The sequence below is a fragment of the Phycodurus eques genome, chromosome 11 (genome assembly GCF_024500275.1).
Source record: "Phycodurus eques isolate BA_2022a chromosome 11, UOR_Pequ_1.1, whole genome shotgun sequence".
NCBI lineage: Eukaryota > Metazoa > Chordata > Actinopteri > Syngnathiformes > Syngnathidae > Phycodurus > Phycodurus eques.
In genome coordinates, this window is record NC_084535.1 from 18456209 (window position 1) to 18600387 (window position 144179).

General features: G+C 40.7%; 2 protein-coding genes across 5 annotated transcripts; both read left to right on the forward strand.

The window, feature by feature from the left end:
- Positions 1–13982: 13982 nt before the first annotated feature.
- klhdc3 (kelch domain containing 3) lies at positions 13983–69880 on the forward strand. Of its 4 annotated transcripts, none has more exons than XM_061690231.1 (12): positions 13983–14101; positions 15131–15319; positions 18467–18699; positions 21668–21844; positions 26153–26268; positions 27542–27613; positions 28787–29000; positions 29156–29242; positions 37049–37157; positions 59064–59137; positions 64745–64823; positions 67224–69880. In XM_061690231.1, exons 3-12 carry the CDS (start codon positions 18546–18548, stop codon positions 67288–67290), a joined length of 1149 nt encoding a protein of 382 aa, XP_061546215.1. In that variant the 5' UTR covers positions 13983–14101; positions 15131–15319; positions 18467–18545; the 3' UTR covers positions 67291–69880. The 4 variants fall into 4 exon arrangements, with proteins under 4 accessions (XP_061546215.1, XP_061546218.1, XP_061546217.1 ...); XM_061690232.1 differs by lacking the exon at positions 13983–14101 and adding an exon at positions 14332–14392; XM_061690234.1 differs by lacking the exons at positions 37049–37157; positions 59064–59137; positions 64745–64823; positions 67224–69880 and adding exons at positions 31536–31628; positions 32061–33763.
- On the forward strand, positions 67417–84060 carry npas4l (neuronal PAS domain protein 4 like). The gene is made up of 11 exons (XM_061690230.1): positions 67417–67489; positions 70391–70427; positions 74944–75067; positions 77378–77541; positions 77611–77756; positions 77844–77949; positions 79548–79806; positions 79890–79999; positions 81068–81209; positions 82556–83736; positions 83815–84060. The coding sequence occupies exons 3-11, from the start codon at positions 74964–74966 to the stop codon at positions 83841–83843; spliced, it is 2241 nt and encodes a 746-aa protein (XP_061546214.1). The 5' UTR covers positions 67417–67489; positions 70391–70427; positions 74944–74963; the 3' UTR covers positions 83844–84060.
- The last annotated feature ends 60119 nt before the right edge of the window (positions 84061–144179 follow it).

The window sequence follows — 144179 nt, forward strand, 5'->3', positions numbered from 1 at the left end:
ATAGAAGGTAGATGGATGAATGCAGATTTTAGTTTGAAAGTGTAGGAAAATGATAATGCGAGAAACAAAAATAAACATCGATACAATTAATTAATATTTATCAATTGTATGTAATTTTTTAATGTATTTATGGTAAAATAAATTTACAGAAATTGAAAAAGAAAAGACAATATAAAATCTCCTACTTTACTATTAAAAAAAATATTTAAAGTTTTTTGTTTTTATTCAAATATTGCTTTTGACAAGAAATTGCACATAAAAATCCAATAAAGAATAAGCAACTTTATATATCCCAGTGGGAAAATGTAGTTTAAATTCATACTTTAGTCACTACATGATTATATTGTATTTCAACATACAATGTGTCATTGAATAAATTTTTTAAAATGCTCTTTGTCTTATCAATTGCTGCTATAATAACAAACTTGGAACCATTGTATAATGTCAGATTGGGTGGCCGTTTTATTGGACAATTTATGTCCATGTTGAACAAGAAAGTTAAATATAAGACTTTGTTGATCCCAAACTGGGGAATTTCCCTGATATGTGAATTATGATGGATGTTAGAAATACAATACAGTACACACTATAGCTTGACAAGAGTTAAAGCAGAAGGACTACAACATTCACTCAGTGGGACACACATGACAGCACTGGAGTCGACACAGTAACAATGCTTTTGAAAGCGATCTGGTTTCACTATGAAGTCATCTCAGGAAGACATGACTTCGTTGCAGATCAAAATCAGAGATTTACGTCCTGCTCTGAAAAGGTGAGGACTTCCCATTAGGCAAAAACAGGCAATTGCGTGGGGCCCCGGTATTTCTAAGAGCCCCCAAACGTCCCATGAAAACCGATTAATAAAGTTTTCTTTTATTCAGAGTAATTATTTGTTTTTTAGTCTTAATTCACACACCTAAGAGCACCCTTCCCTTTTCCTACAATGGACTAGTCCATTTTACTTCGCATGTGCAATCTTGATTCAGGAAAACGGCGGCAAAATAAACTCGTTGGTGTGGTTGTGAGTATGAAGCAGAGTTACCCTAGTGGGACGGAAAAGAGGAGTAGGTGAAATGAAAGCAAATCGTTTTTATTAAAAATAGCAAAAGGTTTAAAACTTTGTTAAGTTGACGAATGTGCATAAACAGCGAAAACAGCAAGAGCTAGACATCATTATTTACACATACCACAGAGCGTTTGTTTTCTTTTACTGTATGTCCTTTTTAAAGAAGCTAGAAAACTGTATGAACACACAGTACTTGGTTGCAATGTAATATTTTAACAACAAAAACACAGCAATTTTCATTTTTGTGTATATTTAGTACTCTATACAGAGGGCAGGTTTACTCCAGACAAAAATGCATATTTCTGTAAATGTGTATATAGATGTGATGCTGTATCAATATGAGTCAGCTTCCCCCAGAAATTAGTAGGGTTATATTATTTGGGTTTAATAAAGCCAATCCATTCCTTGTTTGCTGTTGCTTGACATTTAAATAACCTTTATCAGTTTTAATGGTTTGGTCACACACTTTCCCAAAAAATATTATGCTTCTCTTTCATCGAAATTGTGTTAAAATGTACAAAACAATGATATTTATTATGTCTGTACATCAGTAACACATGATAAAAATGTGGTAAACTGACGGAATAATTATTTGATTATTTACAAACTTTTTTATATAGAAGAAAGAAAAAAAATACTAATTTTGTCAGTTTACCAGATTTTAATAATGTGCAACCGATGTACATGATCAAATTAAGGGCTTTTTTTTTTTTTTTTTTAAGTCAAGTAACTTAAGTTGTCAGATAATTGTAACAGATTTCAAAAGACTGTGTGAGGGGAAAAAAATACAACTTTTGTCAGTGCAGTACAGATGTGGAGGGCCCCATGAATTGGTTTGCCTTCGGCCCCCAAATGACTAGCTACGCCCCTGGCTCTGAAGTGTTTACAGACAGATGGCGTTCAGAAAGTTTGTGCTTACATTCATACAAGATGAGAAGCTCCTAACGAATGAAAATCAATGATATCTATTTTTTCTCAATGAAAAAAATCTAATTCCTTCATAACCCTTTTTCAAAACCTTTTCCATTTTTAATTTAATTAATGTATTTTTTCACAATATAGCTTTCAAATTTCATTACCTTTTTGTTGATTAAAGTCTACCAACCGTTCAGCTCTCAAAACATGCGTGGAACCAGTTGTTAATATTAAGTCAATCTTTTTTCCCCCTTTTTTTTAGATGATGGTTTGTACTCTGTTGAAAAAGACTGTTCCACATTTTGTTATTTTTTATTTTTTGCATAGGCACTATAATACTAATTAGCATTTGTCTCCTGGTTCGAAGATTTTCCATATAAATACCTTGAGCCAAATCTGGTTCAAGTGCTTTAAGTAAACGTCATGACATTTCCTGATTTTATTGCACCGCACGCCTTGTACTCGAGCCTGTAAATATTTAGAGAGGATGGAAAGTTGTTTGCTTGCAGAGACACTGTCAGATAAGATTTGAACCAGGTGTGCTATCTCTCCCAACCAATTCCGATTAGGCTACTGTAACACCTTCCTTATGTTGTTTACTCTGGAAGTCCTCCCTCCCCACATACTGTATCTCATTCCTGTGTAGTACTCTGTAGCCTAAATTCACGAATAATAAGTTAAACCTCTGCTCTCATCTGAAACTTCTGTAAAGGTGCCATCTATTTTCCTTGGGGGATTTGAAGTTTTCAATGAAACAGCCTGTGTGCTTCGAGTCTGATGGCTGATATCCCTGCCGCCCAAGTTGATAATAAAGTCCTGGTGCGTTCTCACCACAGGCCTTGTGAGATTTTCTTCCATTTTCCTCGAGCCACTAAATACGACTTGGAAGACATGTCCGCGGGTGATGTCACCACGACTGCCCGCATGAGAAGAGAGCGATAGCTGTGCCTCGGCTGAGGGGAGAGCATGCAATGGCGCTAGAGAGGGGGTCTGTACTTTTCCACTTGCTGCATGTCATCACAAAGGGATCATCGACCTTCTGGTCAACTTTCATCACTGATAGGAAGTTAGGCCTTCGGATCGTGATTAAACTACATTTTGTGTTTTTGATATAGAAATGGTTGTAAAATAATAATAATAATAATACTTAAAAAAAAGAACTGTGGACAGTAACACCTCAGAAGTTGAATACTGGTACTCAATGTACATTTTGCAACATTCCACGCGTATCTTGTTAACCTAAGTTCATTTAGTATCTAAAGTCTTAACTCTACTTTGCCTTTTCCTGGGCTGTTTTTTTAGTCTTAGGTACTCCTTCTATCCATTTATTTTCTATGCTGCTGCAATGGTCCATAAAAACATTTTTATGACTGTAATATGTGAAGACAAAAACAAAAGACAGTTGTTCTCCATCTAATGAATACGAATTATGATGGGAACAAGGGTGAATCGAATCATCTGACTTGTGAAGTCAGACATTGGTTCCGAAGCTTATCAGTGTGTCTCAGCAGCTTAAAATTCCTTAATTCTTAGCTCACACATCTGAATCGGCATCTTGACAATGACCTTTCACACAGGTCGCTTGCAGGCTGTTGGAATTCACCTCGAACATTTACAATGAAATTATTTGTATTTATATAGAAAACATGACCGCTGCAGTTTATGGGAAAATAAACTTTTTAATTTTTTTTTAAAAAAACATGATCGCTTTTCTTTTTTTGCCCATGCGAAATCTCTTTGCTGATGACATAACTTCATTTTAGTCTGTAAAATATTAGGTGCAGCCTCAAGATGTGTCAGCCCCAAAAATCTATTTCGTCATTACTCAAAAATTTTGATAATTTCAAGTTACCTTTTATTCATGCCTGTGGCTATATTTCCCCTAATGAGACTGCATGCTTATCAGTTGACGTTAACATACACACACAAAAACACACACACATATGCACGGCAACACTGGCGGTACTTCGACTACCGTCGGAGTCCTGATTCACATTTCTTAAAAACATGTCCACTCTTATCACACCCACAAAGACTCAAGTGTTGAATGACATCAGATACAATTAAATGAGTTAAGTTAAGTTAGTCAATGTTTACAAAGCAAGTCTGCCAGGATCCTCACATGGCAGGAAAAGGCAAGCAGAGACAATACAATATTTCACCATGATGCATACATATCTAATCTGAGTCACTGTTTTAAAACATCTTCTTCCGGTTGAGGTAAATGTAATAATATAATCCTGTACTTTGCCTCTCGAAAAAAGTCAGATGGCATAGGCTCCAGCTTACTCTCGACCCTAGTCAGGACAAGTACTATAGAAAATGGACATATGTCTGGATGTTTTCTTTGGCTCTGTAAGAGGTACAAATGTAATTTCTCCCACTTATTTGTATACGGACTAAATTTGATGAATGATTCTCACAACTGTCTTTTATCACTCAAAGGTACTTTGATATTGGGAAAAGTAATCCAACAATAAAATGCTAATTGTAGCTCTCTCGGCGCGAGATACCGTAGCTTTCAGGATCGTTCGTTGTTTTTACAGCTTTGTTAGTTCCTCTTCCAATGATGCATCAGCACTCAATGAATATCAAATGAGTAATAACTGTGTTCTTTCTTGGCTGTACAACAAAATTATACTACACCAAGATGAATAGTTCCTTTTATTTCATTGCTTTACTGTCATTTGAAAAGGTTAAAACATCAAACAGTAACCATTTTTGTGTATGTGGTTCATGACTACATGGTTCGTGCTGGTGTTGCAAATCAGTGTTCACATCAGGGGCACGTACATACTTTTTTTCTGAGCTGAATTCCAAGTAACCCTCAGGTGCCAGTTAGGCTGGCGGGATGAGGTCACACCGTCATGTAACAGCATTGGTTCCCATGGTGATGGTGCTACAGCAGAAGGAAGCAATCTCGTCATATCAAAGGCTGAATAACAGAAGACGGCTGTGTCTTATTTTTGCTCCTCTAAAGGTATCAATCACCTTGAGAGTCAGGCTTAACCCTTAACCTATGATGTCATACCAGCGGAAGGTTGGCTTATTGTGGAAACTGTGTTGACCTGGTGTAGTGTGATGAATTAATCACATGGACAGACTCTAATCTGGAGCCGCAGTCTGCCTGGAGCGTATTACTTCACATCTGAGTCACTACACTTTGCCAAGAATTTTTAATGCTAAAAACATACAGAAACAAACAAGAAAGTGTTGACCCTGTATATATTTACATTGACATTGACAAACGTTTACACATTCACATGCTGGAAGGAGCTGTTCTGCTGTAAAAATAACTTTCATGTGAATTTGCTTTCTGCAAGAAGAAGATTAAAAGAAAGCAAAGTACATCTTGTCTTAATTTTCAACATTAGCTTACTGTTTTAGGTGAGGTAATTCTTCTCTTAATCTTCTGCTGAGGGGTAAATAAAAAAGGAGTAATAATTAACACACCCTTTTGAAATGAAGTTCAGTCAACACTTGATATCTCACTGCAGAAGACAACTCATCAGAGCATGGATTTAATTTAAGAAAGGCAATTTTTTTTCTTTCTCCTTTCAAATACGAGGTGGCCTCAGGGGCATTACATAACACCTTGGACCCACCTGAGAGTTGGGCTTTATTGTTTGTCTCACTCATGTCACCTCCCGTTAGAGAATTGGATGAGCTCATCGTTGACAACAGGCTGAGCAATGCACGCTCGTCGATGCAAAACTTCAGATGACAATGTAACAAACTAAGCAATAACTGTGATGAAAATGTGACAAAGCACATTTAGTTTTAAATAGAACTTTAGAACACTATTTATTATAGTTCTTTATGGTACGGTAATATTTTATCACCTCACCAGGTGCATAAACCTCTTCAAATACCCTTTTTCCCTGCTTGGTAAAGTAATATTTGTGTAACCCCGCATATAAACAAACAAACAAACAAACATGAATAAACAAATAAACCTATGCTTGTGAAAACATTCCCTTCTTGCGCTTGGTGGATGTAATGAATTTGAGCGAGTTTGGCCAAATGATTACTTGTTGTCTCCTTTTAAGCCATTCTTCGTTTACACTTCTTTCATAAACTTATTTAGAATTTCAACTTATAACCAATTTTATTCATTCCATTTGGGCAGCAGGGTGTACAAGTAATTAGCACTCAAAGTTTCGAGTACCGGCCTTCCTGCGGGGAGTTTGCATGTACTCTCTGTACTTGCGTGAGTTTTCTCCAGGTATGCCAGCTTTCACCCACATAGCAAAAAGTCCAAAACATGCATGTTATGTTAAATGTAGACTAAGTGAACGTCAGCGTGAATAGTGGTTTATCTATATGTGCCCTGTGATTGTCTTGTGACCAGTCCACGGTGTACACCGCCTCTCGCTCAAAGTCAACTCGCCCGCGACCCTAAAGAGGATAAGCGCTATAAAAAAACGTTTGGCTTTATTCCATGCATTTGCTGGTTACCTTTGTCAAGTTAGCCTAATTAGGCTATGCTTACAGTACAGTATGTATTGTTCACTCAGTTCATCCACAGAAGGATGCATTTCTTTGCAACATCATAACAAATTAGAGATTAGAGAGATTAGAATCAATTGTTTTTTGTTAGTTTTTTTGAGCAGCGTATAGTATAAGTAGTAGTAGTATAAGTATAGCCAATGAAATAAAATTAGAATCTACGATATACTAAACTGCTAATCCATGAATGTTTACTGATAAAATTTAAGGGGCACACAATGAAGTTATGGGAAAGAGTAGTGGAGGCTAGACTCAGGACAGAAGTGAGTATTTGCGAGCAACAGTACGGTTTCATGCCTAGAAAGAGTACCACAGATGCATTATTTGCCTTGAGGATGTTGATGGAAAAGTACAGAGAATGTCAGAAGGAGCTACATTGTGTCTTTGTAGATCTAGAGAAAGCCTATGACAGAGTACCCAGAGAGGAACTGTGGTACTGCATGCGGAAGTCTGGAGTGGCAGAGAAGTATGTTAGAATAATACAGGACGTGTACGAGGGCAGCAGAACAGCGGTGAGGTGTGCTGTAGGTGTGACAGACGAATTTAAGGTGGACGTGGGACTGCATCAGGGATCAGCCCTGAGCCCCTTCCTTTTTGCAGTGGTGATGGATAGGCTGACAGATGAGGTTAGACTGGAGGATTGACCATGATGTTTGCAGATGACATTGTGATCTGTAGTGAAAGCAGGGAGCAGCTGGAGGAACAGTTAGAAAGATGGAGGCATGCACTGGAAAGAAGAGGAATGAAGATTAGCCGAAGTAAATCAGAATATATGTGCATGAATGAGAGGGGTGGTGGGGGAAGAGTGAGGCTACAGGGAGAAGAGTTAGCAAGGGTGGAGGACTTGAAATACTTGGGGTCAACCGTCCAGAGCAATGGTGAGTGTGGTCAGGAAGTGAAGAAACGAGTCCAAGCAGGTTGGAACGGGTGGAGGAAGGTATCAGGTGTGTTATGTGACAGAAGAGTCTCTGCTAGGATGAAGGGCAAAGTTTATAGTGGTGAGGCCAGCCACGATGTACGGATTAGAGACAGTGGCACTGAAGAGACAACAGTAAGCAGAGTTGGGGGTGGCGGAAATGAAGATGTTGAGGTTCGCTCTCGGAGTGACCAGTTTGGATAAAAGTAGAAATGAGCTCATCAGAGGGACAGCCAAGGTTCGATGGTTTGGAGACAAAGTTAGAGAGAGCAGACTTCGATGGTTTGGAGACGTCCAGAGGAGAAATAGTGAGTATATTGGTAAAAGGATGATGAGGATGGAGCTGCCAGGCAAGAGAGCTAGAGGAAGACCAAAGAGAAGGTTGATGGATGTTGTGAGGGAAGACATGAGGGCAGTTGGTGTTCGAGAGGAGGATGCATGAGATAGGCTTACATGGAAAAGGATGATGCGCTGTGGTGACCCCTAAAGGGACAAGCCGAGAGGAAAAGAAGAAGATTGTATATGTCAACAGTCAAGGCAATGCAAGTGGATGAGTCAATTCAAAAGGATAAGCAGTGCATATAATACCGTAGATACAAAGTAGGATGCATATAAACTGTGCAGAATACGATTGAGCATACGCAAGTGTCGTCAGACCGCATGTGAAATAACAATTGGCTTTCAAACAGTTGTCATGCAATCATGGAGCAATGTCCCAACTGTTTTGGGGGAAGGAGGTTGAGCTGCGGCTGCCTTTCGGCATAAATAGAAAGTGAGCCACATAATTAAAGTCGTTCAGGAAAAAATGCTACCAGTTGTCTCTCCTGTTGCAGTCAATCTGAGAGACTAGCTGAATATTGTGTGATAGTATACGACTTGGCTTTATACATACACGATACAGTATATAGTTGTAAAAATTAAATGGACCTTGAAAAGTGGGGAAATGTAAAAAGGGTCATTACAGGCGAAAAGGTGCGACAGCCCAAAAGAAAGCATAAATAGTTGTAGTTCAGGATAATGATAATAGACACGTATCTTTAATGTGGCTTAAAAACAGCAAGCTAAACCTATTTGAACATTCAAATTGACACAAAAAGCATTTTTATCCACTTAATGTTGGTTAGTGGGAGAGAGCCGCAAACGCACCACATACACTAAACGACTGCTCCCAGGTATGTCTATTAAAGGCACGCTCAATAAACTACAAAGATGACAAACCACAGAGCTGCATTTGTATGGTTAATAGTAAATGGACTGCATTTATTAAGTCTATTTTCACCACAGCGGTGCTTTTGAATGCCTTACAATGTTACGTCACACATACTGTATTCATACACTGACAGGGACATTTGGGGACTACTGCCTTGAGCTTGGTCTTAGTCCATTAGTTTTTGTTTTCAATAAACCAAACTATGTCACAGCTCATCTACCTTATAATACCTACAAAATTTATTTGGGTAGCTTTCTCCCAAACCGACCCCAACTTTTTATCACCAGTATGGAAATCATTACATACGGAATTACCCAGTTGTTAAGGATTTTTGTTTCATCCATGTCCTGCGAAAGCATGGCTTATTGATTCATTAATAATTGGACACACAGTCTGGTCAATAAAAAGCTGCTACAAAGTACTAATTCTTCTTAACGCTGTGATTTTTAAGTGAACCACAAGAAAATGAGCAAACGTGCATACCAATCTTCATCTTAAGAAACTCACAAAGAGCTCTGTTCATTAAATAAGCCACAAATTAAAGGAAAATGCATGATTCAGTCATCTGGCCGCAGAATTAGATCATGTTCTATGACATCATCCTGGACTGCTTGTAGCTGTTGACTTTATCCAGCTATTGCGGAAGTCAAATCAGAGCATTTAACATCCTGGGAATATGTCTGCACATTCACATTCTGCAGCTCCATGTCCTTTAGTGTGATCGTATAAACAGATCACAGCACTGACCGATACAAGCCTGACCGTGTTCCACAGCAGGGGTTCTTACCTTATTTTGGGATTATGCAATGGAAAGCCTCGGCATTGAGGACTCATTCCACGAGAGGGTCAATGATGCTGTATAACTTAAAGATACCTCAAATAAGTCCAAAGTATGCCTAATAGAGATAATTGGTTTAAAGAGATTCTACTGTACAGTTTTGACTCTCTACTTATTTAAAGAAAAAAAAAAAACAAATATGTATCCTTTTGAATTGTAGTTTATTTAGTACAACAGTGTTTTTACTGCTTATAATCACAATAGATTGAAGATTATTATGTGAAGCAGTAAGGAAAAAGGCAACAGGCTATATTTTTCAATGCCACAAAGCACTACAAGGCTCTTCCATCATGATTCTTGCCAGCAAAATACCTAACAGCAGTTGGTTCTAGCAGTTGTTGTTGACGCAGAGCTATTCTACAGTTGGACAACTCCTGTTCTCCATGTCAGTCCCAACAACAGACACCACATGTGCTGGCTATAAAGTTGTGAAACACACCACTGAGCAAATGTGTCAAAGAGTGGCACAGCGGGGTCAGACGGATGACGCAATGTGTGCAAATGCTGACAGGTGTGATGATAAGCCAAGCCTTTTAAACAGCGAGGAAAGTCACACTGGTTCTCAACAAAACATTCACTGAGCACCTCAAGAAGAAGAACTGAGGCTAAAAAAAAAATTCTGAGATATTACAATGAGGACGCGGCACGCTGGAGGACTGGTTAGAGCGTCTGCCTCACAGTTCTGAGAACCGGGCTTCAATCCCCGGCCCCGCCTGTGTGGAGTTTGCATGTTCTCCCCGTGCCTGCGTGGGTTTTCTCCGGGCACTCCGGTTTCCTCCCACGTCCCAAAAACATGCATGGTAGGTTAATTGAAGACTCTAAATTGCCCGTAGGTGTGAATGCGAGTGCAAATGGTTGTTTGTTTCTTTGTGCCCTGCGATTGGCTGGCAACCAGTTCAGGGTGTACCCCGCCTCTTGCCCGATGAGAGCTGGGATGTGAGTGCGAATGGTTGTTTGTTTATATGTGCCCTGCGATTGGCTGGCAACCAGTTCAGGGTGTACCCCGCCTCCTGCCCGATGATGGCTGGGATTGGCTCCAGCACTCCCGCGACCTTTGTGAGGATAAGCGGCTCAGAAAATGGATGGATGGATATTATAATGAATGAAGTTTAACATTTTAGGAGTAGAGTCACTGATGGTGTAGTGGTACACTCGCCTGACTTTGGTGCGGGCAGCGTGGGTCCAGTTCCCAATCAGTGACGGTGTGAATGTGAGTGTGAATGGTTGTCCGTGTCCTTATGTGCCCTGCGACTGACTGGCGACCAGTTCAGGGTGTAGTCCGTCTATCGCCCGAAGTCAGCTGGGATAGGCTCCAGCGCCCCGCGACCCTAACCAGAATAAGCGGCGTTGAAAATGGATGGATGGATTTCAGGAGTAAACAAGCCAACTGTATTTATAAATCCATTTACTACACTAGTTATCCTCATAAGGGTCATGGGTGAGCTGGAGCCTAACCCCTTGGGTGACATTGGGTGAGTGGTGGGGTACACCATTGATTGCTCACCAGTATATTGCAGGGCAGCAAAGGAAACAACAAAATGCTATTGTTTTGTAATTAAATGTAGTTGTGTGACAAACAACAATTCATACTCACATAGACACCAATGGACAATTTTCAGTTAGCCTAACATGCATGTTTTTGGAATGTGGGAGAAAGCCCAGATAACCAAAGAAAACCCATGCAAGCAGGGGGTGAACATGCAAACTCCACACAAGACGGCTGGAGCTGAGATTCGAACCCAAAATCTCAGAACTGTGACGCTAACCGCCATTTTTCCAGTTTAATCGTTCTTTCATCCAGAAAATCTACAATGTCTATTGTACGGTATGTCTGCTGGAATACACTGTGCTTGTCCATGACCAAGATTTTCTCGTTTCTTATAATATATACTTAAGATGAAGATTAACAATACAATTGTTTGAATGCCTCTGCATCATTTCCCAGATCATCAAGATAAATAAGGCTTGCATGTACAGCTCAAACGCAAAGCAAGTGACCCAGACATGATCGTTACACTTGCCGCATGCAGAATATTTTGGGACTTTTTCCAAACAACGACATCATCGAACTGCAATTGTGCCATATCAACTGTGTGAGAAAGTACTGCTGTGGTGACAGGTTTTAGGAAGGCTGAGTGATCACAGTTTGTATAAGCTTCTTCGTGTGTATTTTAGCAGTTATGATTGAGAAGCCTCTTTATTTATGTATGTAGAAATAGACTCATTCACCTAAGATCTTTGTAGGTCGCCATCTTTTTTGCCATTTTCTTTGTATATAATCACCTACAAGAGTTCAAAGTAGCAGCTTTTGGCAGCTGTCTATTTGCACAGTCTGGCCATTGTCCATGACATGCAGCTGGCATGGGGACGAAAGCCCTGCACACAACGAATCCGTCAAAGCGCCCCTAAAGAGGGTCAAACTGAGTAGTGATCCAGGCAGGTCCACGGCAGCTGTAATATGTTTTCTCAGTGCTATAATCCTTGGACAAGTCTCGACTTTAACTGCAGCCTGTACATCTGAACTCCAGGTTGATCAATCTCAACCCAACCCTTTATAATGTAATGCTTTGTAAAACTAAAGTGTAAAATCATCCCAAATGCAGGGTGTCTCATATAAAAAGTTTTAATGTCGTAAAATTGGTGTGTTAATGCTTGAATAAAATCTGTTAATGGCAAATAAAAGCGCTGCTTTATGTTAATTCTGATGAATTCATTGAACCACAAGAAAAAAAAGCAGACATGAATACAAATGCTAATAAAGTCAGTTGTTCAGTTACAGTAATTAGCCATTAGACATAAAGGAAAATGTATGAGCTCATCCTACACAATGAGAGCAGTGTTAGAAAAATGCTACAACACTGATTGGAATAAATACGGCACATCCAATATGAACCTTCTCTGAGGTTATGAAATGTTTGTAAAGTCTCGAATAAACTGTACTCTATTACAGACAGCTTCATGATTGATGCCTGGCATAGTCTATATTCCTGGCACTTTTTTTATGAATAGCTAAAGTGGAATGCTCAACAGTGTGTGTGCAAATGTGTGATCCAACTGGAGCTTCTGCTCATGTTATTTGCCCAATACTAGATGAGGTGTTCGGTTACAGCTACTCAGTAACACTTGAAGGCAGTGCTGCCATTGTGCTCAACCTATGAGCAAGGATAAATTGGTGGGCGCCCTCTATTGATTTTGATGAGAGACAGCTTCTTCTCCACAACACTTTTTGTCACTTTTTCATAATAATTTGACTACCCATATTTAAGCCCATTTTTTTTCATTTTTATTTTTAAGAATTACGATATGCACTTTTTTTTCTTTTCTTTTTTTTTTTTTATTATTAAAGACCCTGTGTAGTGAATTCACAGATTTGTTACACAGATTTGTTTCTAAATATATTAAATGTTTGAAGATAATTGCTGAAAATGTGCAGACTGAAATCTGTAGTACTCAACTGTGGAGCTATTCAACAGTTTTTCAGCATTTCAGTTTTCCTGATTTTTGTAGCATAGCTAAAACGGCACCGTGAGACACACTTTGGAGTCCATCATGAGTCGCCCGTTCACCACTGTATAAGAACTTCAGCGCCATTGTTCACATCCGTGGGTATCCGGCGCAAATTTGACGTGCAGTTAGCTAGGTAGCTATGCCTGCACCCTGAAAATGCATCTTCCCTTCAGATAGTCCACTGGCATGGCTGCTTTTAGAGTGCTTTGTTGTCTGCCATGAGTGTGTGCATGTCACGCAGAGAAAGGCGGAATAATGAGGAGAGGGGGGGGGGGGGAAGTACAATTTGACAGGCAGCATGTGGACCACGCTGGCATGACTGCTGTAGAGTGCCTAATTGTCAGTCGTGAGTGTGCGCACGAAAACTGAGAAAATATGACTACGTATTTCGGTTGAAATGTTTAAAAAAAAAATAAAAAAAATACTGTTCATAATGTTTTTAAAAAATAAATACTTACAGTACTGAGTCTTATCCATTTCATGACCAATAAGAATGTAATGGAATATAATTGGTTATTGAAATGTCCTTGGTTTTTCCTTCACATGCCATTTCTCGACAAGGTTTTGTGTATTCATTTGTGTTAACCTAATGTCCTGTTTATGTTTTACAAGTCCACTGTGAAAGAGTGGACTTGTGGTGGCCTCAGACTTTTGAAGAGTATTGCATATAAACTATATACTACCAATACACGGGGTAGTTGTGTGTAATTGGCATTAGAATTATGAGGGTATCCTCGGAAAACATTCTGCCTGGAACCAACAAGTTTGAGAACCCCTGCTATAGGCTCCATGTTGTGTTGTATGGCACTAACAACAGCAACCAATTGCCTACAAACACGAGGCCTGATGATGGTATGCACACAAGCAAGCAGTCGTTGGCCTGTTCCCCCTCCGGAGGAAGTGAACAAGTTAGACCGGCAATGCATGTTGAGAGCAATTAACATTCTTAGAGGAAGTTCCTGACCAGAATACTTAACTGTAAACCGGCGCAGTGAGTCGGCATTGACTCTCTCATATGACTGTGAACGGTTGTGTATTGAGTGAGGCGATAGGGGGCGCGCGCTCCCCCCGGCTGACACGTCACAAGGTGCCTGCCTGTGTCCAAAAACATCAGTGAACCACCTCCGATTCTACTACAAGGTAGCTATACTTTCCTACCATTGTGAACCTAATGGCTGTTTTGGCGTCCACTGACTAACCTTTCCTTATATGCGTACAGACGCCGCCGTTGTAACGCGTGTCATTTTCTGGCCGGTACACAGCAGCTCACTCAATAAGGTAGCGTAGATTAGCTTTAGCCTAGCTTACCCGGCAGGAGTCTGTCACACCATCGCGTTAACGTGGAACAAGATAACGATAAGATCGTTTAAAGTGGTTGTGGCCACCGCGCTCTCTTACAGCTAACTATCTGGAAGACGAGGCTATGTAAAGGTAGGTGTGTTACTGCTCTGTTCAACTGAGTCTAATTAGCTAACAGCGTCCCACGTTCTAAATCAGTTACATGATTTACAACTATGACACTTTGGATTGTGTACCTTATTTCACCACCCCTCAAGAGGTCGTTGTACTTAAACATAGGGGACAACACATAGAGTACGCACATGCCGGCGTGCCCCATATTGCCTTCCTTGACTTGCCTCTACTATTATGTGCCAAGACGGATGTGTATTTTACACAGCACTTTTATACAGTATGTGTGATGAAGTAAAATAATCGTCGCCGAGTTGATCTGGTGTTACACTTCTGATATGGGGACTCAAAATAGAAACGCTTAGGGATTATTTTTAAGAGCAAACAAAGGTTGGAGGTCAGCAAGAAAGTGGGTCATTGAAACAGGATGGGGAGAGAGTGGGGGCTGCAAAATGTTTTGCTGTAATGGGTGTCTCCTTGTGGCGGCACGCCTCACAGTTGAGAAAGGGTGTTCGAATCCGGGCTTCCTATGTAGCATTTCCGTTTTCTCCGGGTAATCTACTCCAATTGTCTCCCAAATTCCCATAACATGCTTCTTTGGTTAATTGAACACTGTTCATAATTGTGAGTGGGAATGGTTGTTTGGACTAATAGGGGTGGGTGGAGGGTGTGTGTGTGGGGGGGGTGATTGGTCCCCCCTTGGCATACTAAATCATTAAAATCCATCCATCCATTTTCAATTCTGCTTATCCTATTCAGGGTCACGGAGTGCTGGAGCCTTTCCTAGTTGACTTGGGGCGAAAGCCGGACTACACTGGTCGCCAGACAGTCGCGGGGCGCATATAGACACGGACAACAACTCACATTCACACCGTCACTGAGTGTGAACTGAACCCACGCTGCATGCACCGAAGTCGGGCGAATGCACCACTACACCACCAGTGACTAGTAAGTCAATAACAACCTGTTAATTTAATTGTTTCTTTTTGGTCTTAATTTATTATTATAATTTTTTCTTTTTGCAATTGTGGTTATATACAGTCCCTTCCAAAAGTATTGGAACAGCAAGGTCAATTCCTGTTTTTGTTGAATACTGAAGACATTAAGGTTTCAGATCAAAAGATGACGATGAGACAAAAGTTCAGAATTCCAGTGTTTATTTCATGGCATTTACATCTAGATGTGTTAAACAACTCATGACAGAGCATCTTTTGTTTGAAACAGCCCACTTTTCAAGTGATCAAAAGTATTGTAACAACATTATTAAGTTAACTTAAATTGAATAACATTTAATATTTGGTGGCAAAACCCCTACTTGCAATAACTGCATCAAGCCTGCGAGCCACACATTTCACCAGACTGTTGCATTCTTCATTCAAAATGTCTTTCCAGGCCTTTACTCCAGCCTCTTTCAGTTCTTGTTTGTGTCTGGGGGTTTCTCCCTACAGTCTCCTCTTCAGGAGGTAAAATGCATGCTCTATTGGGTTAAGGTCCCGTGATTGACTTGGCCAGTCTAAGACCTTCCACCCCCCCCCCGATGAAGTCCTTTGTTATGTTGGCAGTGTGTTTTGGGTCATTGTCTCGTTTCATGATGAAGCTTCTCCCGATTAGTTTGGATGCATTTTTCTATAAATTGCCAGACACAATGGTTTTGTAGACTTCAGAATTCATTCTGTTGCTACCACAATGAGTTAAATCATCAATAAAGACTAGTGAGCCTGTTCCAGAACCATCTATGCAAGCCCAAGCCATGACATTACCTCCACCATGCTTCACAGATGAGCTTGTATGTTTTGGATCATAAGCAGATCCTTTCTTTCTCCATACTTTGGCCTTTCCATCAATTTGGTAGAGCTTAATCTTGGTCTCATCAGTCCATAAAACATTGTTCCAAAACTTTTGTAGCTCATCTCTGTATTTCTTTGCAAAATCCAATCTGGCCTTCCGATTGTTTTTGCTGATGAGAGTTTTGCATCTTGTGGTATGGCCTGTACATTTCTTCTCTCGAAGTCTTCTTCGAACAGTGGATTATGATACCCTCACCCCTGCGCTGTGGAGGCTGGCTTTGATGTCACTGACTGTTGTCTTTGGGTGTTTCGTCACAGCTCTCACATTGTTTCTGTCGTCAACCGCTGTTGATACCCTTGGCCGACCTGTTTGACGTGTGTTGCTCAGTACAGCAGTATTTTCTTTCTTTTTCAAAACATTCCAACAAGCACCATCTAATGTTTAAGCAGTCTATCGAAAAGGCAATACCCGAGCAACTAGAAACACCCATAGGACCCCCGTAGGTGGGTTCAAACAAAAGGTGCTCTGTCCTGAGTTGTTCAACACATCTAGATGTGAATACCATGAAATAAAAGGTGGTATTCTGATGTTTTGTCTCATATTAATCTTTTGATCTGAAACCCAAATGTCTTCAGTATACACCAAAAACAAAGGAAGTTACCTTTCCGTTCCAATACTTTGAGGTGAGTGACTGACACAAAATCAGACTAAAATGTTCCTATTTTAGGTCAGTTAGTTATTTCTATTTGCAAAATGCCAGAATATTGTGAGGAGGATTTTTTTTTTTTAAGAATAATATATATAATTGACTACAGTCACCCCAGGCAATACAGTTAGTATTTTAGTTATATTTTTAAATTTAATTTAATAATGTTTTAATTTATTTTCTGGTTCTTTTCAGTTATATTTAAAGTTGTTTTGGTCGTTAAGTAAATACTACTAATAATCATTTCTAGGCTTTACACGATAAAAAATTTTGGGGATCGATCACTGATCAGCGAGTTAAAAAACCCGATAACCAATCACTGATCCGATCATAAGATGGAGCAATGTGTCTATTTAAATGACTTGTTAATTTACTGTATATACTTGTGGACTGTATACAGAATATCTTAAAGTATTCATTCTCTAGTCCAGTTAGTCCTAACCAGTGTGCCATGACACATTAGTCTGCCATGAGCAATTTTCAGAGGTGCCGTGGGAAGTTATCAAATTTCGGGGGAGAAGAGCCTTCGTGAGAGAGGTAAAGAAGAACCCAAAGATCACTGTGGCTGAGCTCTAGAAAGGCATTTGGGAGATGGGAGAAAGTTCTAGAAAGTCAACCATCACTGCAGCCCTCCACCAGTCGGGGCTTTATGGCAGAGTGGCCCGACGGAAGCCTCTCCTCAGTGCAAGACACATGAAAGCTCGCATGGAGTTTGCTAAAAAACACCTGAAGGACTCCCAAGATGGTGAGAAATAAGATTCTCTGGTCTGATGAGACCAAGATAGAACTTTTTGGCCTTAATTCTAAGCGGTATGTTTGGAGAAAAACAGGCACTGCTCATCACCTGTCCAATACAGTCTCAACACTGAAGCATGCTGGTGGCAGCATCATGCTGTGGGGGTGTTATTCAGCTGCAAGGACAGGATGAGTGGTTGCAATTGAAGGAAAGATCAATGCGGCCAAATACAGCGATATCCTGTACGAAAACCTTATTCAGATTTTTTCTTTTGAACGAAATGGTCGCGAACGAAACACTACTTTTTATGTGTATGTACTGTATGCGTGGTATAAAATTGTACTGAACAGCCTGAAACATTTCAACTTCTGTGGTTGCCTTCAAAGGCTTTTTTCGTCCCCTTTGGGCGGTGGCATCACAAGAGTTCAAATAAAAAGCAAAACATTAGCAGAGTTAATGCCTGAAGCTGCTCAGTAAGATGAGGTCTCACGAGATTTGCAAACATTGTTAATGATAATGGTTTGAACTCCATTTTTTTCTTTTTTTTTTTTTTTTAAAAGGCCTATTTATCCAGAAAATAACAAATTCTACCACTTTTGGGGTTTCAAATTTTGGAGGTTCCACTACTTAAATGTGTAATCAATAGGGTAATATAATGCTTGCATAGTGCATGTAAAGTATTTTCGGGTGGTCACGGGGATATCAGTGAACAGATGGAGAGGAGTGGTAGGTGTAGCCAGTCAGATAATACATGGGCTTGAGATCTTCTCAGCAAAACTAACAACTCCTAGTCAAGGACCAGTTTTTCAGTTAGCACCACTGTTGCCAGGCCGGTTTTCTTTGACTCTTCTTTTTGTGTTCACAGGTTAAATGGTGGACACTGGCCTGATGGGGTTGAAACAGGGGACGAAGTGATTGACAACACAGAGGTGCAGGCGAGTGGAATGTTGCGTTGGTCGGTCCACCTTGAAGGAGGGCCACGGAGAGTCAATCATGCCGCTGTGGCCGTGGGGCATAAGGTGTACACCTTTGGGGGCTACTGCTCTGGGGAGGACTACGAGACACTACGTCAGATTGACGTGCATGTTTTCAACACTGGTAAGTTAGAATGGATAACTATAAACTTGGGGCTTCCATTGGTTGCACTTTTGATTTTTGCAAATTATGAAGTCCAAGTAGTCAAGTTTTATTGCCAACTTAAATGTCTACTGTTGCTGCATTCTACAGTGCCGTCCGTGAAAAATGTATTGCCCACCTCCTCAAATCTTTTTGTTTTTGCATAGTTTCCCCACTTTGTTTAAAATAATCCAAAAAATGTACCGTAATTTATCGTAATTTATGAGCACAACTGTACATATATGCAGTCATACATACCCCTTTCATATTGGAATGAAAGTGTAGGCTACACCTTTTTTATAACCACTAAATGGCGGTGGCATTTTGGAATGAAAATGTACAGCTGTTTCATAACCACTAGATGGCGGCATACATTTATAAAATGTGAAAGTTTTTTCCATTTGCCCCTATACATATGTATAATGTGCACTATTGACTTGACAATTTTTTGGGGAAAGAAATTATACATGAGAAAAGACGGTAAATATGAAAAAAACATAACCCAAGTGAACTTGCAATGCTGTTTTTAACCGTCTGGTGCATAGCGGTGTGGTGGTATTGTGGTGCTATACACCAGAAGATTAAATGGTGATTTCATTTATTAAGGAAAAAAACTATTCAAAGGTACCTGGTCATTTGTGAAAAAGTGATTACCCTGCTTGTTAAATCATGAATTAATTGTGGCTAATCACAATTTTTGGTTAATTTTCACTGATCACAGCCAAGACTGATTACTTTCAGACCTGTTCAATCAAGAAATCTGTCCCGACAAAATCAAGTTGGACAAAAGATCTAAAAAATGACACGTTCCAGAGAAATTCCAGAACAGTTGAGATATAAAGTAATTGACATCAATCAGTCTGGAAAGGGTTACAAAAGCCATATCTAAAGCTTTAGGATTCCAGTGAACCACAGGGTGAGCCATTATCCTCATATGGACAAAACATGGAACAGTGGTGAACCTTCCCATGAGTGGCCGGGCAACAAAGATTAACCCAAGAGAACAGCAAAGACTCATCCAGGAGGCCACAAAGAAAATCAGGACAAAGAATTACAGGCCTCCCTTGCTTCAGTTAAATTCAGTGTTCATGACACAACAGTAAGAAAGAGACTGGACAAAAATGGCATCCATGGCAGACTTCCAAGGCGAAAACCACTGCTGACCACAAAGAACATAAAGGCTCGTCTCACTTTTGCAAAAAAGCCAAAACATCTGAATGATTCCCAAGACTTTTGGGAGAATATAATATACATGTAGACTGACGAAATAAAAGTTTAGCTTTTTGGAAGGTGTGTGTGTGACGTTTCATCTGGTTTAAATGTAGCACAGCATTTCAGAAAAAGAACATCATACCAACAGTCAAACGTGGTGGTTGTAGTGTGATGGTCTTGGGCTGCACTTGGGTTTTGCAGCAGGATAACGATCCAAAACATACCAGCAAGTCAATTTCTGAATGGCTTAAAAAAACAAATTGGTTTTGGAGTGGCCGAGTCGAAGTCCAGACTTGAATCCGATGGGAATGCACTGGTTTGACCTTAAAAAGACCCTTCATGCTCGAGAACCCTCCATTTTTGCTGAATTCAAACAATTCTGCAAGGAAGAGTGGGCCAGAATATCTCCACAGAGATGTAAAAGACTCATTACCAGTTATTGAAAATGCTTGATTTCAGTTGTTGCTGCTGAGGATGGCCCAACCAGTTATGAATGGAGGTTTAGCGGGCCATTACGTTTTCACACAGGGCCAGGTAACGGAATGTTTTTTTTTTTTTTACTTAATAAATAAAAAAAAAAAAAAGACAACAGGTCATAGAGTAAACATTCTCAAGAATGTACTTGCTTGAGAAATAAAAATTTCCATTCTTATTTGTTTTTTGTCTTTATTAAAGTGGTCAGTGAAAATGCAGTTTCCATAATGCTTTATAGTAGAATGTTGAAGGGTACTCCACCTCCAATTTGTTGGGATTTCAAAACAATTTTTCCCAAAATAATAGGAATTGAGTTGATCGGTTCCTTTTTGTTTATTGTACAGGCAATCTTTTGAGTAACTTTTTAAAAATTATTAATGGCTAAACAAATTCATAAATAAATTACAATACTAATGAATTTGATTTACATAGCACCCTTCAAGGAACCCAAGGATGCTTTAACAAAACAGTCAAAGCACTCTCTTAACCTGAGTGTGTAGGCGGCCATAATAAAAGGTGTGCATCTAATCTTTTAACATTCTTAACTGTTAGACAAATGTTAAAAAAAAAAAAAAAGAGTTGATCAATCTAAAAAGTTGACAAGTGACAAAAGTCAGTGACTCGCTAGCCAGTGGTTGGTACTAGCACCTAATGTTAGCAGTTGTATTTTAAGGTCTCGTGAGATTTGAGTCTTGCGGGCTATGTTTACTTGTGTGACCTCCATTTTGTATTGAAAAAATGTTTTTTTAAAACTAAAAATAAATTGTTTGACTATTGAGGTATTCACAATTTTGTACGGTATATTTAATATTACGTCAGTGTACTGTTCAATGATCAGTTAAGTAGTTTTCAACTTTGCAAATGTTTATCTGTTGCTTTTATCTTGCTGTTCATGTAAGTACAAACCATTTCTGAAGTAGTTCCACAGCTCTTGTCCAGTACAGTGTGTAGTTAAACAACCTGGGTTTTACAGCTGCCTGAAGTAACTTGAGTCTTCTTATTAGGGGTATGCCAACAACTCAGCTATTGTTTCATTATTTCGTCAGGTTGCTTGCGCTGTGAGTCAGCATTGATGTCAGTCACACTGTTCCACCTTTTGACTTTTGAAACAATTTTCACCTGCTGCCGTTAGCAGATGCAAATGAGTAATTGGTAATATACAGCAATAGAACAGCAATACAAATAGAAATAACACGTCGCTTAGTAAGGATAAACTTTCCCAGTGTTACCATATTATTAATTTCTCAACTTTTTTATGTCCTAGTGTCCCTGCGCTGGATGAATTTGCCTCCAGTGAGGCCCGTGGGACATGAACGTGCTCGTGAAGTGCCATACATGCGCTATGGTCACACAGCAGTGCTCCTGGATGAGACCATCTACTTGTGGGGGGGACGCAATGACACAGAGGGGGCCTGCAATGTGCTTTATGCATTTGATATCAGTAAGTAGATACCACTCAGAATATGTCTGCAAACATTTCTGCACAGATAGTGTTTAGCTTCCTTTAGGGTAATAATGATGATGATGTATATCAGGAGAGTCCTTTTTTAAAAATGTTATTTTAATATAAAAATCCAACTTTGTAACACATTAATGGCTTGTTGGATAGTGCGTTGGGTGAATAATTAGCATGTGTGCTTCACAGTTCTGAGGTTCGGTGATTCAAATTACTGTTCCGGCCACCTTTATGGAGTATGCATGTTCTCCCTGTGCTTTGGTGTGTTTTCTCCATTTTTCCGTTCTTTCTCTGTATTCCGGCTTCTTCCACCATTCGAAAAACATGCATGTTAGTTTGATCAAATACCGTCATTTGTTGTGTATAATGTGCACCCCCAAAGTTGACCTAAAAATTCTGGAAAACCCTTCTACCGATGTATAATGCATTTTTAACCAATGTATAATGCATTTTTAACAATGCATGATTGCTACTATCCATATGATCAAAACATAAGTATTTTTTCAAAGAATTATTCTGAAGTTAAGCACTTTATTTGGCTAGTTTCCCCACTTTGTTTAAAATAATTTAAAAAATGTACCGTAATTTCTCGTGTATAATGCGCACCCATGTAGAATACACACCCCCAAAGTTGACCTCAAAATTCTGGAAAACCCTTCTACCTATGTTTAATAAATTTTTACTATTCATGATTTTGCTTCTACCCATATGACCGAAACATGAAGCATTCTCTGTATTTTGTTAGTATTTTTCAAATAATTATTCTGTTGCTTAGCACTTTATTTGAACACATAATCCTTTTTTAATTTACTCGCTCTCATTTTGAAATTCACAGCCTTACTTTATTTAGTAAATGAGAAAACACATAGTTGTGCTTATAAGTTTGATTACCCAGGCAGAATTTGTAAGACAGGTACAATTCTTTAAAGAAAACCTGAAGGGCTAGGCAAAACAGATTTAATTTTATTTTAATGGGATTCAAATTAAACTGTCAAGTATTTCAGAAAAGCATGATCATTAAACAAAACATAACCTTAAAGAAATGAATGATTGTTGTTGTTTCTTCATATTTAAAAAGAATAAACATTGTTTCGCAAATTCTGCCAGAGTATGTAAACTTATGAGCACAACTGTACATACAGTATATGCAGTCATACGTACCGCTGTCATATTGGAATGAAAGTGTAGACTACACCTTTCTCATAACCTCTCGGTGGCGGTGACATTGGAATGAAAGTGTACAGCTTTTTCATAACCTCTAGATTGCGGCATACATTTATAAAATGTGAAAGTTTTTTCCATTTTCCCCTATACATATGTATAATGCGCACTATTGACTTGACAATATTTTGGGGGAAAAAATGCGCATTATCAACAAGAAATTCTGGTACTCCAAATTGTTGGTGAATACTCCAAATTAGGGATGTCCGGATCACACTTTTTTTGTGTCCGGGTCTTTCATTTTAATTATCTGCTGATACCTCAGCATTGCGTTAAGAAAAAAAGTGTGTGCATCCAAATTTCAAAGTTGGATCTTTTTTTGCTCTAAATTTGATGATACACATACTGTTTTGAACTACTCAAAATGTGTATTGGCCCAACTCGGGAAACTTATGTTTTTGTCTTTTTTTTTCCGTAATGAAACTCCTCATTTGAGTAACGAGGGTAAGTAGCAGGTAATATTAGCAAACATGTAATATAACCATATGACATTTATGCAAATAGAATGTTAACACTAAGTCTATTACCCTAAAAAATGTGCAGGACGATTAATAATTTATTTTCATGTAATTATATGGTGCAGTTATACAACCCCAATTCCAATGAAGTTGGGACGTTGTGTTAAACATAAAAACAGAATACAATTATTTGCAAATCATGTTCAACCTATATTTAATTGAATACGCTACAAAGACAAGATATTTAATGTTCAAACTGATAAAGTTGATTGTTTTTCGCAAATAATCATTAACTTAGAATTTTATGGCTGCAACACGTTCCAAAAAAGATGGGACAGGGTGGCAAAAAAGACCTATTTGGAACATCCTACAGGTGAACAGGCTAATTGGGAGAAGGTGGGTGCCATGATTGGGTATAAAAGGAGCTTCCCTCAATTGCTCAGTCATTCACAAGCAAAGATTGGGCGAGGTTCACCTCTTTGTGAATAAGTGCGTGAGAAAATAGTCGAACAGTTTAAGGACAAGGTTCCTCAACGTACAATTGGAAGGAATTTTGGGATTTCATCATCTACGATCCATAATATCATCAAAAGGTTCAGAGAATCTGGAGAAATCACTGCATGTAAGCGGTAAGGCCAAAAACCAACATTGAATGCCCGTGACCTTCGATCCCTCAGGCGGCATTGCATCAAAAACCGAAATCAATGTGTAAAGGATATCACCACATGAGTTCAGGAACACTTCAGAAAACCAATGTCAGTAAATAACAACAAAACAATTGCTAACCTGTCTGACATTCTCCACACACACACACAGATATGCACAGATGTTACCTGAGTGTTGCCAAAGGGACCGAAGGTGGGTCTAAAATAGCGATGAAAAAAAGACTTGCTTTGGAAAATACTTGTTGCTGTCTGGAGAACCCACTTTTATACAAAAAAACACATGGGTAAGACATGTTTGTTTTTATTTATGGCCACTTTCTTTTTCATCAATAAGATCGCGTTTTTGATTGCCTACAATTCTTTTTTTTTTTTTTTTTATATAACCTGTCCTGTTCAGCTGAATGGCCTTGCAGAATGGTGGGTCTGTATGACATTTGTGCCGGAACAGTTTTGCTGTGCAATAGGGGAGTTTGAAATACTCCCTCTGCTTATTTAAAATGTTTTAAATTATTCTGATGCTTATTGAAAATGCAGCTCGACAGAAAAGGGTTTTAGGGAACAGACAGAGGGACAGAGAGGACAAGGGGAATAGGGGTGGTAACCACAGTAGAACAATAGTTAGACCACAGATATTTGAGCACAAGTAACAATACTTGTTTGTAGATGGGGGGGACACGCGCACACACACACGCATACACACACACACACACACGGTGTTTGATGTCCTTGGTTAGGAAGAGGCCAAATGGAGACAATTGTCTTTGTGTGTGTATCGGCCCTCAGTTTTTTGTTTTTTTTATGTGCCTGGCTTGCGCACCTTTCACGATGCGCAATCTCACATCCAGACTTCTGACACACCCATCCTGAGTAACCTGCGATTTTGTATACAACCAACAAAAGAGTGGTGAGTCTGAGTCTGAGACTGGCTGTAGAGCATGGAGTTTTCCCCAATACTTGTGAATGTCATTCAAATCCATTCGAGAAATACGAAAAGCACACTTTAAATATGAAATTTTTTTAAGTAGCGCAGTAGCGCATGTGTCGTTGTGAGACGTGTGCATAAAAAACACATCCTCTCCTTCAAAGTGAGAGGATGTGTTTTTTATTCTATATGAAATGATCCATCCATCCATTTTCTGAGCCGCTTCTCCTCACTAGGGTCGCGGGCGTGCTGGAGCCTATCCCAGCTGTCATCGGGCAGGAGGCAGGGTACACCCTGAACTGGTTGCCAGCCAATCGCAGGGCACATACAAACAAACAACCATTCTCACTCACGTTCACACCTACGGGCAATTTAGAGTTTTCAATTAACGTGCATGTTTTGGGGATGTGGGAGGAAACCGGAGTGCCCGGAGAAAACCCATGCAGGCATGGGGAGAAAATACAAACTCCACACAGGCGGGGCCGGGGATTGAACCCCGCTCCTCAGAACTGTGAGGCTGACGCTCTAACCAGTCGCCCACCGTGCCGCTTATATGAAATTAATCCAATAAAAGTAATTTAATCCGACTACTGTGCTTATGATGACTGAACGCATGTTTGGAGGCCCATCAGTAAAAAAGGGATAGATCAGTGTTACCCAAGCTTCCTTGCAACACAGACCAGGCGAATTACTTTAACATATTGTACGACTGACATAGAAGTAAAATAATAATAATAATAAAAATTCTATATCTAACTCACCACTGCGCCATTACGATGGCTGTAGTTGTAGTAATAGTGGGAGCCCTGCAAAACTCTTAAGCTTCAAGCAGCCTGTTTGAAGTGGAAGAGCTCCTCGCACTTGCAGAGGTGAAAAAAAACAAACGTCTGGTGGAACCAATATTGTTCTCCAAATAATATGCTCTAATATGCCGACGTTCTGCCGTCGGCGTAACACTCTGCTTGCTTTTTACCAGTGGTTTGACGTAAAGTGTTGCAAATTAATGTAAGCTATCCCTGTGTTGTAGATACCCACAGATGGTTCACACCCAGAACCTCTGGGACAGTTCCAGGGGCAAGAGATGGCCACTCTGCCTGCGTTCTGTTGAAGGCGATGTATATATTTGGAGGATACGAGCAGCTGGTGAGTCTTTGTCCCGCTTCCTTTTGGGTCTGGTGAATGGTCATAAATAGGGATGTTTGATACCACTTTTTTAATAATTTCACTGTGTACTTTTTACTCCTACTCAAGTAATTTTTTGGAGGACTACTATTTACTTTACTTGAGTCACATTAGTATCAAGTAACAGTACTCTTACTTTTGAGGACGTTTGTCTGCTCTACCCCCCTCTGGAGCGGACATCCTCTATTGCTACTCTTACGTTTAAGCAACATTTTTGCTCATCAGATCAGCCAGTGTGGTATTTGTTGTGCTGGTCTTTTGTATTTTCGCGTTGACGTGCCGCGGGTTGGGGCCCTGGTTGTGGTCCCAAGTGGAACCACGAAGCACACGTAACATCGGCGACAAGACCTGATCTGATAGTACATTTTGTATTAATTAGGAAACGCGGCTACAATGATCTAATTAGTTTACTGATGTTAATGTTAAATGTATTAGACAACGGAGCGCCGTTAAGGATTATGTCACAACACAGAATGAACTAACTTCAAATTCAGAAATGGCCAATAAAAACAGAAAAATATTGTACTTATTTTCCTGGAGGATGCATTTGGGATTAGACAGACAATGATTTTAGTCAATTATTTTCTAGAATGAGAGTGCTTAAAGAGGAGGATGCTATTCATATGACACAACTTGCAGCAGGCCTTTTTCATGCCTTTGGTGTTTGCATGTCTGATAAATTAGGAAACACGGCTACAATTATCCAATTAGTTTTCGGATGTTAATGTTAAAGCGACGGAGCCATGTTAGGGATTATGTCACAACACAGATTGAACTAACTTCAAATTCAGAAATGGACAATAAAAACAGAAAAATACTGGACTTAATATCTTCCTGAAGGAGGCGTTTCTGATTAATTAGCCTTTGAAGTTGGTAATAGTGAAAAATGAAGTGAAACGGACAATACTTTTAGTCAATTATTTTCCAGAATGAGAGTGCTTAAAGAGGAGGATGCTATTCATGTGGCACAGCTTGAAGCTGGCATCATGTGCAGTTGGAGATGGGCCTGGCTCACGTTGGAGGCTAGAACATAAAAGCAAAGAAATGAGGCAAATGTAATTTTAATCTTAAATTTGTACATCAACATGTACTTGAGCAGTGTAAATAAGTTTTTCTGCGAGATAATATTTTTCTTTTTTTTTTTTTGCGCCTTATCGTATACTCTTTAGAGTCTTCCAGATTGCTTAATTTAAAATAAAAAAACATTCATGCATTTTTTTCTGCTGCTCTTTAGGCCGACTGCTTCTCCAATGACATCCACAAGCTGGACACCACTACCATGCACTGGTCTTTAATTGATACCGTGGTGAGTTGAAAAATAATTGTCTATCTTTCTACCAATACTTGTAAAACAGGTGGCGATATCTGTTAGGACTTTGAAACCAGAGGGTCACGGATCATGTCCTGCTGCAGACAAAATTTAAACTAGTTGTTGGAGAAAAGCTAGTCTGCTTCCTTACTACTTTTGAGGTGCCTTCGAGCAAAGCATTGACCCCATTCTTTAGCTTAAGAAGTGCTGCAATGTTTGTGTGCTCCTCTCACTCGCCTTGCATGTGTGTGATCTGGTTCACTGTGTGGTGTGGAACACACAGACTGTATTCAGCAGAATGCAAGTTGAATTTTCCCCTGAGGAATTATCAGTATAATAAATTAAAATTAAATTAAATCACATCACAATTCATAACGTTGGTTAGTTAGCACTTTGCTACATAAGCCATATCTAGATGCTGATTAAAGAGCATGATTATTTCACTGGTTTACCAGGGACTGGTCACAGTAGTGAAAGTCACTCAAAAATGTGCATTTCGTTCATGCAATCTTAAAAATGGCACTAGTTTTGAGAAATATCAGTATTCTAGCGAGAGGAACGTCCACCATAATCTAATGAAGATATGTTTAAAGTTAAACCACATGATAGACCTTTTTATTGTCCAGTCCAAGTAGCACAATTCTTGTCAATCGGCATCTTAGTACTGTACATCTCATTTGCCACATGTAATTATATAGGATTATAAGAGTGGAGTGCTACTAGTCCAGATTTTGATAATACATTCACATAATAGGGCAATAATACATCAATTCAAAATTTCAACATATATATTCTTCTGGATGTATATTTGAACATAGACTCCTATTACAGATTATTATTGTATACTGTATAATGCAGGTCACTGATTTAACTTAGTTCAGTTTGAACTTTCAGGTGAAATTCAATGAAACTGGATTCTACTTGTTTTCTATGTTCTAACTGCAACGTAAGATTTTTGCAAAGTCCACCTAAACAGCTTTGGTGTCGTCATTAACAATGTCCAGTAGGTGGCACAATTTCCATTCAAGTTTCATCTTAGTGGAAAGATTTGTAATTACCAGTGTGAGGATAAGCGGTACAGAAAATGAATGAATTAATGTTGTTTTGGAAGATATGAAATAAAATATTATTATTCCTATTTTTTGCAAATGTACTGTTTCTTGCCTTCAGGGCATTCCAGCAAGCTGGCGGGACTTCCACTCAGCAACCATCATCGGGACAAAAATGTTTGTATTTGGAGGGCGAGGAGACCACTTTGGTCCATTCCACTCCAACAATGAGATCTACTGCAACAAGATAGAAGTGTTTGATACGCAGACCAATAGGTGGCTGAGCACACCCCCGACACAGCTGTTACCTGATGGACGCAGAAGTCACTCAGCCTGTAAGAAACTCATTCAGTGTGCTCAGCACAGAACTGATAATTAGCTGCAAATCTTGCAGTTTGTCTCTGCGGGGTGTTATGTTATTAATGCAAATATTATGCATCTTCATAATCAGTGGCTAATATGGTTTCCCTCTTGTCCATGTGGTGTGTAGTTTGCTACAAAGGGGAGCTGTACATATTTGGGGGATACAATGCCGATTTGGACCAGCACTTCAATGATCTCTGGAAATTCAGTCCAGGTGATGCTTTATGTATTTTTCAGATGCTTACCCCCCCCCCCTCATTTTGGCTCCCATGTTTGTTTTTCCTATATACAATTGTGGCCCATCTGCAGTGATGATAGCCAATGGTGTCTTTTTGTTTATATTGACCTACTTTCCTGTTTCTTCAAGCCTCTCCCTCATATTACACACATTGTTGTTAGTGGGACAATGTGGATATGTTTGTAGTCAATTTGCTGTACTATATACATTGACAGTTGGGATGTGTGATATGAATATAACGAACCATAAAAGGCCTTTCTAGGCTGAATTACAAATGTGCAGAGGCAGTCATAGCATTTAATCTTGTGCCGCTAGATGGCACCACTGCAGTTGCAATCCAAATTAAGCAGGTCTTCAAGGCCTGGTGCCATAGAGATGCTGTTGGCTACACTTGTTTGACGACATTTGCATCCTTACAGTAGATATTAACTCGTCTCACTCATGTTCAAATTCCATATTATTGTGAAGATAAATCAGTTTTTTAAACTTTTTATTTCATTCATTCTTTGTTAATGTTAAATGGGCTTTCACTTGTATCTCTTTTCCACCTTTAAGGTACTCAAATTGCTTTAACAGTGACTCCTTATTCACTTACTGATGACACAGCATCAGCAGCAACTGGGGGTTCAGTATTTTGCTCAAGGACATTTCAACATGGTCTCTAGGGCTGAGGGTATAACCCACAACCTTCGGGTAGGAAGACGACCACTCCACCAGTTGAGCCATGCCGCCCCGTTTATTGAACCTTTATTTATCCAGGTAGGGCAACTGAGAACAGATTCTCATTTACAATGTGGATCTGTCTACAGATAGCAGAGTAAAACAAAGCAAAATAAAAACAAATATAAATACATACGGTGGGGCAAAAAAGTATTTAGTCAGGCACCAATTGCGCATGTTATCCCACCTAAAAATATGAGAAATGCCTGTAATTTTCATTATAGGTAAACCTCACCTATGAGAGACAAAATGAGGAAAATAAATCCAGAAAAGCACATTGTCTGATTTTTAAAGAACTTATTAGCAAATTATGGTGGAAAATAAGTATTTGGTCATAAACTTAAGTTCATCTCAATACTTTGTTATATACTCTTTGATGGCAATGACAGAGGTCAAATGTTTTCTGTAAGTCTTCATAAGGTTTTCACACACTGTTGCTGGTATTTTGGCCCATTCCTCCATGCAGATCTCCTCAAGAGCAGTGATGTTTTGGGGCTGTCGCTGGGCAACACAGACTTTCAACTCCCTCCAAAGAGTTTCTATAGGGTTGAGATCTGGAGACTGGCTATGCCACTCCAGGACCTTGAAATGCTTCTTACGACCTACAAAAACTTGTCTGCCCAACAAATTTCTCTCAGTTGTCCTAACTAAGATTTTCTTAATAGCACAACGAATATTATCGACCTTTGCGTAGATATGAGTTAAGTCAGGAACCAGTGGGAAAACCCCTACCATTACCGAAGTGCGTATGCGCACATGGTCTGAAAACTTGACCAAACGTGGACAGTTGGATGTGAACTGAATTGTTTCAACCATTACGGATTTTCCCCTGGTCTGCAGTTGGACTGTAGCGTTCGAACTTTTTCTGGACAGAAGTGGGAGTGGACAACCATTTTGCCCTAGCAGGTAAGCCAACTAAGACATTTCCAGCCCTTCACCTACTTCTATGCTAAGGTTTTATTTCAAAGCAGCGACCAAGTTCGTTCGAGCCCTGCAAAAAGTAATGTTTGATACTGTTTAATGTTAATCATGTCTGAAATTCATATACAGACTTTCATCACCTAAATGGCAGTATCTCAGACTGGCTTTTTTACTGCACGTCTGCCGTAGTAAATCTTATTAGCTTATTAGTCGTTTTGTAATGGGTTTAATGTTATCCTTGTTTGGAGATATGATGTTAACATTGACCAACAAACAAACCCGTCCATGTAAACTATGCAGGTGCAGGCAGGCGTCGTCATGCAGATGCCTTCATGGGTCGGTGTATGGCAGACGTGCGCAAATTATATGACAGGGATGTAAATAAGGCTATGTTGAGACAGCAGGGTTTAATGCTCAATTAGGAGTTTTTTGTGAGTTTGTTCACATTTCCAATTAATTGAGACTTGTAAGTGATCTCCTGTTTGAACCTCATACGACCCAAAAGTGCCCCGCATGCGCAGAACAGGACACAATGACGTCACACGCAGTTCTGAATTTGTATTGTGTATAAAGTACACTACGTTACCATACTAATTGAAATGCTGGTCTTCCACTGAATACTCTTTAGGTATCCAACATCAGGTCCCACCGAAAGACAGCAGCACTGAGAGGCCTGTCCATTTTCCTTTGAGTTGCAACAAAGGTTTTCGTGAAGTGCTTGGTAAGTACAGAAAAAGTAATGCAAGTAAAACTAAAAGTAAAGCAACTAAAAGTAAAACGAATTCCCATGAAATGTTTTAAAGGATGAGTTTTTCAAAAATGGAAATATACACCTCCTCACTGCAGTCCACATAATTTTATGGTGAGGATTGCAGTTCTCTATAACTCTTGGTACCTTTTTTCTGCTGAGAAGCAGCTGGGCATTGTTGGTGGCTGTTCGGTAGTAGAAAATACTTTTGTACAAAACTAATCACAAGGTTGGTGGGTGAAAGCAACTGTGTCATTAATAAAAGAAAAAGATGCTTTTCCTTTTTAAAACCTCCATGAGTCAAATGACCAGCATGGTATGGAAGTTTCAGTTCAAATCAGTAGAAATGTATTTTGTCTTTAGTTTTTCTTAGCGCCGAATAATGCATCTGTTACTTCTCTTCAGGACACTGATATTTTGGAACCAGTGCTGAACGGTGCATCTGTTGCCATCCGAAAAGATGACAATGCCAGTACATCTCTGCGAGACCAGGCAGGTGTGTTGGAAGGGGACATCGTGCTACATAACATTCCAGACCTCTCTACGGCCTTGGCATACCTCTTCAGCCTTCTGTATGCCCTCAGCATTGATTCTTCAAAGCAGATGAGGCATATCTTTGAAGCAATTCAGGCCATCTTTTTTTTAGCTCGGTGGCTCTCGATGCTCACAAGCGCATAAGGTCTCTGAAAACAAAGCTATTGCTGTGACTGTTAATGGGGAAGTCAGACATGACTTTAACCTGTTCTTTAGCCTGTTCAAGGGCATTTGATTCGTAAACAAAACTGTGGTCAAAACCCCTTTGCTTCTGATATAATCATTTGCCAGTTTCCTAGAGTTGCATATTTAGTGTTTGAAATGTAAAAATTCATTATTGTTCAAGAAAAACTAATGTATGTATGCATAAAAAAAAAAAAAAACTTCACCTGTTTCAACTGGCATAAGGATGAGTAGGTGATGGAAAATTGTATTTGTATTAAATCAAATGTTCTCCTCGCGGCACGGTGGAGGGACTGGTTAGAGCGTCTGCCTCACAGTTCTGAGGACCAGGGTTCGATTCCCAGCCCCACCTGTGTGGAGTTTGCATGTTCTCCGCGTGCCTGCGTGGGTTTTCTCCGGCTACTCCGGTTTCCTTCCACATCCCCAAATAATGCATGGTAGGTTGATTGAAGACTCTAAATTGCCCATAGGTGTGAATGTGAGTGCGAATGGTTGTTTGTTTATATGTGCCCTGCGATTGGCTGGCAACCAGTTCAGGGTGTACCCCGCCTCCTACCCGTTGATAGCTGGGATAGGCTCCAGCAACTCCTGCGACCCGAGTGAGGATAAGCTGCTCAGAAAATGGATGGATGGAAATGTTCTCCTCCTGTTGTCCTTCGGTCAAGGAACGAAGAACGAAGAAGGAAGTACAGGGAGGATGAAGGAAAGGAGGGAGGTAGGAAGGGAAAAGGAAGGGAGGGAGGAGAGGAAGAAAAAAGGATGGAGGGGGAAAAGGGATGGAAGAGAGCGGATGAAGGGAAAGAATGAGGGAAGGAAAGAGGGAGGGAGGAGGGAACAGTAAAAAAAGAGTGGATCATTTTGACCTGATTGGACAATGTGAAGGTTAAGTGGATAAATCATTATTAAAAATGCCAATTTTAGTCAGAGGAATGTATGTTGTTGACAATATATGTTGAGATTCTGTCATGCAGTATTATAAAAGCTTTGTCGAAGTGTTGCCCACTTCACATGCAGCACAGAACTGGTGTTTTAACAGTTAGCTCACTGTTCATTGGTGAAATTTCGAAGAACTTTTATCATAGTTATGCCCATGTAAAACATCAGTGTCTGGGGACACGGCCAATCATTTGCGGCACTATTCTATGTACAACTGGTTAAGTTCGGCTCAAGGTATGTGCATGAGCTACGATATGTAGCTGGACACTTTTTGTTTTTCCCCACATACTTAGTTTTTCTTTATTGGTTCTGGACTTCAATTTTAACATCTGTGCTGTGGCGCTCAAAGCACCCCCCCAAAAAAAGAAATTTTACAGAAAATTGACCTGACGACCCATGACATTCTGAAATGTACTTGAAGCACTGTTAAACAAAATAAATAAGATTTCAGATAACATTCAGTTGTGCCTTGTTTTATTCAAAATCTACTTATTGAGCATTTTTAAAATCTAATTATAATAACATAAATTTTCTTTTATTCATATAGGTAAATTTTTAACTCACTGGAGTAGGAATTGTATGATTATTCAACAAGAATATCTGTGTGTGGTGAATTTAGGAAAACATAGCATTGAAGAAATAATTGTATTTTTTATATTCAACAAGAATATCTGCATTTGGTGAAGGCAGAAATACATGGCATTGAAACCAGAATTTCTTCGTTAGCCTTACATAATTATCCTAATTAGGTCAAGAAGAAAATCCAAGTTGGCAGAACTCTTGTCATAACTTGTAAACCTAAGTTAAGTCAACAACAGTAGGCAAAAGTTGAGATCAAGCATCAAGATACCATGATATTTTAAGCTTTGTCAGTCAGTTAGTGTCATACTTCGTTATATTGGACCCAGCTCTTCACTAGGTCTCCCCGTGTGGTTGTGGGATTTTTGTTCACTGTTCTTGTATTAATTTTGACCCCACGGGGTGAGATCTGGCGCTGAGCCCCAGATCGAGGGACATTATCAGTGGTCTTGTATGTCTTCCATTTTCTAATAATTGCTCCCATAGTTGATTTCTTCACACCAAGCTGCTTACCTATTCCAGATTCAGTCTTCCTAGCCTGGTGAAGGTTTACAATTTTGTTTCTGGTGTTCTTTGACATCTCTTGGCCATAGTGGAGTTTGGTGGTTTCTGCTGTCCTTTGACAGCTCTTGGCCATAGTGGAGTTTGGAGTGTGACTGTTTGAGGTTTTGGGCAGGTGTCTTTTTATACTGATAACGAGTTCCAACAGGTGCCATGGACCTATTAATTCATTAAAAATCAAAACATTTGATTTTCTGGATTTTTTTTTTTTCTTTCTCATTTTGTCTCTCATAGGTGAGGTATACCTATGATGAAAATTACAGGCCTCTCTCAACTTTTTAAGTGGGAGAACTTGCACAATTGGTGGCTGACTAAATACTTTTTGGCCCCACTGTACACATGCGCAATGTGATATAGTTACAAAATTACGTAACATTACATCATAGCACATGGTGAATAAAAGGTTAATAAGCTAAAAGTAGGTGCAGCGATCATATACAATTATTATACAGTATATCTCACTGCCTTTTTAGACTGATATCGGAGTTAATATTTTCCACCACTAATGTAATCAATAACCTGTACAACTCAATTGAGGGGCGGAAAAAAAATCTCACCCTCATATGTAGGTATGTGGCTGTATTCAAAATGAACCCATCACAGTCAAACCAATGTCAAGTGGGAGTCAGCACACCTGCAACCATTTAAAGTGTAGGTGCTTAACCCCAAATAATGGTGAGATCTTCTTAGCGCACAAGCCATTGTCCACAGAGAGCTTCTACTACATCAGAAGGATCTCATCGTTCAAAGGAATCAGTCAGGAGAAGGGTGCAAAGAATTTCCAAGTCATTAAATATACCATGGAACACAGTTAAAACAAATCAAATCAAGCTTTATTTGTGCTTTTCATACCAAAAAAGAATGCAACCCAAAGTGCTTTACATTAATAAAAATAAATCAATTAATAAGATTAGTCAACCCCGCCCGCTGCTTTTCCACTGGACACACACATGTACAGGTTTAAAAATAATACCTTCAATGACCTAAAAACCTGTGGTTGATTACAGAGCATCTAGGTAAGGAAACACTATCTCAGCGAGCTGTCAAATTTAATCATCATTAAGGGGAGAAAATATGGCACAAAAAATCCAAGAACTGGTCACACCTCCAAAAGTGATGAGAACAAAACCGGTCAGGGAGGCTGCCAAGAGGCTAACAGCAACATTAAAGGAGATGCAGGAAGTACTGGCTGTTTAATATATGGGTCAACAATGTCCTGTCATCTTCATATGTCTGGGTTATGGGGGTAGTCTGACAAGACGAAAGACGATTTTACAAAGAGGAATCTCCAAGTCCTACTCCATTTTGCAAAAACACATTTGAGAAAATGCGTTATGGTCCAATGAAACCAAGGTTGAACTTTTTGGCCACAATTCCAGAAGGTATGTTTAGGCCATTCTGCACCTACGGGCCTTCGGACCACCACAACAGGGATATGAACCGGTTACCCTCGGGTTTCAGGGCGTACACTTAACCTCTGCGCCATATCACCCCAAAGAAAACCCTGTTGCTACAAAGTATTAGTTTTAGGGTGTCTATATTTATGATAATTTTTTTAAATTTTCCTCCCTTAAAATGTCTTTGTTTTTCAATTGAGTTGTTTAGGTTATATGTCACACAAGTTTTGAAATGATATATCTTGGTCTTATTTTTTATTTATTTATTTTATTAACCAACCTAAAGCCTGGCATTTGAACAGGGCTTTGTGAACTATTTAAATCCGCTGGAAATGGAAGAACAGACGCAGCTTCAACATTGTCAATGGATAACGTACGCGTGTTTAAATCCATGTTAGGTGTATGTGATCTTGTCTTCTTGTGTTTGTTCCTAAGCAGGACGTGGAATTACCTGTAGAATGAACGGCAGAAACTTTGTTTTTATTTCAGTGTTGAGTTTTGATAATGCGCTTTATGTGAAGCTACTCAGTGCAATAAACTAATTTGATGTTTTGCTTAGAGTTGTATCTCTCAAAGCAGAATCTCCCCCAGGATTTATTTCGTCTTTATGTACCAGGATGATAAAATGTTTGTGGGCAGCTTCGGGGTAAAATATTAAATATATTAAAATATTTAATAAAAACATACTTCAAACAAAATTATATAATGTATCTATGGAAATTTTTTGATTTATTCATATTGTCTCTTAACCACAACTATCCTCAAAGTAAACAAATTTATGAACATTGCTCTCACTTTTGTATATCAAAAATATTAATGTAAACCTTTATTTATTATTGAGCTTATAATAATGTTGGACATGTTGGTACTGAAAGGAGAAACAGTTTTGCAATTTGTACAATATCGGAATTAAATCCACACGGATGTCGTAATTCTCACGAGAATTATTGTTCTGTCCTTAGGTAAATTGAAAAGGCTGACTTTTGGATATGCTTGGTCATATTTGTTTTATATACTGACATCTAAGTACATTTTGAATTTGCATTAAAGTAAGTAAAATCTTCATGCTAGCTCTAGCGCACAAAGCAATGACAGATCAGTCAGAAGGTTTGTATGTGTAACATGTTAATACTGTATGTATCTTTTGTATCCCATGACGTTCAACATCATCATCAATCTATGTTTCACATTTCTACTATATAGAAGCCTTTTTATGGACAAAAGTAAAGCCCAAGGGAAAAGGCCCATGTCCACGGAGACGACAATGCTGCTGCATGGTTGGAGATCGAATCATCCTCTTTGGAGGAACCAGGTAAAGCAAAATATATCTAAATAGTTTATTATATAGCTACAGCATGTTTGGATAACTAAGTAATGATGTACAACTATTCACACTTCACCTATTTATTATTATAATATTCTCAAGTAAAACACAGATTAGTTTAACTTCTAATTTAAAACATGAACAAAAACGTATTTAGTAGTAGTGGACAGTGTCTAATGGCAATCCAATTAAGAAAAGAACCCTCTCTTGTTGCCAATGCAGTAGTAGCTATTGTACACCATAGTCTGTTTACAATGCAGGTCAATTCCGAATGTTTTTTTTTTTTTTTTTTGGTACCAATGTGACATCTTAATTTTTTTTCATGTCCGTGTGAACAGTAGAATAATTTTTTTTAATTTCACATCTGACCCAGGCCTCTTTCATATGTGGATATCATTCGGATATGTATCCAACGCAAAGGATGCTCACGGGGTGTGCATCCGACCCATACGTCATCAAAAGTCGACAAACATCACAGTTGTCCGACAAAATAGACACGTTACAAAACGGCAATGGCGGCTGAACCAGCAGAAAACAGTCAGGGATAAAAAGATGATGGTTTAAAACTCATAAATGTAAAAAAAGGTTGGCTTCCGGTTGCAAAAAAATTGTTGAAATCTCAACAAATGCGTCATGACAAGACCTATGCAAGGGGCAGGGGCGCATTCTGATATGGGCAACCACCCAGGGCGGCATTCTGTGCGGGGCGGCACTCATTTAACAAAAAATCCGAATTGGGTATTATGCCTTGCAGTTAGCCATATTCAGTAAAATATTAAATACTTTTGCTACAGTAATTGCTCTACTGTACTTTAAAATATGTTTTTCTTATTAGTTTTTTAGGCTGACCAAAACAAATATGTATGACAACCTTACTTTTAGTAACTTAGTTTTTGCTTTTTTGGAAATGTAATGAAAAAGTTGAAATTAGTAAAGGCGTTCTTATTTTTTCAATATAAACGAAACTAGAGTCTGAATATTTCAAATCATCCGTAAACGTCTTTGTATTCTACTGTTTGTCTTTTCTTGGCGGATCGACTGCTCTCTGTTCTCCACATGTCATTGTGATGGTCTGGCTCCTGTAGACAGTAGTCTGGGATGAGTTCATTGGTGGTCATAAGGTAGTAATGATAACTGGTACCTGCTTGATGTGCCACTGTGCTTTTGCTAGGCCAGTAGCCAGTGGAGTAATGAGGTAGCTAATGGCATTTACTGTAGATGACCCAGCATAGTTGGAACCTGGGCAATTGTTATCACGAGGCTGCGTTATCAGTGAAAAGCCCACTGGGAAAACCTGATAGTGCAAATGGGAAGGCTGTGGATAAGAGTCCTCTCAACCCCAGTATGTCTCCCGGCCCAAAGTTCTTTGGACCTCAAATCATGATGTCTCAATCTTGGACCATTCATCTAGATTGGCTTTATATCATGGTTCTAACTACAGTACAACTTAGCTTACTTACACACGGACAACATTTTGGTACCCCTCTGATAATGAAAGAAAAACCCACAATTGTCACTGAAATACCTTGAAACTGACAAAAGCAATAGTAAATAAAAATGTACTGAAAATTAGATTTCTTTTGAATTGTTGTACAACCTTTTCAGGCAGTCACAGCAATCAATTCAATCACTGTCAATGATACTTCTGCACCTGTCAACAGGTATTTTGGCCCCCTACTCTTGAGCAAACTGCTCCAGTTGTCTCAGGTTTGAAGGGTACCTTCCCCAGATTGCATGTTCCAGCTCCTTCGACATACTGTATAGGGCCTTTTCACCAGCCAGCCCAGGAACTTTGCGTTCCTGGTAGCAGGAGTTCCTGTTAGCAAAAGGTTCCTGTGGACCATGTGGTTTGTTTCCATCCATCCATTTTCTGAGCCGCTTCTCCTCACTCGGGTCGCGGGCGTGCTGGAGCCTATCCCAGCTAACATCGGGCAGGAGGCGGGGTACACCCTGAACTGGTTGCCAGCCAATCGCAGGGCACATACAAACAAACAACCATTCGCACTCACATTCACACATATGTGCAATTTAAACTTCAATTAACCTACCATGCATGTTTTTGGGATGTGGGAGGAAACCGGAGTGCCTGGAGAAAACCCACGCAGGCACGGGGAGAACATGCAAACTCCACACAGGCGGGGCCAGGGACTGAACCCCGGTCCTCAGAACTGTGAGGCTCTAATCAGTCGGCAACCGTGCCGCTGGTTTGTTTACATCACACTTATTAGTTCGGAGTAGTTTAAGCAAATGAGAATTATGTTGCTCAATATTGACACCTACTGGATCCAAAAAATGCTGGTATTTCAAGCTTTCAAATTAATGTAATATTTGATATCGATCTAAATTTCAAATATGTTTGATACCTTTAAAATCTAACCCTTTATCCAGGTGAGGAAATTGAGAACTGATTCTCATTTGCAGCGCCAACCTGGCTGCAGACAGACTTTGAGGTAGGGAGTTTTATTATTTTATTATATTATTTCCACAAATTCCACTATTTCCTGAAGCCTTACACAGTCCGTAGGTGTGAATGTGAATGTGAGTACGAATGGTTGGTTGTTTATATGTGCCCTGTGATTTTCTGGCGACCAGTTCAAGGTGTACCCCGCCTCTGCCCCGAAGATATCTGGGATAGGCTCCAGCCCACCCGTGACCCTAGTGAGGAAAAGCGGTACAGAAAATGGATGAAATCTTAACTTAACTTAACTTGTTCAAAACCTTTGTTTTGGTTCATAATTACATTTCATACTATACACACCTTTAATAAGAGCTCCTAGTGGGAACTTCCCACTCATTTTCTGATCTTTCCCCGTTTAACTTAGATTCTCTCTCTCTCTCTCTGTCTCTCACCACTAACCTTGAAAAAAAATAAAATTTAATCAGATTTGATTGGCTGAAAGGGTCGCAGAACTCACATTTGATGGGTCGGTACAATTCATCACTACCGTAAAGCCTGAAATATGTTTCGGTGCTTAAAATAGAAGCATCCCACATGCCTTGAATCATAACGTTTCTTTTTTGGCTATATTGTGGGTCCATTTGGGACTGCTTCTGGGTCCAGACACGGACCGAGAGTTAGTGACCTGTTTTACATGATGTTACAACAATCAAGCGAGCCAGAGTGAACTGTTTAGCTCCGTAGCACACGAGCTAGTTAGACCAGAGGCTAGCGAACATAATAAATAGTTAACTTTACCTAAAATGTCCCAGTTGTTTGCATCTACGGAGCCCAAGCCGTTCCGCCAGTGGCTCACTGCGTCGTGAGCGGCGCGCCGAGTGTTACCACAACAATGAAAATTTATCAAGTCCGGGAAAAAAAAGTCTCGTGTCCATTGTATTTATGAAACGATAACCTGCCCTACTGTTTTTCTAATTAGCCAGCACCAAGCACTTCAGCAACACACACACACACAAGGCTGAAAATATTTTTTTTCTTTAAGGAGCATTTTTGCTAATCATTTCTTAATTTAAGGAACCACTTTCCAATTTTGAGGAGTAATTTTTTTGCAGCTTAATCGCACAGGGACCCGAAGCAAAGATTATACAATAAAAATTTGACAATATAATGGGGTAGTTGAATGTCGGGCTGCACCTAATGAATATTTTAGTACTCGAGTATCCTACTGAAAATTCTATTTACCAATCATTTGAATAAACTATATTTTTGCTTGATTAAAGAAAAAATTTGAATACAAAAGAGAAAATAAGACCTTTCACTTCATAACGTATGACTAATTAGTTTCCTTTTTTATATAACCAACAGTTTTTATTTCTTGAATTCAAATGATTTTTAATTTACTTTTGAAAAATTATTTAAAATAATGGAGGCTACGAAGGCGGCATGGTGTACGACTGGTTAGCACATCTGCCTCACAGTTCTGAGGACCGGTGTTCAAATCCCAGCCCCGCCTGTGTGAAGTTTGCATGTTCTCCCCCGTCCCTGCGTGGGTTTTCTCCGGGTACTCCGGTTTCCTCCCACATCCCAAAAACATGCATGGCAGGTTGATTGAAGACTCTAAATTGCCCGTAGGTGTGAATGCGAGTGTGAATGTTTTATTGTTTATATGTGCCCTGCGATTGGCTGGCGACTAGTTCAGGGTGTACCCCGCCTCTCGCCCAAAGATAGCTGAGATAGGCTCCAGCACGCCCGCGACCCTTGTGAGGATAAGCGGTGCAGAAAATGAATGGATGAAATTGAACATAAAAGATAAGGCATTATTATTTTTTTAATTTTTTTAAAGGATTAACAGCCTTTGTGCATCTTCTTAAACACCTATCATTTTAGCATTTTGTGACATATTAAGACATTAGGTTCATGGCTGTGCATTTATGAGCTTAGACCAGCTGACTAGGAATAAGACAAATCTTTTTTGTACTACTACAAGTTTTGGAAGAGTTCAGTTTGTTCAAACTAAAATGAAGAAACCTAGAGAGAAAAATATTTTCTTAATCTCCCTTCACCAAAACCCTCCTCTGTTTGGGTGCATGATGATGATCCATCTTACACTTATTGCTCTCTGACCATGTTTTTTTTACCTCGTTGACTTGAAGTGTTGCCACTTACAGATCATCAGATGGTACTGGCCATATGTCACACAGTGATTACACTGACCTAAAAGTACACTGTATGTACCGTTATGGTTGCGTTATAATGTCCTTGTCATGGTAAAAAAAAAAAAAAACACATTCTGTGGTACTCATAATTAAAAGAGATACTCCGCAGCACGCAGCGCTAGCGTTGTTACTGAAGTATACTAACATTAACCTCACTGATTTGGGCTATGTCAACTTCACCGCTGTCTCTCGGGTCCCACGATGCGGCGTCATACTCTGTGGAGAGAAAGGTCCGTGTTAGAAGGGTGCTCCCCTTGCATCGCAATATGAAATCCTACCACACTTTCACCATTTCTTTTTTCTCTCTCTCTCTTCTCAATTAGCCGTCGCATTCTGATTCACTTCCCCGTCCACAAATCGGTGACGTAAGCGCGGTATGTCACATACGTTTCCGTCTTCGCGACCGTGTCCGCAGTAAATCTCATTTGTAATTTTGCTTTTCAATGTGTTTTTTGATGCGCAAACGAGATTTCTGAGTTTGTATATGTATTTGCTTCTATTTTGACTCAGCTGTCTGTAGCCAGATTAGCATTGCAAATACCTAACCTTGGTAATGTTCAATAAATAAATAACAAATACATTACTTCATGGACAGCTCTTTTTGTCAGTTTTTAAATACAACAGAGTGAAGTATTTGGTGTCTGTCAATGTTTTTGCATTAAAAAAAAAATGAACATTGCAAATAGATAAACACAGATAAAAAGCCAGGCTTCATTTCCTTGTCTTGCACAATGGCAAACACGGCATTTTTTGGCAGGCTGGAGTAGCTCCTGCCTGGGAAGTTTTTTTAATTTTGTTTTTCCCCCCACGATTGACTGGATTGGACCATCAGAGTGTCCCCGCCGGCCAGCCTCGCGCCAGTGGTCCGTCCTCTCCTCTGGCCCGGCCGAGGAAGATGCACACGCCCATTTGGGCTCGGACCTCCACTCTGTAGTGAGACCGAGTCATCCAGCGGTGGACCTTGCCGCCGGGGCGGCGGATCTCGCCACTGAGCCAGTGGCGGCGGACTTCACCACCGAGTCCGCCGCTGCGGTTTGCCGCCGAGCCCGGCTTTGGCCTGGCGACAGAAGCTCGCCGAGCACAGAATTTGTCCAACCTGCTCCTTGTCCAACAAGTGCGGCTCAGCAGGAAAACATAAAGATCGGTGTTTGGAAGTTTTACTTTTCAATGTTTTTTAATTATCTTATTTTTAGCCTTGCATAACACCACACAATGGCAGCTCTGTGAATGGAAAAAGTAATCGCCAACAGAGGTCTGTCACCCAATCAGCGTTCGTCAACACAGCCCGCCCCCTCAAAGAGTTCCTGGTCGCTCTTGGAAGACCCCGTCCACCAGGAGGAATGAAATAATCCAGGGGAAACCTTCCGTATCCTGATAATTAAATTTTTTTTGGGTGGGGAAAACCTACCAGTGTAGCTAAGGAAGTTCCTGCGGTGAGAAAGTCTCATCTGTCCAAAAGACAATCTCCCATGAAGCTTTGTGGCTTGTCAGTATGCATTATGGAAAATTCCAGGCTTTCTTTTTTTATGATTTGTATGTACCTTAACCTTTGAGTTTACCTTGAATTTCTTTGGAGGTTGTTCTAGCCTCTTGCTTTACCATTTATATTATCTGTCTCCTCAATTTGTCATCCATTTTTGTCTTGTGGCCACTTTCTGGGAGGTTGGCTCCAGAACGGTGGACCTTAAACTTCTGAATAATATGTCCAACTAATGTTACAGGAACATCAAACTGCTTGGCGATAGACCTTTAGCCTTTACCTTTAACATGCTTGTCGATTATTATAAGTTTGAACATACCTTTGAGGCTAATTAGAATACATATCTTGTTGAATAGCAATTCACAAGCAATGTCTGACTTGTATTGGTTTATTTTCAGTATTTTTTAAATTACTTTTGTCAGTTTTAAGTTATTTTAGTGACCACTGTGGGGTTTTCTTTCAATAACAGAGGGCTACAAGTAATGTTGTCCACATTTACATTAATCTACAAATCACAACTCCAACAAAGTTAGGATGTTGTGTTAAACAGAATACGATTGGCAAATCCTTTTGAACCTGTATTCAATTGAATACACAACAAAGACTAGATACTTAATGTTCAAACTGAAACGTTGTCCTTTTGCAAATATTCATTCATTTTGAATTTGATAACCTGCAACACGTTCCAAAAAACAGCTGGGGCGGCATGTTTTTACCACTGTGTTACATCCCCTTTCCTTTTAACAACACTCAAGCGTTTGGGACCTGAAGACACTAGGGGCTCTTTTTGCATGACTAGTGCAAATCCGTCGTGCCGTGTGGGGTAACTCTGCGAGGGGCCTGGTTAGACCAGGTTGTCTTAATCTTGTAGACGTGCGCAGGTGGCGTATGTCATCGAAAGGGCTGTCTGCCAGTTGGTGTAAACACAGCCGACTTTAGTCGCCGCCAGTCAAACCGGCTTATTTCATTAATTCACTTTAAGTGAGGCGCAATGACAGTCTTTCAAGCGATCCGTGCGTGACTGGAGCATTGTCACTTGGCTGGTGTGGCAAAAGCCAACATGATTAAATACAGTATGAGCTGGTGATAACCACTGGTGACTTAGATATATCTGCGGACCTCATGAATCCATCCCCACCCATGCACGATCGTTCGTGCATGTGGCACCCCCATAATCAAAGTCGCGTCCCTGATGCACCTCACACATCTCATTTTCTTAACAGTAAGTATACAAAAAATGCAAAATGGAGTGAACTACCAGTGTAATGTTAAACGTTAAATTGATAAAACTATCTACCCTAATAACAGGTGAGCTTGTGTATCGCAGCAATATAATTTTAATTAAATAAACCAGAAACACTGTTCACCACCGAAAGCTTTTTTTAACAAGAAATGTGGTTTTGCAAAGTAGCATGCCTGCCGTTTGTGTTGTAGAAAATGGTGAAGCACTGTTTTGTTTTCCCTGGATTAGCCCACGGTGGGTTTCACAGTCATGATTTCCCGTTGAGACCTGATAGGCCTTGGGTGGGGAAAATTAATTGGTCAGTGGGGTTGGAATCAACCAGAACGATGGATATGTTAGTAGAGCCGACGAATCAATCAAACACCACACTAACGTCACCATCCCAGTTCAAAGAGTAAGAAGACATTTTGTCTTCAAATCAGGGGCCTTCTCGACTTAGTCCACTTCTACTTTATTTTGTCTGGATCAAGCGGTGTTCCCCGTTACTGTACAAATAAGTGTGATCCTTACAGTCCCGAAACAAGTTGACCTCACAAGTTCTATTGACGGGCATTGAATGTTTATTTAGATGAGCACCTTTAAGCTTCTTACGCACAGGACCTCCCATAAGAACGAGAACACGCATAGTAAGACGCACAAACACACACTAAGTGGCTCCTAAGTCATTCATTTGTTTTCTTTCTCTTATTACTTACCTTTGTGTTTTCCAATCAAGATTATGTTTAAATTTGCACTATACGGTAATAGAAAGGTCTTTTACTACTTAACTACTAAAACAATTCTGTTTAAAAGCAGTTTGGACTGTGTGTTTGTTTTTACGTGACCTTACAACAGAAGGGCAGTTAACAGTCCTAAAAAGATATTGGTATCTGTCTCTATGCAGCTGATGAATGCTTGCACATGCCCCATGAATTATGTGCCGGACACCTTGCTTGTGTTTTTTGTGGGTCTCCTCATTTGGTAGGTCGGCCGGAGGAAATTGTGTTCAAATTTATGGCTCACATTTTGTTTTCCTGGGTTGGTTGTCCTTTCAGACTGATCTTAAACAGAACCCCTCTGTTGATATTTATTCTGAGTCCAAGATTTGTGTGGGCATAATTTATTACTTTAGTGAAGTACAATAAAACTCTTGAACTCCCAAATCACCCTGCTTTCAAAGGCATTGTGTGAAATAATCAGTCTGAACTAAATGGACCAGGAGAGTAGCAGTGTAGGCTGTAATTGGAAGCCCAAATTACACAGACATCTTCTTAATTTAGAGTATGCTTCAGAGATGGGGTGTACCCAATACATAAGGGAAAACGTGCAGTTTCTCTATGAGTGAATTGACTGGCTGGGCATTAGTGGCAGTCTATTGAGTGCCACTTACGTCAGTGTAAACAGGCCTGCTGAGCTCTTGAGGCGTGAAATTCTGCCCCATGTCTGATTTATGACCTGAGGGAGCATTCTTTCTCACGGAGTGCAATTTGATCTGCCCTCACCACCTCTGCTACACTCATTTGCTGAGACCTGCTCATTACCCCACGAAGGACGACCCGTGCATGACTAACTCCACCTGCACTGACCTTCACCTACAAAAGCAGTTAGCTGCATACTCTCCAAAGTGAAACGTCCAATATTTTCGATCTCTGTCGAAGTGAATGAGCATACTACAGTTTTATCGATACCTTGTTGAACTTTGAGTGTCACACTTAAGATGAGCACACAACACGCTAAGGTGGTGGTTATCATGTAATCTATTTGTACCATCACTACAATACGTATGTTGTTTGACATACAGTAAAAATGTAAGTTATTATTAGTGCTATTAATTCCTTCAAGAGTACTACATTCCTCATTATTGTGGTTGGAAAAAATATTTTGAATGGCTTATCTTTGTTTAAGGCCTGAAGCATCCCAAGTGCAGTGATTTGAGATTTTGTTAATTTTGTCTCAACACCTTTGTGGTGGCTGCTGATTAATTGTATTTTAACAGAGCCATTCATTGTAGGATAGGAGCCGTTATATAGTTTTCAGACTGATCTTGCAAAATTGTATTTATCCTTGAAGTAAATAATTGTCATTGAATAGGGTAAGCGGTATGGAAAATTGTTTTGACAGAACCAAGATCTTGTGGTGTAAACATGTTTGTCATTTTCAAGTTGTTGGCCCATGGTTCCAGTTAGAGAGACCGTGGTTGCTTAAGACTCAGCTCAAGGGAGACCACATAGCAGGTAATCTCACTGGTAGCCAAAACATCCCAGCACAAAACCTCTTGTTTATTCCACCAAAATCTCGCCATGATACTTAATCTGGTTGGAATTTTACTCGTGAATTTAAAACAGCAATTTGCTGAGCCAGAGATTTTCTTCCGTGTCCAGTGATCTTGTTTTGCTGATCAGGAGGTCAAAAGCCTGGTGCCTAGATATCACCTATAATACCATTTAGCACCTTATCAATGGCTGAAAGGGCTGCTGTTATGATAGTCCAGCTGGCTAAAGTGTACCTTATCACCAGTGAACCTGATAGTTAAAATTTTAGACTAAACACTACATGGAACTAAGTCAGAGTTGACTATTGAACAGTTTTTTGGTTTATTTGTTTGGGTTTTTGCAATGGATTTTATGAAATGCTAATTACTTGTAAAATTTAACTATAAATTGATAGTCAAACTACATTGGCCATTACAGCTGCACTTGTTGCATTCTGTTTAAAGACATGCTCCTGAGACACTAGGCTCCATGCAAACACGATTATCAACTTTTCAGTTATACACGTGATTAGCCCGTTAGTGTCAAAGGGTAGGCTGCAGAGGTTTCCTTATAGTAATTGTGTGTGTGTGTGTGTGTGTGTGTGTTTTTTTCATATGCCTGAGATAAAACTTGTCAAACAGTGAGGTGACCTGAGATGGATTTGGGGCATCTCGCGCGTGCGGGACAAGACCTTTGGGCAGCACAGCAACTCAGTGATTTACTCTTCAAAGACATTAACATGCTAGTATTTCATCTGCATCTTAACCCTCTTTAACCCACTAACAGCCTGTATACATTATTGTGTCATAGGGGTGAGTGTTCCACGGCAGCTCAAATAAACAACCTGCATAGTAGACACTATGTAATGCCATTCACGTAAATTGACATAAAATAGATGTTTAACATTTGATTTACTAGTCTTGTCACATTGAAATACTTGGAGATTCGAGATGTGGTCTCAAGAACAATGCTTAATTTATTGCATGTTTATATTTTTTTGCAGCTTTTAAAATTGACTGCAGTAACATAAGCATTTGTAATAGTAAAGGTTTAAAGACATACAATGTTATTGTTTGGAATAAAGCCATGGAAAGATCAACCAAGATCCTCTTTTAGTGTCCCCTGGCTGTTTGCCTTGACACCCATTTCATGAATTGCAGCTGGAGAGTGTGGCAGCAGTTTTTCAAACTATAATATGCCATCTCAACCCCCTCTTTTCTATATTAACCACCTGTGTTCAAGGCCCAAAAGACTAATTCATGTCTTCCTTGTTTTCATAGGCTTAAAGTTTGTGTGAGCAAAATTTTATTTAAGAAAGAAAAAAAATCCTGCAAAAAAAAGAAGGGGAAAAAAAGCCTAATAGATGAATGTATGAGAGGGCCACTTTGCACCTTTGTTCCACTGCGAAGGCAGTTTAGATTCTGTACTCAAAGCTTGGAATTTGAGATGCAGATTTAATTAGCGACTGGTGTTTTAGTCTAATCTGAAGACAGGCATCTTCAGGAGCCAGCAGTAGTTAGCGTCTCACTCTCATCATGCAGCTACAGGTCTTAATCTACCTTCCAGCCACCACTCAGGAGGGGGCACAGATATGTTGGTAAGACTAGGTGAGACAGCAAAGATTAAGGCAGAAAAAATGGACTAGAATCTAACAATCAGTGATAACAAATAGATTGTTGAATGTTTCCATACCTTCATTAACCGTTAACAATCCTGCGTACTATTACATATGAATAAAGGAAGCTTTTATACCTTCACCAACCGTTGCGCAATAGTCCAGTATGCCATTTAAAATAAGATTTTGAATGGATACAGGTTCAGACACACCAAGTTGCACATATATACAGGTTAAAAAGTGAGAGTCCAAGTGGAGTCTCACATTTTATGAAGGAATATGTAATCTAGATTCTCTGTTTAAGATGATGCCCTTTATAGTTTTTGTTTGGTCTGTTCTCCCTGTGGATACATTTGATTTGTTTTTGTCTTCTCTAAAATAATTCATTATGTGTCTGCTCATCCTGATAGTGTTCTACAGGAAGTTGTAGTGTGTGATAAGTTCCTGTCAGGTAGATGGTTCTGAAGGAGCAAAGTTCAATAGGATGTGGCGAAAGGAACAGGATGCAGATCATATCTCTCCAAGAATGAGGACCAGGCAAATGAAATGGCTCAAAACACACACGCTGAGATCCACTGTTCACAACATTTGTATTTGAGAACATCAGCTGTAACTTTACCCACTAACATTTGCATTTGTTGCTGGTGTTTTTGCAGAATTGTTTGGTATTTACATGCATGAATGCCCAATTTGGACTAACCCTTACCTCTGTGGTGTTCCCTCATTAGTTTTAGCACAGCAGTTTATTTTCTACTGTTTCAGAGGCCTAGTTTCAAAGATAATTAGTGGAGAAGCCAGTGCATTATTAGAGAGGGTGGCAGTTGGGTGATTAGACACCCTCACCGAGTGTTGTTTGAAATAGCAACCACTGTTTTTTTTAGTGGGGGAGCAGCATCACTCTGGCTTCTTTTTGACTGGGAACCACCGTTGCTCCGTGGTGGGGGGACCACTTTCACACATTGTGATACTTTGCTGATCGAGTAACAAAGTGAACCATCAAACACCAGGATGCCACATAAAGTCGAACAGTGTGACTTTCCCGCTTCCATCAACCCCCCTTTTCCTTCCCCTGCTTCTAAGATCTCTTTCGGCTTGTTTTACAAAGACCAATAAAACATTGATGTGCTGCTGGATTTCACACCCAGACTAATATTGGCCATGACGAGGCGAGAAACTTGTGTCCCAGCAATACGGTTGTCATTTCTCTTGCTGGTCCTCTTAAATGATCATCTTATCTCTACCTTTTTCATGCATCAGTACAGCATCCAAGGCTCTGACTCTCGTCTTGAGTTGGTGACAGCTACTGCACTGCATTGTGTTCTCAAGATAGTGGAGTTACTTCTTTTGCTGTTGGTGTCATTCCATCTTATTCTACTTTTCATAACCTATCATCAACAACAGGTTTGAGGTAGTGGTTAGAATGAAAACTGTTGGTGATGGTTGGAAAGAAAGGAAGGCGCCAATAGCACAAGATGATTGTCACATTAACTGGTTTTGCTTCCTGACCGACTGAAATCTAATATCGCTGGCTCAAACTTGTTTGTTTTACAAACCATTCCAAATCTTCTCTTGCTTTGACTCGACAAATCTGGATACCTGGTATGGTATCTGTGTTGTATCCTACCTATTATGGCATACACACATGGACATAATTGTGGGTATCACTCTGTTTATCCCAAAAAACTTAAACTGAAATAACTTAAAACTAAAAAAATAAATATATATTTTTTTTTTAAATACAGAAAATTAACCACTGAAAATTAGCCATTGCTTTTGAAGTGTGGTTCAACATAATCATTTTTGAAAACTAACTAATGAAACAGGCCTGGGGGGAAAAAAAGATGGTACCCTTAACTTAACGGACGTAGCCTCCTGTGAACATTAGCACTTATTCCATAGCTCTGGACTTACAAATGATGTCTTTTAAAATTACCCAAAATAGACACAGTAGTAAATTAAGACTTGTTTTCTGATGAAATATTAGATTTTTTCAGCCAGATTTTGGCCCACCCACATTTGGACACGTCACCCTACAGTATATTGAACGTCTCTGTTTTTTTTGTTTGTTTTGTTTTTGAAAACACTGAGTGAAAATAGTGATAGTGAAACATTTTAATAAGCATGTTTTTTTTTTTTTAAATCGATCGTTGAGGAACGAATGCAGCCAAGTCATCCCACCACGTAAGTGCCACGTAAGTGCTTGCAGATTCATTTCTACATACAGACCCTTTCCAAAAATTTTGAATATCATGTAAAGGTTTATTTCCATAATTCCATTCGAAAAGTCAAACTTTCATAAATTATAGATTCAGGTCCCACAATTTAAACAATTTCAAGTATTTATTTGTTTATTTTTATATAATTTGGGCTTCCAGCTCATAAAACCCATGAAATCAGGAATTCGAAAAATTAGAATACTGTGAAGAAATAAGCCTATAATTTGCAGGCCATAAATGTTTTAAACTGAGTGGTACATACTGATCATCGACTAAACTAAAAGCCCCTGCACAGGTTTCCCCAGGTGTCATTACATTGCTTCGGTTTGGTTCAGTTGTCTCAGTTGGCTTCAATATGGAGAAGACTGCAGACTTGACAACTGACCAGAAGACCATCATTGATACCCTCGATAGAATGGATAAGCCATAAAGGTTCATAGCGAAGGAGGCTGGCTGTTCACAGAGTGCTGTGTCCAAGCATATCAATGGAAAGACTAGTGGAAGGACAAAATGTGGCAGGAGAAGGTGCACCAGCAAAATAGATGATTGTGGGCTTCAGCGGCTTATCAAACAGAGAAGATTCAAGAATCTAGCAGAGATCCAGAAAGAGTAGAATGAGGCGGGAGTCACAGCGTCAAAAACCACCACATTCAGACGTATCCAGGAGATGCCCTACAACTGTTGGGTTCCTCTCGTCAAGCCACTTCTGAGTCAACGTAGGAAATGTCTCAACTGGGCCAAGGAGAAGGAGGACTGGATTGTTGGCCAGTGGTCCTAGGTCCCCTTTTCCAATTAAAGTAAAGTGTGCCTTTCATTCGGGAATCAAGGTCCAAGGGTTTGGAGAAAGACTGGAGAAGAACAGAACCCAAGCTGCTTAAGTTCCAGTGTGAAATATTCACAGTCAGTCATGATTTAGGGTGCAATGTCCAGTGCAGGTGTTGGTAAACTCTGCTTTCTTAAATCCAAGGTCACAGGAACAGTCTACCAGAATGTTTTGGAGGACTTCATAATTCCTTCCGCTGAAGATCTGTATGGAGATGCAGATTTCATCTTCCAGCAGACCTGGCTCCTGCCCATACCGCCAGAAGCACCAAAACCTGGTTTGATGCCCATGCTATCACAGTGCTTGACTGGCCAGCCAACTTGCCGGATCTAAACCCCATTGAGAATTTATGGGGTATTATCAAGAGGAAAATGAGGGAGGGGCACCAGACCCAAAAACAAAGACGAACTGACAGCAAGCATCAAGGAAGTCTGACCTTCCATAACTCCCAGGCACTGCCACAGGCTGATTGTCTCAATGCCACGGCGCATCGAGGCAGTGATTAAAGCAAAGGGATTCCCAACCAAATATTGAAGATTAACATATTGTTTTGAAAGTACCATATTTTGATTGATTTAATGTGGCCATAATTGTTTTTTTAAATGTATTTATTTATTTATTTTATACAAAAACTGTGAAGTAAATGGTAAATCTTGGATTGGATCTCGCTAAGTGTTTTCCTTTCCATAGACCACAGGTGTCAAACTCATGGCCTGGTGACCAGATCTGGCCCGTCACACCATTTTATGTGGCCCAGGACAGCAAATGTGCGTCGATTTCATGTTTCTTGCGAAAATATCTAAATTGTAAATTGTCTTCACTTTTAATGTTGTTGCGCTATTGCAAGCATTTCTTTGTTACCAATCACCCTTTTAAAAGAAATGTAATAGTTGAAAACATTTATATAAGCTTCTGATTTCAAAAATAGTTATCCATCAATATGGTGTGTACATATAAATATTTAAGGTAATAATTCATTTATATGGGTTCACAGTCAGAACAGCCGTCAAAAGGAAGTCATGACTACAATCTGGCCCGTGACAAAAATTAGTTTGACACCCCTGCCATAGACGATCACTTATGAAAAAGGAACGCGTGTAATGTCTATAAAATCCATATTTGGGCTATCATTCTGATATTTTCAGAGGTGGAAGGGAGCATCAGTAAAGATGTTCACATAAATTTTGAGTGATGATTGACGAAGGTTTTCTGACATAAAGCGACGCTGAGCTTTTTCTTTATAGTGAGCACATATGGAAAGGAAAAACCTTAACGTCCATAAAATCCAAATTATTGGGCCGATCGTTGTAATATTTTCATAGGTTGAGCAATAAGTAGAGATGTCTGTAAATTTTGATGATGATTGGTGACAGTTTTGGGACATTAAGCCACATACTGTATATGATTGCTTGGGTTCATGAGGCTTGCAATCATGTGGCACTCGCCTGCAAAGTTTGTATCATTTTAATGGATGTCACCGAAATAAATGTGCAATTTTTCAGCATATTAAATTAGCAATTGAACATAATTTTGTGGTCATATAGCTATTGTGTTCTATCTATTGTGAGATAGCTGTTGTGCATATGAGAGTGCAACGAAAGATGACAGCAATGTAAGGTATAATACCAACTTGAACAAAATGGCGTTTAGAAACTCAAGCAAGCTGTCTTTTTTTTTTTTTTTTTTTAATGTTCTGAGAAGTTGTCATTTTGGACGTGAGGTGATTTTCCCCCGACAGCTACGATATATAAAATAATACTGCCACTTTACAGGTACAGCTCAATAAATTAGAATGTATTTATTCTGATTTATTGAGATGACATACCCAAGTAAATTGTCCAACAGAAGCCTGCAGATGACCATAGATATGATTTATTATTCTCAAATTCGTAGTGGAGCTCTGTGAGGCTTCAGGCTATGGCATTTTCCAGCTAATAAATCACATCTTTAGTCATCTGCAGGCTTCAGTTGCACAATTTATTTATGTCATCTCAGTAAATTTCAACATTCATTCATTCCATTCAGTCATCTTCCGTTCCACTAATCCTCACTAGGGTCGCGGCCGTCCTGGAGCCTATCCCAGCAATCTTTGGGCGAGAGGTGGGGTACACCCTGGTCACCAGCCAATCGCAGGGCACATATAAACAAGCAACCATTCGCGCACACATTCACACTTAAGGGCTATTTAGAGTCCTCGATCAAACTACCATGCATGTTTTTGGGATGTAGGAGGAAACCGGAGTGCCCGGAGAAAACCCACGCAGGCACAAGGAGAACATGCAAATTCCACACAGGCGGGGCCGGAATTAGAATCCCGGGCCTCAGAACTGTGAGGCAGATGTGCTAATCAGTCGTCCACCGTGCCGCCTAAATTTCAACATATTTATTCAATTTTATTGATGTACCCTGATATTATAGTACATTCCTTTTGTCCTGTGCAGTGTCTCCAGTCGTTTTTTTTCCCCTAAAAAGTTGTCATTTTTGAGGTGGGGGGATTCTATCCGACAGTGACAATACATAAAATATTAATACTGCCACTTAATAGTACATTCCCTTTTCTACACTGGCTGTGCAGTGAATTTGGTCTCCATTTCTGCCTCGTCACACCGACGAGTCGATTTTGGCGATGAATAACGGACATTCCAAAGACAATTAGTTATTTAGCAATTGCTTCAAAATTTATTGATGTTATTGAAAATGACTGTCAGTTTCATTTTCTTTCGCGTAAAATACATAAAATCATCTTGTTAGTGAAATGTGGAACATTAAGACCCCATACCGCAAGGGTGTCAAACTCACTTTTATTGTGGGCCACATTGTAGTTACAGTTTCTCTCAGCTCCTTTAAAAAATATAAATGTTTAAGCGCCTCCTCATATTATTACAATCCCAATTCCAATGAAGTTGGGGCGTTGTGTTAAACATAAATAAAAACAGAATACAATGATTTGCAAATCATGGTCAACCTATATTTAAGAATACACTACAAAGACAAGATATTTAATGTTCAAACTGATAAACTTTGTTTTTAGCAAATAATCATAAACTTAGAATTTTATGGCTGCAACACGTTCCAAAAAAGCTGGGACAGGTGGTAAAAAAGACTGAGAAAGTTGAGGAATGCTCATCAAACACCTGTTTGGAACATCTCACAGGTGAACAGGCTAGTTGGGAACAGGTGGGTGCCATGATTGGGTTTAAAAGGAGCTTCCCTGAATTGCTCAGTCATTCACAAGCAAAGATCAGAAATTTTTTTTTTGCCAAGTATGACCAAAAAACACACAAGGAATTTGTCTGCGGTAGTTGGAGCCGCTCTCCTACAACAACAGACAGTCAATTGACAGAGAACACTTTTGAGATTTAAAGACATTGACAAAAACAGTCACTGAGCAATAAAGGGTTGCTAGTTATCTGGTAATGCCGGTAAATTATTATTATTATTATTTTTTTTTACAATTGTGCAAAAAGATGCACAGTCCTCTAGCACTTAGAGCAGTTTGAATGACTAATATAGCAATAGTCCGGTGCAATGACCATTGTGCAAAGGGCGCCGAGACTTCGAGGAATGTATACTGTGCAGATGCTGGCATGAGTGGCCAGCATGGGGCGAGGTTCACCTCTTTGTGAGCAAGTGCGTGAGAAAATAGTCGAAGAGTTTAAGGACAATGTTCCTCAATGTTCAATTGCAAGGGATTTCATCATCTACGGTCCATAATATCATCAAAAGGTGGGTACATCCATAAGTGCACCCAGAAACGCCGCCGGCTTCTCTGGGCCCGAGCTCATCTAAGATGGACTGATGCAAAGTTTAAAAGTGTTCTGTGGTCCGACGAGTTCACATTTCAAATTGTTTTTGGAAATTGTGGACGTCGTGTCCTCCTGGTCAAAGAGGAAAAGAACCATCCGGACTGTTATGGACGCAAAGTTCAAAAGCCAGCATCTGTGATTGTATGGGGCTGTGTTATTGCATGGGTAACTTACATATCTGTGAAGGCACCATTAATGCTGAAAGGTACATACAGTTTTTGGAGAAACATATGCTGCCATCCAAGCAACGTCTTTTTCATGGACGCCCCTGCTTATTTCAGCAAGACAATGCCAAACCACATTCTGCACGTGTTACAACAGCGTGGCTTCGTCGTAAAAGAGTGCGTGTACTACACTGGCCTGGCTGCAGTCCAGACGTGTCTCCCATTGAAATTGTATGGCGCATTATGAAGCGTAAAATACCACAACGGAGACCCCGGACTGTTGAACAGCTGAAGCTGTACATCAAGCAAGAATTCGAAATAATTCCACCTACAAAGCTTCAACAATTAGTATCCTCAGTTCCCAAATGTTTATTTGAATGCTGTTAAAAGAAAAGTTGATGTAACACAGTGGTAAACCCTGTCCCAGCTTTTCTGGAACGTGTGGCAGCCATAAAATTTAATTTTTATCAGTTTGAACATTAAATATCTTGTATTTGTAGTGTATTCAATTAAATATAGGTTTAACATGATTTGCAAAACATTGTATTCTGTTTTTATTTATGTTTAATACAAGGTCCCAACTTCATTGGAATTGGGGTTGTACATAGACACAACAAATTGATGGATAACTAGTTTTGAAATCAAAATTAAAGGATAATAGTTTGTTCAGCTATTGTTCAAGTTACTGTAAAGAGGGGTTTGGTAAGCAAAAGGTGCTTGAAAGTTTGGTAAAATTTTTAGCAAGAATCATGGAAGTTGCACCTGATTTGCTTTCACGGGCCCCATAAAATGATATGCCGGGCTGGATTTGGCCTGCGAGCCTTGAGTTTGACACGTGCCATACCGCCTATATTATTTTGTTGCACATCCTTTTGAGGCAATCACTGCAATCAAATGATTTCTGTAACTGTCAATGAGACTTTTACACCTGTCAACAGGAATTTTGACCCACTCCTCGTGAGCAAAGTGCTCCGGTCGTTTCAGGTTTGAAGGTTGTCTTCTCCAGACAGTGTGTTTCAGCTCCTTTCACAGATGTTCAGTACTATTTAGATCATTGCTCACAGAAGGCCACATTGGAATAGTCCAGTGTTAATGCTTTTAGCCCCTTTTTTTAGCTGTGTGTTTTAGATCATTATTCTGTTGGGAGACCCATGACCTGTAACTGAGACTAAGCTTTCTGAAATTAGGCAGCACATTGCGCTGCAGCATGGCTTGATAATCAAGCCTCTTCCATGTTGCACAGTAGGGACAGTGTTCATTTTATGGTATGCCTCATTTTTGCATCAGTGAAGATAATGTGCCTTGGCAAAGAGTTCCAATTTTTGTCTCATCAGTCCAAAGAACAATCTCCCAGAAATGTTGTAACTAGTCAGTATGCATTATGGAAAATTCAAGTCTGTCTTTTTTTGTGATTTGCTTTTACCAGTGGTCTCTTTTTTGGTCATTTGCCATGACAATGACTGACAGTGTGATCTGACACTGATGGACCATGTCCTTCACATTAAATTTTTGGGGGGTTATTCTGGGCTCTTTGGTTACCATTCGTATTAGTCCTCTCTTCAATTTGTCATCCATTTTCCTCTTCTGGCCACTTCCAGGAAGTTTTGCTACAGTCCCATGGACCCCAACCTTCTTAATAATATGTGGAACACCACAAGCTGCTTAGGTATGGCCTTACAATATAGCCTTTCCCTTTTTACATGTATGTCTATAATTTTCTGTCTTATCTCCTGAGACAAACCTCTCCTTTGCTTTTTGTGGTCTATGTTCTGTGTGGCACACACCATGTCACCAAACAATACAGTAACTACTTGTCACCCTTTACATAGGCAGGCTGACTCCTGTGATGACAATTAGAGAGAACACACCCTAGTTTAACATGCCCCTGTGGTCTAATTACTTTCAATCTTTTCTAAGGCTACCACCATTTTTGTCCATGCCTCTTTCATTAGTTTGTTTCTTAATTTGATTCAGATTTATACAATTCATAAGCAATGCCTGATTTTTATTGGTTAATTTTCAGGATTGTATTTATTTATTACTTAAATGTTATTTATTACTTTTGTCGGTTTTAAGTTATTTCACTGACCATTTTGGGTTTTTCTTTCATTATTTACCTGTACTTTTTTCCATATGTGTATATACTCATAGCAGTCTTATCAGCAATTTGAGCTTAGGCTGTATTACTGTACAAAAACAAAGCAGGTGTGTAAATAGCAGAACTGAATCTATTTTCTTGCATTACGTACAGTATTATGCTAGCAACTAAGGTAGGTGAGAGCAAGGTTCTACAATCTGGCATAATTGTTGTCTTTGCAATAAGTCTGCGCTTCTTCAAGTACTCATTGTCTTGTGTTTCTTGCAGTGGCCATTACTTGGTTTTAATTGTCTTTTACACCAACATTCCCAGCAAACCTAAACATTTTATGCATGACCCTTAAGTGATGGTACTGCCAGTACAGTATACGAAGGACGAGAAGCAGAGATAAGACTCACCAGTCTTGTGATGATGGGAATAGGTGATGGCTCCCCAAAAGCCTGGGTGAATCACCTCCTGGGGGCAGGGGGCGTAATGACTTCTACAGCTGGCCCTCTGGGACGACTGTGCTCGTGCTCTGAACCTTTCCTAGCTGCTTTAAGCCTCAACCGTGTTTGTTTGGGGAAGATTAGCAATGTAAACCCCTTACAACTTCCTGAACACGCAGCAAAAGGGAGACTCGATGGCGGAGACAACGGGAAAGAAAAATAGAGATTGATGAGTCGAGGGGTGGGGGGATCCTGAAACATTTTAATCAACTTCTAAGTAGGGATGCACCGATCCCACTTTTTCTGTCACAATACAGACACTTGGGCTTAAATATCGGTTTGTACACAATACAATCCAATATGGGTTGTAATTATTTAGCTGCTTGTCTGTCTGCATATGTTGGGCGTGAATGACTTTGTTTTTAGGAATAAATTATTTTAAATAGAGTGCAATGTGCTAAATGTGTGTCTGTAGCATCGAGATGGTGACAGTCTCCATGGTTACATTACAAACACCTTATTGGGCTTTTTCTGCCTGTATTAAGCCAATATTCTTATCGGAATGGGCGCTCTCTTTGTATTGGGGATCTGAATAATTGACCATTACTGGTTTTAATGTCTTTTGGTCGGTTTTATCATGTTAAAAATAATTGTACTACATTTTGATGGTTTTGATTTGTGATGGTTGAATAAAGTTAAGACCTTTTACCTTGCTAAAATATTCTGGCTGTGATATACGTCGTGTGTTACAGGTGTGTTTGCATGTGTGTTCGTGCGCATTTGTGTGTGTGTGGGCGCGCGCGCGTCATGCCATGGCAGGAAACAGATGTGTAGTGATATAAATGGCAACACATGTCTGGGAGGCTATCTGCATGGGCCAGCCTGTCTTACTGCATTGCTCGACTTCCTGTGGGCTTAAATCAAGCTGGCTGTGATAAGGAGAGCCGAATGGTGTGTGTGTGACCACCACACCTTTTTTTAATCATCTGTGCCTTTTTGAATAACGTTGATCAAATATGGTAAGAAGTTGGATGAAAATGTAAATATTCCAATTACCTATCGCAGCTTTGGTTATGGCTTGCGGAGACATGAAGTAGAAGAGGAGGCTGACCTGTGTTAATTTCTTATTTTTTGTTGATAACTACAAATTCTTTTCTTTGTTTTTTCTTTTTGCAGTCCCTGTCCTGAGCAAGGAATGGGTGATGAATTTGACCTCATGGATCATTCAGACCTCTACATCTTAGATTTCAGTGAGTATCGCTGAGGTCATCCATCGCTCTTTTTTTTCTTTTTCTAAATATACCGTGTGCAGAAAATTATTAGGCAAGTATTTTGACCATATCACTTTTAGGCATACAGCGGCTGAAATAAGTCTTTAACACATCACCATTTTTCTCACTAAATACACTTCCAAAGGTGCTATTGGCCTGACAACTTCACCAGATGTTGGGAACAACCCAAGTAATCCATACATACAAAGAAAGTAGAACAAATAAGATCAGAAATTACATGTGTAAAAATGTGAAATGACACAGGGAAAAGTATTGAACACATGAAGAAAGAGAGGTGCAAGAAGGCATGATAAGCCAAGATAACACCTAAAATCTATAAATAATCAATTCAGCCCCTTGTCAGTGCAAATGAATATCAGCTGGTTCAGTCATAATTGTTGACCTACAAAAGGTCTCACTGCCAACGTCAAGACACATGCTGGGTAAGACCAGAGAGCTGTCTCAAGACCATAGCAAAGTAATTGTTGCACAACATAACGATGGCATTGGTTACAGGCGCATATCAAAGCTTCTGAACGTTCCATTGAGGATGGTTGGGGCCATAATACGAAAATGAAAGGCCAATCATAGCAGCATAAATTTGCCTCAATCATTTGTTCCTCGCAAGATTTCTGACAGAGGAGTGCAACGAATAATCAGGTGAGTTGTCCAAGAGCCAAGGACCACCTGGGGAGAGCTTCAAAAATACTTAGCAGGTACTGTTGTCACAAGGAATACACTGAGTAATGCACTCCGCCGCCATGGCCTGTATGCACGCAAGACCCCATTGCTGGGGGGAAAACAAGCACGTCAAAGCTCGTTTAAAGTTTGCTGAACAACATTTGGACAAGCCAATTAAGTACTGGGAAAATATAGTCTGGTTGGATGAGAGCAAAATTTGGATCCCATAATGCACACGTTTGGAGGAGAAATGGCACTGCACATCACCCTAAAAACACCATACCAACAGTGAAGTTCGGAGGTGGGAACATGATGGTGTGGGGCTGCTTCTCAGTAAATGGTACTGGTAAACTTCACTTTATTGAAGGAAGGATGAATGGGCAAATGTAGCAAGACATTCTTGACAATAATGTGCTGCCATCTACGAGGATGATGAAAAATGAAACGAGGGTGGACATTTCAGCAGGATAATGATCCAAAACGACTGCCAAGGAAACTCATTTGGTTTCAGAGAAAAAAATAAAGCGACTAAAATGGCCCAGCCAATCATTTGACGTGAATCCAATCGAAAATCTATGGAAAGAACTGAAACTCACGGTCCATAAAAGAAGCCATGGAACCGTCAAGATTTGAAGACTGCTTGTGTGGAGGAATGGGCCAAAATGCATGTGACTAGTTTCTCCATACAGGAGGCATCTTGAAGCTGTCATTGCAAACAAAGGCTTTTGTACAAAGTATTAAATAAATACCAGTTTGTGTGTTCAATACTTTTTCCCCGAGTCATTTCACATTATTACACACAACTTAATTTCTGATCTTATTTCTTCTACTGTCTTTGTATGTATGGATTACTTGGGTTGTTCCTAACAACTGGTGAAATTTTCATGTCAGTAGCACCTTTGGAAATATATTTGAGGAAAAAATGGTGACGTGTTAAATACCGCTGTATTTCCTAGTTCCCAGCTGGATAAAACTGAATGTTCATGGATTTAAGCATAGCAGATGCTGTATATTTATATTTATATTATATATTTATATTTATATTTATATTTATTATTATGAGTGTGGGTTTGGCATAAGGAGATCAACACCCGATATAAGGTGTGCGGAATTATTAGGCAGCTTCTTTTCTTTAGGCAAAATGGGCAAACAAAATTAATTTAACTGACTCTAAAAAGTAAAAAATTATCAAAAGTTTCTCATGCACCACTCTTCAAATATCTAAGATATTGGAGCGTGAACACAGCACCATCAAACATTTTGTTGCGGATGGTCAACAGGATCGTAAGAAACGTGTTGAGAGAAAAAGGAGAGAAGAAGCTACCAGGAACCCATTATCTTCAAGTTGTCATATTTCAGAACTGCAACCTACCTGGAATACCTCGAGGTACAAGATGTTCAGAGCCATGGCCAAGATAAGAAAAAGCTGAAAAAGCCACTGATCAAGACACGTAAGGTGATGCGTCTAGACTGGGCCAAGACATATCTGAAGACAGATTTCTCAAAGTTTTTATATACTGATGAAATGAGAGTGACTCTTGACGGACCAGATGGATGGGCCATTGGCTGGTCCCACTAACGGGCACAGAGCTCCACCTCGACTCAAACGCCAGCAAAGTTGAGGTGGATACTGGTATGGTCTGGTATAATTTAAAGATGAGCTCGTTGGACCTTTTCGGGTTGAGGATAGGCTTAAAATGAACTCTCAAACATTCTGTCAGTTATTAAAAGACTTTCTTCAGGCAGTTTTACAGGAAGAAGTCTGTATCTTTCAAAAAGACAATGATTTTTATGCAGGACAACGCTCCATCACATGCATTCAAGTATTCCTCTGCGTGGCTGGCCAATAAAGGCTTGAAAGATGAAAAAATTATGACATGCTTACTTGCTCACCTGACCTGAACCCAATTGAGAACTTGTGGGCAGTTCTTAAACATGAGATATCCAATGAAGGAAAACAGTACACCTCTCAGAACAAATGCCGCAGAGACTGTGGTTTCTGCTGTACAAAAAATTGGACTATACTGTAAATCAAGAAACTGACAGGATCCATGGATGGAAGATTATCACCGTTAATGAAAAGAAGGGTGGCTTTATTGGACAAGTTTAAAAATATATATTTATCAGTTTCTGTTGTAATGTTTTAAGTTTTTTGTTTTTACAATTCTCGCTTAAACAAATGAAAATAAAAAAAGTCAGATGGTGGGATTTAGTTGCATAATAATTATGCACACCAATAGCTGCCTAATAATTATCCACCTATTGATAATCTCCCGAGAGAGCCTAAACATCAGTGTTACTTTCTTAAACATTCTTGTTTGAGGATTATTAACATTTTGGATTATCCTAAAGCACCGTGGGTGGTTATTCATAAATATAATCCTAAAAAATGAGACTTGCCAAATAATTCTACACATGGTGTATTTTCAAATAAGAGCTGGCATCCTTGTCTGATTATGAACATAGAAATGATGTAAATTGGTAGTCTTACCAACATCCTTCTTATACCAACACCTCACGTCTTCTGCACTTACATCCAATTTCCACGGCAGTCATGTTTTAGACCACCTTGGACGAGGGCACAAATGTGTAAATTTGACAGGCTGTGACCTTTCAATGATTACTGGCCAGATTTTGAAACCGCCAACGAATTTGCCATGGCATTCACAGTGTTGAGGAGAAACCTAGTTGGGTAACACAACTGAGAGGCCGTCCGTCGTAGTGCTGAACGATTTTGGCCAAATATGATAACCACTATTGCTTTTGTCAATATTGTATTCACGATTATTAATCACAATTATTCATCATCTTGGGAAAAATATCTGTATTTTTAACAAACAATATATAAACATTTTCAGTGCAAAATTTAACTTTTAAATTTTAGACTAAATGATAAATAAATAAATAAATATTTAACCAAGACTTTTAAATTTACTTAGGGCTAACTGAGGCTATGTTCACACTGTAGAGCTTGATGCCCAATTAGGATTTTTTTGTTTTTTTGGTTAAATCCAATCTTTTTATGTAGTTGTTCACATTTCAAAAACAAATGCGACTTCTACTGTGGACTGAATGAGTCCGTGATGTCACACACATGCACACAAAACACATCATTAGATTGAGCATGCACACAAACAAGAGGCGCCAGTACCAAGCAGAATCCCAGTGGTTTACACTGCCACATGCTCATTGCGTGTGCTTTTTCTCTGTTACTCATATGATGGTAAAAGTGTGACATCTACGGTCATCCAGAGTCAAAGACAATGGTAAAAGTATGCATGACATACCAAGACCATGTCCAAGGTAGCAAATGTAAACTGATTCCATTTCAGTGTTGTAAGATTCTAATTTGTGTTTATGATTACATTTTGTCATTTTGAAAATGAGTCTGTCTCTTCAAGATATTTTTCCTCATTTGAGAACATTGTACAATAATAATAGTGGATAAAGTAACTTTATGATTTCCGATGTTCCCTAGCAAATCATCTGGCCTTGTGTGAAGTGAAGTAGTTTGCACCTTGTGGTTTGATTGTGACTATCTCCTATGGGATACCAACCTCGTTGAGATTGGTGTTGAAGTGGTTAGATGTGTAGATAGTTCAAGTATCTTTTTTAAACATCCACAAGGATCCACTTAGGTTGTGTTTGCTGGTCTTTACCAGATTTTTAGTTGATTATTTTGTTTAATCAGGTGATGGCCCTGATTACCTGGGATCCCTCTGCATTTGAAGCGTTCTCTTCCAGATACCAAATAAATTTGTCAATTTATATTCTTGGAAAGTTTTGTATGTACATAATGAGGAAACAGGCCTCACCTGACCTTGTGCTCTTAGAAGGAAAAAGGTATAGTTATCTCCTTCTTTTCTCCGTTTAAAGCCCTTGATTCAATTCTATCGTGATAGTGCACAAAGACAAATTTAGTTAAGTTCTGTCATTGACCATTATAGATTTGGTTATATATATCATATGGGGATGTCTGGAGCCAACTTTTTCAATTCCAATCCGATACCGATATTGCAAATTTGAATTTGGCCGAGACCTATATCGGTCCGATCATACATAATGTACTTATTTTGTAGTATGGAATGTTTGAAAAGGCTTGATCAAGTGATATTACTCAAACAGAGAACAGTAATCAGCAACAGAGGGTTAAAGTAAAGTAATATGTTATTATCACTCATTTTTCACAGCGTTTGAAGAATATATGCCAGAGTATTGTTATATTGCTTGTTTTTATGTTTATATAGCGTTTGTTTACCAATATCCATTATTTTGAGATATATAAGTGCCGCATGTTTGATGCTAATTTTCGTTAGCACGTTGATGTTTTTCATTCAATGTGTGCTAGCTTTGAACAAAAACGAAGAAAGAAACTTAAGTCTGTGATGCATTTGAACATTCAGTCGGTGTAATTCTTGTGTGTTTTAGTTTTACAGTGAACTTCAACTGTGTGTCAATAAATGACTTTAAGCAAGCAACATTCACTCTTACGCCTTGCTACTATGTTAACACCTTAGCAGAGTGTTAATATGGGAATTTTAGATAGTCTGATCCGATCCTTGTTTTTTTGCTGAGATCGGAACGATTTCTGATCTCAAAGATTGGATCAGGACACCCCTAATATCATACCACATTCAGTTGCTGTGAGAATTTTATCAGAATGAATGATGTGGACGTTTTCTGTATAGATTGACACATTTTATAATGTTGATGCCTCATGCAGTTTTCACAGACATGTCATGTCATGATGCTTGTGAATGCTTTTTCCATCTTGTTTCTTGAACATGGTGATTTTTGTAACATAGCGCATGTCTAACAGCTTTTATTTCTCTGACATGGCTCTGTTCTAAATGGTGACTCACTTTTATCACTATCCTATGACTCATCCTCCTTTCTTTATTTCAGGTCCTAATTTGAAGACATTATGCAAAATAGCTGTAATTCAGTACAGTCTGGAGCAGTCAGGGCTCCCACATGATATCAGGTCAGACAAACATCCTGTTCTATAATGTTTGCTATTTATTAAATTGAGATATTGTTGTCTGTGTTGCTGTTCTGTGCTTTGCCACAATTTATTTTACTAAATTATTTTCAAAAATAATGACACTCATCTTTGTTTTGCTGAAGTTGTTCTGTCCTTTTTGTCTTTAAAGTGCCTTGAATTTGTCTTGCTACTGAGTTTCAGAGGAAAGGATATGAAGGAATTAAGTTATGCAAATAAGAAAAAAAAATAAGAATACTTATTCAAATAAATGAATTCAAAAATTAATGAAAGCCATGTATTGCTCCCCCAAGCATCTAAATGAGAGCTCGGGGTTGGGGGTAATGCAAGGTCACCCCTAAATTGAAGCACTTTTTCTTTTTGTGGCCTAAAACACCCAGTACTGTACCAAAGTTATTTTCAATAAATATTGTAAAAAAGCTAGAAAATTCTTTAAAGTTTCACATTTCACATATCCAAACTTACCATGCTGGTGTGCTTGGTCATTGTTGACATACAATTCTCATCATAGGCGAGTCGCTTTCATGAGCCGTGAGGAATTATTGTGCTTCCTAGTTCCAAATCTATTGCCAAAGGAAAATGGTTTGACAAAATTTTAAAAATGTTGCTGCACCAAAAGCAGGTTACAGACTCCACAGACTTGTTTTGCATTCGTCAGTTAACACCGCGGCCATGCCGCTCTCTCTCTCTTTCTGCGGCGAGTTCTATGCACAATAGACAATAGATCTAACCATCATCAGATGGCTGCCACGTCAATACCCCACATTCAACGTGGCCGCCAAGTAGGCAGGTGAGGCGCGTTTTTTGGAATTGGATCTAGTCATATTGTATATCTGTGACCTGGAAATTCTCCATTCTCTGTCTGCATTGCACCACAGCCCCAGTAAACAGTGACCAATTCTAGAACTAACAGACTTTGTCAACAGCATTTTAAGTGACAAATGGAAAGTATTTTTGGACACATTGTTCAGTCCCGACGGTCCTTTTTATCCAATATCCATCCTATCTGGGTTTGTTTTATCGAGGTTCCACTGTATGTGCAAATCAGATGAAACATCAATGAAAGTGGCAGGTTTACATTCAATACCATCAGTGTTGCAGCCAGTAGCAACAATGTTAATATAATAACAGCTCTTGTATTGCAAGTGGTCATCATGTTATGGCTGGTCTGTGCATTACTCTCTATGGAATAATAATCATCCATAATTATCATTTCACATCTTTTAAAGCTTATTTTTCATAACACAACATAAATAGACTTTGGCTTTAAAAGTAAAATAGTTTTTACAACATTGCATAACTTGACACAAGAATGCATAACTTGACTTTCATTTCTCTTGCATCATCACTTCCACCTTGCACAAGATCCACTTTAGTGTTGGAGTTGTTTGTAACCCGTAAAGATGTTTTGTGTACGTGTGTGAGAGCTTGAGAGAAGAATCTGGTTAACTCCCGTTGCCCCTCGGTGGCATCTCATGCCCCAGTGCCAATCTCCGGTCTCCAGCGCACACACACACACACACGCACACAAACACAAGCGTGCACGACACAACAAAACGAACAAAGCAATTGAGAGGGACTGAGTGTTGAAACCAGAGCCAGTGATAACAATCTGGAGCTCAACCTCTGACCTGTCATCAGGTCGGTACGAGACCCTGTAGTCACCCCCTGCTCCTGGTTCTCATGTTACATCACGGCCTTCCCTCATCCTCATCCAATTAATGTCACACATCTACTTGATTGAGGGTAGTAATCTTACTTGAGTTTAATATGTTTGGAAAGTTATGTATTCCCCATTTAATCTCATCAAAAAGTTAAAAGGAATGTGACGGTCAAATGTGTCAGCTTAGATGAAAGATGGCATATACAGTATGTTGAAAACGGTACAACCATCCATACCACTTATCCTCGCAAGGATCGTGCTGGAGCCTATCCCAGCTGACTCTGGGCGAGAGGCAGGGTCCACCCTGGACTGGTCGCCAGCCAATCACAGGGCACACATAGACAAACAACCATTCGCATTCATACCTATGCGCAATGTAGAGTCTTCAATTAACCTACCATGCATGTTTTTGGGATGTGGGAAGAAACCCGAGTGCCCGGAGAAAATCCACGCAGGCACGGGGAGAACATGCAAACTCCACACAGGGGAGGCCGGATTTCAACCTGGATCCTCAGAACTGTGTGGCAGATGTCCCAACCCAATCTCCAATAATTTTTTATTTATTTCAATTAAAACCTTTAACTTTATGGCAATATTTAAAGATTTAACTGTCATGTTAAAAAATAACTACTGCATAATAGTGTAACAACGTTATTGAAAAACACTATTCAACCTTTCATGATTTTAGAACCATTCAACTCTCTTCCTCTTCTCTCCAGGTGGGAACTGTCTGCCATGACCACCAACAGCAACATCAGCAGGCCGATCGTCTCCCCCCATGGCTGACGTATAGCTGAATGTGAAGCAGAAGCAGATTATTATTTTTTTCTGCCAGATCTAGTTGCGCGTGGAGGGACTGTTATGTCAAATACAGATCTGCGCTGGATTTAATTTCCCTACTTATCCAAAATGTCCTGAAAGGGACTTGTTTGGACTCAGTGGATTTTCTCGCTCAGGATGTTTCACAAAAGGAGACGAAAAATGGGTGAGACCTGCTCACCTTCTCTCTTCTTTTTTGTCTCTAAAAATTCAATCAGCCTATGATAATCATAGACTTCGAAGCATAGGAGGAACGAGGAAATTTAAAAAAACAAAAGCTAATGTTGATGTCATCAAGCACAACCAAGCTTCTGTGAGAGACAAATCTGAACACAGTCTCAAAATAAAAAGACTTAAATGATCATGACAATGTACATTTATGTATACACATACCATGTCCATTTGCAACTAATGGGGTAATAGGCTAACTTATTTTTTTGTGTTCAGGGACGTTGATTATTGTGCATTGTACTGGTTAAAAAAAAGACATGTTTAACTTTTGCTCCGCTCACCACCACCCGGCGAGCACTCAACTGCCACCCGCTGTCCCATAGTGATTCAACGCTCATTTTAGTAGGCAGTTGTGATTCCATAGCTTGTCTCACTCATTGTCTCGAATAACGCCTTCCCATGTCAGTACATATAATTCTGTGGCTGTGCTGTTACTTAATTGCTGAATTACCACAACCACGACCACCTCCACCAGTGTGATTTTCTGTGCCAAATGTAGGACTGAATCATAATACAATTTCATAGTGTGCCATCCTCACACACTCCACACTTTTAATGAACATGCATCACAAAGTTCTTGCTCTTTTGGACAATCCAAGTGGTGTCAGACGCTTTCCCAATGAGCGCGTGCACGTGCTTCTGTAGTTTGTACCGCTACAGGTGACATAATACAATTGCTTAAGGGCTGCCTTAAAATCTTACTCTCTAAAACAAATGTTCTCCATCCACATTCAATTGTATTGCATTCCCATGATAGTTTTAGCAAGTCTCTAGGAATCACTGAACAGCTGCTTTTGTTTGCATTTTTCAAAAATGTTTTGCTGTCAAAGTCTCGGGCCTATTTGTTCTCAAAATATACAGTCCAAACATCTTTGGCCACCACTTGTTTTATTTTATAATGAACCTTTTTCACAACATTCATTTTGACATTGTAAATCAGTAAATTATAGGACGGATACATTTAGCATTGTTACGGAAATACTACAAAACCCCTTTCCCCTACAAAAAAAATATAAAGGGATAGTGCTTTTGGTGTTTTTTGTTGTTGTTGTTGTTTACTATTGTACCGTTGGATCCACCCAACCCCCAGAATTATAATGGCATCTCCTGTCAGTTTGACATACTCTATGAACCAGGACGTAGTCTGCGAGCTAACAAACTATGGACAAATCCAAATACAAAGCTCTTTTCATGCGTGATTAGATATGCCGTTGCCAAAAGACTTGTGCACAGTGTACTGTATTTATAAGGAAGGGATCGTTGCCCCACTGTCATTTTTGTTTAAGCTAATTCAGACTAGACTTAAAATAATATATTGAGGACGCTTTTCAGTAGTCAAGTTCGTATTTACAGCCTCAGCTCACTGTGTGTTACCTTCGTATGGAGAAGAAGAAGCACTGAGGCTTTTGTGATACAGGCAATGGGATCTTTGCATTGTTGATTTCTTTAAGAACTAATGGCCAAAAATGGGGTTAGACCAAGCAGAAACCTGGATCCTGACTGTGCAGACTTAACTGGCCTGCACCATAAATGTTTGCAAATCATTACACTGCAGGTTCAAGATGGCAGATCACGGCACTGAAGCATATCAAAACAGTCAAAGAGGAGACAAGATTATGCTGATCCATGCTCAAGTAAAGACCACAAAGCAAATCTGACTTCTAATGCGCTCACACACACACACACACACACACATTCACATACTCACATGGACACATAACACACATTAGTCCTTAGTCACCCAGTGAGCGCACACCAGCCACGGTAAACAAGTCGAACAGATGTGACACTAAATGGCCATCATTAATCTGCTATTCTTTCAAATTCTATTGTGTGGTGGTGATGTTTTTTCCTTTTTTGTGTGTAAAGACTTTTGGTGATGGAACTTTTCAGGGACAAAAACACATTTGCTCTGATAATGATGAATACACCTCCACTTAGGCAATGCTAATGATGCAAAAGACGGATGTGTTTTAAATATTTTGACCTTATATTTTTAATGGCTGTGATTTAACCCACCCTTTACAGTTTAAAAAGTTAAAGGAGTGTGCCTTGCTTTCCAAAATGGGTAATGCTGTCAGACTGTCGTACCAGCGACTGTATTGTGGCCAATGACATGGCATAGTAGTGTATTATATCCGTTGGTTTCTACAAATGAATCTCATGAGATAACCGAACAAAGTACTGTATACAGTGTATTCAACATTCAAATATCCACATACATGCTCACCTTTTTATTTTTTATTGTTTTGGGGGAGATTATCAAAGTTGGTCAGGACTTCTTGTGCAATATGCTTTATAACTGTCAATAAATCTGAGAACATTTGACTGCACTGTCTTTGTGTGGGGAAATAAAATCACACTTCACTCACTACAAAATAGCAGTATGTCGTAAATACTGTAGCAACAATAGCATCTCTAGTTTTCTACAAGCCTCCCTGACCTGTTTGCTCATTTATAGTCTAAATTTTAGAGGGATGACCAATCCTCTCTTTTTCCTCGCTGTGCTTTATTTTCTCCTGTCATCATGGTGATCCTGAGTGATTTTTTTATTTTTTATTATTATTATTTTTTTTTAACACCGTTGAACAGCCAATGACAATGCTTTGTAAGCTCTTTATTGGAAATTGCGGGTCAAAGCAACTGTACGATTGTCTGGAAAAAGCCGAATGGAACTTTATTTAGGGTTAATCAGAGTCATTATACTGGGTGTCTGGGTATTTGATCCCAGAAAAAGAATTTTATAATAAAAGTAAAAGGTGCCTCACCGAAGTGTTTATTTTTGATGTGATATACAAAAAGCCTTATTGTAAAATATTTTTCTCTTAACATACAGGTATTTGTTTCAGGGAGCGGGAAGGAACTACTTTCAGGTACGCACCTGACTATATGTAACATGGTAATATTTTTTGTTAATGCAAATATTGTTCATAACAAAGATCTTATGTGCCCTGCGACTGACTGGCGACCAGATCGGGGTGTAGTCCGCCTTTTGCCCGAAGTCAGCTGGGATAGGCTCCAGAGCCCCGCGACCCTAACCAGGATAAGCGGTGTTGAAAATGGATGGACAAAGATCTTAAATGTGACTTCCTTAGGCCCGCATATACCTTGTTAACATTAGTGTTTTCACTTCCTATATCAGTCAAACTGGAAATCATCTGAAAAGTTCAAGTTGTACTCTTGAATATTATTTGCAGTAATTATTTAGTTGCCTTCTCAGCAGACATGTCACTGTCAAGGTTGCACTAATGTTACTCATCACAGTTAAACATTTTTGAAAATGTGCAGCACTAAATCTGGGTAATGAACCTCACGTCTTGGAGCAGCTTTAACTCATGACTGAACATTCCTGTTCCAGCTCCATTTGTATCACTCCAAGACTTTGAACCCCTCGCCTCCCAATTTAATGCTTCCTGTTCAACTCCAGAGCGTTATATCTTCCCCAGTCGCCTTGTCTGATAGCCCCCAGTGTCTACAACATCGGGCACCCCCACCCCACACGCCAAATGACTTTCAGTCAGACGCGTGCGGCTGCATTGCAGGGTCCCCATCATTAGTGTGTGAAACTCTGCTCCAGTCGTTGCCCCTGCCACCAGTAGTAGTGTCCTGGCAGTGTGTTCCTGTCTGTCACCAGCCATCAGCTATAAAGGCACTGTTATCTCCACAGTTAAGTGCAGGCCACAGACGGAGGGTGAGCTCAAAGTGAGGCAGTAGAGACACCCTGTCCGGCCTGGCCCCACAGCACACAGGAAGCAGGGCAATGCCGGGTGCCTCTGTCTGGCCCCGGAGTCCTCCTTGCTCCACGACGCAGGCGTTAATGCGGGGAAAGCCTTGGGCAAATTACTCTCTAGTTTCCCTTCAGGACTCTGACGATCCCATCGGGCCTTGAGAATCAGACTTGAGGATTTGTTCAGAGTGGTTTGTTTTGTCTTGTCCTGTCGCGTCCCGCTCCAATTCCCTCACTCAAGTTCTAGTTTTCAGCTCACGGCCACTAAATTGGGGGATTTGAGAAAAGAGGCATTTAAAGAGCCCCAAGAGGATAGAAGCTGGAGCCTGAAAAAACATCACATTGTAGAAGGTGCATACCACATAGCAAGACATGACTGGAGTTGATAGAGAGCAAAATGCAGGGGCCTGCGACCTACACCTTTGTCATATTGTCAAGGAGTGTGATGCCCATGATCTTGTCACCTGCTAAAGGGGCTCTACTATGCTCAGTGTGTTGTATTTTCAAAACCTGAAGCTTGCAATAGGCAATTAATTGAGTGATTAATGCACTCTCTGAAGACAAACTGACAGATGATTGGCTCACACAGCTCCTCACAAATCAATGATGCATCCACATGCGGTGTTCTGCAGACTCTTGAATAACAATGTAGCTGTACTATTTCAAATCCTTTGGAAAGCTCTTTGCAAATGGGAAATTTGTTCAGTTCACCCCCCCCCCCCCCCCCCCCCAAAAAAAAAGGATTTCATAATGTTTTAATGGAGAATATGATAATGTAGGGTTGACACAAACAAACAGCATCAAAGCAGTCATCCATCCATTTTCTTTACCGCTTATCCTCACTAGGGTCGCGGGCTGCAGGAGCCTATCCCAGCTATCTTCGGGTGGGAGGCGGGGTACACCCTGAACCGGTCGCCAGCCAATCGCAGGGCATAAAGAAACAAACAACCATTCGCACTCATACTATGGGCAATTTAGAGTCTTCAATCAACCTACCATGCATGTTTTGGGATATGGGAGGAAACAGGAGTGCCCGGAGAAAACCCACACAGGCACGGGGAGAACATGCAAACTCCACACAGGCGGGGTCGGGGATTGAACCCCGGTCCCCAGAACTGTGAGGCAGATGTGCTAACTAGTTGCTCACTGTGCCGGCTCTAAGGCAAACATTGGTACTATTTTACTGTACATGATGGTTTGTAAATTTTTAATGATGCTATAAATTCTTAATAAACATTTATAAAGGAGAAAATGTTTTAACAGTTCCTGTCGCACTTGACTATGATCATGATGAGCGTCTACCAATTATACAGTAAATAGCCAAAGGGACCCAGTAAAACAGGCCCTAAGTATGATTAATACAGTTCCAGTTTTAACAAAGACGGCAAAACACAGAGCTAAATGCGGGAAGGTGATTCTTGCGTTTTTTTATCTAATGACCTTATAGTGGTTTATTAAATCTTGGAAAATGCGTTTTTCCGCCCACTGTCTCTCTGTTTCAGTTCTTCCTCTCGAAGGGGAGGATTTTTTTTATTGTCTCCAAAGTACTCACTGTGTGAGAAGCACGGTCCAATAAAGGTGTCTTGATATGTCTTCTGTTGCAAATTGGCGGAATATCAATAAACCAAACCAAATGACAATTATACAACTTTACAAGGGTATCTTTATTGTAATGTGGTACCCAAACATTGAATACATTTCTACAAGTTGTTCTATTTTGTTGGTGATGGCTTCTGCAAGTTTGTTGACTTTGTTATATATTACATCTCCACAATCTAATTATATCCAATATCAGTTCATTGAATTTTGATTGCGGCGGCACGGTGGTCGACTGGTTAGCACATCTGCCTCACAGTTCTGAGGACCGGGGTTCAAATCCCGGCCCCGCCTGTGTGGAGTTTGCATGTTATCCCCGTGCTTGCATGGGTTTTCTCCAGGTACTCCGGGTTCCTCCCACATCTTAAAAACATGCGTGGTAGGTTGATTGAAGACTCTAAATTCCACATAGGTGTGAATGGTTGTTTGTTTCTATGCACCATGCGATTGGCTGGCGACCAGTTCAGGGTGTACCCCGCCTCTCGCCCGAAGATCGCTGGGATATGCTCCAGCACGCCCGCGACCCTTGTGAGGATTAGCGGTCGAGAAAATGGATGGATGGATGAATTGTGATTGACAATGTTAAGTGTATTGTTGTGTGGCAGCACTGCACTGCATCATCCATCCATCCATTATCTGAGCCGCTTATCCTCACAAGGGTCACGGGTGCGCTGGAGCCTATCCCACCTATCATCGGGCAGGAGGTGGGGTACATCCTGAACTTGTTGCCAGCCAATCTCAGGGCACATATAAACAAACAACCTTTCGCACTCACATTCACCCCTAGGGGCAATTTAGAGTCTTCAATTAACCTATTATGCATGTTTTTGGGATGTGGGAGGAAACCGGAATGCCCGGAGAAAACCCACGCAGGCACGGGGAGAACATGCAAACTCGACACAGGGGAGGCCGGATTTCAACTGAAACCTGGTCCTCAGAACTGTGAGGCAGACGCTCTAACTAGACAGCCACCGTGTCGCCACACTGCATCATATCGAGAGTTAATATTTTGCACATCTCGTGAAGTTAAATGAGGTCACCAAAATATTATAAACAGTTCTCCGTATGGTGCGTGATAAACATACACCAATTTAACTAATTTTAATTTTAACTAGGAATCCATTTTCTATACTGCTTGCAATGTAATTATTTCCAATACGAGAACTATATCAAATGTTCATGTTTACAAAGTTAATAATGATGTTTTTGGTGTTGTTGGATCTGCATCACAGTGAGACCTAATAACTAGTTACATAAAAGACAAAAAAATTGCATACCTCTCATACAGCGTCAATCAAAACTAAGCATTTTTTGTCAAGGTAGAGTCCTTACATTGCTGCTGTAATTTATATATACATATTTATATTTATTATTACTAATACTCTAGTAATTCATGCACCCACCAAGTCACACATGTGGATGTAAGTTTATGCAACAACAAAATACAATGCTGTTTGAAAAATGGGGGGGGGGGAAACGTTCCTGCCAGACCACCCCAGAAATGATTGTTATATACAATATCAATATATAACATATAAAGTTACTAAGTCCCAAACTAAAAGATTCAGTGTGTTATAAGAGTACAATCCTGATAATCTTAATGAAAACATAAAATGGTTTGGAAACTGTTCATGTGCATGCTACCAACATAGACATTACAGGTAATTTGGTTAAAAATGAAATGATAAGACATTTTTATATAAACATTACATTACCCGTTAATTTGCGAGCGAGAGCTGACATCCATGCACAGGTTATTTTAGGGGGTTCTCCACTAAATATAACCCACTTGTGCTGTTGTCACAACAAGTAACACTATCCCATTTTGCACTTCTTTTTTCTCCCCCCCTTTGGATGAGAAGCTTCAGGTTTGAGCCAATTAAAAAAAGGGAGACGCACACACACAAGATGTTGACACTAGGAGATGAAGAGCACCGTTTTGGTTAAATATTATCAAAATATCCACAATCATATATTTTAAATCAAACCGTATATCTTCTGATAACGCAATGATTCACTTACTTGTCTGTTAAAAATAAAGTGAAGCTTGTGTTTTTCCCCGTCAGGTGGCATTTTCAGCGTCAACATGACAATTTGGTGCAACGTCTGCAAACGTCCCGTAAATGCACCATGCGTCTCCCATCTTGTGCGTGTGGATGACACGCGCGTGTTCTGTCGGAGAAAGTTCAGGTCAGTGCAACTGTGCCTAATGCCCTTTGTGGCCGGATTGACCCATGACAGCTGAGAACATTTAGGCTTGAAAGAACAGACCACAACATTGGGGCTCCACGGTGTCCTCGTGGTTAGCATGTCTGACTCAATGATGAAGTGCGGGGTTTGAATCTCCTGTGTGGGTTTTGCATGTTCTCCCCATGCTTGTGTGGGGTTTCTTCAGCTCTGGCTTTCTCCCCCAGTCCAAAGCATGCATATTAGGTTGATTGAAAACTCGAAACCACAAGTGTCAAACTCAAGCCCTGGGGGCCAGATCTGACCTGCCACATTATTTCCTATGCCCGCGAAAGCAAATATGGGGGTCTTCCTTATGTTCTTTTGTACCAAAATTGCAAATTGATGTATATTATAAGCATTTTTTTTTGTACCAAATCCCTTTGAAAATAACATTGACTACTGATTTCAAAACTAATTATCCATCAATTTGTTGGTGTATTATGTAATAATATAATGAGGCCACCATTTATATTGTTCCAAAGTCATAACGGTCCAGAAACCATAAATACAGTGTGGCCTTGCGACAAAAATAAGTTTGATACCTATGCAAGTTTAAACTGTCTATAGGTATAACTGTGAGTGTGAATGGTTGTTTGTGTATATGCGCCCTGCGACTGGTTGGCGAACAATTCAGAGCGTATCCTGCCTCTCGTCCACTGAGTTGGGATAAGGTTCAGGGAGCTCACCCGCAACCCTAACAAGGACACCTGCAATGGGATGTAGTTCGTCTGGAAAAAAACCCAATGTAAAAATGGTAATTAGATGTTGGAGGCTACTATCCAGGTGCCTTTGAGCAAGGCACAGTTCCCATGCCCCAGCTCATGAAGGACAGCACTTTTTTGCACGCCCCTTTCACTATGACATCTCTCCTTGCATCACTGCACGAATGTGTTTTGGTTTTGTGTGGTGTGGTGTACAACAACACAAAATATACAACAGAGTTTGAATTGAATTTCCACTTGAGGAATTCTAATCAGTATAATACATTCAATTGTATTTAAAAATGTATAGAAAATGAATTAATGGATGATTGGCACTTTCAGAGAAGAATTAAATCAACTATATTCATTATTCTGGTTGCAGTTTTCAGCAGCATACAACGGAACTGCATTTTTTTAACTGGCTAATTAAGCTACATGAGAGGGTCACAATATTAACACCATTGCAATGCAATTCTAAAAACAACAAAAACAAGAGTACATTTAAAAAACAATACCATTGAAATGGGTCACTGATGGTTCTGTGGTTTACTTGCCTGACTTGCGTGCAGGCAGCGCCTGTCCAGTTTCCACTGAGTCATGGTGTGAATGTGAGTGTGAAGGGTTGCCTGTCTCTATATGCGCCTTGTGACTGATAGCCCAAGTCAGCTGGGATTGGCTCCAGCTCCCTGCATCCCTGAACTAGAGAAATCTGATGAATGGAAAACTAAAATTGACTCGAAACAGAGTATTGCCACACATTTTACATCCAGCTGTCTTGCCCTGGATCTCATCCGATGATATTATGAGGTGTGAGAGTGTACATTATATTCCTGTATGTATTGTGACATCACAGATTCACAGCATTCATTTGGGAAATCTGATGCCTTGGTAGAGAAGCAGCTTGCTGGATAAATAGTCATCAATTTAAGGCATACTGTTCATAGTAAAGTACATAAAATAGCCTTTATCCTGCTCCTTGTCCTCAGGTAATTGCAGTGCATCCTCAACCACGCTGTATTTAATGATGTAATTATCTGCCTCTTTAATGTGAGTAGCCAGAGTGAAAAAATGAACATGATTCTCCTTTTGTGGCACTTTTGTGAATGTCCTTGTGACGTGGGGTGCCCTCTCCCATTGTAGCTTCTTTATTCAGAACAAGCCCAACCTCCCCTTTGAGTGTGACGCCCCCACACTGAAGCCCCCAGCAGCTATAAAAATGCTCAGGACAGATAATGATCACACACACACACACACGCGCACCAAGTCCATTGAGAGCCCTCATCCTCCACTGCAGACACTACAGCTTCTCATCACAGCAGTTTCCATAGGAACCATTCATGTTCAAAGTCGGCTTTCTTGTGGAGGGAAAGGAGACTCGAACCCTCTCAATAGATTTGATTCTTTGAAAAAAAAAAAAAAAAGGGTTAGTTTAGACAAATGGCGTTCTTTTCTTTTTTTTGAAAGAAGCCAATGATGAACGCACAACTCGTTTTTGAGATGCAAGTGAGGCACTGGTGACAAGTTTCCCCGCTTTAGTTTGCTTCAAGTCGGCTACCATGGTTCCTCACAGATCCACCAAAGGAGCATCCAAAGCTCGGCGGGACCACATCAATTTTGAGATCAGGAATATGCGAGCTCTGCTTCCCATCCCCTTGGAGGACCAGGAGCGACTCTCCTACCTGCACTCCATGGCTGCTGTGTGCACCTACATCAGGAAGTCGGTTCTCATCCAGGGTGAGTCGAGAATAGCTGGCTTCTTTTAGGGCGTGTGTTGAGGATGAACTCACACGTGTTTTCCTTCAGGACTTCCTACTGGCGAGGCTCTCCCCTGCTCTTTTCCCTATGAGGCCTTTCTCCAAGCCTTGCATGGCTTCATCCTCGTCACTACTGTCCAAGGAAGGCTGGTCTACGTGTCTGAAAATGTATCGGAATATCTCGGCCTTTCCATGGTGAGTCTGTAAATACGCTGTCATTTTAAAAACAGAAACTGTACTTTTTTATTTTTCACAAGGTAAAATTGTTCATTTCGTTCTCAGGTGGATGTCCTTCAAGGAGACACCATATATGATATGGTGGACTGCAGGGACATTGAAATTATTGAGCCCATCCTGAAGGGACACAGTGAAAAGACCCCATCATCAGGTAATACTGAAAAACATCTTGGAGTTTTGGGAAAAAATTAAAACAATAGTCCGCCACAAAGATTTTGTTTGTGCCAAACAGATCTGAGGAGCACTTACAGTCGTCACATTTCTGCATTTATGTCAATTCTCGAGATCCTAATATCGGCCTAAAATGATATCTTCACCATGAAATATATTTAATGACTGGAATCCAAATATGTATTTCTTGACCTATATGGGATAATCATTTTATGATACAATTTAACAGGCACTGGTTACATTTGAATTAAAGTGCTTTTTCTTAAGGATTTCAGTGGACATGGTTCATTCTTCATCTTTGATGGTTATGAACGAGGGAGTTTCACGTTTTCTTTTAAAGCTATGTTTATATGATCTATCATTAAGAAAAAACACTGGATGTACAATATATTGTGGTCATCTATGCAAATGCATTTTAACACAAAACTTATAACTTTTGATGAAAAACAAAAATTTACACATTGCTGCATGTCCTATTTGTGTGCGTGTATGTGTGTGTGTGTGTCTGTGAGATTTTCTTTACAAAATGTGGTGCTACAGGAAATATAAAAAGTCTACACCCCCCTGCTCAAATGCTAGGTTTTTGAGCCTTTAAAAATGAGCCCAAGATAAATAATTTCAAAACTTTTTCCTCTATTGGTGTGACCTCTAACCTGTACAACTGGAAACAACAATATTTTTGAGAGTATAAGTAAAAAGAGACAACTAAGATGTTCTTGCATAAATGTGCACACCCTCTTATAAGAGGGGATGTGGCTGTGTTCAGAATTAACTGATTCAAATTCATGTTAAATGGCAGTCAGCACAAAGCTTGAAACACTGAACTGGTATTTGAAGCTGTTTATAATTCCCTCCACCTTGACTAAGGCCCCAGGTTCCAGATGAACAATAACAGTCCCAGCGAATTATGCTGGCACCACCATGCTTCATTGAAGGTACGGTATACTTTTGGGGATAAGCCATGTTGTGTTTGTGCCAAATATACCTTTTGGAATTAGGGACAAAAGGTTCAACCTTTGTTTCACCGGACCATAACATTTGGATGTTTGGCATTAACACAACACTGCTTAGAGGCACTTTGGTGGCAGGTGTGTGCTGACTTCCGTTTAGCAGGAGTTTGAATGTGATTGTCTAATTCACAGCCACACGAAGGTGGCAGACCATTTTGGAGATGTGCCCCTATTTTAGGCAAAGTACCCCTCTGTGTGGGGGGCAAAAATTTGCCCCCCACACAGTTGCCACCCAAAAAAAAACCTAAATTGTTCTGCAGCTGTGTTTAGACTTTTTATTAACACTGTATACGTTTATTATTGGGCAGCAATGATATGACCGATTATGCTTTTTTTCTCAATGTAAAATAACCACAATTAGAGGAGAGAAAAAAGCTCAAACTAATGTAAATGTAAAAAAAATAAAAGGTTGCTGAACATAGAACGCTAACTGTGATTACACACAAGTACTGCAAATCGAGTTGTTTTGCACAAAGCAGATTGTCTGTTTATGTGCTACCAATGCAAAATTGAGGCTTTTGAATGAAGTATGTACAACAAGTCTACTTTTTTTGTTTCTTTCCTGTAGAGAGGAGTTTTGTATGTAGCATGCATACCTCCAAGACCTTCAAGCCACAGCATAACAGCTGCTCAACGCTGGTTCGAGGCAGCTTCCAGTCCTTCCCAGAGCCATGCCCATTCTCCCCCCTCGGTATTGCAGGCAAGCCCCTCTTTGTGGCCCTGTGCACCCCCACGGTGGACCGCCTCAGGGGCGTGGAGTTGCACTTGTGCCCCAGTTTCGACAGCATGCACACGCTCGACATGAGCTTCACTTGGCTCTCAGACAGGTACAATCAGGTCACATCTTACACTGAGATCATATTCATGGTATTCTGTGTATTCTTACCAATATTTTGCTTATTTCTTTCAGTGTTTTATATTTTTTGGGCTACTCAGCAAAAGAAATGGTTGGGCGATCATGGTACAGCCTAGTCCACCCTGAAGATCTAGCTTTCACTGTGAATCATCACAGATGTTTATGTAAGTAACATATTAACTATTAATTATTAATTTTTCATAACGCTCTAATGACACAAACAGTGTTAGCTTTCTTGGTTAGTAAACTGTGCTTTGGGTTGAGGTCCGTCTTTTAAATTTGTATTTTTCCAACAATTTGGACTTGACAGGAGTGTAAGCTACTCGAAGACAATTGAAAGCTGGTTTGCGGTCATTAATTATTCATATTATTTGTTTTCGTTGAGCTTCCATGTGCACATTAACATTGCAGACAAGCACTCAATTGGGACACATAAGACACCTACATGTGTATTTCAATAAAGTAGAATATTTTAGAAAAGTTCATTCATTTTAGTAGTTCAATTCAAAAAGTGAAACTCATATTGAATACAGATTCATTAATCACAGAGAAGGTTTTTTTCAGAAGGCCAATTCCTACCTAATTTCTACATCAATAATAATTTCTATTGTTTCTTCTGTAATATACGAACTTCCTGGAGGGGAATTTTGTGTTTTTGTCCACTGTAAACTATACATATCTAAAACTATAACCATAAAAATGATGATAAAAAAATCAAAAGATCATGTAAGGCTTCACTCTCTTTCTAGTGAATCTATATAAAATATGAGTTTCCTTTTTGTAATTTACCTATTGAAATAAATGACACACACCACCTTCAATATGCTGGCACTCCCTTGCACACCCCATAAAAAAGACAATTTATTGCCATTAAATGCATCATTTTTATTCATGTAAACGTGATAAAAACATAACTAATACAATAAAATGCAACAATGTATTATCACATATACAGTAAATTTAAGAATGTTTCTAAAAAGTTACACAAATCACATGCAAATGTACTTTTGTGCATACATTTGCATGTGATAAGGCGTTAAGTTCCTTTTTAAACAAGCCCAAAAATAATTTTGACCTAAACTCTTTTGGACAGTCATGATAGAGTGGTGTTAATTTTGCCTACTTGGCTCTAGCTTCCCTTATCCAAACACCTCCATTGTGATTTTGAGAAGAATTATGTTTGTGACTGTGCATGATCATACAATAAATATATGTGCTTCCTTCTTCTTCAGTACAAGCAGACGAGAGCCTGCAGGTGCAGATGGTGCTGAGACTTCAGCGCAAAGATCTGTCATGGGCTTGGAGCTACATTTGTGCTAACAAAGAGTCTCAGTGCCAGCCTACATATATCTGCTGCGCTAACTTCATCATCAGGTAGAGCAAATGTTTCCACCATTATTAAAAGACCATGCATCATTTAAAACAGTGGTCCCCAACCTTTTTTTTCTGCACCGATTTCACGTTAAGCAATATTTTGATGGACTGGCATAGAAAGATAAGTCAATTGTTAAAATTACTACTTACCATTGTGGTGAATGTAGATGTGGTAATTTGCGGAAGGCGTTTATTCTGTGCTTTGCATTAAAATGTTTACCATGTTTTTGTCAAATGTAGGAAACGAAAAGATGTCTTTGCTCTTCGTATGCATGTTTAGCCTCTTTAGTGCCATTTTCTATAGCCCTATGTTTATTTGTGGGGACAAATACAAGAAGGAAGACCATTTAAAGCTCCTGTAAAGTCATTTAAAAAAAAAAAAATAATTAGTTTGACACTGAGAACAGTGTTCTTAACGAGTCTGCTAAATCTGAATAAATGGAAAAATCACCAAGTATATAAAATGTGGCTCCAAAATTGTGAAAACTAGAGCCCTCCTTCCATCTCTCGGGTGCTGTGGGCGAGGCAGTGGCGAATTGGACGGCGCCGCCACCGGTCCGCAAGCCAGCTAACTCACTCGCCTCTAGCTGGCCAGCTGGGTCGCAGACCGCCAGGGCGGTCCAATTCAGCACCGCCTCGCGTGCGTGGGTCCACATAACTGAGACATTGTAGCCCAAATAACACAAACCCATCACTTCAGGGAAGGTGCATTTTTTTTTAGCATAGTTTGCTAGCTAACTGCTGTGGTAATGGAAATGGGTTGTTATTATGACTAAATAACTCGCAATTGCTGTGAATAGCCACTGATGGAATGGAGGCATTCAGTACTTATAGAAGTAGGGGAGGGCCGACTTGTGCCAAAAATCACCCCAAAAATCCAGACAACTGAAATAGTGAAAAAGAGTTTAACGCTATATCCCAACAATTCCGTACTCAATTGTTCTCAGTCTCAGTTGTCAGCACTTATCTTCACACATTTGACAGAAACAAATCGCTGAAATTACATTACAGGGTCTTTATGTTTTTTTTTTAAATGAGGAAGCCAAGAGGGTATTGATAGCAATTGCAGTTCAGCCCACCTTGAATGCTGTGGCCTTGTGGAAGTGTAATGTAATGGCGAGAAGGAGTGGCACTGGAGTTTTGCTTCTACAAGACCACAGGGGACTTGAATACCTTTTTGGGAGATTTGGGGTTCTGAAGGGGTTTTATGCAGTGTGCCCAAACAAAAGGAGCTGAAGTTCAGTGCTATTGGCTGAGGTAATTTTGTTGCAGTGTCTTTTGGTTCATCTTGTTTTGTTGAAAAATGTATTTTTCTAAAAATTCAAAATTGTTCTGTGGTCCTTCAGTGAAACAGAGGGCAAATTCCTGCAGAGGAAAATGAGCGACGATCCTTTGAGGCCATCCTCCCCGGCGGAAAGCCAACAGACAGACAGTTACCACTCCAGAGGCTGTAAGAGGCAGAGGAATCCAAACAGCCAAAGTGAGGAGGCATGTTCCAAAGCCAGGGTGGACTGTGATAAATACAACCACTATGGAGATAGCCCCCCTCCTCCTCTAGAGGACAGCCCTGTACTTTTCACCCCTCCCTACAGCCCTGCATCCTCCAGCTCCACTGTGCAGCGGGAGGAGCTGAGCCTTGTCCTCCACACGGATGTGCACAGATACGCCGATCAGCTGCTCTCCTCCCCAGAGGCTTCTCCGTCCTACTACTCCTACCCGGAGGGCTCGCTCGCCTGCCACCTTTCACCTCAACGCTCCCTCCCCTCACAGTTCACCTTTGATCAGGGAGTCTTCACCACTTTCAATGCTCTCTCTCCAGCCTCCCCCTCATCTCCAGCCTATGATTTCCCGGCTTGCGCATCCGATGCCAGATTAGTTCCAGACAGCTTGGCCGTGTCTGACATGAGTGAGAGCTCTGGGGACAGCGCCCTGCATCAAGATGACTTCAGCCTATTGGAGCAGCCACAAGAGGGCAGCCTCCACCAAGTGCATCATGTTCCCCAGTACGCACTACATTCCGGTCTTCCCACCCCCGGCCATTCCCCTCATTCCATGACATCTGACCAGTACAGCCAGATGGAGCAGACGGAGATCAGCATTCTGGCTCAGCAGATCTCCTCGCTGGCTTCGACGTTTGACATGTGTGGCCCCCTCAATCTGCTCCAAAGTGTGGCCCCCACTGACTGCCTGCCCTCTTCCTCCTCCTCATGTCAGTGGCCCAGCCACGCTGCTCTCCCCTCTGCCGTACATACTAAACTGATGAATGATGGCGTTTTAGAGAGTCTCCTCAATGATCTGGACATGGTCTCAAAGAAAGGCTCTGATATTCCTGACTTTAGCTTCCATCAGGAAACTGTGCGCACCTCCCAACACTTTGATCCACTCGGTCTCAGCCCGACCACCCCAGAGAACTTGCCGCCTCCAGACAACATTGCCTTAGCTCCCTTCACTTTGCAGTTGGGATGCCATGACCAAAACACCGAGTTGCATCAACTCAATTATTCATTGCAGAGTAACCTGCAGCAAGGTAATTTCTATCAAGAGCACTCATGAAGACTCACTGTTACACTTGGCTAATGTTTGTTTTCCTGCCTTTTGTTTTCAGATGGACTTGCTGAGGAAAAGCTGTACTGAAATAAGTCTGTGACTTACGACGCTACCCTTTGTATGACATATTGTCAGGAAAATTGTCCTTCGGCGGTTTCAAAGAACATTACGACAAAGATGTATTCAAAGGACATATTGTACTAAAAGACTATTTCTCCCCAATGTGTATCTCTGAATGTTAAGTATGTCCCGAGTTAAGATTTGTCTTCATTTCTGCAAAATGCTGTCTACTTTCTCTTTGGTTCCTGCTGTCTTTTTTTTTTTTTTTTTTTTTTTTTTTTTTTTTTTAGGAAAGGGGTACTTAAAAATGTATGACGACAATCATAATAATAATCATCATAAAACATTACAATGGAAATACTTTCTTGTACTAAGAGGCCACACTTTACTGTTGAGCACTTTATCAATGTCATTACGACAGGAAACGTGTTCATTTCAATGGATCATTTTTATATTGAGCCTTTTCGCAGAGAGCATCTATTGTCATTAAGTGTGTGTGGAACTATAACGAGATAATAATGTATTTTATTTTTCATGCTGTGACAAAAATAATGATTGTTTCCACAACCTACCTCAACGGTACATCTCACTATGTTCCAATTCTGGATTTTAAAAATTGTACAGTATTTAATTTGTTGACTTTGCCACCTCTTAGTTGTGTCAAGATGTTTTTCTATGACATTCCAAAGCATTATGTGATCAATGCCTTTTGTTTCACGTCTTAAGTGGTACTATGAACGAATGGTCAATGTCCTTTTGCTTCAGCTTCTTCAAATATTTTAAATGTAAATAAAACAATCCCCCCAATTGTTTTTTACTGACCGAGGACTGATCTGATTTATTTTAGGAAGTAGTTATGGGTGTTTAATTTACATTTTGTTCTTTCCCAAAAAGAAGACAACCTATTAATGTTGCACTTTCCAGTGTCAGTGCGAGATATGAGTGACATTTTGTGGCTGTATTTTTAGTGCAATTTGGATATTTGATTTGACGACACTCATTTTTGAACAAGCAGTTGTCATGTTCATCCTCAGTTTCTCAATAATGTGCTCTGAAATTACGCCAAATCTGGTTTCTCACTCCATGAAAGTTTAAAGGTTAAACACCAATTTAGAGCCAACGAGTCAAGTTAAAATGACCACCGGGTGGCGTGAAGTACCAAAACTTCGCCATCAGCAAGACAACCTCAATGATGTTAGTGCAATTCCAATTATGAAGTACTAGGTAAAAAAAAATGGCATCCATTTTCTATTCCGCTTGTTCTCAATAGGGTCGCCGGTGAGCTGCAGTTTATCCAAGACGATTGTAGGTGTGTTTTTAATGTGTGTGAGTGAGCATTCCGCATGAAGGCACATGATTGAGTCCATTGATGAGGCAAAAGTCCAGCAGCCTGCTCGCATCCATGGAGAGATAATTAGGAGTGATGTCCTCTGAAGGGTAAAATAGCAAATACACTTCCCAGCGAGCGACCACATCTGCTGCATGAGCCACTGCGGGGATTCCTCTGAGGCATGACACAATCCTCACGGACACACACGTGAACTACGCGTATAGCATCAAACTTCCACACGCTCTCTACCCATCAAGTTTAAAATTAGACATGGGAAAAGAAAAGACACTACATGGCGAAAATGGCCTGTTGTTGCATGTTGTTTCCCCACTGAGCTCGCTTTAAACGACTGCGGTTGTATTAGTTTTCGATAGTGGTCAATGGTTTGATCTGAAAAACACAAACAATCTGAAAAATGTAAGCGCTCCATCAAACATTCTGCTCACTTTTGATTGACACTACCAGAGATTAGTTTAACAATGTGTTTTATTGTGTCTATTGTGAGAGGGGTTTGAATGTTTTTTGCCCCTCTAATCTGACATACTGCTAATCTGAAAACATTTATATTAATAAATTCTAATGCCATGTTGTTATCATGGTACTATAGCAGGGCATTATGCATTGTTATAGGGTACTGTAGTGTAAATACTACAGTTTTTGCCATTTTATATATAAGTGCTTAAGAAAATTGATGGAGTTATATACATATGGTATTGTAATATATGATAGTAAAAGTGTTTGTTTTTTGCTATTCGTATCCCCATGCATTTGTGTGTGTTCAGTGTGATCACTGGTGGGTTAGGTGCAGAGGACAACTTTCCTCTGTTTTGTACAAAGTACCTGAAAATGAAAACCTGAAGAATTTTGGGGCCGGTGCTGGGGATCGGGGTGATGTGTTTGTCGGTGCTGGTTCCCGGTCTAGACGCTTTGCCCCACCGCCCTGCCCCCTGATCTTTTAATGCATTACACACACCCGGGGGCGTGGTTGGCTGCAATGCCAGTCATAGTAATAAGGGTAAGGAGTCCACTAGTCTCATGGTGGTACTTCTGGGACCGGACCCCCCCTGAATGGCTGCTCAGGGTGGGGGCTCCCCTCTCATGCCCCGTGGCTGCTCTCCCAGGTGCCCCCACTGATCGTTCACCTGTTGGCGTCCCTATCTCCCCTCCCTTCCACCGAGCGGGGGGCACTGTCTTGCCCTCTGGCTGGACGGGGACTGGCTACATTGGCGGGCCCTCTAAGTTCATGGGGGGGCATGGGGCGGTAGGGGGAGGTGGTGGTTAGCTGTGGGGGGAGGCTTTGGGCCCCTGCGGCCTTCTCTGGGTGGCTTCCTTTGAGGCGCCTCGGTGGGGCCGGTGGACCACCCTGGGTCCACCGGTGTGGGTTGTGTCCCATCCACTGGGCCGCTCATGGGTGGGCTCCCGGGCCGGACCCCGCCTCTTCGGCGGGGTGGGGTGGAGTCCTCAGCCCCCTGTAGCAATTGCAGGTCACTTCTGAAGGTTATTGTGCATGCGAGATGGTGTGAATTCACTTGCACGTGTCCGCAGGTACTCATTTCTGGGACTTAGTCGCTTGGTGTGGGGCCACTCACTCATTTCAATAAATAAATAACTGTTATAAATATGCAATCTTCCTGGGTATTGAACTCTATTTCTAAAGATGTTTAAAATTTACATAGCACTCCAACCAGCATAAAAATGATACAGATCCTCCTTTCGACACGATAATCATGCCATCACTTTAACCATATGCCTAAAAGAATATTACCGCTTTTTTTAATTTATTTTTTTAACCTGTCCTGTCCCACTGGTAGGTCAAGCAGAAGAGAGAATCTGTATCCCTTTTGTGCCAGAACAATTGTGCTGTACAACAGTGGAGTTTTTTTAAACTGCCACTATGGTTCTTTGTATTATAATGGTTATTTATTGGAAATTTCAGTCGGACAGAATGAGGTTTTAAAGCTGAGTGACAGGACACTAGCTGTAAAGAAAACAAAGCATTATGCTACAATGTCAAATTGGATTCAAGTTTTGTAGAGGAGAGTAGTGCCACACCCTGTGAGGGAAGAACAGGACAATGGAGGCTAGAACAAGACAGGGAACCCTCCCTCCTCCTCCAGAACACTGATGCATTGACTTTGCTACCTGAATTTGCTTTTCAGGTTGAATGGATGATGATAATATTTCTGTCACCTTCATCAAGTGAACAAAAAGCATTTCTTTAAATAAGCCCATGGGAGAGTAATGTTATCCTCGTTATCACTATTGTAGTCGATTCGGTCCTCATCTGCTGATGGGAATGTTGTGGGAGCAGCAGAGTCACCAACAGGTGCCTTTATCTTGTCAGTATTCAGTGCAGCTAAATTGCTTACCTCCCTTTGGACAGGCACGTCTATTGTCGACGCCAGCTCTTTGTGGCACATACATAACTACAGTACATAGTCGATTGCAGTGATTCTTCGATTACCTGCCATCTAATGCCTTTATTTTACCTCTCACTATACATTGCTGGCATAGATGGGGAAAGATAGTATAATAATAAATAATTGATAAATAATAATTTTCAGTGAACGGATCAGCATGTGCCTACCCTGCGGCGACCCTCTGAACACTGCTCGTGATAGGGACTGCTGATTGCAATTATTTCCCACCAACGAGGAATTCCCAGTTAGCGCGGGTCATGAGCTCGCGTTGATTAAGGAACCTGCCAAGCCCACACCCACGAGCCACGACCCTCTACTGCCGGCGCCAGGGGGGCTTGGCCGCCTTAGAACTCGCAACCGGCCCCGGGCACCCAATTCTTCCCCCACAGCCGGCGAGAGGAGGCAGGGACATGCGGATGAACGGCTTATCCGTGAAGCCATGCTTTGGTGCAAAATTTACAAAACTATCCTCAGTAAAATGGTCACTGCAGAAGATGATGATTTTTAACTCTCCGTCAACCTGGCTCGTCTGAAGTTAATCCACTCTTCTTCATCTCCTAAATTTGGGGGAATTTCAATTACAACACCTAGCGGTGCCCGTCATCCAGAAAAGATGCATGATGCGGGGCGTAGTCATGACTCGCTAGCTCACAGCACGATGTCGTGGTAGAAATTATATAGCGGGGTAGCGGCAACCCATGCCGGACATTCAATCCGATATATGCGAAACGTCACGTGACCAAACCCGGAAAAACAGGCTAGCGGACTTCCTGCGTATGCTGCGATAATTTGCATAACAACAGGTTGATGACATGATGGTTTGAGGCCAAACTTGCTAAAATTGTCTTTTCGTTATGGCTGCAGAGAAAAGTTAAATACATGTACATCATAATTAATAATACAAATACTTTACAATATATGTAACCACAAACAAAGCATAAACATGGGATATTGTCATCTTTGGTAGCTCTTTAAGACATCTTGTGTTGAACAAAAGAGAGTGTAGATATTTTGACCTTCACTGCTATAGGGTTCCACTATTTACTTGTGCCTTGTGTCCTTTGACCTGTTTTGGGAAATGCCGAAGGAAGTTATTTACCACAACGCATCACTGGGTGCCATTTTAGCCATGACCAGAAAATCAGAAAAAAAAAGGTTAAAAACAGTTAAACACTCCACCCTCCACCATTCAATACTACATAATTGACAGTCTTTGCACAAGTTTTCAGCAATTGTCTTCCAACATATATATGTAATGTATTTAGAAAGAAATCAATGATTTCACTTGATGGGACTTACAACAGAGCTGCTCATTGGTTCGTGATTATTTACAAAGCCCAGCTCCCACCTCACTGGTGGCACTCGCAAACAGGTACCTCCTTTATTGCACTTGGACAAACTCCGACACAGCGAGGCCCCAGCTGCCCCTTCGTGCCGCTTCGTTTATGTAGCGGCTTTATCTTTTTTATTGGGGTTTCATCAAAGCCTGCGGGCCCTATTGACAGCTGCGAACGGGAATTGCTGTTTGTATTGTACGACAGGTGCCAAGGTCGCAGCAAAGTATGGCACGCCGTCCTCTGGCGTTATTGCACGACGTGCCTCTCCACACTCCTCATGAGACTGCAGTCTCTACGTCTTTTTCCTCAAACAACAAGCTATTGTCTTGGCTGGATCACACATCCGTGGTTATTATGCTTCTGCCCCACTTCACAAGTCGCCCGCCTGCTGTTGATCCAGCCAATGCGTGCAGAAGCTCTAATTGGGTTAAACACAAAGACCAAAATATGCGGCAGCCTCTTCCTGCAGGAGCCCGCCAGTTCCTCCTGTCGCATTGCCTAAAAGCACAGCTCCCGTTTAACACCGGATTCCAGTCGTGCAGAGTCAACACTTCCCGCTTGCAGGAGGGAGATGAATACAAACAAAAGCCAGAGAGTGCTCCCTTACCTGCACATAAATGTTTGATGTCTGTTGTGGTCTTGCAGCTCGATGCAAAGCTTCTAATACTCATTATCTTCTGTCACGATAATTATTTTCAAACTCAAATACAGTGGTAGCCTGCCTTGACTTACCTCATTTGATCAGAATCAGAATCAGAATCATCATCTTTATTTGCCAAGTATGTCCGAAAACACACAAGGAATTTGTCTCCGGTAGTTGGAGCCGCTCTAGTACAACAGACAGTCAATTTACAGAACACTTTGGAGACATAAAGTCATTGACCAAAAAAAAAAAAAAAAAAACAGTCACTGAGCAGTTAAGGGTTGCTAGTTATCTGGTAATGCCGGTACATTTATTTTTTTTTTTGGACAATTGTGCAAAAAGATGCAGAGTCCTCTAGCACTCAGAGCAGTTCGAATGACTAATATTGCAATAGTCCGGTGCAATGACCATTGTGCAAAGGGCGCTGAGACTTCAAGAAGTGTATGCGGTATAAAGTGACGAGTCGTGCGATCATCTGGGACAATGTCGGTTGTGCAAATGTTACAGATACTCCTCAATCAGTGTGCAAATGGAGCGGATGCTACTCTGGCATGAGTGGCCAGTATATGCAAATAGCGCAGCATGGCGAGACAACTACAGTGAGTGCACGAGTAATACATAATTGGCCCCACAGAAATGTGACAACGAACTCAAGTCAAAAAATTGCCAGCATGTTGTAATGGAATTATAGGTTAGGTGTTTAAGAAGTTGATCGCAAGAGGGAAGAAGCTGTTGGAATGTCTACTAGTTCTAGTTTGCATTGATCGGTAGCGCCTACCTGAGGGAAGGAGCTGGAAGAGCTGGTGACCGGGGTGCGGAGGGTCAGAGAGGATTTTGCACGCCCTTGTCTTAGTTCTGGCAGCGTGCAAGTCCTCAAGGGTGGGTAGGGGGGTACCGACAATCCTTGCAGCAGTTTTGATTGTCCGTTGCAGTCGGAGTTTGTCCTTTTTTGTAGCAGCACCAAACCAGACTGTGATGGAAGAACACAGGACCGATTCGATGACCGCTGTGTTGAACTGTCTCAGCAGCTCCGGTGGCAGACCGTGCTTTCTCAGAAGCAACAGGAAGTACATCCTCTGCTGGGCCTTTTTGAGGACGGAGTTGATGTTGGTCGCCCACTTCAGGTCCTGAGAGATTGTAATTCCCAGGAACTTGAAGGTCTCGACGGTTGACACAAGGCAGCTGGACAACGTGAGGGGCAGCTGTGGCGAAGGATGCCTCCTGAAGTCCACGATCATCTCTACAGTCTTGAGCGTGTTCAGCTCCAGGTTGTGTCGGCCGTACCACAGCTCCAGCCGCTCCGCTTCCTGTCGATATGCAGACTCGTCACTGTCCTTGATGAGGCCGATGACAGTGGTGTCATCTGCAATATCCGGATAGCAAATCATTTTACCCATTGAAATGACACATTGGTTTTGGTTTTCCCACGACCCGGGTGAGGATAAGCGGTACAAGAAATAGAGGGATGGATGGTTTTGGTTTTGTAGTGTTTTTAATAAAGAAAATTAGCACTGTAAAGTGGCCCGACGGAGCTGTCATTCGACTGATATCATCTTTGATTTGCAAATAAAAATTCGAGATATGAGCGCTGTATGTTGGCAGTGGACTCAAATCAGCTCACTTTAACAATAAGCAGCAGTTTGGTAGATAGTGACCAATTCTTCAAAAAAGAGGCATCAAGCTGTTTAATGCCACTCCCAGTTGAAATTTACTGTCAAATTTAAAAACAAACAAAAAAAAATTTTTTGTTTCTTACAGTAGTTGTGAAACTCTTATTTGTTTGGGACTGTCTTCTTCTTTTCCTTTCGGCTTGTCCCGTTAGGGGTCGCCACAGCGCGTCATCCTTTTCCATGTAAGCCTATCTCCTGCATCCTCCTCTCGAACACCAACTGCCATCATGTCTTCCCTCACGACATCCATCAACCTTCTCTTTGGTCTTCCTCGAGCTCTCTTGCCTGGCAGCTCCATCCTCATCATCCTTCTACCAATATACTCACTATTTCTCCTCTGGACGTGTCCAAACCATCGAAGTCTGCGCTCTCTAAAACAGCTCTCTTGCCTGGCAGCTCCAAAACATCGAACCTTGGCTGTCCCTCTGATGAGCTCATTTCTAATTTTATCCAACCTGGTCACTCCAAGAGCGAACCTCAACATCTTCATTTCCGCCACCTCCAGCTCTGCTTCCTGTTGTCTCTTCAGTGCCACTGTCTCTAATCCGTACATCATGGCTGGCCTCACTACTGTTTTATAAACTTTGCCCTTCATCCTAGCAGAGACTCTTCTGTCACATAACACACCTGACACCTTCCTCCACCCGTTCCAACCTGCTTTGACCCGTTTCTTCACTTCCTGACCACACTCACCATTGCTCTGGACGGTTGACCCCAAGTATTTAAAGTCCTCCACCCTTGCTATCGCTTCTCCCTGTAGCCTCATTCTTCCCCCACCAGCCCTCTCATTCATGCACATATATTCTGTTTTACTTCGGCTAATTTTCATTCCTCTTCTTTCCAGTGCATGCCTCCATCTCTCTAACTGTTCCTCCAGCTGCTCCCTGCTTTCACTGCAGATCACAATGTCATCTGCAAACATCATGGTCCACGGGGATTCCAGTCTAACCTCATCTGTCAGCCTATCCATCACCACTGCAAAAAGGAAGGGGCTCAGGGCTGATCCCTGATGCAGTCCCACGTCCACCTTAAATTCTTCTGTCACACCTACAGCACACCTCACCGCTGTTCTGCTGCCCTCGTACATGTCCTGTATTATTCTAACATACTTCTCTGCCACTCCAGACTTCCGCATGCAGTACCACAGTTCTTCTCTGGGTACTCTGTCATAGGCTTTCTCTAGATCTACAAAGACACAATGTAGCTCCTTCTGACCTTCTCTGTACTTTTCCATCAACATCCTCAAGGCAAATAATGCATCTGTGGTACTCTTTCTAGGCATGAAACCATACTGTTGCTCGCAAATACTCACTTCTGTCCTGAGTCTATCCTCCACTACTCTTTCCCATAACTTCATTGTGTGGCTCATCAACTTTATTCCTCTATAGTTCCCACAGCTCTGCACATCACCTTTGTTCTTAAAAATGGGCACCAGTACACTTTTCCTCCATTCCGCAGGCATCTTCTCACGCACTAGAATTCTATTGAACAAGCTGGTCAAAAACTTCACAGCCACCTCTCCTAGATGCTTCCATACCTCCACAGGAATGTCATCAGGACCAACTGCCTTTCCATTTTTCATCCTCTTTAATGCCTTTCTAACTTCCCCCTTACTAATCATTGCCACTTCCTGGTCCACCACACTTACCTCTTCTACTCTCCCTTCTCTATCATTTTCCTCATTCATCAACTCCTCGAAGTATTCTTTCCATCTAGCAAGCACACTGCTGGCACCAGTCAACATATTTCCATCTCTATCCTTAATCACCCTAACCTGCTGCACATCCTTCCCATCTCTATCCCTCTGTCTGGCCAGCCTGTATAGATCCTTTTCTCCTTCTTTAGTGTCCAACCTGCCATACATGTCATCATATGCCTCTTGTTTTGCCTTTGCCACCTCTACCTTTGCCCTGTGTCGCATCTCAATGTATTCCTTTCGCCTCTCCTCTGTCCTCTCAGTGTCCCACTTCTTCTTAGCTAACCTCTTTCCTTGTATGATTTCCTGTACTGTGAGGTTCCACCACCAAGTCTCCTTCTCTCCTTTCCTGCCAGAAGATACACCAAGTACTCTCCTGCCTGCTTCTCTGATCACCTTGGCTGCAGTGGTCCAGTCTTCTGGAAGCTCCTGCCGTCCACCGAGAGCCTGTATCACCTCTTCCCGAAAAGCTGCACAACACTCGTCCTGTCTCAGCTTCCACCACATGGTTCTCTTCTCTGCCTTTGTCTTCCTAATTTTCCTCCCCACCACCAGAGTCATCTTACACACCACCATCCTATGCTGTCTAGCCACACTCTCCCCTACCACTACCTTACAGTTGGTAACCTCCTTCAGATTACATCGTCTGCACAAGATGTAATCCCCCTGTGTGCTTCTACCTCCGCTCTTGTAGGTCACCCTATGTTCGTGCCTCTTCTGGAAAAAAGTGTTCACTACAGCCATTTGTATCCTTGTTGCAAAGTCTACCACCATCTGTCCCTCCAAGTTCCTTTCCTGGATGCCGTATTTACCCATCACTTCTTCATCACCCCTATTACCTTCACCAACATGTCCATTACAATCTGCACCAATTACGACTCTCTCTCTGTCTGGGATGCTAAGAACTACATCATCTAGCTCCTTCCAGAATTTCTCTTTCACCTCTAGGTCACATCCTACCTGTGGGGCATAGCCACTAATCACATTACACATAACACCCTCAATTTCAAATTTCAGCCTCATCACTCGATCTGATACTCTTTTCACCTCCAAGACATTCTTAGCCAACTCTTCTTTTAAAATAACCCCGACTCCATTTCTCTTCCCATCGACACCATGGTAAAATAATTTAAACCCTGCCCCTAAACTTCTAGCCTTACTGCCTTTCCACCTGGTCTCCTGGACACACAATATATCAACCTTTCTCCTCATCATCATGTCAACCAACTCCCGAGATTTTCCTGTCATAGTCCCAACATTCAAAGTCCCCACATTCAGTTCTAGGCTCTGTGTTTTCCTCTTCTCTTTCTGCCGAAGAACCCGCTTTCCACCTCCTCTTCTTCTTTGACTTCGACCCACAGTAGCTGAATTTCCAACGGCGCCCCGCAGGTTGACGGCGCCGGTGGCGGACGTTGTTAACCCGGGCCACGACCGATCCGGTATGGAATTCTTTGGATGAACGCTCATATTTGTTTGGCGAGGTTTTAAGCCGGATGCCCTTCCTGACGCAACCCTCTGCATTTATCCGGGCTTGGGACCGGCCTACAGTTTGCACTGACTTGTGCCACCCATAGGGCTGCATTATTTGTTTGTGACTGTAATACGGTATTATACTGTCCCTGGTGGCCAAGTTGCACGCACCGGGGGAGCCGTGATAAATTAGTCATGATGCATAAATTGTTTCATTCTTTACATTCTATTTCATTATGTTTTTACTACTTTATATGTTTTTTATAAAGTACAATATTACAACATTAAAACAACAACATTAAAAGAGTATAACATTTTATTGTTTTTTTTTTTGGGGGGGGGGGGTCTGGAACAGATTACTGGCATTTCCTTTAGTTTCAATGGGAAAAGATGATTTGAGTTACAAGCGTGGTCATGGAATGAATTAACCCTGTATTTCAAGGCACTATTGTACTGCATACAAACATAATTAAAACAATAAAAGAGAATTGAATGAAATAAACCAGTTTTATAAAGTGTAATTACTGTACGCACTGTAGTACTTGTGTGTTTGATGTGTGCCTTTAATGGGCGTGGCCCAGTGAGAGGGTCAGGACAAGGAGTTGGAGTGGCTTCTTGTGAGTGTTCCTACTTTGTATTCGTGTGTTTAAGTTTTTGGCAACAGCTGAAAGTCCATTACTGTGACTCTCTTTGCCCACATGCGAGGGCATCACAGTACATTAATTGCTTGAATGTTTTTTTTTTTTCACTTCACTCGCCCGGCAGTATGTCAGAGGTTCCCTGGTAACTAAAATTTGGACTCGCAACAGAAAGCAAAAACGCCAACAAAGTCTTCTTCTTTTCCTTTTGGCTTGTCCTGCCACAGCGTGTCATCCTTTTCCATGTAAGCTTACCTCTTGCATCCTCCTCTCAAACACCAACTTCCCTCGTGTCTTCCCTCACGACATCCATCAACCTTCTCTTTGGTCTTCCTCGAGCTCTCTTGCCTGGCAGCTCCATCCTCATCGCCCTTCTACCAAAAACTCACTCACACCTGGCACACATGGCATCTGTTTTGGAATTAAATCAGGAAACAATCTTAGATTTCGTCATGTTAATGAATTCTCTCAAGAGAGTCAGAGTACCTATCCTTTCTGGAGTCCCTGGAGTAGGCACTGGAGAGTGCTCCCGCCAGGGACTCCCTCACACTGCCGGGATACTTCAATGCTCACGTGGGCAATGGCTGCATCCTCCAATTCTACCGTGAAAATATGGCATCTTGTATGTGCTGTATGCAGTAATCTTTCTATAAATTTACTATTCTTTATGTTTATGCATATTATGTATTAGATTTCAGGATGATAGCATATCTGTCAGTCTCAATGAGACAATTGTATTACTTTGATTCATTTCAGTTTTTCTTTTCTTAAATTGAATCACTTAAACTGCATTTCCAGCCTTCATATATATCCTCATTTGTTTCCTCGTTCTGCTGTAACTCTTTCTGTCCTGATCATAAAACTTCAAAAACCACAGCTCATTTTACAGGAAAATAAATTGTAGAAGCATAAACAGAACCGACTGCTATGTTTTTCAAATGACTAGATACATACCTCACAACTAATACAAACGTTTGTGATGTGGTGGTAATAAAAATGGCTTTCGCTCATGCAGCGCGTTTCCACCTTCAAGGCATTCAACGCACAAAACACTCTCATGCACCTACTGATGACCAAGCATCAGGAGCAACTGGCAGTTCAGTATCTTCAAGGAAACTTCGGCATCGGCACAAGGGCCCAGCGATGAGCTGAAAAAGTTGTGATTTAATTTTTAAAATTGGAATTCCCACAGAAAGGCAATAGGCTAAGAAATGAGGTCACCGAGCTCAAATGCCAAAGAAATTATTTGAGGATTATATAGCAATAACTCACTCTGTAAGGACTTGAGCTTTGAAGTCGGAGGAGACTGGTTCGAGTCTCACTGTGGACAAAAATGTAAAGAAAATAAAATAAAGAAATGAGGCAATTAATTGTTGGAGAGGTGCTAGTCTGCTTGCCCTTGAGCAAGGTGTCTTCCCCAGTTGGGACTCCCCACCGCCTTAGCTCAAGTGGTCTCTCCTCTCTTCTTCACCTCTTCCTCACATCTTTCACTCTGAATCTCTCCTCGCATGCATTTGCGAGATCTGGTTCTGTGATGTGGATGTGTGGTGTGCAACCCAAAGCACTGTATACTTCGCTGTGTCAGTTGAATTTCCCCAAGAGGGACAGCAGTAAATATAATCAATTTCCCCCCCCAAAAATCAAAATAGAATTTCTTGTTAATACATCACAGCATTGCATCGAGACCCCGAGATATCAGCAAAACGAGCCACCAATAGGCTGTGAACAGTTTATGCTGTGTACGAAAGAGCTCAGTCCACAGTCTTATTCTGTTCAATCAAAACGGGGTTGAGGTGGTTAAAGGTTAAAGGCTCTGCAATTTTTCTACAATAAACTCATCTAAGCAGGCCTTTATGGGCCATGCTTTGTAGACTGGCATAATGGATGCTCAAAATGGCCCTCACCCAAATGTTAAAAGCATAAAATGGTCCCAAAGAGGAGATGAGCCGATTTAATACTAATTGAATGTTTAGTCAATGCTATGATTTTCTGACGATACCATTAAATTATTGCTAATTTCTCCAATCAATGGCTTGAACAAGCCACGCATTATGTTTGTTATGCACAGCTACACAAATTAAGTGGAAGACTAAGGTTGGATTTACTTTTGACGACACAATTTAATTAAATGCCTGTGATTTTTATGACTATTTTTTTTTCTTACTGTCTCTCCATCTATAATAGAGTACATTTCAAGTGATACACATCCGATATGATATGACATTTTATTATAGGCAGCCTAAATGCAAATCCATCCATCCATTATCTAAAACCACTTATCTTCAATGGCGTGCTGGGGCGTTTCCCAGCTGACTCTGGGCGAGAGCCGGGGTACACCCCAAACTGGTCGCCAGTCAATCGCAGGCACATATAAACAAACAACCATTCGCACTCACATTCACACCTATGGACAATTTAAAGTCTTCAATTAACCTACCATACATGTTTTTGGAATGTGGGAGGAAACCGGAGTACCTGGAGAAAACCCACGCAGGCACGAGAAGAACCCGGGTCCTCACAACTGTGGGGCAGAAGTGCTAACCAGTTGGCAAAGTGCAATAATGTGGAATAATAATATATTAATATATAATAATATCAAGATGCTATCTAAATAGCATCTTTATATTCCCTACCTGATTGTCTTGGTAAAGAAAGAATGCTCAGTAAAACAGATTTAGACAGATTTGTGAACAATATTAATAGGCCATTTGTGTTCATGGAAAAAGTCTTAGATCTTTGAGTTCAACGCAGGAAAAACGGGAGCAAACACAAAAGTGTTGCATTTGTGTTTTTGTTCAGTGTACGTGTTTACAGTCACGGAACACATGAAACAACCCCCATTCACAGATGCCCAAATGCCGAAACAGTTTTACTGTGTCACAGTGGAATTTTTAAGCTCCCGCTGTGGTTTCTTAGTATTATAATTGAGGTTTATTGAGAATCAGAGTCAATCAGTAGAACAGAACAAAGTTTCTAGAGGGGAGAGAGAAACAAAGACAAAAGACAAAGCACTAATTGTAAACAGGATGAGAGAAGTAAATCATTACATTATCTCCAACAATGAAACATTAAATATGAGTGTTGCATGGGGCTGTAGTGCTACACCCTGTGAGGGAAGGACAGGACAAGATACACCAGGACAAGGACAGGAGAAGAAGCATGCAGGACAAGGGTCGTGAACCCGACTGTGCAACTGAAGTGTGGTGGCATTCGTTATGTAAATTATAAAAGTCTACAGGATGAGAGTATAAGTGAAGGGTTTCACAAGCGATTTGCATTTTCATGAGTTAATTGTCGCAGTAAGTGCGCGACCACACACCCAGTGAAAGAGTCCTATGGGTGTGTATCTGCGGATACATGCAAGTGAATTGACATCGTTTTAGATGCACAAAGACTGACAGAAGTGTCCCGCAATTGTTGTGGCCGCACCGCGGTGGCTGAGGACCCCACCCAATCAATCGAGGGGCGGGATCAGGCCCAGGGGTCCAACCGAGAGCAGCCCGGCGGACGGGACACGTCCCACACCGAGGGACCCAGGGCGGTTCGAGGCGCCCCGACAACTGGCCACCCGGTGGCGGGCCGCAGTGACCCAATGCCACCCCCGCAGCCAACCCCCCCACCACACCCACCGCCCTGGGTCAGACACGAAAGGTACCAAAACTAATACTAAGGTACGAGAAGCAATAGTGTAATACGCACAGGTGTGGAACAACGAGGAACAATGGAAGAGAGCAATGCAATACCATAATCTGGCGCCCGCCTTCTGTTTCTGTCGCACTTCAATAACCAACTGATCATCATTGCCATCAGGTGTGCAACAGGAGATTCTGCCCACGAGCAGTCAGCCAGGAAACCGGAGACTGAAAAAGAAAAAAACAGCAGAGGCAGAGAACGGGGACATGACACTGACTGCCATTAGTGTTTATTTTCCATATTTAATATTGAACACAGCTTTAATGTCCTATATTTGGACCACAATCAAGGGTCAATGCTTTAGCTTTAAAGCAAGTGTTGTGTTGAGTTGTAGTCTTTGTGCATGGTGTATCACCAAGCATCATGTATCTCGATGATGTAAAGCTGGCATTGATGGGGTATACCCGACCTGCGCCTTTACGCTGGCAGATATCCAATTTATATCAGATTTTTCCTCAACATTTGGGAGAGGCCTGATTTCTATGTGACAATTTTAGTTCTATTTTTTTGTTCTATTTGCGTAGGCATGATGCATATCCGAACTGTCCCACTTTTGAGCAAAAAAAAAAAAAAAAAAAACAACAACAAAAAAATCTAAATTGTGTCACTTTAACCATGTTAATCCAATTTCAAATCGGAATGCTTAATTAATTAATAATAATACATTTAGACATTCAAAGCAATTAATGTGAAATCTCATTTTAGTACCGGCACAACGAGGTCAACAGGCAAATGATTGCCTAATTCTACCAAATAATACATTTTAGACACACAACAGAATTCCAAACAGTCTGTAATCTTGTCTCTCAACATTTTCCCAGCATACTGAAACATAGTCGAGTTATTGCTTAATTCTGAGACAGTTTTGACACATAACATTAAAGTGAATGCCTGTCTCAACATGTCAACGGTTCAGTACTGTGGAATCAACATGTTTTTTCTTACATGTATCAGGTTGTGCTGTTAATTTAGACATTGTATACTGAACTGTGTGTGTAGTGTATCTGTAGGATGGCAAATGGTGACTGACAGGTTTAGAGGGCTGTGGAGTGTGTGTGTGTGTGTGTGTGTGTGTGTGTGTGTCGGAGCAAGACACTCGGCAGCCCTCACCACTTTGAGCCTTTCCCCCTCCTATAGATCAGTTGCAGTTAGAACGTTTATGTCCACAGGAAAGGTCACAGGCTCTTCTTATGCTTCTGGTGTCACAGTGGACGGACACGGGCAGTCGTTCACACGCCAGCCTGCAGTTGGGAGGCACGCAATCAGCTAGGGATGTTTACTGTGCCGCTTGATCTGGGGAATTAGAATTTATCACATCCCTAAAGCCAGTGGCTTCAGCTGAGTTCATTTCCTTGCAGCCTTGTAGGAACTTTGATGAGATTATGTTGTTCCCTCTACTTAGCACAAGGAGTAATGTATTAATTACACTTAATCAAAGTCTGCAGATTACAGTGGAGAGTAGCAAGGCTAAAAAATGAGATAACAAGTGCTTGCAGGCTTCACACGGGGCATGTTAATGCGTTTAAAATGCGACACGTCCTTTTGCTGAGGTTGAAAATTCAAAGTATTAGCATCTTATTAACTGCCCCTAATAGGAAAATTTTGCTCTTGGAATGCAAACGAAACAAGCGTGCAGTCGAAGTGAAAACCTTGTATAGCTACTCATGGGATAATAACGATGTCTTCATTCATTCATGTGCAGGCTGCGGTGGCATCTTGGTCCTCAAGGGCCACTCTGACATGGAGATGTGGAAAGTAATCATGTCAGAGTATACTAAGGGTCAGAAAGGAAGTGATCTTATTTAAATACTACCAGGGGATTCCATTTCTGCTTGTCCAGAAAACCTATCCTGATGAGGGTTACTTTATCTTCATATTCATCCATCCATTTTCCATAAAGTTTGCCCTCATGAGCAGGAGCCTGTCCCAGCGGACTTGGTGGAGGGGGGAGAGCGTACATCCGGGAAAGTTCTCCAGTCAAGGACAAAGGCTACTGACAAACACCGATTCCCATACCAATGGGCAGAGTTTTCAATGAATGTAACATGCATGTTTCTGGAACATGAATCCCAAGAACCCAGAGAAAATCACACAGACACAGGGAGAACATGCAAATTCAACCCAGGTTCTAAAATTATAAATACCTTCCATTTCAAAGGGCACTTCAGAAGATGGCAGCTCATTACCATGTTAAATAGTTCCCAGAAGGCTTTTAATTGCACAGAGTATGGTCTAGAAATATTTGGACAGTGAGTTTTTATGATATTTTAGATTATATATTTAATTTGTCATTGTGCCGGTACACACACACACACACACACATATATATATATATATAAAACATAGAAAAGTTTTTGAAAAATTGTGATTGAATTGTAGACATTCAGCCCAAATTTAAGAGGTGTCCCAAAAATATGGCATTTGCCACTAAGTAATGACGGTCATTGATGCGGAGTGCCTTTATTTCAAGAGGCTTGAAGATATTAGGACAAATGACGAAATTGTAAATAAAATGATCGTTTTTAACACTTGGATGGGAAGCCTTTCTGTCAAGGACTGCCTGAAATCTGGGGCCCCGAGACATTATCAAATTCTGAGTCACTGCAGCCATGTTCAATTGCTGCTTGTTTGTTTGTTTTGCTTTTGTCTTCTTCAGCGACACTGACTTGCGTGGCTTTCACAGTATATTCAGGTCATCCATCTGCACTATGAAGCACTGTCTTATGTAATATTTGGCTGAATGTGAGCGGCTCGCCATACGCACGTCAGAATACATCATATTAACAGTACTTCTGTCAGAAGTCATGTCATCCATAAACACCACTGAGCCCGTTCCATTCCGTGGGGTATGCTTTGGATCGTACCTCATCAGGGCTGTCTTTTCTTTTGAGAATGCATCAAACTAATCTGGCCATACCCATCTATCTTGAGCCAGGTTGTTATTATTTGTGGATTCTGATGTCCTCTTTTACTCTTGGATTTCATATTGGTAGCTCCAGCAAAGAAACAAACTGCCCAAGGGCAATTCCTCAGCTATCAGATATCAACATGTTGCAGCACTACAAAAACCAACCCAGTACATACACAAATCAGACCATAATTGACTGGAGTAGAACACATTGTTCCAATTTGATCATTTCTCTTCCTTTATTAGGCCCCGCATGAAATAATTACGAAGTTAGCCGTGGAATGTGAACAAAGAGAGGGCAAGAACACACCCATGCTTATATGAAAGGCGGTGGTATCAATTAGCAAACATGGTCCACGTTGTGTGTTGCTGTGTTTTTGTGGCCGCGAGTGCTCGCCACGCACCAGTCAACCCCATTACGAAACCTCTCAGAAATGTCATCAGAATCAGTGACCTTTTGGAAGCCCAACAGCATGCTCAAATACAATAATATGAAACTCAATGCATCAGCTCGACTGCTTATTCATTATTGTTAAGAGTCACATAGGCTGGATAGTCTGCAGGGAATTCCATTTGTTTCATTTGTGGAATAATTCCGATATGCATCACGGCAGCACAGACAGGGAAAATGCATGGAATTGGATATCATCAGATCGGAAGAATTCTTCATCCAAAATATATATAAAATATAAAAGAAATAGGATATCTGATAATGCGAGTGCCGAAAAAATGACAGAGCTTATATAACGCGTCGTGAAACAAACGCTGATCGGTGACGTGTACACATCCGTGTCTGCAACACAAAACAAATGAACACATTAAATATCCATCCACCCCTCCTTTGTCTTCTTGGGGTCGGGTTGCGGAGGCAGCAGCCTAAGCAGGGAAGCCCAAACTTCCCTCTCCCCAGACACTTCCTCCAGCTTCTCCAGGGGGATCCCAAGACGTTCCCAGGCCAGCAGAGGGGATAAGTGTCTGCAGTGGGTTTTGGGTCTTGGCTGGGGGTTCATCCCAGTGGGACATACCCTGAACACGTCACCAGGGAGGCATTCACGAAGCATCCTAACCAGACACTCAAGCCACCCCATCTGGCTCCTCGTAATCCTCCTCGGTAAGAACTACATAGAAAGCATATACTGCTAAATACGATCTAAATATGGGAATTAGGTGTGTCAATCATTAAATAAGCAAAATAATTCCCCTAACCCTGGCGGTACGGTGTGGAAGACTGGTGAGAGCGTCTGTCTCACAGTTCTGAGGACCGGCCCCGGCTGTGTGGAGTTTGCATGTTCTCCCCGTGCCTGCATGGGTTTTCTCCGGGCACTCCGGTTTTCTCCCACGTCCCAAAAACATGCATGGCAGGTTAATTGACGACTCTAAATTGCCCGTAGGTGTGAATGTGAGTGCGAATGGTTGTTTGTTTGTATGTGCCCTGCGATTGGCTGGCAACCAGTTCAGGGTGTACCCCGCCTCCTGCCCGATGATAGCTGGGATGGGCTCCAGCGCGCCCGCGACCCTAGTGAGGATAAGCAGCTCAGAAAATGGATGGATGGGCTACCAGCTGTATAACTGAGTTACACCCTCATTTAAAGGACCGATAGCATCCCTAAATTGCCCGTAGGTGTGAATGTGAGTGCGAATGGTTGTTTGTTTATATGTGCTCTGTGATTGGCTGGCGACCAGTTCAGGGTGTACACCGCCGCTCTCCAGCACACCCGCAACCCTAGCGAGGATAAGCGGTACAGAAAATGGATGGATGGATGGATGGATGATTAAAATGGTACCAACACAATAATCTGCACGCATTTACCTCACACAGCTGCCTTCCGCAACGAAACATTATAGCGATCGATTTTAACAAAACAAGCCTACTCAAATTTTTCTAACCTCACAATTTTCACTCATTATTATGTTATTGTCTAGACTTTCAATATACTATACTATATTACGCCGCAGAACATGTGCAAGTAAATTTTTCTACACACATTATTCTTAAATCCAGATCTCTGGAATAAGTGTCAATGTTCAATGTTCAATGTTCAGCATTAGAGACGTCACAACTTTTGATTGCTGTAGTCACTATTGTAACTTTTAATACAGTACTTGTATTATTATTTATTATTACGATGTTTAATTATATAAAAAATAACTTTTACTGTTATTACCTGGTGCTCAGGCTGTTTTGAAACCCAGCTTCATTATGAAAAGTAAAAGTAAAAATAAAAAAAAAATAAAAAATTTACCCACGTCCAAAAACTGGAATTTATCCATTCTGAAGCAGCCATTTTGGAGACATTCCAGAGTTCGTACATAGACAAACTCCTACTAGGAAATTTGTCCAAATAAACCCCAATCATAAGCATACACGATATCCAACACGGATGGATGACGGTAAGCTCCAAATCTTATTGGCTGATTGTGTGTGTGTGTGTGTGTGTGTGTGTGTGTGTGTGTGTGTGGTGGGGGGGCACGCCACAGGATGCAGGCCTGGCCGGCTGCCATATCACCCATATCAGAAACCTCCATTGCCTACGCCATCTAACATGGGTGGAGCAATGCATCAACGTTTAGTGATCATTTTGAGGTTTGGCCATGATAAAGGAGATGCAAGCATAATGTAATGCATAATTGTTGTCATTGCTGGATGTTGACACTTAATATAAATGTTCACTCTGTTACTTGAAGACATAAGGTACAGACTTAAACAGACCTGCAGTATAAATCCACCTCCAGATGTTATATAATCAGCCAAAATGTGCTGTTTTATCATCCACATGGTGTTTTCAGTGTTATCAGTGATTCTTTTGCTACAACAGTGATGAATGCAAATTGTTATCTACTGACGCTTTGTATGACAATCTCCTAAACTCCTCCCAATGTCTTCCCTGAGTTCATTTGTCTATTTTGAGAGCGCTCGAGCGAGAAATTGATTCACTTTTAGCTCTGGGGATTTTACTTCTGACTTCAGTTTTGAGAAAGAAAAATCCATAGAGGCTGTTGCAAAGAAGATTAGATGTATCATTATGAAAATCTGTTTAATGTCACCGTTATTAAATTAAATATATAAGTACAAACAGACAAGTAGTCTCATTGTGTGAACAGGAGTGGTTTGACCTTTTGTGTCGATAGCGCTTTTCAAAGTATTTCATCTGGCACTAATCTCATCAGGGCTTTCTTTCCCACTGCAAACATGACTTCCTGCTAAGCACCACTTAACTTCCACAATCATTCTCACTGCAAACTGATTCGGCACCACTCGGGGTTTCTTTTTCAGGCTTTGATACAGCTCTATCCTAAAAGTAGATAGAGATAATGATGCTTCGTCCTGTTGATAGTTTGGCTTATAAATTCCCCCCCCCAAGCTTTCAAAAGAGGAATTTAACTGAAGAGGGCATTCTAGTTTGCTCCAACTGGTTCAGAAGCACTTATATGTTTCTGAATGATTGACATGCAACTCTCACATGTAGAGTACACTCTGACTTACATGTTTCAAAGTTCCCACCACTGAAGGCCTCATTATTATGGGGATAATCAATAAGTAAGTTAATTGTACTTCTTCATATCACATAAACTTCGCTAATGAAAGCAGGAACCATATGCCCTGCTGTAATGATTTGATTCCATAATTAAGTGGAATTTTTGTCTAATATTGCAACATGACACCGTCAGGAAATATGTATGATCGGGACATCATGTTGGAGAGAGGTTTGCACGTCCGCCTCACAGTTAGGAGATAAAGGTTGGAATCTCATTTGGAACATCTTTGTCAAGTTTGCATGTTCAGGGTTTTCTCAAAGTCTTCCCCCTATATTTGAAAAACATGCATGTTAAGGTTGATGGGGGGGGCACATATGACCCATATCAGAATCCGCCACTGGTGCTCTGCAATTGTTTGGCGATTAGTCCAGGGTGTTATTGCAGCATACAGCATAAGGTATCAGTGACCATTTTAGCAACATGTGACAACATTCCTCAGTCACTTGTTTAAACCAATCAGAGTGACTAGGAAATTGTATAATAATAATAAAAACAATTACTCAAAAATATGTACAATATGTTGTATGGTTGTGAAATCTACCCTGAATATCTGTCTGCCAGTGCATACTTGCTTACTTACTGAGCAAAAAAATAATTCTGTGATGCCATATTTGCTCATATTCAAACAAACATGCGAAAAACTGAAGACACATTTTCAACACAGTACTTTTGATCTCTTCATGCGCAAGCACACGCACACTTGCCAGCCATCAGTAGTGCATGTTGCAGACATATTTTGGCACTCTTACTTACCAGCAACACAGAGCACAGCAGCGACCATGACAGCAATGTGATTGATACTGGATGTTGGTGTCCATCATGCAATGAAATTAGGCTTTCCAATTTGAAACACTGACAGACTCTAAAAGATCATTTTAAAGTACAGTTGTGGCATTGTTAAAATGAACAAAACCAAATTAAACAAATGATTCTTTATGAATAATGTGGAACACAAAAATAGTACAGCATCGCCATTTCATTTTCACTTCAATTTCTTGATGTCACCTAACACATCTTAAAACACTAGATCCTAAATGCAGACCTAATGCCATGGAGAAGCCAAGCAACAGCGTAATTATGGCTTGTAAATATGACACAACACAGAGAGGAGTGTTGTTAATAACCTTGCCAAATTTGAATTATTAAAAAAAAAAAAAAAAAAAAATCAAGTGTATAAAATGAGACTTTCAAATCATGAAAACTAAGCCATTCTGTCCGTTCTTGAATGCTGCTGGGGCGACTCATGCCGAACTCCAAAGTGCGTCACGCGACGCCGCTTTAGCCATGCCCCAAAACATCTGGAAAAGTCAAATGTTAAAACCAGTCTAAGGCTATATCTCCGCAACTGAGTACTACATAGTTCTCAGTCTTTACACATTTTAAGCAATTATCTTCAAATCTATAATATATTTGGAAACAAAACTTAACATAACTTCACAGGTTCTTTATGTAATATCCTAAATACTGTAAATGCAACTTTAATTTAATCAGAGATGCTATGTCATGGTCTGTCCCTCAGTGCTCCTTCGGCGTTCCCCGCCGAGTGACTTCTTCCATCACGCCGCCGCCTGCCCCACATCCCCTGCCTCGACAACCCACCAGTACGTCTCAAGGATCATCTCCGTACCCTCTTTCAATAAACCGTTCATCACAAACCTCTCAGCCTCCGCCTGCTTCTGGGTCCAATCAAAATCGAATCGTGATATGCATCTTTAAACTGAACTACTCACTAAATTACAAAAGCAAAAAAAAACCCCGCATTATTTACTTTCTAATGTCCTGCTTACAGTAAGCTACAACTGGCATGACTGAAAAAAAAAAACCTCTGCATAGGATACACTTGTGATTTCTTGATGATAGCTCCCTACGGAGCCGCCATTATCTGGGAATTGAGAGACTCAATAATATGGCAACGGGAGACATCAGGTTGCAGTCAAAGCATTAAGCACCGTAGAGAGTTCGAAATAAAAGACTTGAAACACGCTCTTTGATTATAGAGACACTAACATTATCGAGAAGCTTTGCAGTTACAGCTCATGCTCGTCTTGGTGTGAATGATTATAGCAGCACCACTGATTGGTTGTAATGTCGCTCAGTGTGAACATGTTAATCATCAAATCGAGAAGAAAGAAAACTAATAGTTTTTTTATTTATGAAATATTATCGTTGTTTTTTTACTTTATATATTATTCCCACCAATGAATCTGAACAACACAAGAGGAAAATAAATGGAAATTATTCACACAGTAAAACTCATCCATCCATCAATTTTCCAGCCATCTTTGGGCGGGAGGTGGGGTACACCCTGAACCGGTCACGAGCCAATCGCAGGGCACATTTAAACAAACAACCATTCGTACTCACATTCACAGCTACGGGCACTTTAGAGTCTTCAGTCAACCTACCACGGATGTTTTTGGGATGTGGGAGGAAACCGGATGTGGGAGAAAACCCAAGCAGGCACGGGGAGACCATGCAAACTCCAAACAGACGGGGGCGGGGATTGAACCCTGGTCCTCAGAACTGTGAGGCAGACGCTCTAACCAGAGGCTCACCGTGCCGTCACAGTAAAACTCATAGCTTGTAAATCTTGCAATCTTTTCCATAGGATTTTAACCGGAATTATTGAGGAAGAAACATGATCAGAATCAAAGAAACCAATACCCTGGTATGATTTCAGGAGAAATTTGATTTGAGCAAGAATGGAAACTTTTTAAATTTAAAACAAAAATGTATTTATTTTTTAATCCATCCTTTCATTTTCTATACTGCTTGTCCTCATTAAGGTCACGGAGTATCCCAGGCGGGGCGCAGCCTAGAATGGTCGCTTGCCACTAAAGTTTTTTTTTTTTGATCATTTGAATTTACTTTTCAATAAATGCTTGAAAACCTGGGTTGTTGACCTCATTCTGCACACAGCATTTATAAGCAATTATAAAAGCATCAGGCAAAGTTTCTACGACGGTGACACAAAATCCATCAAAGTGCCAAAGGTTATTTATGAATATTTAAAATGCACTCTCATGAATCGAATGGCATTGAGGTTTTGGCTTTAAAGTAAGCATGGCATGGAAATTGAGATTGAGATAGTAAGGTTTGAGGAATATTAAGATAAAACAGCGCTGGGGGCTCAGTCACTTGGGGGAAGCGTCTAACTGGAGTTAACAGTTTAGTTAGGGCAGTTGAACCTAAGCAGTGCAATTAATCATTGACAGCTATTTCATCATCTATTTATCTCAATCTTTTTACCCATTTGGTACATTAATCCGCACATTAGGATGGTTTTAGAGATCAATGAGTGCAGACAGACCCAACCAGTGATGGTGATGGCTGGTGTCTGGCTGCAAATGAAACCTTTGAACTGTTGACCCTGCAAGCGGCACAGGCAGACATTCATCATGCATTCAAAGCTACCGTATTTGTAATCGGCACGAGCGCTCGCGATCAATTCGAGACTCGGACGGGTTTACCAACTGGTGGGTTGTCAATAACTATTTAAGGCGCACCATTGCATAAATCAATCGCCTGTTTTCCAAGTCAGTTAGCAGGAGACAGTGGGAACATTATCGCATAATCACCAACTCACGTCTCAGAATGGTGTCACAATGAGTTGGTTATATTCTCCATGGCAACACTTTCATGAACAGTATATGTCGTCCCTTTAACATTTTGTCATTCAGCACATTGAGTACGGAGACAAAGTAACTGGGCTCGGTCTTGATTGATGGCATCTTTCTGCCTCCCACATTATATACATATATGTTTTTTTTGTTGTTTTTTTTTCTCCATACATCTTCTGTGCCATTTTCGATATGAACAGCGATAAATATAGCATGAACATACCGTGACACATTGTTTCATTACTCTTCAGTGGCACTTACAGAGGAATGCAGCCTGCTGACATCTAAACACAAACCAACTCAGCCAAATTATTTCTGTATATGTCCATCATAAAACCTTTATGAAGAAAAGAAAAATGTCACAAAAAGTATAAGTACTGAAATAATCATGATCTTGTTTCAACTTACACACAAAATGACTTACTCGATGACAAATCTAGGCCTGTCTAGTTGAACACAAAGCTAATAGACTTGCTAGGAGCTATGACTTATTCCACGGGTGTCAAACTGGTGGCCTGGGGGCCAGATTCGGTCCGCAATATCATTTTATGTGGCCCGCAAAACCAAACCATGCGCATCCACTTCGTATTCCCTGCTAAAAAACAAAAATTGCAAATTGTCTTCACAACTATTCAATTAAAATTATTGAGCTATTGCAAGTATTTTGTTTGTGACTGATCCTCTTTTTAAAATAAATTAAATAATACTGATAGTTGAACAGTTTTTACTGGCTTCTGATTTCAAAAGTCTTTATCCATCAATTCGTTAATAAATAGGAGGCGATCACACATTCATATGGGTTCACACCCATAATGGCCCACCAACAGTAACCATAACTATGATTTAGCCTACGACAGTAATGAGTTTGACACACCTGACTTATTCCGTTGTACAACCCCAATTCCAAAGAAGTTGGGATGTTGTGTTAAATAAAAACAGAATACAATGATTTCCAAATCATGTTCAACCTATATTTACTTGAATACACTAGAAAGACATCCATCCATCAATCCATCCATCCATCTTCTTTACCGCTAATCCTCACTAGGGTCGCGGGCTGCTGGAGCCGATCCCAGCTATCTTCGGGTGGGAGGCGGGGTACACCCTGAACTGGGTGCCAGCCAAGGTTTCCCCCTGTTCAAAAAAAAATAATAATGATTTTTTTTTTTTTTTTTTTTAAAACTGTTCAACAAATTGCAGGGCACATATAAATAAACAACCATTCTCACACACATTCACACCTACGGGCAGTTTAGAGTCTTCAATCAACCTACCACACAAGTTTTTGGGATGTGGGAGGAAACCGGAGTGCCCGGAGAAAACCCACGCAGGCACGGGCAGAACATGCAAACTCCACACAGGCGGGGCCAGGGATTGAACCCCAGTCCACAGAACTGTGAGGCAGACGCTCTAACCAGTCGGTCACCGTGCCGCCCACTATAAAGACAAGATATTTAATCTTCAAACTGATAAATTGATTGTTTTTAGCAAATAATCAATAAACGTTTGGGAACTGAGGACACTGATTGTTGAAGCTTTGCAGGTGGAATTCTTTCCCATTCTTCTTGCTTGATGTACAGCTTCAGCTGTTCAACAGTCCCGGGTCTCCGTTGTCGTATTTTACGCTTCATAATGCGCCACACATTTTCAATGGGAGACAGGTCTGGACTGCAGGCAGGCCAGTCGAGTACCTGCACTCTTTTACTACGAAGCCACGCTGTTGTAACACGTGCAGAATGTGGTTTGGCATTGTCTTGCTGAAATAAGCACGGGTGTTCATGAAAAAGACGTTGCTTGGATGGCAGCATAAGTTTCTCCAAAACCTGTAAGTACCTTTTAGCATTAATACTGCCTTCGCAGATGTCTAAGTTACCCATGCCATTGGCACTAACGCAACCCCATACCATCACAGATGCTGGCTTTTGAACTTTGCGTTCATAACAGTCTGGAAGGTTCTTTTCCTCTTTGGCCCGTACAACACGACGTCCACAATTTCCAAAAACAATTTGAAATGTGGACTCGTCGGACCACAGAACACTTTTTCACTTTACATCAGTCCATCTTAGATGAGCTCAGGCCCAGAGAAGCCGGCGTCGTTTCTGGGTGTTGTTGATAAATGGCTTTTGCTTTGCAGAGTAGAGTTTCAAGTTGCACTTACGGATGTCGCGCCGAATTGTATTTATTCCTGAGCCCATGTGATGATATCCTTTACACATTGATGTCGGTTTTTGATGCATTCTCTGAACCTTTTGATGATATTATAGACCGTAGATTATGAAATCCCTAAATTCCTTGCAATTGTACATTGAGGAACATTGTCCTCAAACTGTTCGACAATTTTCCCACGCAATTGTTCACAAAGAGGTGAACCTCGCCCCATCTTTGCTTGTGAATGACTGAGCAATTTAGGGAAGCCCCAATGATGGCACCCACTTGTTTCCAATTAGCTGTTCACCTGTGTGATGTTCCAAACAGGAGTTTGATGAGCATTCCTCAACTTTCTCAGTCTTTTTTACCACCTGTCCCAGCTTTTTTGGAACGTGTTGCAGCCATAAAATTCCAAGTTAATGATTATTTGCTAAAAACAATACAGTTTATCAGTTTGAACATTAAATATCTTGTCTTTGTAGTGTATTCAATTAAATATAGGTTGAACATGATTTGTAAATCATTGTATTCTGTTTTTCTTTATGTTTAACACAATGTCCCAACTTCATTGGAATTGGGGTTGTATAAATGGCAACAGGTGAATGCTCAGGATTATTGTAACTTCTGCCATCATTTAATTGTTCTGTGTGTCACTATACATTGCTGGCATAGACGGATGAACAAATATATATTTGAAATGTTATAATTTGCAGACAAGTTAAATGCAATTTGATAATTTCCTGTGGCGCCCCAGATGACCTCTCGCAGCACACAAGGTTCGTCCACAGTCTGGTTGAGAATGGAAATTATGCATAGAAGTAATGATGAAACAGGTAGCTTTGCCTTGATGGATTTATCAATGACATAGTCATACAAAAATGTATTGCTTCGCATACATCTCACTATTAACATTCTTATTAGTCACACAAGTGATAACAGAAATAAATATTAGAAACAACAACCAAGGTACTTTGATTTCATGTTACTTCTATTCCAGGTTTGACATACAAAAACAGAAAAAGACAGAAAAAAAATATACCTGCAAAGTTAATGTTTTGTGCCTGCTGAACTGAAGTGATTCAAACTAGAAAATTGTGTATTTGATGTGTATTTCAACAAGATGTGTATTTTGCATGAATATTAATTGATTTACCTTGTCAGTGTTTGACTTCTGAGGTTCCACTCTATATGATTGAATGTTTCCTAATTTTTGTTGTTGTTGTCGTCTATCTTCACCTTATTACCAACAAAATACCAATAGCAACAAAACGATTGCAAATAGTAACAAACACCCACGTGTAACTTTTGATGGTGTATTTTATGACCAGTGTTTATAAACTGTAGAACACAGTAATCTAATTATGTGACAAATAAAACGGACATATTCCCCCTTGCATCCTGATTTGTTGCCTTTCCAGTAAAATGCGTGTGGGCAGTTAACAGCGCCATAAAACAACACCATGCTTGTTGAGCTGCTTACAGATTTGAGAAATAAATAAAAAAAGAGGTCTGTTTCTTTTACGCCTCTTGAACAGTCTCACAAGGGCCATTGTTTTGAGTCCAGTTTTAATTATTAGACGGGGAGTGAGGGCATTATGACTGTCAAATGTAATTCTTTTATTAGCGTTCCCCTAAGTCAAGGCGGTGTCATTATCCTCTGTGAAGGTCCAACTGTATGTTTCCCTGCAGGAGAGCTGCCAATTGTATTTGTTTTTGGCTCATCTTCGGTGTTGTCCTATATGGAGGCAGAGCGGGTCCCTGGAGATTATTGCACACACAGCAGATTCCATTTGTCACCATTTGTAATGTGCTTGCTTGTGTGGTTCTTTTAAAAATTCTCTCTGCCAGATAGTTACATAGTTTTTGCAGACAAATGGGGAAAGCAGAGGGGTTTTTAGCTAAATTGACAAGAGGTGTTGTCGATGTTATTAACGTTTCTGGATGCATGATATTGATTTTATGCTACCTGCAGTCGTGACGCTCAGTAAATATGCAGAGTAACCAGATGATGAAATTCCTTTCTCAGGGATTGCAGTGAAGCAGAAAATAAATGAAGACAAATCCTAATGGATTTCCTAATTGACCACAGCAGATTGGTCGGGGACGGCCCCTGAGTCTTTTCGCTGCTGCTTCCACCAAATGTGTCACAGGACTCAAAGAATAACATGTTGGTGTTTCAGCAGATGACATTGACTTGCTTGATGCCTGCGTGACAATCTCATCCTTCCTATTACAGGTCTGGACTGTTTAACGGAGGTCTTCTTTCACAAATGTTTCTTTTCCACATTTAAGTGCGTAAAATCACAGTGTACAACGATACTTGGAGTATGTTGCAATGGCCTGAAGAGCTTCCCTATTCCACAAGGCTGGGTCATTATCTTGCTGCGTGATGAAGAATCTCCCAATGGATTTGGCTGCATATTACTATAAATTGGCAGACTAAATATTTCTGGAGACTTCCAAGTTCCTTTTGGTGCTGCCATAATGTGATACATCATCTGTCAAGATTAGTGATCCAGATGTAAATACAGTAATTCGCCTGACTGTTCCAATACTTTTGGGGCGTGTATTCACATTTATGGCACTGATGCAATCAAATAACAGTGATTTGTATGAAAAGACATGGAACTCTTTAGTCTTGCTCCTGAAAAATAATTATTAATATTGGTGTCTATTATTGCAGTACCTTATTTTGTATGCTCATGTGCTAAAATATATATTTATATTTTCAATATTTTCCATTTTCATTTGCAATAATACTGTGATGTATCGTGGATGTTTTCCCTCAGTATATCGATGATCTACTTTCTGCTAATAGTTATATGCGTTTGTTTTCAGCAGCCGACAGCTTTGATTTAACCTCTTTACCTAAGATGAGTGTATTATTTCTGAGCTTTTCGAAAACACAGAGACATAACATTGTTTCATGTGTCCAAGAAAGTGAGGCTGTATTTCCTCAATTAAGCATAAATTCATTAACATTTATACACTAAATTCAGCAGCATTGCAGCAAATTATCCCGAGGCAGTCACCTCGCTTTCTATCCAGTCAGCAGAAAGCGCATCAGAGTTTGCACTGAGACTTCACTTTGGTGCACTGGAGACACTTCGGCTGTGCAATCATTTCAGGAAATAAAACCCGCACGTTTAAATCAAGGGGGACTTGTGCGGAAATGAACCCATCTCTCTTTGAAAGTCTCAGACCCTCATTGGTCACGGTAGATTTCTTGGCACCCATGCTAATTTTCTTGACACACACTGAGGAGGGCCTTTGCATGCACTTCTCATGCAGCACGGATTAATATGAAACGTAATATGGTGAGCGCGGCTGGGAATTAATACAAGGGAGGCTTCTTAATAGAAAGTGCAGGTAAATTAATCTTCCGGTGTACAGTATCAGCTTTGATGCAGTTCACACTGGTCACAGTCTTGAATTGTCCTGTGTGACTCATCTAGCTACTTGGGGAAGTGTGGATATGACTCAAGAGTCTTGTGTAGCATGTGAAGACACAAAAGGCAGTAGGCTTTACAGTAGGGATGTAATGTGTGTACAATGCCTGCAACCACAATGTACGTATTCTCTGGGGTGCAGTGTGTGCGTCTACATTGCACGTGATCGCATAGAAGTAGTGTTCCCTTCCACTGTCTGCACCGTGTCGGCCTATTGCTGAAATGACAAATTAAAACTTTTAACCATTAACGACGGCACGTTGGAAGACTTGTTAGCACATCTGCCTCACAGTTCTGGGGACCCAGATTCAAACGAATGAGTGAATGAATCCTTCACGGTCGTGGTGGTTTTGAAATTAAATAATTATGATGTGCCTGAAGTTTAGACTTAATTCAAGGGCTCTCCCAAACAATTTGGTCGACAATTTACTGCCATTTTAAGAAGAACACCTCCATTTCAACAAGCTATCCATCCATTTGTTTTCTATCCTTCTCAGGGCAACATGGAAGCTGGCAATAAGTCATTTGTCCTTGTGCTGTGCTGATACTGACTGTGTGATGCCTTTTGAAGTGAGACTGAAGTGTGCTGTAGAGGTTTGAAATCAGGACTGGCTTGGTCATTATCTTCAATTTCTTGTCCTTCTTTTATGTTCAGGGTCATTTTCTATGCGCACTGTGAAGCACAATGCTATCACCTGTGTAGCGTCTGGCTGAATGTGAGCAAAGAGCGCACACACTTAAGAACACACCACAGTCACATCTCCGAGCAATCAGCATGCTTTTGGATTAGTAGCAAATTGCACCATCCAAGATTCCATTATCAAGGAAAACGCAATTCTTTCGATATTAACCAAAGGAAAAAAATGTAAACAGCAGCCTTTAGCTGGATCTATACCAAATTCCTTCTTAGACCAATGCTGCAGTATAGCCACAAAGAGTCATGGTAATTGGTTAAGTCATGTTTGCATATTGTTGCTAACGAACAAACCACCAAACGACAATAAAAACTTAAATTCTTTGATAGAGGATGTTTTTCGTCTTAGCTATTCTTCATATTTTGGAATCTTCATAGTTTCCACCTTGATTCGTGAGCAGAACCTTGCCATGTTGTGCAAATACATTTGACGTATAGGCCGTCTACGTACATAACAATTCCATACCAGACAATATAGAAAGAACTTTATTCACGCGACAAAAAGGTATATGCAAGTATGGATGAATCATCAACGCCACCTCTCTTCTTGCATGCCTGCACGTGTGAGGTCTAGTTCTTTGTGCGGAGTGCAACACTAATATACAGCGCAGTGCAAATTGAATTTAACCTTGAGAATCACTATAATAATAATAATAACGACTAAAAAAAAAAAAGAATTGCTGGGTATTAAAATTTAATTATTGATTGAAGGACGATGACTGTGCTGCTAAGCGGCCACAACAGTAACAGTTACAGTATAAATCCCTTTTTGCTATAACTCAGTAAGGTACAGTGGTGCCTTGAAATACAAGTTTAATTCATTCCTTCACCACGCTTGTAATGCTCAAATCTTCTGTTCCTGTTGAACTGCATGGGAACGCTATTAATCCATTTCAGTCTCTATTATATATGAACTATTTTTCATCTGGAGAACCCTTCAACGAGATGAAAATGGGACTTTTCAACAAACAAAATTTGGGAACACAATTATTTTCTTAACATCTTAACTGATTTCAAATTATTATAATTTTTTTTTTTTTTTAAATGTGAGAGACCACACACATGACGAAAATCACCGTGTATGCTTCGTGCTCTTATAGTGTGTGGGGTACTCGAGATGACACACCACAGCACACCTGACACATAACTCCACCTACAATCACGAGTCTCCTCCCCCAAACCAGATTTCTGGCAGCATGAGAGTAGAAGACGGTATTGAACGAGCTCGGCCAACTGTTAGCTGGACGCCATTGTGGTTGCAAACTCTTCTTGTCATTCTTATTGTGGGGAAACATTTGGGACACACGTTATCCAAACACTCAACATAAACAGAAGCTCCTCTATTTATGTTTGGCAACAGTGCGACCTTAAGGTGGCTTCCTAATTGGCTATCTTTCTGTTTCCTGTCACAATCTTGAGGCCCATGGCTCGGCCGAACACAGTGTAACCATCGCACAAAAGGATTTGCCATCGTACATCTTGAACATGTTTCACCGTTTTGCGAGCCGACCGGAGAAGCAAAATCACTCTTAACACACCCCAAACCACAGGGCAATCGTTCAGGATAATCTTGAGGGGCAATGGCGAATTGGGCCTTTGCTGTCTTTGACCCGAAGACAGGAAAAATGCTCAAATACGGTGGTATGACTGTACTCAGCTTTAATCTTTAATTGGTAAATTAAGTGTTGAAAGAAAGCATAATTTGGTGTGCATGCTGCATTCTTCGGAAAGTAGTGTAAGTAAGTCGTCAAAATAATTTTTAGCTTCAAGCTATATTGCTGACTGAGGCCCAATGAGTCGCAACCACCTTTGCATTTTTTTCCCCTTCACTAGTTCTGATGAATAAAATAAAACGCACAGTTTAACAGTTAGTTTATAAATAGAATTGCTCATCACTAGAGAGTCAGCAGAAGGTCTTCAGCAGCACACAGCACCACCACAGCCAGACAGGCTTAGGTGTCAGCTGCTTTGGCTTTAACAGTTAATAAAGACACCAGCGGAATATCAAGGCAAACAATGCACATTCATATCTTATCTCAACTGAATTATTCACCGCAATCTCTCCTGTCATTTTACATTAGCTCGCTCACAATTCTAATGATAAGGTCTGTGTACGTAATCAACATTTCAGTCAGATCATTTTTTTCAGCATTAGATGTGTGTGCCTAAAAAAACGACACTCATCCTAAAATATGAATCTACATTGTATTTTTTTTTTAATGAATGATTTAAGCTTAGCCTCTTTTCAGAAAAATCATGGTTTGACAAAATGAAATGTCAGAAAACCAGCGCTGCCCTACAACATGATAAATTTAATAAATGACCAGAGGAAAAAGTTATTTCAATGTTGATGATGACTAATATGGGACAGCATTGTGCTCATCACCATCTGCCTGACTCAAATCAATCACATACCTTAAAAGAAGGTATTGTGCACAAAATGATCTCAAAACATTCGACTAAACGCTGAGAGAATATTGAAAATGCACCGCAGCAAATGCCAGGAAAGGATGTGTCATAACTCAGATAGAAGGAAACCAATATTAAATGGATTCACTTTATGACATATGACCCAGCCATGAAATAAAATCATATTTCATTCCACAGTATCTCTAACATCATTTCAATGAATATATGAATGAAATAAGACTTATTGTCTTCACAAATGGTCACTGGTGTTTTTTTTTTTTTTGGAATGTGCACACCACAATGGGTGGCATTGCTGGGAGGGCAGCAACGTCCATCCACCCCATCCATTTTCTACCGCTTATCCGAGGTCGGGTCGCGGGGGCAGTAGCTTTAGCAGGGAAGCCCAGACTTCCTTCTCCCCAGCCACTTCATCCAGGTCTTCCAGGGGGATCCCGAGGCGTTCCCAGGCCAGCCGAGAGACGTAGTCTCTCCAGCGTCCCCGGGATTTCCTCCCGGTGGGACGTGCCCGGAACACCTCACCGGGGAGGCGTCCGGGAGGCATCCGAATCAGATGCCCCAGCCACCTCATCTGGCTCCTCTCGATGTGAAGGAGCAGCGGCTCTACTCTGAGATCCACCTGGATGACAGAGCTTCTCACCCTATCTCTAAGGGAGAGCGCGGACACCCTGCGGAGGAAACTCATTTCGGTGATGTTCTTTCGGTCACGACCCACAGCTCGTGACCTTAGGTGAGGGTAGGAACGTAGATCAACCGGTAAATCGAGAGCTTCGCCTTTCGGCTTAGCTCCTTCTTTACCACAACGGATCGATACAAAGTCCGCACACTGCAGACGCTGCACCGATCCGCCTGTCGATCTCCCGTTCCATTCTTCCCTCACTCGTGAACAAGACCCCAAGATACTTGAACTCCTCCACTTGGGGCAGGATCTCATCCCCGACCCGGAGAGGGCACTCCACCCTTTTCCGACTGAGGACCATGGTTGCAGATTTGGAGGTGTTGATACTCATCCCAGCCGCTTCACACTCTGCTGCGAACCGCAACAGTGAGAGTTGGAGATCACGGCTTAATGACGCGAACAGAACCACATCATCTGCAAAAAGCAGAGATGCAATTCTGAGGCCACCAAACCGGACCCCCATTGCGCCTCGTCTGCGCCTAGAAATTCTGTCAATAAAAGTTATGAGCAGAATCGGTGACAAAGGGCAGCCTTGGCGGAGTCCAACCCTCACCAGAAACCAGTCCGACTTACTGCCGGCAATGTGGACCAAGCTCTGACACCGGTCATACAGGGACCGAACAGCCCGTATCAGGGGGTTCGTTACCCCATACTTCCGAAGCACCCCCCCACAGGACTTCCCGAGGGACACGGTTGAACCCCTTTTCCAAGTCCACAAAACACATGTAGACTGGTTGGGGAACTCCAATGCACCCTCGAGGACCCTGCCGAGGGTGTACACCTGATCCACTGTTCCACGGCCAGGACGAAAACTACACTGCTCCTCCTGAATGTGAGATTGGACTTCCCGACGGACTCTCCTCTCCAGGAGGGTCCAATGTAAATATTTTTTACATTGTTTTGGATCAAATTAACTGTAATTACAGATAAAAAAGTATGCTAATGTGTAGGTCTACTAAATGTTTAACAGTACAAGTAAACAATGTACAATTAAATGTTTTATTGTTTATTGATATTATTGCTGTATTGATCGTTGGATGAGTAACACAACGTCATTTATATGCTCAAATCATGCATGTTTCATATCAAAATAATATTGATATTTGTATGCAACATCAGGAGCACTCCTTAAATATTTTGGAGCATCTTCTGCATCTTCATCATCTACCTCCACAGCTCATATATATTATTATTGCAATAAGGTTCTTTTAAAAAATAAATAAATAAATAAATAATTCATTTGTCGAAAGTAAAATTAGTTTTTATTTTATTGTCGGTTTCCTTAGTTATAAATATTCTTTGATGTTGCTGTTGTCTTATTTGTTTCTGATACAATATATTTTAAAGATAATGTAAGGCCTATTCTAGTGTTTTTTCATCAGTGTGTGTGTGTGTGCGTGTGTGTGTGTGTGTGCGTGTGTGCGGCATCACTTTACAGTGAACATGTAGTTTATGCAATGTCTCTTCACACCACCACGATGGTGTTTTAACACGTGAAAATGATGCATCGTTATAAACCTGGAAAGGAGAAGAAATACAAAAATTTAAACAAACATCAGCATTCAAGTGAAGCAAGACCCCTGTTATTGACACCTCTTTATGCATTACTTTGTAAAAATATGCAAATGGGAAAACGTGTGTGCTGTATTTTGCACTAATGTCCGACCATCATCTTCTGTGTTTTAGTATGCAGTAGAGAATGATGGGCAGCAAGGAATAAGGTAGGGTACAGATGGAAAAAAAAATGCACTACTGTTTCACAAAATCAAGTCTACATGAATCATTTTAATAATAATAAACACTGACAAAGTTTTAACGGTGACAACGACTTTGATAAAGTGACTGACTTGAAGGTGACGGTGAATGAATAAAGAGACAAAAGAGAGCATTCAGATGAAGTTTTTTTTTAAACTATGCATTCATTTGAGAACAGTAAAATGAATCATTTTCCTCACTTGAACTGTCTGGTGTGACGTCACCACTGTCAACATCTCACGGGCACTGGAATTGTTCAGCTCTGTAAAGGAGTGACACACAATGCACCATTCTTATCAGATGAATGGCAGGTTTTTGGGTGGCACTGTCAGGAAAGGGAGAACTCCAACTTGAGTACACAATTTATTGGCTACAGTGAAGTTCCTGTTTAATTATTACAATTATTACAGAGGAAACAAATTGTGGGCCCGTGAGGTGAATGAGCAGATGTTGCACGAGGACCCAAGAGACATCAGCTTACATTAGACAGGTCACTCAAACATAGTAATCAATGAGTATAATTAATTCACCAGAGAGACAGATGATTGGTAATTTCGCTGCCATCTTCTGCCGCCTCACTAATAGTCTAATAGATTCATTATATAAAGTTGCAGAGACCAGCAGAATTACATGTTTAATATGAAAAGTGACAAGTGATTTAATATGACCTAGTGTTTGAGTGACACATTTACACACCATACAAGCAGCGATGTAGTGACATCATTGAAATGTATTTGAGAGGCACGACTCCACTCAGTTAAAAAGATTATTGCCATCTCACAATGACTGTGGGAATGCTGAGAATTAAGCATTCACATAAATGTTGTTGTGTCATTAAAAAAAAAACAACAACAACCTGAAATTATAATGTGTGAATGCTGACAGTCATGCATTTAAACTGTTGTTCTTATATGTAAAACAATTTTCATGTGTAAATACTGAGGAAAGTAGTTTTCCTCACACATTCATTCATTCATTTTCCAAACCACTTTTCCTCACTAGGGTCGTGGGCGTGCTGGAGCCCATCCCAGCTATCTTCGGGCGAGAGGCGGGGTACACCCTGAACTGTTCGCTAACCAATTGCGGGGAACATATAAACAAACAACCATCCGCACTCACATTCATACCAATTTAGAGTCTTCAACTAACCTATTCTGCATGTTTTTGGGATGTGGGAGGAAACCGGAGTACCCGGAGAAAACCCACGCAGGCACGGGGAGAACATGCAAACTCCACACAGAGCGGCCGGATTTGAACCCAGGCCATCAGAACTGTGAGGCAGATGTGCTAACCAGTCACACCGTGACGCTCCCTCCCACATTCATTTATAATAATAATACATAATAATAATAATAATAATAGTTACATTATACTATATTTGTTAATGTAGCACAGTTGACCAGTGGTTAGCATGTTGGGCCTTTCTCTGCATGTTTTCCCCATGCTTGGAGGGATTTTCGTCGTTATACAGGCTTCCTCCCACATTCCAAAAACATGCATGTTTAGTTCATTGAAAACAAACTTGCCCAAAGGTGTGTGTGAATGTAAATGGTTGATTAGCAACATGTCCCCTGCAATTGGATGGCGACCAGTTCAGGGTGTACCCCGCTTCTCGCCCCAAATCAGCTGTGACGGACTCCAGCCCAACCGTAATAAGGACTAGTGCTACAGAAAATGAATTGATGGATGAATGCATTTGTTAATAATTTAGAACCTTGAAAGTCCAATACTGTCCATTTGTTGACTCTGGTTGACTTTCACTTTTCTCATTTCAAAACAATTTATCTTTTAGGAAATATTTATATGGTTCAAAATCGAACTGTCACCATCACAAAAACCATTGACTTAACTGGCAATGTTTCGATTAACATCTACTAGATAATTATAAAGTACCATTATAATATACAGTAAAAGTAACCACCGTATAACAAAACTGAACTAAAGTGCAATTACTATTCGACAAGAGAAGAGAACGATTGTAATTCATAGGTAATGCAGGAATTAATTAGTGTTGGTGACATGGTGCCACGTGCGGTTTGTTGGCTTTTGCATTTGGTTACACACTAGTAATGTTAGCATCTGTTTGTTAAACTTAATTTATGTACAGTAATGGATTTGCCATTAACTGTATTGCTCACATTGTACGAAGCAGCCAGTTCAGCTCCTCTGTCTCAAAATGTTTCGTTTCTGGTTCAATGCGTATCCTCGCACTTTTCTTGTTTGCCATTGCTGGTACACTTCTGTGATGGCATCACACACACACACAAAATAAATAAATAAATAAATAAATAAATAAAATAAAACACCACCACCAAAACAGAAACATCTAATCACACTTCAGAGTTTATTTTGGGGTTTTCTGGATATGGTGGCTATGCTATGCTGCTACCATGTAATGTTATGCAGTATGTTTATGCTCCAGTTTTCAGAGGCTATCACTAAGTTTATCATGTCATTTCTTTTTTGCATTTGGGACTCATTGCCAGTGCAGCATTATAATGACTCAGGTTGCTAAAGCAGTCAGACGACAACACTTCTGTCGACGGCTGGGACGTTTTTCATATTTAAAATGAAGCCACTTTGTGCTAATGTTAATTGCAGCTGGAAGGCAATGTAATGATAGACAATATAACAATCGGTGGGTCCAACAGCACTTTTGGCTTTTGGTGAGGACGATACTATTGAAAATAATAAAAATAAATTTAAAAATCTGACAAGCGATATTTTTTTACATACAGCAGATAACTCCATCCATCCATCCATTTTCTACACCGCTTATCCTCGCTAGGGTCACGGGTATGCTGGAGCCTATCCCAGCTAACTCCGGGCGAGAGGCGGGGTACACCCTGAACTGGTAACCTGCCAATCGCAGGGCACATATAAACAAACAAACATTTGCACTCACATTCACACCTATGGACAATTTTGAGTCTTCAATTAATCGACCGTGCATGTTTTTGGGATGTGGAAGGAAACCGGAGTACCGGTTTCCTTCCACATCTCCGGGTACCGGAGTACCCGGAGAAAACCCCACGCAGGCATGGAGAGAACCTACAAACTCCACACAGGCGGAACCCCGGTTCTCAGAACTGTGAGGCAGATGTGCTAACCAGTCGTCCACTGTGCCACCTATTGCAATACAATACATATTTTTTACTGTACTGCATTAACCAAGTGAGAACGTGTGCTCAGGTCACATAGTGAATGAGCGGAGAAACTGTGATTCAGAGGGTGACACCATTTCATCAGAGAGTGATAATTCATGAGCCCTGAGATGTAATATTTTATACATTCCGTCAACCTTTCCAGGGTTCGCATCTGAGTCAGAATGAGCCCTGCCTGCCTCCACAGTCAGTGCAGAGATGAATGGTCACGTATGGTGCCACAAAAATCAAAGTGCCGGCATCGTGCGTGAACCACATTCGCACCATTCTTACTGCTTCATTTTCAGTTTCACAGCACTGCTTGATCAAATGAGTTTTTGTTTTTTGTTTTGTTTTGTTTTTTTCTCCCAGAATTATATTTAATCTAAGAGGCAGAGGACACTTATTCTGCAGTCACTGGCTCTGAAACTGAGAGACATTTCACAGCAGTGACATTTCTTTGTGACTCGATGCTTGCCACATTTTATTGATATCACCACTAAACTATCTTTCTCTGTGTATGTGTGTGGTGCAGAATTCATGCTGTATAATCCCAAACAAAGTCCCATCATCTGCTTTATAACAGAGCTGCCAGCACATGTCAACACACAGTGGCCCAGTTTTCTTTCAGCGTTGCCAGCGGATCATTAGTTGCTATCATTTTGTGGAAACTCTGCTAAAGTGAAGTGCTGGGAATATTGTTACTTTCTTCATTCTATCTGGAAATCCTTCCAAATGATATGCAGCCAGTGAGAGATGTTTTAGTCTCTCAACTGCACAGTGTTGAATCACTGTCAAAGTTTTCATAACTGCTAGGTGGCGGTGGTATACTAGAATGAAAATGTATACATTTTTCATAACCTCTAGGTGGCGGTGGCTTACTAAAATGAAAGTGTACACCTTTTTCATAACCTCTAGGTGGCGGTAGCATACTGGAATGAGTGTGTACAGCTTTTTCTTAACCTCTAGATGGTGGCATGCATTTATAAAATGGGAAAGTTTTTTTCATTTTGTCCTATACCAATGTATAATGTGCACTATTGAATTTTGACAATTTCTTTGGGGGCAACAAAATGCACATTACACATGAGAAATTATGGTACGTAAAAAAGAAGAAAAAAATCATTCAGAACTGTGTGTTTAATGCAGTGTTACCTTGGTTGATGAGTTTAATTCATTCTGTGACCAAGCTTGTAACGCAAATAACTTGTATTATAAATCAATGTTCCCAGTACCATTGTCGTCTTGTTTGTTCATTCTTACTGATAAGACTTCAATTGTTCAATTCACCAAAGAATACTGAACAAGAGTCAATACCAGCAGGAGAATAAGCTGCTTGGCAAAGGCCGTGAAGATCTGGCATATTTTACAAAGCACTTGGGGCATTATTTAAAAAGGGAATAAACAGGCTTTCCAGTGGAATACACTTTATTGGCAAGAAGCATTGTTGCTTGTTGGCCATTAATATGTTAAGTTTAATACATACGGGCATCTCAACAGTAGTCAGGATTTTAGGTTTGTTGTGCAAGACCATGTTTGGTGAACAGAAGGATTGTAAAAGTTATTCAAAAAAAACTAAATTCTTGTTTGTAGGCAGCATTGTGTAGTTGTGATTAGCACATCTGTCTGAAGGATTGTAAAAGTTATTCAAAAAAACTAAATTCTTGTTTGTAGGCAGCATTGTGTAGTTGTGATTAGCACATCTGTCTCACAGGCAAGAGGTCCCGGGTTTGAATCCCCCCCTGTAAGGAGTTTGGGTTGAAGCTCATACTTCACAGGTACAGGTCTATTTTTCTAAGTAGGAGGCGTTGGCTTTGAAAAGAGTTTGAAGAACAAAAAAGAAAGCACAAGATTTGTGTCCATCGGTTATCTCAGAAAGTCACACCCACACTTATTTGAGTATGAGTTTCGTTAAGAGCAGCCTTACACTCCAAAACTAAGTTGTCAGAAAATCACCCCAAGGCACAAACCCAGCACAGAATGGAAACGAAGCTTCAGATTGCAGACAACAACAGTTGTTGTTGTCTGCAATGTCAGAGCAAATGCTTGAAGAGTCCAAGAAGACAAAATGCAATACGTCAGACAATAATCCTCCTTGATCCACAAGTGAGTGGCGACATGGACCATAGTGGAATTAAAAATGCATCTTCTTCATTTAAATAATGCAAGCAAATATTCAGCCTGGAGCCATTTATCATGCCATGAGATATTGCCTTGGCTGCATGCAACGCCAAGGGCCATTGGGTTAACGGTACTTTCCTCAAAAGGAAAGTACCGTATTTTCACGACCATAAGGCGCACTTAAAAGTCTTACATTTTCTCCCAAATGGACGGGTCGCCTTATAATGCGGCGCGCCTTATGTGTCCACAGAATTCCCAAATCTATCAATGTTGCTGTGTGATGAGCGCTCTGCTTGACTGACTGGGAGCATTTCCTGCGGACACGCTGCTTATATAGAGGAAAGGCGGACGTGAATGAGGACAGCATGCGGACGTAAAGGGGGAAGGGTGCGTGTGAAGGAGGACGCTAAAGGCACAGCCCCAGAAGGTATATACCGCCGGGGTGTGCATTGTGCAAAACAACATCGGCTTGGCTAAGGACCCCCGAAAATGGCACCTATGTAGAGACACGCTTACTAAGCACAGTTTAAACTGCAAGCTGTCAGTTACACGGAGGAACATGGGAATCGAGCAGCCGCGAGAGAATTCAAGATCAACAAATCGACGGTTCGCAAGTGGAGGAAGCAGGAAAACGAGCTTCGCCAAGTCAAGAAGACGAAGCTGAGTTTCCGTGGAAATAAGGCGAGGTGGCCCGAGTTGCAAGACCAACTCGAGCAATGAATTAATGAGCAAAGAACAGAAGCGTCTCTACAGTCACCATTCGACTGAGGGCAATAACGCTTGCAGAAGAAATGAAAATCGAACATTTTCAAGGAGGTCCGTCTTGGTGCTTTCGTTTGATGAAACGTCGCCATTTAGCCATCCGGGCAAGGATTACCGTGGCGCAGCAACTTCCGGTGGATTACAAGGAAAGCTGGCGTGGGAGCGATGGATGACAGATGGAGAACACAGCTTTACTAAGACTGGAAGGCAGCGCCGGGCGAGTTACGCCACAATTTGTGAATGGATTGTGGATGCTTGGGCTAACGTGTCTGCTTGCACTGTTGTTCGAGCTTTCGTAAAAGCCAGCATCATTTCGGAGGAGCCGCACGGCAACGAGACTGTCTCCGACAATGACGAGAGGGAACCTGACGTGTTTGATTGAGAACTTGCCCAGCTGTTCATTTCGGATACAGAAGATGAGGATTGATCAAAAAAATAACGTGAGTACATTGTTAAATATGTCAATAAAGTACAACCGAACTCAGTTTTGCTCCCGGTTTTGCGTGCATGCATGCTACCATATGTTTTAAGATAGCGTATGTTTTACCATGCCTGCGCCCAATAATACGGTGTGTCTTATGTATGTGTTAATTACAGAAATAGACCCCGTAACTGAGACTGCACCTTTTAATATGGTGCACCCTATGGCCGTGAAAATAAGGTAACAATTGTGGTGAAAAAGGATGTTGTGAGCCAGGAAATTAACGAGCCACTTCATGAATAAAATGTGTCATTGTTTCTCCAGAGTGCCAAACAATCTCTATGCATCATTAAATATTTTGCAACCTTTAATTTAAGTTTAGCCAAATGTGTAAGTGCCCTATTCAATTTTCTGTAGATCTGCCTAATAAGGGAGTTTTTTGTGCTTCTTAGTCTTACTGTACCTGATTCTTTAGTTTGCAATCGGTGTACAGTACTTTAAGCAATGTCAGTAATGCTGAATGTTGTCCAATTGACTCCAAATGCTTGTTGTTCCAGTTATTCTGTTTGTACGTGCTAAGAAGTCAAATTAGTGAAAGTTTCACGATTCCTTTTCACAGCATGACGCCTTGATCAAACAAGTGCGCCAGATGCACTAAATGGTAGCTAAGATGCTTCACACCATCAAGTACAAACGGTTTTGTTTTTTCCTGATAAACATGCATAGCTGTTTCTGTTACCATAGAGTAAATGTGGTTATACACATTGTAGCGTTCCTTTCATTTAATGCATGTGACGCTTTGTGAAAAATGTAACAAAACACCGAGTGATGGCTTTTTTTAGTCAGTTTGCTTCTTTTACTTTTCCCAAAATGTGTAGCGAGGGTCCAGTTTATGATGGGTTATGCTTCAAAATCGAGAGTATAACACCAACTCGTAATCTTTATTCAATTTCCGATGACAGGGATTTGGGAGGAGTTTACAACATTGCGATGGCACAGTGGGTAGTGGTTAGCACATCAGCATCAAAGAAGAAGAACCATCTTTATTGTTGTGAACATGCATGTACGTGAAATTTGGCCTCTTTATTTGTCCAATCACAGTTGTGAACACAGCAAACAATTATATATTATATGTAAGTGTGACTTCTAACTGTTGGCAGGGTCTAAGGACTGGGAGGAAGTCCGAATGATTTTTGTTCGGAGATAAACAAGGACAAAAGTATCTTGCCTTATCTTACTACATTCAAAAGATTGGTCTTTTACTGCAAAGCAAAACGGGAGTGCAGTTTACTTGGTAGAGTGGATGATTGGATAAGGCAGGGAACTCTCTCATGGTTTAAATGTCAACTGGTCAATAAAAGTCTGGCATCCAGTCACTTCTCATTTGTAGTGAGACAGAGGATGATATTAAAAATTTAAAATAAAATTACCAGCCTGACATTTCCACTTTTCACTGTTGTTTCTCATATCAGCAATGCACTGTGTGTCCCCTAGCACCTTATTTTCATGACCATAAGGCGCACTGTATTAAAAGGCGCAGTCTCAGTTACGGGGTCTATTTCTGTATTTAATACATACATAAGGTGCACCGTATTATTGGGCGCAGGCATGGTAAAACATACGCTAGCTTAAGACATACGGTAGCATGCATGCACGCTAAAACAATGTTTTAAAAAGACAGAAAGGATGTAGTCTTTTATGAAAGCTCGAACAACAGTGCAAGCAGACACGTTAGCCCAAGCATCCACAATCCATTCACGAATTGTGGCGTAACTCGCCCGGCGCTGCCTCCTAGTCTTAGTAAAGCTGTGTTCGCATCTGTCATCCATCGCTCCCACGCCGCTCGCAACTTCACTTTGAACGCCCCGTTTACACCGATGTCCAGCGGTTGGAGTTCCTTCGTCAAGCCTCCCGAAATGATGGAAAGCTCCGAGTTATTGCACTCAGTCGAATGGTGACTGTAGAGACGCTTCTCCCGGCTCTTCTTTGCTCATTAATCCATTGCTCGAGTTGGTCTTCCAACTCGGGCGACCTCGCCTTGTTTCCGCGGAAACTCAGCTTCGTCTTCTTGACGAAAAAAAAGTCTTGACTTTTTGTCTTGTGGGCCCAAATTTGAGTTACGAGCAAACATAAAAAATGTCACCGCTCGAGGGAAGTAAAAAAAAGAAAAAGAGCAGCAATGATCAATGACAATCTATTTTTTTCACGGTGGCCGACTGGTTAGAGCGTCTGCCTCACTGTTCTGAGGACTGGGGTTCAATCCCCGGCCCCGCCTGTGTGGAGTTTGCATGTTCTCCCCGTGCCTGTGTGGGTTTTCTCCGGGCACTCCGGTTTCCTCCCACATCCCAAAAACATGCGCGGTAGATTGAAGACTCTAAATTGTTTGAAGACTCTCAATTGTATAGCATAGGTCAACATGAATCTGTGACATGGTTTAAGCTTAAAAACAATTTGTCAATTCAATGCAAAAAAACCCAAAAAAAACAAACGGCATAAGGCTCACAAATGACAGGATTTGAAATCACTGATGGTGTGATGGAGTTAACGCCAATTAATATTCAAGGATGGTACCCATCCACTCAACTCAGCTGAACGTCAACACGGCATTTCCGGGTTTTAAGCGAGCGAATCTCCACCATACAAATACAGTCTATAAGTATACATGTTGTGTTTTACAATAATACTTAACTATAATCATAAATTATGATGTAACAGTGGTGGATGAAATACCGAATTTGGCATTCATTGTTGCCAGCGATGATCGTCGTGGCAGGTTCAATTCCAATGAATGGGAGTTGATGACCAGCATAAACTCAAAATATCCACCTCACTTTTGATCTTTCACCCACGTCCCCTTTCAGAGTATGCTCCCTATTAGTGGGCTAACAATCCAACACGGCATTTCTGGACTTTAAGCGAGTGAGTCTCAGGCATATAAGTATACATGTGTTGTGTATTACAACACTACTTAACTATATTTCTAATTGTAATGTAACTGTGGTGGATGAAATAGTGAAACTTGCATTCACTGTTACCAGCAATGGTAGTCTCGGCAGGCACAATTCACATGAATGGGAGAGGATGACGGGCATAACCTCAAAATATCCCATTCTGTTTTGATTTCCCCCCACGTGCCCTTTCAGATCACGTTCCCTCTTAGTGGGCCAACAATCCAACACTTGGTGAATTATGCTCACGGGTGACGGGCGTGGCTGCTCACAGCACCCTGTCCCCGGACGCGAGCACGCCGAAGACCCCCTGAGGAGGACCGAGGTGGGAGAAGCATATAAATGTGGCGCAAATGAAGAAAATGCACATTCAGCGTGTATAAATTACCCTGCGAGCAAACACTTGCGAGGAATGAGAGTCTGAACGTGGCAGCGAAGGACGAGACATCGCTACGAATCGCTTGACTGCCACAAGCTGCCTTGTAGACACTAGCATACGCTCTGATATGAATCAATCAGAGCAAAACTGTTTTCCATTTTTAAATTGGGCAGATGGGCAAGCCAATCAGATCAAAGCTCATTTACATGTCGCAATGAATGAGAATTCTGGCCGTTTCAACTCCCAGTTGGAAAAGAGCAACTTGAATAGCTTGAAAAAGGACTTTCTGGGCATTTTCAACCCAAATTATCTCACAAACACAATTAAAAGGACATCAGAGATTATCAAAAATAATTTTTAAAAATCTGATGGTTTGGGACTTTTGATCCTCCTTGTTAATTTTGCTCTTCTAAAACACGGGAAACGCTGCAGTGGGGAGAGAAAAATAGTATTTATTAGGAAAAGCTCAAATATGATCTTGACTCAAACAAGAAAACATTGACTAGAAGAGTAAATTAGTAGAAATTAATAACGATGAGAGTACATACTAATTACATTGATACTGCTGATATTACATTGATCACTGACACATGATACTGATACTGCTGATATTACATTGATCACTGACACATACAAAGAAAACATGTTAAAAGTGAAATGCGTCTTTCCACCTCAAAGGCATAATACACAGACCATGTAAATAAAGTTTTATATATAGTTTCTTATATACTGTAATGTTTTTGGTACATTCTGCATTGAGAAGCTGCTAACACCATTTTGTTGCACTGTAGAATCACGTCTAATGCAATGACCGTAAATATATTGCATATTTTTAAAAATGTAAGTGAACTGATCATAGACAAAAAACAAACACTATTAGCTGCAATAGTAACCACAATCCTATTATAAGTCCATTTTAAATGTAATGCTTTTTAATACCCATAAAACATATTTAACCTTCGATAAAAACACATTTTTAAAAAATCAATTCTTCTTTTTCATGATTACGTGCGAGTTATCCTGACATTTGTCGATAAACAATTACTCTACTTAAGACTATTTTGTGGACGATGAAGTACCTGAAATATGATGAAAACAATCTTAAATAGGATGTGATGGCTCAGCAGGTGGTCCTTCTCAGCAAATACTAAATCATGTATTGTATGCAAAATTCACTGACTAAACCTTATGTTCGTTTTATGGCTGCTGCCACACACAAAACTTCCATTCATCTGATAAAATTAGTGCATTGTTCATTTAGTGTGTACCATCCTTTCCCTGAAGTGAAGTGTGCAGATGGAATTAGCAACAATAAATATGTTAGCGTTTTAACAAGGACAAGAATATTGGCAATCAGGCACCTGGGTGTCTGTTGATTAAACCACTGAATACAAGTAAACAAACAAACCACAGAGCCAGAATCCTGCCCATAACAAAAAAAGGCTAAGAGCCAAGCAAAGGCAGGCTGCAGATAAAACTACTCTTCTGCCTGGTCCAAATCAACAGACACAAATCTGGAGACAATAATGACTGTTCTGTTTTTCCATTGAAAAGAAGAATATTGTGCCTGTATTTCTTCAACTTGTCATTCAGTAGAACAAGCTTCTTGTAGCTGTGTAACTTCAAATGTTCTAACCAGATGAATTCTGAGTGCAAACCAAAATGTGACCCTTTCAGCAACAGATGAAAGATGCAAAGATAAAAAATTAAATTGGTCTTGCTATTGTCACTATTGTACATAAAAAGAATCAAACTGCGGTCTTCTTTCTCACCTCATTGTGTAAAAATCTAAACATGCATATATAAATTGAAAAGACAATATAAGATACTGTACTTCAAACCTATGTACAAAAACGGAAGTTTGAAAAAGGCTGCACAAGAGAGCAGCGTGTGACAGCGACAACAGTCAAACAAATGTCCACCACCAGCTCGTATGACACGCCTCCAGACGTTCACTAAAACATAGTCAGTAGCAGATTGGGAGAATTTACCGAGTGTACTGTGAATGTAATGTATCAATGTGCAAAATAGCAGAGGTGGTCTTGAAGTTCAAGTGAAGGGGTTGCAGTCCTATATACACAGGTGGCTCAAGTAGCCAAATATTGTATTCAAGTAAGAGTACTGTTACTTGAAAATAAGATGATTCAAGTAAAAGTAAAAAGTAGTCCGCCAAATAATTACTTGAGTGAGAGTAAGAAAGTACTCAGTAAAAACTGAGTACTTACGTACTGAGTAACTACTGACGTATTTTTTTTTTAATCAGAGCATGAACGTCAAATAAAATAATAATAACTAAAATATGATTGTGCAAATTCAGATATTGCTGAACAATATCACTTAATCTAAAACATAATAAATAAAATCTTCATTTAAATAAAATTAAATAATTTTTTTTATTTTTTTTTTAAATAAATCCTTGTAAAATAAAAAATTAAGGCAAATTCAGCTTCAAGAAATGGCCTTACAGTATACTCCATTGCTTCTAGTTGTTAAACAGCAAAATACTGTAGGCTCACCAGGCAGATTACAAAAACAGGAACAAAGCTGCAGTGGACATAAAAAGTGTACACACCCCTGTTCAAATGCCAGGTTTTTGTTTTGTAAAAGAATTTGACCAAGATAAATCATTTTAAAACTTTTTCCAACATGAATGTGACCTAGAATTTGGACAAGTGAATTGATTTAGTTTTGTATCTTTTTGAGAGGGGGAAGTAAAAAAAACAACTGAAATAAACTTGAATGTGATTGACTTTGATTTGATGTTTAACTTGCTGCCTTCTTGGCCATGTCACCATTGAAAAAGAGATGTTAGGTTTTAACTGGTCTTTTATCTGGATAAATAAAGCTTAAATAAAATAAATAAAAATAAATCTGGCTGGACAAGGATGCACTACCTCTTATAACTGCCATCTGGCTGTGTTGAGAAGTAACAGATCACATTCAAATTCATGTTCAGTGGGAGTCCACACACCGGCCACCATTTAATTTTTTAAGTGCAAAGAAAACAACAACATATGGATAAGCCCTTAACAGAAACATTATTTGCTTCATCCACTAAGATGACTGAATGAAAAAGCTGTTAGCTGACCAGACTTATTGATGGTGTGTGTGTGTGTGTGTGTGTGTGTGTGTGGATGTCTGTGTGTATGAGAGCGAGAGAGAGAGAGAGAGAGAGAGAGAGAGAGAGCGAGAGAGAGAGAGAGAGAGAGAGAGAGAGAGAGAGAGAGAAAACTGAACGCACCCCAAAAAATGCATGTTATGACCACAAAATAGGGCTAATGGTCCTATATGCACAGCCAAAACAACAGCAAAAATATCTGCAACTTACCACAACGTGTTTTCTCAAGTTAGAAGTGGGCTGAAATTTCCAAGTTTGGGCAGTTACAAAACTACGCTGTGTGTTAAAGTTGCTGTTTTTCGTAGACTGTAATGTAAACACGAGTCGCGCGCGACTGTCATTACTCACCTTGATTGGTCCGTGAAGCCCAATAGAAGACTTTGTGTGCGGATGTGACTTTGTTGTGTCGTTTGATTGGTGAACTTGAGTCAAACATCACTGTGATAACTGTGGATTGGACAAGATATTTACAGTTCAAACTGGTCAACTTTATTGATTTTAGCAAATAATCATTAACTTAGAATTTTATGGCTGCAACATGTTCCAAAAAAGCTGGGACAGGGTCATGTTTACCACTGTGTTAAATGACCTTTTCTTTTAACAACATTCAATAAACGTTTGGGAACTGAGGACACTAATTGTTGAAGCTTTGCAGGTGGAATTCTTTCCCATTCTTGCTTGATGTACAGCTTCAGCTGTTCAACAGTCCGGGGTCTGCGTTGTCATATTTTATGCTTTCATAATGCGCCACACATTTTCAATGGGAGACAGGTCTGGACTGCAGGCAGGCCAGTCTAGTACCCGCACTCTTTTACGATGAAGCCACGCTGTTGTACCACGTGCAGAATGTGGTTTGGCATTGTCTTGCTGAAATAAGCACGGGTGTTCATGAAAAAGACGTTGCTTGGATGGCAGCATATGTTTCTCCAAAACCTGTAAGTACCTTTCAGCATTAATGGTGTCTTCACAGATGTGTAAGTTACCCATGCCATTGGCACTAACAAAGCCCCATACCATCACAGATGCTGGCTTTTGAACTTTGTATCCATAACAGTCCGGATGGTTCTTTTCCTCTTTGGCCCGGAGGACACGACGTCCACAATTTCCAAAAACAATTTGAAATGTGGACTCGTTGGACCACAGAACACTTTTCCACTTTGCATCAGTCCATCTTAGATGAGCTCGGGCCCAGAGAAGCTGGCGGCGTTTCTGGGTGTTGTTGATAAATGGCTTTTGGTTTGCATTGTAGAGTTTCAAGTTGCACTTACGGATGTAGCGCCGAATTGTATTAACTGACTTTGGTTTTCTGAAGTGTTCCTGAGCCCATGTGGTGATATCCTTTACACATTGATATCGGTTTTTGATGCAGTGCCGCCTGAGGGATCGAAGGTCACGGGCATTCAGTGTTGGTTTTCGGCCTTGCCGCTTACATGCAGTCATTTCTCCAGATTCTCTGAACCTTTTGATGATATTATGGACTGTAGATGATGAAATCCCTAAATTCCTTGCAATTGTACGTAGAGGAACATTGTCCTTAAACTGTTCGACTATTTTCCCCTGCACTTGTTCACAACGAGGTGAACCTCACCCCATCTTTGCTTGTGAACCAATCATGGCACCCACCTGTTCACCTGTGGGATGTTCCAAACAGCTGTTTGATGAGTATTCCTCAACTTTTTCAGTCATTTTTGCCACCTGTCCCAGCTTTTTTGCAACGTATTGCAGCCAGAAAAGTTAAAAGTTAATGATTATTTGCTAAAAACAAGAAAGTTTATCAGTTTGGACATTAAATATCTTGTCTTTGTAGTGTATTCAATTAAATATAGGTTGGACATGATTTGCAAATCATTGTATTCTATTTTTATTTAGGTTTAACATAACGTCCCAACTTCATTGGAATTGGGGTTGTATACAAATTTTCATACGGCCTCTCTATATCATGGGTTCACTCTAGAGGCATGTCTAAGCCAGGAAAGGTCCTCTGAGATAAGAACTTGGTGCTGCTCACACTCTCCACAAAGAGGTCTTCTCCTTAAGTCCACACAGATCTCTTTTTTGTATTACCGATATTAAGGACAAGGTTGTTGGTCATCCTTACGTCACTCGATCATTCAACAATGGTGAAGTTTAGTTGACGTCATTATTTTCATGTCATTCGCAAACGATGATGTGGTTGTTGCTGTGAGGGAGTAGTGGGCTGACCTCACGCTTCCCATAGATTGTCCAGCATCTGGTTGCAGAGAGAGGTTCTGAGTTCCAAGTGTTCGCGTTTTTGCATGGGAAATTATTGTTTTGACTGTCAAACTTCAAAATTGTAGGAACAAAATTTCCCTGAATGAGTTCTTTGAAACCAGGTAGGAGAGCGCTCGACGAAGAGGGGTGAAAATGACATCCACCGTGGACTCGTTTCTAACAGTAACACTTGTAGATAAGTGTTTGATGGTGTTTGATGTATTACTCACGTCATCTGTTGGCGGCAGATAGAGGCAAAGGCAGGTGAAGCAGCAGCTAGAGGCAAATAATTCACTCAAAGAGAACAAAGCAAGTGAAAGAGCACAAACTAGGATACTAAATCCACTCCGGATAATCACACAAATGAGACACGTGAGAGCACAAGAAAGGGATGCAGAGAGCTAATTGGCTGACTGGGGTGAAAAGATGGGATCCGGAAGACAACAGAAAATGACCAAATGAGAGCAAAAACATAAAGAAAAGTCACATCACGTGAAAATTAACAAATATTTGCCTTGTTACTTGCAAGTGGTTGACTACCTCCACCTCAGTCATCCAGCAGGATCAAGCACAAACTATTTTCATTCTGTTTGGAGGAAGGCTGAAGCAGAGAGAATCAATTTGATTGTGGGGGCAGATCGAAAATGCAGGCTGCATACTGAAAATATCATCATTTTGACAGTATGCAATGTTTTGTCGGTTGCTCTGACTCCACTACAGATTGCACTAATCATGCAAAGTAAAAACATACAGATGAGCTAGAAATTTCAAATCCCCAAGAAACTGTGAGATGAAAGACGAAACATGACTTCATGCATAAGAGTATATTCCAGCAAACCGCAAATAACATGCAAATATGCCCTCAAGGGTCTGTGAGCAGGATGGGAATGGCATCAGATCTTATTGCATGCTTAGTCCATCCATCCATCCATTTTCTGTACCGCTTATCCTCATTAGGGTCGCGGGCTGCTGGAGCCTATCCCAGCTATCTTCGGGCGGGAGGCGGTGTACACCCTGAACTGGTCGTCAGCCAATCGCAGGGCACATAGAAACAAACAACCGTTCGCGCTCACATTCACACCTACGGGCAATTTAGAGTCTTCAAATCAACCCACCCACGCACGGAGAGAACATGCAAACTCCACACAGGCGCGGCCCGGATTTGAACCCCGGTCCCCAGAACTGTGAGGCAGATGTGCTAACCAGTCAGTCACCGTGCCGGCTGCATGCTTAGTATGTCTTTTAAAGGGATACTATGGAAAACTGACTTTTCCAGTGCTTCTATACACATATTTGGGTCTTTGGCATGCCTGTCCAAGTGTGAAATCACATGACCAAGTAGTTGCTTTAGTTTAGTGAGTTATCTGCTGACGGGACAGTGGACGAGTGGTTAGCACATCCGCCTCACAGTTCTGAGCACCTGGGTTCAAATCTGCGTGGGTTTTCTCCGGGTACTCCGGTTTCCTCCCACATCCCAAAAACCTGCATGGTAGGTTGATTGAAATTGAAACTCTAAATTGCCCTTAGGTGTGAATGTGTGCGCGAATGGTTCTTTGTTTATATGTGCCCTGCGATTGGCTGGCGACCACTTCAGGGTGTACCCTGCCTCTCACCCAAAGTTAGCTGGGATAGGCTCCAGCATGCCTGCGACCTTTGTGAGGATAAAGCGGTACAGAAACTGGATGGATGGATGTATTGCAATAGCTAGTATAAGTAACTAAATTATTAAATGGGTTTGATTATTGCTGCTGTGTGTTCCCATTCGTAATCTTAGCTGCACCTCACGGGCAAAATATGTGCAGAACCCACCACAGACTGGTGCTGAACAGTAATTCCAGCCAAATAAATACTCTAAAGTATCTTTTAGGGCCAACAAAGATAAACAATTTAAAAAAAAAAAAAGCCTGTCCTGTGTGTAGTGTGCAATGCAATAAAAATTGAAACCTTGCCTAAACTTTGTGATGGTTTACATTCCCTTGAAAAAGAAAATTAATCTTGGCAAGTCATTACAAGCCCTAAAGTACACAAAGTTTTGTCTTTTATTTTGCAGGCAGGGGGAAGTTTCAATGTGTGTCTGTGGCTGATATTGCAGCGGCACCTCTAAACTTCAGCACCATTTGAAGCATGCTGGTGTTGACAAGAGCTTTGCAAACTTCCAATTGCCTGTAGACATGTTCTGTGCAGCACCCCAAGATACATTTAAAGTTCATCCTTTTGTGAAAACATGACTTGAACAGTTTGCAGTCTCAGCCTTGTTAAGCAGAAGCAAATATTCAGCAAGGTTGAAATACTAAAAAGACTCGATTCATTCTTTTTGGTGTATAGTTTGGAGGAGGAAGACCATTGCAGAGAGTTACTGTATATGAAAATAACAACCTTTAACTACTAATAAAAATTACAACGACTCACAGTTGGCTGGAACAGCTATGAACAATAGATTCCAGAAAAAATAAAATAAAAAAAAGTGATCCAGTTGCCTTTACTACCACCGCCCTCGAAGGCCAAATGAATTATTGGCCGAAAATCGCGTGACACATCAACTGGAAGAAATATGACGCGTTTGCTGATAAGCAACATCATTATATATGACAATTATACATGGATCAGTAAGTATATATTTGTATGCAGTTGGAAATGAATCCAGCAATACTGTCAACAACTGCACATGAAAAAAAAATAAGTTATGAAAATATTTCATACAAGCATATAAATCATCTCTTTTCTTCTGGAAGACTGTTATGGCTTAAAGTACATTTACATTAAAATTGAATACAAATGTGGAGCTCTCTTTTTTAAAGTAATATATTGGGTGTCTGCAAAGCTTTAGCCTGCTCAACAATAACGGTGACCCGTGAGTGACACTGTTAGACGTGCAGTGGAGCGTTAAGTTCCAAATGCAAGCGTGGCAGTGAAAGAAAGAAAAACAACAATACTACAAATAGTTTTCCAGATTTAGCAGCCATGGGAGTGACAGACTCTATGCACCCTGCTGTTTTGAATATAGACTGATGGACAGGCACAGCAGCTTTATTGTGTTCTTTACTGAGAGGCTCACAAAAGTTGAAATTATCACAACCATTCTGCCACGCCCGAAATCAATCCATCCATTTTCTATACTACTTGTTCTCATTAGATTCAGGGGCGAGCTGGAGCCTAACCAAGCTAACTTTGGGAGAGAGGTGGGGTACACCCTGGACCGATCACGAGCCCATCGCAGAGCACATTCAGACAAACCACCATTTACACTTATATTCACCTACAATGACGCACTGTACTACAATACAAACAAACAAAAAGCACATTCACTCCCACACAGGCTGCTGTGACGTCCTTCCGCATTTACAAATGAATGGCAGTTGCCTAATACGGCGTTCATCCCCGACATATGAAGGCTCGTATTTAGCGTGCCCAGGAAGTCCCTAGCAAAACCTGGCACTGTTGAATGAAAATGAACTTTCACATGAAAACCGTTCTTTGACGCCAGAATGAGCGCGTTCTTACTAACGTTGATCAGGCAGAAATGAACTAGGTGAACTAAATGAACATGATCGCCCAAAATATGAACTCCTTCAGGTATAATACTGACCTCTTGATAGGTTATTTGGGGACGTGAGCACCCCTGAGTATATTAGGTGATTTTCTTCATGGCTCCAGTTGACCTCAGCTGTCTTTAGGACACAAACTCTCAGTGAGTCCCGCTGGAGCTAACAGTGATGAAAAGCTTTGGAATGTACTCCTGTTTTAGTTTTTCTTTTGGCTTTTCTTTTTAACTCAAAATGTATTACAATCCTTTTACTTACTACTTACGTACTTAGTGGTACTTCCATCTCCAGCTTGTATTTGCAAAATATTTCTCCTTGAGACAGAACTTCTATTTTTTTGCGGGTGGCAAGTCTCTTTGGTATCGAGGCCCCAGACCCACTCTGAAAATCATTCACACATCCAGGCATAATTATTGTGCACACAAACATGTCATTAACAGACATAGTTTCTAATTAGAGAAAGCCACCAATTTATCATTTCCAGTTGCAAAAGAAAGTACGAGCTGGTTCGAGGCTCTCGGGGAGCCTAATGGGTTAACAGAAGCTGTGATAAATAATTGGTGTCGGTTGGAGCCAAACGTGGGCGTGCTTAACTGTCACTGCTTTGCCCAGGGCTTCACCCCACATCCTGACAATATGCTGCCACTTTAAGTTATTGAGTCCCACATCCCAGGCTGCACCGCCTCGGTCCATCAAAGCGTATGCTCGATGACTTTTGGAATGAGTCCTGCTGATAGTTTGTGCAGGTGGCAGTGCAGTAAACACAAAAAGCTTCACTTGTGAATCTGCCGCACGCTCCCTTTGAACCAAACTAAGTGTTCACGGACGACGAGTTGGGCTTGACGAAGAGCTCTCTCAGTTTCAGTCAGACCAAAGCTGCGCTTGAAAACACCTCAGGCTTGGTGTTGAACAACATCCCTCAACGCTCCTTGGTGCACCCAGCTTTGAATAACAAACTCCAAATTGAGCGTGCTGCTGTGGCTTGGCCAGGCAGCTTCCTGTCTGATATATTCCCTGCTGCAGCCTTTAGGTCCACAGTGTCCCCGGCAGAATCCCAAAAAGGGCGCAGGCAAGAATAATTTATTCTGGACTGCATTTACATTTTGGCAGGCCCCTATTATTACGGGGCCACAATGCTCAGGCACGGCAGCTAGGGATTAACTACTTTTTTCATGATATGGTAAAAAGTTCATTTACAGCTGCGACAGAATCATTTTGAAGTCAGTTTCCATGTAGATGTCAATAATTGTGCCCTGTGAATGGCCGGCAACAAGTGTAGGGTGTAATCCGCTTCTCGCTCAAAGACGGCTGGGATAGGTCCCAGCTCAGCAACGACCCTAATGAGGACAAGCGCAATTGAAAATGAATAAATGTTGATAATGGCAATAAAGACTGAAGATCATTTACATTCAGTGATCATACAATAGTTTTATTTACTGTGGTGGTGACATCTAATAACACTAACAGCAGGGCTTTTTTTTTTTTTTTTTTTTTTTATAAATGTCCCAGCAAGCTTGGGCAGAGTGGCACTGAGGTGGCATGCAAAACGCCACAATGCTTAAAAAAGGAAGTGCTAAATAAAATTCCACATTAATTCCATTATCCACACCTGCATTGGAGTGGCGTGGCCGGCGTCTGAACCCAGAGCCCATTATTTCCTTTGCACAAACACAGTCAAAGCGGACACAGCGGAAATTTTAATTAAAAATAAGAGGACTTCTTAGACATAACTGGGCTGGTGTGATTGCAGAGACTTGGATTATTTTCATCCTGAGAAAGAGACGTCCTCTTCCCATTTAACAGCCTGATCCTAATGGACAAGCTCACCATGCAATTTCCCCCCCCCCCCCCCCCCCCCCCTTCTTCTCCTTGCACTGATATTTCTCAACACAACATATTCTGTACTTGCAATAATAGCAACATCAGAAAGAAAACGTGACTGTTTTTTAGATGAGCCAGTGCAAAGAGAAGAAAATAACCCTTATTTTGTCTCTTCTCTGTCCTTGCATAAATTAGTTTCACATGGAAATTTCCTATTTTTATTCACTTCACAGATATTTCATGATACTCAAACAACTAATAAACAACTACATTATTATATAAACCAAGTAAATAATGTTGACTCAGGCATGGATTTGTTTGTTTGAGTGCAACTTTAATATATCGACCCATGACCTTTTTGTGTTGAATCAGAATCAGAATCATCTTTATTTGCCAAGTATGTCAAAAACAACAAGGAATTTGTGTCCGGTAGTTGGAGACGCTCTAGTGCGACAACAGACAGTTAATTGACAGAGAACACTTTTGAGACAAAGAAACAAAAGTCACTGAGGAATAAAAGCTTGCCAGTAATGTGGTAATGACGGTACAATTTAATTTTTTTGTGTGCAAAAAGATGCAGAGCAGTTTGAAAGGACTAATAGAAGAATAATCCAGTGTAATGACCATTGTGCAAAGGGCGCAGAGACTTCAGGAAATGTGTGCAGTTTAAAGTGACTAGTAGTGCGATAATCTGGGACAATGAAAATGTTGCAGATGCTACTCAGGCACACGAGTGGCCAGTATTGGTCAACAACAGATATGCAAATAGTGCAGCATTGCGAGAATACTACAGTGAGTGCACGAGTAATGTATAATTGGCCCGACAGAAATGTGACAACAAACTCAAGACAAAAAATTGGCAGCATCTTGTTGAATTGTAAGTTAACTGTTTAAAAAGTTAATGGCAAGGGGGAAGAAGCTGTTGGAATGTCTGTTTGCATTGTTCGGTAGCGCCTACCAGAGGGAAGGAGCTGGAAGAGGTGGTGACCAGGATGTGGAGGCTCCAAGAGGATTTTACATGCTCTTGTCTTAGTTCTGGCAGCGTACAAGTCCTTAAGGGTGGGTAGGGGGGTACCGACAATCTTTTCAGCAGTTTTGATTGTCCGTTGCAGTCAGAGTTTGTCCTTCTTTGTAGCAGCACCAGTCCAGACTGAGTCGATGACTGCTGTGTAGAACTGCCTCAACAGCTCCTGTGGCAGGCCATGCTTTCTCAGAAGCCTCATGAAGTACATCCTCTGCTGGGCCTTTTTGAGGATGGAGTTGATGTTGATCTCCCACTTCAGGTCCTGAGAGACTAATTCCCAGGAACGTGAAGGTCTCGACGGTTGACACAGAGCAGTTGGACAGCGTGAGGGGCAGCTGTGGCGAAGGATGCCTCCTGAAGTCCATGATCATCTCTACAGTCTTGAGCGTGTTCAGCTCCAGCCACTCCACTTCCTGTCGATACACAAACTCATCACCGTCCTTGATGAGCCCGGCGACTGCGGATTTTCTGTTTTTCGTTGAGAAGTATGCGGTACGTTGTTCCCAGTAACTTTTTTTACATTGATTCCGACTGGTTAGCAATTCTGCCTCACAGTTTTGGGGACTGGGGTTCAATTCCCGGCCCCGCCTGTTCTCCCCGTGCCTGGGTGGGTTTTCTCTCCGGGTACTCCGGTTTCCTCCCACATCCCAAAAACATGCATTAATTGGAGACTCTAAATTGCCCCTAGGTGTGAATGTGAGTGCGGATGGTTGTTTGTTTGTTTCTATGTGCCCTGCGATTGGCTGGCAACCAGTTCAGGGTGTACCTCGCCTCCTGCCCGATGATAGCTGGGATGGGCTCCAGCACGCCCGCGACCCTAGTGAGGAGAAGCGGCTCAGAAAATGGATGGATGGATGATATTAGGGGGGGGCTCACTGAACGATAGTGCATGGAAATTATTGTTATATTTGTGTAATGAATTGACCAAATCCTGGCTAAGGTAAACCTCATTACAGTGGTACTTTGACTCATGAAAAATTTATTTTCCCCACTGAAATGAATGTTGTCATCGGTGTCAGCCCCCCGAAAAAACAATTTTTGTTGTGTTTTAAATAACGAAAACTAGCACTGTATTGTAAAATATAAAAATAAATGTCAATATAAAGAAATAACCTGGTTTTATGAAGGTTTTATAAACAACTTTAATGGAGCGCAGCCTAGTGAGTGATGTCAGGAGTTCCATTCACGCGGTTAGTTCAGTGTTAGCTTCTGCTCAATGCTCCATAGGAGTGTTTTCATTTTTGTATTTGTGCGTTTGCTTGTTTGTGTTGTTCAATAATGGCTGGAAGTCCATTGCGGCTTTTTTTTTTTTCTCTTCGCTTCACTCCAGCAGCAGAGGATCTAAAATTTGCTTAAGTCAAAATTTGGCTCGCAACACAAAGCAAAAAAAAAAAAAAAAATCGACCAAGTGACGTTTTGTACCTTCTTCCTCTCTGACCATGCATTTCTTGCAGTCTGTTATATGCACTTACCCTCCATCACATTAAATACACACATTAGTAATTATTCTAATTAAATTAAAGCCTCTAGCAATCAAATGTAGCATTCATATTTGACTAATCATTGTTAAAGGTAAACATTTGATAGAGGTTTTCTATAGGATCATGTTGGATTGTGCAGGTGAGGCGTGCAAAATCAAACCGTTTCAGCATTCTATCAAATCCAGCCCACATCATATCTCCATAAAATGTATTTTCAAATTGGCTTCAGAGAACTGAAAGCCTTCAAGCAAACGATGTGCAATTGGCCAAGTAATAACAGACTGGGTGTTCATGTGAAATGCAAGATTCCCATCTTACAATAAAATAACCACTGCCACTTTTGTGCATACAAAAGCAATGTTCCTGCTTTGTGAAGGCTTTTCATGTCAGAAGATGTCAGAAGTCTGACAGTGTATTTGTTTACTGAAAAGTGTTGGTGTGGTTACATGCCCAAGCCATAACGATGCAATTATGCCTTGTACCTATCCACTTCATGCATAACATGTGCCAAAGAGATGGCTGAAGTGAAGGCTGGCGCCTGGTAGAACTCAGACGTAGAAGAGCATAATTAAACATTACAAGGCCACTTTGTGATTCTGACATCAATAACCATTAACTTGAGCCTAGACATAAGAATATTAGTTTGTTCTCACGTGTTGACACGGGCAGCGCCATTATACCTAGTTGCTGCAGGCCTCTTGGCATATTTTCCCGACTTGTTGGCAATTGCTATTTTGGAGCCAGAAGCAGATGTTCTCCATGTAACTGTGTGGGAGGGACTTTTATGGAACTCAAACCTTCATTTAATGATTCATGGCCATCCGTCCACCCAATGTGGGAACCTGTGCCCTTTTGATATTGTATTCAAAGTACTGTTATTGATTTGGAAGCATCCAAAGCAGTTATTCTCTGTGAGCAGACACCCCAATCAAGAGCAGCCATTTCCTGGTCTTAAAAAAAAAAAAAAAAAAAAAAAAAAAAAAAAAAAAAAAAGAGATCCTTCACACACAACTCGTCTGACTTCGAAAGCTTTGATGGCTGTCGAACAGCACCAGAATGGTTAAAACAACATTTGTAGTTCCTCATTTTAAAACTATTTATTACTCATTTTTGGGATGTGGGAGGAAACCGAAGTGCCTGGAGATTCGAACCCCGGTCCCCAGACCTGTGAGGCAGATGTGCTAACCAGTCGTCCAGCGTGCCAGCATCTCAATGTTATATACCTGAAATATTGTTATTTCTCCATTACAAGCACCA

What these genes read in the sequence shown, in the direction of transcription:
- npas4l (XM_061690230.1), top strand. Translation starts at nt 74,964, where the DNA reads ATGACAATTTGGTGCAACGTCTGCAAACGTCCCGTAAATGCACCATGC. An exon ending in AATATCTCGGCCTTTCCATG is followed by an intron (nt 77,757 to 77,843) that starts GTGAGTCTGTAA and finishes TTTCGTTCTCAG; the next exon opens with GTGGATGTCCTTCAAGGAGA. An exon ending in GCAGAGTAACCTGCAGCAAG is followed by an intron (nt 83,737 to 83,814) that starts GTAATTTCTATC and finishes TTTTGTTTTCAG; the next exon opens with ATGGACTTGCTGAGGAAAAG.
- klhdc3 (XM_061690231.1), top strand. Translation starts at nt 18,546, where the DNA reads ATGTTGCGTTGGTCGGTCCACCTTGAAGGAGGGCCACGGAGAGTCAAT. An exon ending in TTGGAGGATACGAGCAGCTG is followed by an intron (nt 26,269 to 27,541) that starts GTGAGTCTTTGT and finishes GCTGCTCTTTAG; the next exon opens with GCCGACTGCTTCTCCAATGA. An exon ending in GGTCTTTAATTGATACCGTG is followed by an intron (nt 27,614 to 28,786) that starts GTGAGTTGAAAA and finishes TCTTGCCTTCAG; the next exon opens with GGCATTCCAGCAAGCTGGCG.